This window comes from Tasmannia lanceolata, unplaced genomic scaffold, assembly GCF_043159265.1.
Source record: "Tasmannia lanceolata isolate RefF3 unplaced genomic scaffold, GAP_Taslan_0.1 ptg000013l, whole genome shotgun sequence".
NCBI classification, from domain to species: domain Eukaryota; kingdom Viridiplantae; phylum Streptophyta; class Magnoliopsida; order Canellales; family Winteraceae; genus Tasmannia; species Tasmannia lanceolata.
The window spans coordinates 14,277,327-14,396,999 of NW_027518690.1; the positions used below are offsets into that span (position 1 = coordinate 14,277,327).

The 119,673-nt window shown below is 38.0% G+C and overlaps 6 protein-coding genes across 9 annotated transcripts; 5 read left to right on the forward strand and 1 right to left on the reverse strand.

Annotated features, from left to right (window-relative positions):
* The first annotated feature begins 15,915 nt into the window (after positions 1 to 15,915).
* On the forward strand, positions 15,916 to 17,241 carry LOC143890992 (uncharacterized). Its single transcript, XM_077395653.1, has 3 exons — positions 15,916 to 16,201; positions 16,248 to 16,314; positions 16,593 to 17,241. The coding sequence occupies exons 1-3, from the start codon at positions 15,916 to 15,918 to the stop codon at positions 17,239 to 17,241; spliced, it is 1,002 nt and encodes a 333-aa protein (XP_077251768.1).
* A 71-nt stretch (positions 17,242 to 17,312) lies between these two features.
* On the forward strand, positions 17,313 to 18,035 carry LOC143890993 (uncharacterized). The gene has a single exon (XM_077395654.1). The coding sequence runs from the start codon at positions 17,313 to 17,315 to the stop codon at positions 18,033 to 18,035; it is 723 nt and encodes a 240-aa protein (XP_077251769.1).
* A 2,594-nt stretch (positions 18,036 to 20,629) lies between these two features.
* Positions 20,630 to 70,927, forward strand: LOC143889861 (NAD(P)-binding Rossmann-fold superfamily protein). Of its 2 annotated transcripts, XM_077394235.1 has the most exons (14): positions 20,630 to 20,814; positions 21,860 to 21,928; positions 22,031 to 22,144; positions 38,855 to 38,983; positions 39,249 to 39,317; positions 41,719 to 41,895; positions 42,069 to 42,105; positions 43,335 to 43,417; positions 45,561 to 45,635; positions 56,826 to 56,900; positions 57,379 to 57,465; positions 57,567 to 57,682; positions 61,082 to 61,131; positions 70,524 to 70,927. In XM_077394235.1, the coding sequence occupies exons 1-14, from the start codon at positions 20,725 to 20,727 to the stop codon at positions 70,658 to 70,660; spliced, it is 1,308 nt and encodes a 435-aa protein (XP_077250350.1). In that variant the 5' UTR covers positions 20,630 to 20,724; the 3' UTR covers positions 70,661 to 70,927. The 2 variants fall into 2 exon arrangements, with proteins under 2 accessions (XP_077250350.1, XP_077250351.1); XM_077394236.1 differs by lacking the exons at positions 20,630 to 20,814; positions 21,860 to 21,928; positions 22,031 to 22,144 and adding an exon at positions 27,512 to 27,726.
* A 10,085-nt stretch (positions 70,928 to 81,012) lies between these two features.
* Positions 81,013 to 99,249, forward strand: LOC143889862 (uncharacterized). 2 transcript variants are annotated; one of them, XM_077394238.1, is made up of 14 exons: positions 81,013 to 81,135; positions 81,358 to 81,466; positions 84,296 to 84,437; positions 84,589 to 84,725; positions 85,637 to 85,838; positions 85,945 to 86,183; positions 86,893 to 87,004; positions 87,102 to 87,246; positions 94,918 to 95,063; positions 96,141 to 96,313; positions 96,549 to 96,878; positions 96,978 to 97,033; positions 97,151 to 97,353; positions 97,442 to 99,249. In XM_077394238.1, exons 2-14 carry the CDS (start codon positions 81,410 to 81,412, stop codon positions 98,803 to 98,805), a joined length of 3,306 nt encoding a protein of 1,101 aa, XP_077250353.1. In that variant the 5' UTR covers positions 81,013 to 81,135; positions 81,358 to 81,409; the 3' UTR covers positions 98,806 to 99,249. The 2 variants fall into 2 exon arrangements, with proteins under 2 accessions (XP_077250353.1, XP_077250352.1); XM_077394237.1 differs by lacking the exon at positions 81,013 to 81,135 and having other exon boundaries at positions 81,164 to 81,466.
* A 2,251-nt stretch (positions 99,250 to 101,500) lies between these two features.
* LHCA2 (photosystem I light harvesting complex protein) lies at positions 101,501 to 103,946 on the forward strand. 2 transcript variants are annotated; one of them, XM_077394239.1, is made up of 5 exons: positions 101,501 to 101,655; positions 102,165 to 102,347; positions 102,447 to 102,484; positions 102,880 to 103,394; positions 103,693 to 103,946. In XM_077394239.1, exons 1-5 carry the CDS (start codon positions 101,600 to 101,602, stop codon positions 103,708 to 103,710), a joined length of 810 nt encoding a protein of 269 aa, XP_077250354.1. In that variant the 5' UTR covers positions 101,501 to 101,599; the 3' UTR covers positions 103,711 to 103,946. The 2 variants fall into 2 exon arrangements, with proteins under 2 accessions (XP_077250354.1, XP_077250355.1); XM_077394240.1 differs by lacking the exons at positions 101,501 to 101,655; positions 102,447 to 102,484 and having other exon boundaries at positions 102,144 to 102,347.
* A 1,104-nt stretch (positions 103,947 to 105,050) lies between these two features.
* LOC143889864 (Cytidine/deoxycytidylate deaminase family protein) lies at positions 105,051 to 118,884 on the reverse strand. Its single transcript, XM_077394241.1, has 9 exons — positions 118,399 to 118,884; positions 117,941 to 118,016; positions 113,966 to 114,005; positions 111,836 to 111,894; positions 111,714 to 111,751; positions 110,731 to 110,794; positions 105,904 to 105,957; positions 105,500 to 105,601; positions 105,051 to 105,410 (listed from the first exon to the last, which is right to left on the reverse strand). The coding sequence occupies exons 1-9, from the start codon at positions 118,584 to 118,586 to the stop codon at positions 105,354 to 105,356; spliced, it is 678 nt and encodes a 225-aa protein (XP_077250356.1). The 5' UTR covers positions 118,587 to 118,884; the 3' UTR covers positions 105,051 to 105,353.
* Positions 118,885 to 119,673: the final 789 nt, after the last annotated feature.

Below are 119,673 nucleotides of genomic sequence, written 5' to 3' on the forward strand. Positions count from 1 at the left end.
CCTCTCTGAGGTTGTACTTCAGTTTGTTCCTTTGTTAATTAGAGATCAATTTGGTCAATTAGTTGTCTTAGCCTCGCTTTCCCCTTTGCAAGGACAATGATAAGGTTGCTTAGAGCCCATCTTTGTGTGTTTGGGAGACCCGTCCGGTCTCATTCCCTCGTTAATCCTCTTTGTGTGCTTTTTGATTTTGGAAGAACACCCTACTCGGCTTGGCTTCATACCCCTACCCTTATGGGTATTGGGTTGCACATTTGTTGCACCCTGAGGGCTAGGTAGCTGTCCGGCCCGGCTGGATGTTTTTACCTTTGCCAAATATGCACAAAGTCTCTTATTTCCTTTTAGACCCGCCCGGTCTCATTCTCTTGCTAAACCTCCTCTTTGTGCGCCGTTTGGTTTTGGAAGAACACCCTACTCGGCTTGGCTTCATACCCCTACCCTTATGGGTATTGGGTTGCACATTTGTTGCACCCTGAGGGCTAGGTAGCTGTCCGGCCCGGCTGGATGTTTTTACCTTTGCCAAATATGCACAAGGTCTCTTATTCCTTTTGCTTGTAAGCTTCTCCTTAGTCGATAGTCCATTCGCATAGGAGTCAGTCTTGATTAGAGAGTCTTTGACTCATTCGTCCTTTAGATAGTGTTATTAGAGAGTCTTTGACTCATTCGCCTTTTAGGTGGCGTTATTAGAGAGTCTTTGATTCATTTGTCTTTTCAGTAGTGTTGTAGGAGAGTCTTGGATTCATTTGTCTTTCAGGTGTTGTTATTAAAGAGTTCTGACTCAATCTTTCTCTTTTAGAGAGTCTTTGACTCATTTATCCTTTAGTCGGTGTTTTTGGAGTCTTTGACTCGTGTTTCTATCTCTTAGAGAGTCTTTGACTCGTATATCCTTTAGTCGGTGTTTTTTGGAATCTTTGGTTCGTGTTTCCATCTTTTAGAGAGTCTTTGACTCGTATATCCTTTAGTTATTGTCAGTGGAGTCTTTCACTCGTGTTTTCTCTCTTAGAGCGTCTTTGAATCGTGTTTCTGTTTCTTTCAGAGAGTCTTTGACTCATTCGTCCTTTGGTTGATTTTGCTGGAGAGTCTTTGACTCGCTCGTCCTTTAGATAGTGTTATTAGAGTCTTTGACCTAGTTGTCTTTATTGATCTTGTCGGGGAGTCTTTGACTCATTTGTCCTTTGGGTGATTTTATTGGAGAGTCTTTGACTCATTCGTCCTTTTAGTAGTTTTATTAGAAAGTCTTCGACTCTTGTCTTTCTTAGCGGTGTGATTAGAGAGTCTTTGACTCATTTGTCCTTTTAGGAGTGTTATTAGAGAATCTTTGATTCGTTTACCTTTGCTTTTGATAGTGTTATTTGTTTAGGGGTTTCCCCTATTTGCTCTAAGGTTTAGCCCTAGGTTTTTGCTTTGTGTATTTCCCTTAAGTCTTTGACTAAAAGGGTGAAAACAATTAAAATCCAAAAACATATTAAAGCATTTAAAAATCCCAAAACATTAAATATTTTAAAACTCCAAAACATTCGAAAAATCTTAAAAAAGCCTAAAGTGTTGAGTGTTTTAGAAGTATTAGTTAGGAGAGTTCGTTTCGAACTACGTTGGCTTGATCCTCTTCCGAGGTACGTAGTGCAGCTTGGGATTTACATCCCAAGTCCAGCCAAACTTTTTGTAAATAATATTTTAAATTTTCTTCAAAAACCTTTAAAACCTTGTTTTTCAAAAGATCTCCTTCTAGAGTTAGGAGTTTCTCCTAGATAGAGAGTTTTAGAGTTAGGTGTTTCTTTTGATAGGTTGTTTGTTTGTTTGTTTGTTGTGTGCTTGTTTCAGAGTTAGGGGTCTGTCCTAGAGTCATAGGAGCGCCTCCGTCCGGTCAGTCGGCGATCCACATCGCTGAGTGATGACTAGAGTAGGATACGCTAGTCCACCCTTTGTTTTCCTTAGGAAACACAGCCTAGTTACACATAGGTTGTAAGAACCACCTGCATTAGCTTAGGGCTAATCTGCATTTAGTTAGGGCATATAGGATGTCCTAAAATCCACAAATCACTGGAATTTAAATAATCGTACAAGAAACTTTAATAACTAGTCCGGTCTTTTAGATCGAGTTTAGGATAGAGGGCTAGGTGTCTTAGGCATCATAGTTTAGAATAGGCGCGAAGAACTACGTTGCCTTGATTCTCGTGGAGGCGGGGATACGTAGGCTTCTTTGGATGAATACCAGACCATCCGAGGACTCGGGCTAATAATTTAGAGTCTTAGGATTTGGTGTGTAGTTATTGTATGATTTGATGTGTTTTCTTACTTTCTAGTACTGATCCTATACCTTTTAGCTATAACTTGCATGTGTTTGTACATCAGAACTTAGACACCCATTAGGCATGTCACTCATAACCTAGCTATATTTAGGTGACACATCTTTCATTTTATTTTATGTGTGCTTATTATCTTTATCCTCAGGAAATGCATGCTTAGGTAGACGACTCCTGAGGATTGTTCCCATTTCACATGATTTTTATTCAAACTTCTTTGGAGTTACTAAAAATGGCATAAGAGACCAAGTGCTTGCACTCGGACGAATTGGGGGTGCTCTCAGACCTTCCCCATTCGTAACCAGGCACGAACCTATATATATTTCTGGTTATCCATTGCACAGAGGATTTGATTTTAGGGTTCCATGGCATATCCATGGATGGCGACTCTGAGTTTATTTCAGGTATGTCTTGGTTTCGAGCCTTGGCTCCGGATCGAGACATATCTCTTTCTTTTTATATCGCCACTCGTGCTATGCTATGAGGGTGGCATCCGTTTTGAGAGCTCCTTGGTAGAGCTCTCCTTCACACGTGGATGATCCAGAGGGTGGTAGGGACTCGTTCCCTCGCCGCCTATCTCGGATCGGGGTCCACACAACTGATTTCTCAAAATTTAAACCATTGCTTTCCAAAATTTTGGGATTTAAACCGATAATGTGTCACAAATTATAGGTTTAAACCATTGATTTCTCAAAAATTAGAGGTTATCTCAGCTGATTTCAGAAATATTATGTTTTTAAACATATAATTTCTGACAAATTATTGGTTTAAACCATTGACCTTTCAAAGTTTAAGGGTTCTCTCAATTGATTTCCCAAATACTAAGGGTTTGAACGAATGATTTCTTAACAATTATTGGTTTAAACCATTGATTTTCAACAGTTTATGGGTTTAAACCAATAGTTTCTCAAAACTACCGATCTTTGAAAAATTACAACTGATTTTAAATATATTAGGGGTTTTAAACAATTATTGCTCACAAATATTGGTTTAAATCATTTATGTGTGAGAAATTATTGATTTAAACCATTGATATTTAAAAAATTAGGAGTTTTCTCAACTGAGTTGTAAAATATTAGGGGTTTAACCAATGATATCTCACACATTATTGGTTTAAACTAGTGATTTTTCAAACTTTAGGGGTTTAAACCATTAATCTGTCAGAAATTAGTGATTTAAACCATTGATATTTGAAAAATTAGTGGTTTTCTTAACTAAGTTCTAAAATATTATGGGTTTAAACCAATAATATCTCACACATTATTGGTTTAAACCATTGAATTTTCAAACTTTAGGGGTTTAAACCAATAATCTGTGAGAAATTATTTGTATAAACCATTGATCTTTAACAAATTATTGCTTCAAACCATTTATTTCTCAAACTGTAGGGGTTTAAACTAATAATGGGTTAGAAACTATAGGTTTTAAACCATTGATTTTTTAAAAATCAGAGGTTTTCTTAAGTGGTTTCAGAAATATTAGGGGTTTAAACTAATGATTTCTCCCAATTTAGGGGTTTCAACCAATAATGTCTGTGAACTTATAAGTTTAAACCATTGATTTGTGAAAATGTAGGTCTTTATCAACAGATTTACAAAATACTCGGAGTTTAAACCATTAATTGTTTAACAATTAGGGGTTTTCTCAACAGATTTTTGGTTTTAAAGCAGATATTTCACTCTAAGTATTGATTTAAACCATTAATAGTTCAAAGCTTAGTGGTTTAAATCAATAACTTGTCACAAATTGTAGGTTTAAACCATTGATTTTGCAGAAATTAGGAATTTTCCAACTGATTTTCTAAAAATTTGTGGTTTAAACCATGCAGATTATGGGTTTTAAAAATAATGTCTGAGAAACTATTAGTTTAAACCATTGATCTTTGAAAAATTACAACTGATTTTCGATATATTAAGGGTTTTAAAAAATGATTTCTCACAAATATTGGTTTAAACCATTTTTTTTCAAAACTTAGGGGTTTAAACCATTAATGTTTCAGAAATTATTGATTTAAACCATTGATCTTTGAAAAATTAGGTGTCTTCTCAACTGATTTTTAAAATATTAAAGGTTTAAACGAATGATATCTCACAAATGATTGGTTTAAACTATTAATTTTTCAAACTTTAGGGGTTTAAACCAATAATGTGTGAGAAATTATTTGTATAAGCCATTGATCTTTAAAAAGATTAGGAGTTTTGTTAACTGATTTGTTATATTACGTTTTGAACCCATTGAATTCTAAAAAATTATTCCTTCAAACCATTTATTTCTCAAACTTTAGGGGTTTTTCAGACTTTATGAGAACAATAACTGAAAAAAACTGAAGGAGAAAGTCACAGTGAGAGGGGTACCAACCTCTTTTGTGCCGGTGAAAGGGAGAGAGAGGGTCGGCGAGAGAGGTAGAGAGAGTGCCGGAGAAGACCGCCGGAGAGAGAGAGAGAGAGAGAGAGAGAGAGAGAGAGAGAGAGAGAGAGAGAGGTGGGTGGGTGGGTGTATACTGTAAAGTGGTTTGGGGTTCTCAAATTTCAAAATAGAACAGTTGAAGGTAATCATAGCCTGTAATTTGATTTGATAAGGGGAGAGAGAGAGGGGGGGAGAGGGAGAGAGAAAAACGTACGGTAAGGGCATTCTCGTCAAAATAACTCTACATTAGTCATTTACAACTCTCCCCCCTTGACAGGTCATTGTCATATCAAAGCCCTTTTTTTTGGTCATTTTCTCTATAATTTATAATACCAAATACATTATTAGTAATATACTATATTGTAAGCCCAAGGGTCTACTCTCCTATCTTGTTTTGATGATTCTAAACATAATTGATTGTGTTTTTGAATACTAATCAATTTGCTTTGAAGTGTTGTGTTTAAGATAGGATTGATCATTGAAGAAACCAACACACAACATGGTCATGCTTGGAGATATCCCATACAAGAGTCAAAGGAGCTAAGTGAAGCTCACCTCATCTCTCAAGCAAAGCATACACAAGGTGGAAGATCAATTGAAGACCAAGACTAAAGAGAAGTTGAAGATTGCATAGGTATCATTGTACATCCTTTCTCTTTAGATTTCCAAGTCAAGGCAAAGTGTTTTCAACTTGTTTTTCAAAGAACACTTAAGAACTTAAAATGCATTAGTGAATGGGTATGTGGTGGACCAACATGTTGGGACCCTCATAAACATTCCAAAATAACCATAGGAGTTGAGTTCCAAAAGCTAAAAATCAAATTTGCAATAAAAATCAAAAAGTGCGGATTTTTAGGCTTCTCGGAACTCCGAGAATTTTTCTCGGAGCTCCGAGCTCGGAACTCCGAGAGTTCCCTCGGAACTCCGAGAAAAGGTCCAGCAGCATCTGGACACTTTCTCGGAACTCCGAGACAATTTCTCGGAACTCCGAGAAATGGTCCAGTAGAAATTTTATTTCTTCTGGCCGTTGTCTCGGAACTCCGAGAATATTTCTCGGAACTCCGAGAATTCTCGGAACTCCGAGAATGGTTCTCGGAACTCCGAGAACCTCGCGACAGACTAAAAAATAGCCGTTGGGATTCAAATTAATTGTTTGTTTTTGATATGTCCACCCCCAAACGGTCATATTCTTTGGTGTGGTTATATATACAACATGTAGAGAAGTTTTTCACTCTCTCTTGATCTTTGAAAAACATCCTTAAGCATCAAAAACATTTGCAATCCATTTTAGCTTGAGTTTTTATTTTTCATCCCAAACTTGCCTTTCACTTGTGAATCTTTTGAGTTTGGATATAGTAGTGCTTTCACTTGCAAATCACCATCTTTGAAGAGCAATCAAGGGTCTACAAAGAGCATCAAGCTTTCAAGAAGAAGCCAAGCTATTCTCTTTCAAATCTAGTGTTAGGTGGCTAGGGCATTCCCTTTTTAATTCCCTAGAGAGCAACCGCTTAGAACTCGGCGGAGAAGGAGAGTCTTTGTAAAGGTGTAAGGGCATCCTTGTTTAATATCCCTTGGATTTGTAACCGCCTCGGAGCCGGGCATCGTGGAGGTCTCCTATAGTGGAATCCCTCAAGTGCGACCTTGAGTAGAGTGGAGTAGGCCGTTGGCCGAACCACTATATATCGGTGTGTCAATTTCTCACTCTTGCATTTCCATTATTGTTTTGGTTTGGCATTTCACTTTGTTCTTTCAATTATATTTGCACTAACCAAATATTTATTTAAGTGAAGAAAAATTCCAATTAGGGTTTATAGATAATTTTCAAAAGGCCTAATATTGAGTTAAATTCAATTCACCCCCCCTCTTGAGTATTTCAATTGGTATCAGAGCCTCGTCTCTATTTTTTTTGAAAACCCTAACCGGTTTAGAGTAAAGATTCAAAAATGGCAAACTACCATCAACATCATGAAGGTTATTCAAACACTAGGCCACCCTATTTTGATGGTACAAATTATGGTTTTTGGAAAACTAAAATGAAAATCTTTTTGACTCAAGACTATCAAATGTGGAGAGCAATTAATAATGAATATATCCTACCCACAAGAAATTTAAATGATTGGACCGAAGCCGAACAACAAGCTTCGAATTATAATGCCAAAGCCATGAATTCTCTCATTTGTGCTCTATCTCCCGGAGAATTCAATAGAGTATCAAATTTGAATTCGGCTAAGGAAATTTGGGACACTCTAGAAGTCACCCATGAAGGAACCAATCAAGTTAAAGAATCTAAAATGAACCATCTTTTTCGGCAATACGAACTTTTTCAAATGACACCCGATGAAACAATTGCCGACATGTACACTAGATTCACCAATCTTGTAAATGGATTAAGGGGACTTGGAAAACAATTTTCCAATAGAGATTTAGTAACTAAAATTCTTAGGTCCCTACCTTTGTCTTGGGAATCCAAAACCTCCGCAATCACCGAAGCCAAGGACATGAACACTTTGAACCTAGATGAACTTATAGGGTCCTTGATCACACATGAAATGATTTTCAAAACAAAAGCACCCGAAATCGAAACTAAAATCGAAAAAGGAAAAGGAATTGCTTTTGCTTGTAATGTAGGTGAAAGTGAAGATGCAAAGGAAGACATCGAGGATGAAGTAGCTCTCCTAACAAGAAGGATCAAGTTCTTGCAAAGAAACATGGGAGGCATGAGAAATAGAAGGACCAATCCTCCATTCAAGAAGAAAGAAGAAGTTGGTGATGGATCTTCTCAACCCCGATGTTACGGTTGCAAGAAGCTTGGACACATTCGCCCGGATTGTCCACTCAACAATGAACCTACTTCAAACAACCGCTTCAAGAGAAGAGAAGGCAAGAAAGGAATGTCCGCCACATGGGATGAGGAGATTGAAAGCGAAGGCGAACAAAATGATGGGGAAGATTGCCTATTAGCAAGAAATGTGTGCTTCATGGCCTCAACAAATGACAACAATGAGGTAAACACTTTAAATGATGTCATTATCTTACAAGAAGTTTTAGATTCCTTACAAAGTGCAAATGATGAACTTGAAATTCAATTTGATAAAATTGCATCACTTGAAAATTCTCTTGCTAACATGACAAAAGAATTTGGTTGGTTAAAAAAGGATCATGAATTCTTAGATAATGAAAATGAAAAATGCAAAGTAGAGATTCATGAGCTAAATGCTACCATTAAGACTTTGAATGAAAATCGACAAAATCTTTCCATTGAAAATAACAAACTAAAGCATGAAAACGGTAAACTATCTTTTGAATATGATGAACTCAAGAAACTCTTTGAAAAATTTGAAAATGGTTCATTAAAATTGGATAAACTTGTAAATCTTCAAAGAATGTCAAGTGACAAAAGTGGACTTGGACATAGAAGGAATACCACAATATCTAACTATAAAAACAAACTTGAAAAGACCTCCTCTAGTAGTACCAAAATTTGCTTTTATTGTGGATTGTTAGGTCATTATAAAGTTGCTTGCTTGCATGCTAAACAAGATAAGATCAAATTGAACTCTAAAGTGAAAACAAATGAACATAGCAAGATTAGGAAGATTTGGGTACCTAAGGGATCTCACTTGCCTATTCCTATGTAGGTATGCCTTAAAAGCCACAACAAGAGGAACACATGGTACCTTGATAGTGGATGCTCTAGACACATGACCGGAGATCTCACTCAATTCGCATCCCTATCACTCAAGGATGGTGGAGAAGTTACCTTTGGAGATGACAAGAAAGGAAAAGTCAAAGGTGAAGGCACCATAGGTAACTCTACCTCTCCCATACATGATGTACTCTTTGTTGATGGCTTGTCCCATAATCTTATTAGCATTAGTCAATTATGTGATAATGGTTTTGAAGTTGTCTTCAATCCCGACAAATGCATTGTTAAAAATAAGATAAATGGAGAAGTAAAATTCATAGGGTCTAGAGACAATAACATTTATACAATTGGACTAGATGATCTTAGACTCCAAAAAGTGACTTGTCTAAATGCCATTAGTGAGGATTCTTGGCTATGGCATAGGAGGTTGGGTCATGCCGGAATGGATCTCATTTCGACCCTCTCCTCAAAAGAAAGTGTTAGAGGATTGCCTAAGTTCAAATTCATCAAGGATCACATTTGTAGAACTTGTCAATTAGGAAAACAATTGAAAAGCTCTTTTGCACCTAAAAATATGATTTCAACTTCCTACCCTTTGGAGCTACTTCATATGGATCTTTTTGGACCAATGAAGACTAGTAGCCTAGGTGGAAAGAGGTACGTGTTTGTAGTTGTTGATGACTACTCACGATTCACATGGGTCATATTTCTAGGACATAAAGATGAAACTTATGAAAACTTCCTAACATTATGCAATCAAATTCAAAATGAAAAAGGTGTTGCCATCTCCCACATTAGAAGTGATCATGGAACGGAATTTGAAAATGTACACTTTGACACTTACTGTAATGAACATGGCATTAAACATAATTTTTCCGCACCTAGAACACCTCAACAAAATGGAGTAGTAGAAAGAAAGAATCGAACTCTCCAAGAAATGGCTAGAACAATGTTGCATGAAAATGATCTCCCTAGATATTTTTGGGCGGAAGCGGTTAGCACCGCTTGCTATATCATAAACAGGGTATACTTAAGGCCAATCTCTAAGAAAACACCTTATGAGCTTTGGAAAAACTTGAAACCAAATATAAGTTATTTTAGAGTGTTTGGATGTAAATGCTTCATTTTGAACATTAGAGATAATTTACATAAATTTGATAAGAAGTCGGATGATGGAATATTCTTAGGGTACTCTTCTCATAGCAAAGCATATAGAGTATTTAATAGGAGAACCCTAGTAGTAGAAGAATCCATGCATGTGACATTTGATGAAAGAGAGCCAACACCTCAAGAAATGCCACATGATGAGGATGAACCCGTTGAACATATTTTTCCAAAATTGAGTGCTCCTCCTCATGCATCAACAAGTCATACATTACCTAGTGAGGAAGTAGAAAATGAAAATGATGACTCATTGCCTAGGTATAGGAGAACATTGGTAGATCATCCTGAATCCCAAATCTTAGGTGATGCCACATTGCCAGTAAGAACCAGATCATACTATCGTAGTGTGAGTAACAATCTGGCGTTCCTATCCGAATTAGAACCAAAATCCATCAAGGAAGCTGAAAAGGATGAATATTGGTTGATGGCTATGCAAGAAGAGCTAAGTCAATTCGAAAGGAACAAAGTGTGGAGGCTAGTACCTAGACCTAGTGATCATCCAGTCATTGGCACGAGATGGGTGTATAGAAATAAATTGGATGAAAATGGAATTATCACTAGGAATAAAGCTAGGCTTGTAGCCCAAGGGTACAATCAGGAGGAAGGGATAGATTATGATGAGACATTTGCTCCTGTTGCCCGTATGGAGGCTATTAGGATACTTTTGGCATATGCATCTCATAAAGGATTTAAACTATATCAAATGGATGTCAAAAGTGCCTTCCTAAATGGCTATATCCAAGAGGAAGTGTATGTTGAGCAACCTCCAGGTTTTGAAGACTTCAAACATCCAAATCATGTCTTCAGGCTTGATAAAGCTTTATATGGATTAAAGCAAGCTCCTAGAGCTTGGTATGAGAGGCTTTGCACTTTCTTAGTTGAAAAGGGATTTGAGATGGGAAAGGTGGATAAAACCTTATTTATCAAAAGAGAAAATCATGATATCCTCCTTGTCCAAATCTATGTGGATGATACCATCTGTGGCTCAACTAATCAAAAATTGTGTGATGAATTTGCAACCTTAATGAAAAATGAATTTGAAATGAGCATGATGGGAGAGTTAACCTACTTCTTAGGACTTCAAATTAAACAATACAAAAATGGAATATTTTTAAATCAAGAAAAATATACAAAGGAGTTATTAAAGAAGTATGGCATGGATAGCAGTAAGACATCAAGAATTCCCATGAGTACTACTGCTAAGCTAGAAAAAGATGAATTTGGCAAATCTGTGGATCAGAAATTGTATAGGGGTATGATAGGTAGTTTGCTCTATTTGACAGCCAGCAGACCAGACATTATGTTTACTGTCTGTCTCTGTGCTCGATTTCAATCGGATCCTAAAGAATCTCACCTATCGGCAGTTAAGAAGATCTTCAAGTACTTAAAAGGAACCCAAAGTCTAGGACTGTGGTATGAAAGATCATCTTCCTTCACTCTCATCGGATATTCAGATGCAGACTTTGCTGGATGTAGAGTAGATAGGAAAAGCACTAGTGGGACTTGCCAATTCTTGGGTAAATCACTTGTTTCATGGTTTAGCAAGAAGCAAAATTCAGTAGCTCTGTCCACAACAGAAGCAGAATATGTGGCAGCTGGAGCTTGCTGTGCTCAAGTCCTATGGATGAAAAGCACATTGATGGACTATGCAATCAAAATGGAAAATATTCTCATCCAATGTGACAATACTAGTGCTATAAGCTTAACAAAGAACCCCATACAACACTCAAGAACAAAACACATTGAAATTAGGCACCACTTCATCAGAGATCACTCACAAAAGGGGGATATTTGCTTAAAATATATCAACACTGAAGAACAATTAGCGGATATCTTTACAAAACCCCTTAGTGATGATAGAATTTGCTATATCCGAAGTGCCTTAAACATATGGAGTGCGGATCAAATCAAAGAAATTGCCAAATAAATACTTTGTGCCTTTAACCAGCCTATCTATATAGTATTTATATATATAATCTTTGTTTGGTAGTATCTGCATGAATGAGATGTCAAATTTTTAATCTTAAAAATCACTCAATTGATATTCTTAGCCTTCTTAGTTTTTCTAAGTTGGAGAGGTATCTTCACTTTAATTAAAATACCTAACATCTTGACATATGTCAACATCTCGATCATGAACAGGTATATGTGCATTACTTGGTTATATAATTTTATACCATAAGCATTGATTCAGGGGGAGTTATCCACTCCTATTTTTTTTACACCCTTTCTGTCGATGACAAAAGGGGGAGAAGTTTGAAATTGATTATCTATTCAATTGACTATATGCACCACTTGCTTATAACTTGTATCATTTATATGTGTGCATATATTGAGGGGGAGTTCTAGTATTCACTTGCCTACTATGTCACTCCACACACACCTCATAATCAATTTTGTTTGTCATCATCAAAAAGGGGGAGATTGTAAGCCCAAGGGTCTACTCTCCTATCTTGTTTTGATGATTCTAAACATAATTGATTGTGTTTTTGAATACTAATCAATTTGCTTTGAAGTGTTGTGTTTAAGATAGGATTGATCATTGAAGAAACCAACACACAACATGGTCATGCTTGGAGATATCCCATACAAGAGTCAAAGGAGCTAAGTGAAGCTCACCTCATCTCTCAAGCAAAGCATACACAAGATGGAAGATCAATTGAAGACCAAGACTAAAGAGAAGTTGAAGATTGCATAGGTATCATTGTACATCCTTTCTCTTTAGATTTCCAAGTCAAGGCAAAGTGTTTTCAACTTGTTTTTCAAAGAACACTTAAGAACTTAAAATGCATTAGTGAATGGGTATGTGGTGGACCAACATGTTGGGACCCTCATAAACATTCCAAAATAACCATAGGAGTTGAGTTCCAAAAGCTAAAAATCAAATTTGCAATAAAAATCAAAAAGTGCGGATTTTTAGGCTTCTCGGAACTCCGAGAATTTTTCTCGGAGCTCCGAGCTCGGAACTCCGAGAGTTCCCTCGGAACTCCGAGAAAAGGTCCAGCAGCATCTGGACACTTTCTCGGAACTCCGAGACAATTTCTCGGAACTCCGAGAAATGGTCCAGTAGAAATTTTATTTCTTCTGGCCGTTGTCTCGGAACTCCGAGAATATTTCTCGGAACTCCGAGAATTCTCGGAACTCCGAGAATGGTTCTCGGAACTCCGAGAACCTCGCGACAGACTAAAAAATAGCCGTTGGGATTCAAATTAATTGTTTGTTTTTGATATGTCCACCCCCAAACGGTCATATTCTTTGGTGTGGTTATATATACAACATGTAGAGAAGTTTTTCACTCTCTCTTGATCTTTGAAAAACATCCTTAAGCATCAAAAACATTTGCAATCCATTTTAGCTTGAGTTTTTGTTTTTCATCCCAAACTTGCCTTTCACTTGTGAATCTTTTGAGTTTGGATATAGTAGTGCTTTCACTTGCAAATCACCATCTTTGAAGAGCAATCAAGGGTCTACAAAGAGCATCAAGCTTTCAAGAAGAAGCCAAGCTATTCTCTTTCAAATCTAGTGTTAGGTGGCTAGGGCATTCCCTTTTTAATTCCCTAGAGAGCAACCGCTTAGAACTCGGCGGAGAAGGAGAGTCTTTGTAAAGGTGTAAGGGCATCCTTGTTTAATATCCCTTGGATTTGTAACCGCCTCGGAGCCGGGCATCGTGGAGGTCTCCTATAGTGGAATCCCTCAAGTGCGACCTTGAGTAGAGTGGAGTAGGCCGTTGGCCGAACCACTATATATCGGTGTGTCAATTTCTCACTCTTGCATTTCCATTATTGTTTTGGTTTGGCATTTCACTTTGTTCTTTCAATTATATTTGCACTAACCAAATATTTATTTAAGTGAAGAAAAATTCCAATTAGGGTTTATAGATAATTTTCAAAAGGCCTAATATTGAGTTAAATTCAATTCACCCCCCCTCTTGAGTATTTCATATATTTTATAATATATAACAATCCCCCCCTTATTACTAATGATGAATGTAGAATGCAGGAAATGCAAAATTAACTGACGCTTATCTCTGTAGCCAATTCATTGGCGACAGCTTAACTCTGTAGTCAATTCACAAATGATCATAACTAGGCTGCAACAAGGTCGGGTTGGGTCGGGTTTTTCAAAACCCTAGCCCAACCCTGGATCCCATTATCTCGGCCCTGACCCGCCCTGACCCTGAGTCAGGGCCGAAAAACCTCAACCCATGGCCCGCCGTGATTGGCCGTGATTGAGCAGGGCAGGGCCGTGCCGGGCCGGTCCTAATTGACCCTAGTGCAAATACCTGTTAAGAGTGCCAAAAATAAAGCAACTACTTATCATATAGAACAAAATGATCAATAAATAGAGAAAGGGAACAAAATAAGACAATATGAATTCAACAACCTGATGGGCAACATAGACAATTAATAATGATAATAATCTAAAGAAACCTCAATCCAAGATAATAGAAAACATTAGCAAAAGAAACATGCATAGATGGTTCAATTCTATAATAGAAAACATAGGGTCAGGCCGGGTCAGGGTACCCGAGGCATTAACCCAGAACCCGACTCGACATGAGTCAGGGTCTAAAAAAATGAACCCTGACCCGCCCCAGGGTTGGAAAATCCAGTCCTTACCCTGTTCGGGCTCAGGGCGGGTCAGGGCTGACAGGGCCAAACTTGCACCCCTAATCATAGCTATATCATTGCAGTAAGATTGTAAGCGTCACTAAAAGTTTTAGATACGAATATGGTAGAGGGATATATAAGTATAAAACTGACGCTAGTTATAAGAAATAGAGACATTTTTCAATTAACCCCCTTTAACATTTTTCTTTGCCTTTAAGACTTAACGAATAACGTTGAAGGGTGGTACTTTATCCGTCAGGGGAGAAAATACGCGGGCAATTCTGACGGAGCCAAGGGGGATCCAAGGGGGGCAGCCCCCCTTGGAATTTTTCAAAAAAAAAAAATCATTTATAATAAAATTCCTAAACTGCCCTTGCACCTTTTTATTATTTTATTTTTTTATGAATGGTGCAATGGGCTTTTTGGACATTTGAACAGTATTGTGATTTACATAAAAAAGCAATCGTACTTCACTTGAGCAAAAAGTCAGAAATGATTTAGAGTTCCCTTCTCCTTGAGTTTAGGGTTTTGTTCTCCACTCAAAGCAATTTAGGGTTTTGTTCTCCACGCCTTTGGGGTTCTTCCATCTCTATGAGTCTAGGACTCATTGCCCCACGAATCCGGCGATTCATTCAGCCCTTCAGGTATTTTTATCCCTTTTTATCTCTCAATCTTTCCCTCTTTCTCTCTCAATCTCTCCATAACTCCATCCCTCTTTCTCTCTTAATCTCTCCCTATTTTTTTCTCAACCTCTCCCTCTTTCTCTATTAATATTTTCATCCCAGTGTCTCTTTCAATCTATTTTTTAATTGTTAGAGCTCAAGCTTTCTATTTCAATCTTTCCCTCTTTCTCTCAATCTTTTCCTCTTTCTCTATCAATATGTTCATCCCTTTGTCTCTTTCAATCTATTTTTTTTAATTATGAGATTTCCTACTTCCTATTTCAATTTTTCCCTCTTTCTCTCTTAATATTTCCCTCTTTCTCTCTCAATCTATCCATCCATCTTTCTCTTTCAATCTTTTTTTTTATACAAAAAGAGATTAGAGAATCGTATGTGTTCTGCTTGGATCGATTTGGGAGGTTTCTTCAAAACTAAATACAATTAGTTTGCTACAGTCTTTAGCAAGACTACATAATCTGCATTTTTTTCCTGATTGATTACCTCATTACCCCTCACTTAATGAGTTAATGTTATTGTTATGTAACTTATGTTGGTGCAGGTCTGAAATTTTTTCCCTCCAAGCTAGTGGGCTGCATAGTTCCTGTATTGACAATATTATTCTTCCACTGGTTAGTTGGGCCTTCTGAGGTAATTTCATGTTTCTCATACTTCCATACAGCTTTTGTAGTCTATTCATTTTCCAAATGTTATATTTGAGCAGATTCTGTAATTTCATTTGTGGGGTTTCCAATGACATGCCTGCCTGTTTGATTTCCTTATAAAATTTGAATCCTACTTATAATAATATAAACTAGTTGGAAGAATTGATTTCATTATAAAACAATAAATAAGTCACACAAAAGACCGCAACAAAGTGTGAAAAAATTTCTTTGGATATAAACTAATATCCAAAGAATATTAGTTTCTTGTCCAAGTGCTTGTTACCTTGTACTTGTGATTCTCTTAGTGTTGAAGAAAAATCATTATGCTCTCATAATTCTTGAGCTATTCTGTGCTCCATTTCTATCATTTGAGAATCTTTCTGTCAAAAGACAAACCTTTGAATTGTTTTGTGATTGAATAAGTTGAAAAAACTGACAATAATTTTCAATGTAGCTTTCAAGGTAATGGAGAACCCTGGACAAAACTCCAACGCTACTGAAGAGTTAGCACAATCCTGCTCAAAGCGGCCCCGAGTTGAGGTTAATATTGCAGATCTTCCTGTAGATCCGGGATTAAGAATTCGGATTTCTGATTATCATCCCAATGAAAGGGATAAAATTCAGAGACATTATTTGCAAAGGGAGCCTTATCAACCTAAGGACCATGATTTTCCATACATACAATTTGGAAAACTGTCACACCGTTTCAACTCTGTTTGGTTTAAGGAGCATGCCACTTGGTTGGAATACAGTATAATAAAAGAAGCCTCATTTTGCTTACATTGTTATCTTTTTAGGCCCGATGTTGGAGCTCAACGAGGTGGAGATTCTTTTGTTATTGAAGGATTTAGAAACTGGAAAAAGGTAAAATTAGACAATCATGTTGGAACTCATAATAGTGCACATAACCAAGCCCGTCAGAAATGTGAAAATTTAATGAAACAAAATCAAAGTATTCAGACGATAATGAATAGGCAGTCAGATCGTTATCGGAATGACTACCGAATTCGTTTGCATGCTTCAGTTGATTGTGTTCGATTTTTACATCAGCAAGGATTATCTTTTTGAGGTCGTGATGAATCCGATGACTCCAATAATCAAGGCAATTTTTTAGAATTATTGTGATTTCTTGCTGAGCATAGCGATGATATTAATCGTGTGGTATTACAAAATGCTCATGAAAATCTTAAGCTAATAGCACCTGATATTCAGAAGGAAATCGCGAATGCTGGGGCAATTGAAACAACTAATATCATTATCAATGGCCTTGGGGATGCACTATTTTCCATTTTAGTTGATCAGTCGCGTGATATATCAATGAAGGACCAAGTTGTTATAGTCTTGTGCTATGTTGATCTGCGTGGGCATGTGATTGAATGTTTTCTGGGCATCACACATGTTACCGATACCACTGCCTTAACACTCAAATCGACGATCGAGTCGATGCTAGCTAAACATGGATTAAGCATTAGTCGATTGCGTGGTCAAGGATATGATGGAGCAAGTAATATGCCTGGTGAACTAAATGGTCTCAAAACATTGATTTTATTGGAGAACAAGTTTGCTTATTATGTTCACTGCTTCGCCCATCAACTTCAATTGACACTAGTTTCAGTTGCAAAAAATAATAGTGAAATTGCAAATTTCTTCAACTTAGTTACAAATGTTTTCAATGTTGTTGGAGCATCATGCAAGCGTCGTGATATTCTTCATGAGAAACGAATCGCAGAAGTTATTGAAGCGCTTAGAAAAAATGAGCTAAAAATGAGCTTCCTACTGGCCGTGGTTTAAATCAAGAGACTAGACTTAAACGACCTGGAGATACACGTTGGAGTTCACATTATAATTCTCTAATTAGTTTGATGGTCTTATTTTCATCTGTGATTGAAATCATTCGTGAAGATGGTTCGAATTCAGAGCAGAAAGGTGAAGCATTTTTGTTGTTGGATTTACTGCAGAGGTTTGATTTCATATTTACCCTACATTTAATGAAAGTTGTGTTGGGAATCACAAATGAATTATCACAGGCATTGCAACGAAAAGATCAAGACATTGTGAATGCGGTGAGATTAGTCAATATTTCTAAGCAACGCTTACAACGCATGAGAGAAGGTGGGTGGAGTTCTCATTTTGAAGATGTTTCCACATTTTGTGGTAAACATGATATTATTGTTCCTAACTTGGATGATGCATACTTTTCTCGATGTCGATCGCGACGTAAAGCTCCTCAAGTGACAAATCTACATCACTATCGTGTAGATCTTTATTATTCTGTAATCGATATGCAACTTCAAGAGCTTAACAACCGATTTAATGAGACAAATACAAAGTTGTTGCTTTGCATTGCGTGCTTGAATCTGACTAATTCATTCGCTGCTTTTGATAAGCAAAAATTGATTCGGCTTGCTCAGCTTTACCCATATGATTTTTCAGAAGGACATGTGATTGCTCTTGACAATCAACTCGAGACATTTATTATCGATATGTGTCCTGATACTGGATTTTCAACATTAAATGGAGTTGGACAACTTGCTGAAAAGATGGTTGAGAAGAGAAAGGATATCTTATATCCTTTCGTTTACTAATTAGTAATTTTTACACTCATCTTACCAGTTGCAACTGCCACAGTTGAAAGGGCATTTTCTGCAATGAACATTGTGAAGAATAGATTACGCAACAGGATGGGAGATCAATGGATGAATGATAACTTGGTTACATTTATTGAGAAGAACACTTTCAAGACAGTTGAAGATGAGGCGATTATGCAGCGTTTCCGAAATATGAAAAGTCGCCGAGGACAATTAAGCAAACTTTCTGTAGACCTGGAAAAATAAATGTAATTGATTTCTTAATTGAAAGAAGTTGGAGGTACAATTTTTGTCATCTTTTAGCTTTTATACTTTTTTGAATGGCTAAGATCAAAATCTTAATAGAAAGAAAGAGGGGGCCCTCAATGCCTTTTTATACTTTATGGAAACTTATTCGTTATTATAACAACATTTGTTTGCCCTTGCCCCAACCTTTGTTTGCCCCCCGGGGCAAATTCCTGGCTCCGTCCCTGTATATATCTATGTCTAGTTATGTTGTAGAATTAGAGAAAACGTCCCGAATAACTATCTATGCATCTATATGTCCATCTCTAATGCCTAAGTAAGTTGCATATATGTCCATCCCTAGTGCCTAGGTAAGTTGTACAAACAGAAGGAGGAGACATGGAAATGCTATCTATCATCTTAGTGTCTATGTGTATGATTAAGTGAAGGCATGTAGTAAGACCAAAGATGAGATTCAGCTAGATTCTATATGATGTGTGCGTATGAAATACAATATATTTCAGAAAGTACAGTGGGCCCACTGCATAGGAAGATCCAAGCCGTTTATTTGATGAGCCAGAACGTAAATAGGCTGTACCTAGGGGTGTCAATTTTGGCTCGGGCTCGGAAGCTCACTCGAGCTCGGCTCGAATCCTTAACGAGCCGAGCCGAGCCGGCTTGCCAGGCTCGTTAAGCTTAACGAGCCGAGCCCGATTTAGGCCAGGCTCGGCTCGGCTCGGCTCGTTAAGGCTCGTATAAAAATATATAGTAAATTTTTTCCGTAATAAATATAATACAGCAGTAGTAAACAGTAGTAGGAAACATCTGTGACAGCGCATAATCATGACTTTTTTCTATTTTTTTCGTAATTGTAATAACTTGTAAACTTTTGTTCGTACTTTTTTGCTAATTGTCATAACTTGCCAACTTTTATTCGTAATTTTTCATTTAAAACTTTAGCTATTTTTTTTTCAGTAATGATTACTTTTTTTCTTTTTCGTTTTCGTTTTGCTAGCGAACTTTCCGGAGACACCTTTTTCTTTTTAAAATAACCCAACCACTTTTTTCTTTTTGCTAGCGGCCTTTCCTCTGCGAGACATCTTTTTCTTTTTAAAATAGCCAACCAGCCAAGCTCGATAAGGCTCGCGAGCCTAGCCGAGCCTGACCGAGCCGAGCCGAGCCTGGTTCGAGCCCGAGCCGAGCCCGAGCCTAACATTTTAGCTTAACGAGCCGAGCCGAGCCTGGCCAAGCTCAGCTCGGCTCGGCTCGTTTACACCCCTAGCTGTACCCAATAAGTCGTCTCCATAGGGACGATCCTAACCGTCGGATCAATATAGGTCTCTATAATATAATGTGCGGTCCTCTATAGATAGGTGGGGATGCGATCACCCTATGGAGATGCTTCACTGGGTACAGCCTATTTACGTTCTTGCTCATCAAATAAACAGCTTGGATCATCCTATGAAGTGGGCCCCACTTGAAAACCATCCGTTTAAATCATTCGTCTCCATCTGTTTAAAGGCCACTAACTAATAGACCTGGCAAACGGGTGGGTCGGGCCGGGTCAACCCACGGGTGATGCGGGTGCGGGTCACACGGGTCGGGTGAGGAAATGACCCGCATTTTTGCGGGTCAGAATTTAGGTGACCCGCGCGGCCCGCGGGTGGGCCGGGTCAACCCGCGGGTCACCCGCAAATTCAAACAGTTGCTTATTTTGGGAAATGTTATCACTAGATTTTGATGAGGGCGGTATGGCCGGCACCGTGGGATGATCCAAACCGTCCATTAGATGGCCCACAGGCTAAATAGGTGTTGCCCCAAAAATCATTTCAATAGGTTGATCCTAACCCTCCGATCTATAGAGGGTTAGGATCAAGTGATCAACCCTCTAACATTCAAATCGGAGGGTTGGGATCTACCTATGGTGCCAGCCATAACCTATTCAGGCATCAAACCCTTTAAAAATAGATTAGCATGACAAAATCACCATCCTTGGCATTAGAAAAAGAAGCCATCTAACTAGATTAGCATAACAAAATCATCACCCTTAAAAAAGCGGGTGCCCGAGGGTTGACCCGACCCGACCCGTGTTTTTGCGGGTTGGGTCACCCGCGGGTTAGTTTTGACGGGTCACTAAAACTCAGACCCGTGCCCACAAATTTGCGGGTGGGTCGGGGGTCAACCCGCGGGCACGGGTCGCGTTTGCCAGGTCTACTAACTAAGCAGTCAAGATTAAGGTCAATCAATCCAAGATTGGACCCACTGGATGAAGGGGATTGATGATGGGACCCACCCGCCACCCGTAACGGGAACGAGTTACGGACAGTATGTAACGCGCATCGGGCCAATGAAGGTCAAAAAGCCATAACCCGGCGAGAAAAACTGAATCGCACTCGTATTAGGGTTTCTGAATTCGGACAAGAACCAGAGAGAGAGAGAGAGAGAGAGAAAGAGAGAGAGAATGGAGTCGGAGCTGAAAGAGATGCTCGAAGATCTACAAGCTCTCAAACTTGCATTACCAGATCCAATCCATCACGATTCGATCACCAAGGTATTCATTCTCTCTCTTCTTTTGAATCTGTACAGTAAATAAAAGATGAAATCACGTTCTATAATCAGACCTTCTTTTGAAACCTAAATCGAGAATCTTCTCTTCCTAGGCTTCAATCTTCCGTTTCTGCGAAGAAGTTGGCAGAAAAACTCGTTCGTCAAACGTGCTTAACCTCTGAAACTATTAGTTTTCTGATCTCATTATATGTTTATATTGATTTTCGTACAACTAGGTCGAAATAAGAGAAGCGGAAAGATGCTTGCATTTTTCTATTTTCTCTCTGTTTCGGATTTTAATCTTTTGCATCTGTTCTTTTTGGAAGTTTTATATTGCTAATCGACAGAGCAACGGAAAAGTGAAGTAGATGATTTTGTCAAATCTTGTGTTTCTGTGAAGAAATTGGCTGAAACATTGTTGATATTACATTTATCAAATGTGCTTAACCCCTAAAACTATGAATTTTCTGATCTCATTACATGATTATATTGATTTTTGTATAATTAGGTCGAGATTAGAGAAGAGGAAAAGGGAAATGATATCTGAGCCAAGGTGTTTCGATAAACAAGCTCTCCACTCGTTTGTCTTGTAGTATTTAAAGGGATTTCAGAGGATATTACGGTTCTCAAAAAAGCTCTTTAAACCCTTTAAATACTACACGACAAACAAGTGGAGCGCATGTTTATTGAAACACTTGGCGCAGATATCATTTCCCAAAATGCATGCATTTTGCTATTTTCTCTCTGTTTCGGATTTTACATATTTAATCATCTGCTTCTGTTCTTTTTTCAAGTTTTATATTGCCAGTCGACAGAGTTACAGAAGTAAAGTACAGGTGTTCGATGGATCGGTTCAAGGGTTCAGGGTTTATATGACCGTTTTTACTAGTTTTGGAAACTTACTGCTGTTTGTGTTTGTTGTCTCATCTAGTAACTAATTTCTTATCATTTGCATGATTACCTTTTTTAATTATTGCAGTTCAATTCATTTTGCCACTATTAATATTGTAATTAGCTTTTAAACTCTGTTATTTGTTCATGTTTTGCAGTTACAACAGCGTGTAGAACATGTCACAAGTCTTGCGAAATCTACGCCTACTCGGCGTTCCAAAGTCAAGGTCCTTATGAAATAACTCATGGTTCTATGTTTTGGCTTGTTTGGTTTCTGATATTATCTGATGAATGTTTTTTCTGACGTACGCATGTGAAACGATGAGCAGGATATGAGCACTGAGGTGGTAGACAGCAACCCGTACAGTAGGCTTATGGCACTTCAAAGGATGGGTATTGTGGAGAATTATGAACGGATACGTGAATTTTCAGTTGCCATAGTTGTGTGTATTTATCCTCTCCTTTCTTTATTCCTTACATCTTTTTAGTATGCAAATACACTCAATGTTGAATTGATTGCATATGTTATCACCTTGATTTATATTCACATCTGTTTGCAATTTTTTTTGGGCACTATGATCTTCATACTAGATGCCATAATTATACCCCACCATAAGCAATTATGATAATTGAAATATGAAGCATTCAGAGGCTCTTGAGTCGTAACTAAATATGATAAATCATATGATATGTCCTTTTCTCAAAGTTGAAACTTCGTGATCGGTGATTTACCTAATGGAAATTAGTTTTTAGTTACGTTTTCTATACCTTTTCTTTTTACTTGTTTGTTTTGTATGATGTAATGCTAGCTGTTAGATTGTTATGTCTCGGTCATTATTGTTGTCATTATGATTATTATTTTTCTTTTTTGTGGTATTAGAATTTTTTCCTCTACCATAATTGTTTGTCATGCACCTTTTCTTTTTACAAACACATTTTTAAGGATCATTTGTTCATTTATTGGCGCAAATCACACTTCAAAGACTAATCCTCATGTGAAGAAGAAAGGAAAAGCCAATTGCTTTGGCAGAAGCAATGGTCTCAAATAACCTATAAGTGATGTCATCCTAGACACTGGATAGTGACATCTAGTTGGGCCCAGCTTGTTTCTGGGAAAGAATTGGCGAAGGGCGTCATTTTTTATTTTTATGATTTGCCATTAAATTTCTTGGACTTTTGATGCGTATTGTAGGCCCAATAAGTGGCATATTTGCCAATTAGAACTTTAGAATTTTTATTTCCATGTCATTTTATTTCTAGGATTTTTATTTCCACGTTTTAGTTATTATAGCTTTTAGTTTCCCTGTTATTTTATTTCCAAGTTTTTTCAATTGCCTATATAAGGCCATCATGTGTCAGGGATTTTAGATTTTGATGATGAATTAATGAATTGAGAACATAGATTCTCCCCTATCCCTCTTCTTCTCTAATTCTTCTTCTCCTCTCTAATTTCTTGTCTTTTCTCTTCTTTCTTCTATTCTCCTCCCCTTCTTCTTCCCTTTCCCCCTCTATCTTCTATTTCCCCCTCCCTGGATCACATCAACTTTAGAGTAGTTTAAATTGGGTTCTTTTGGGGCACTTCTTAATTCTTATGCATGTTTATACGTTAAAACAGGGTTCCGAAAATCAGTTTCGAGTTTTTGTAAGTCTAAAGTGCTTAGGACTTGCATATTTGAGTTGATTTAGTTTTGCTAGGGATTAATCAATAGCCAATGTCGTTTTGCAGTTTAGGGTAGGATTCTAAGAGTATTTTTCTTTTGTTGAGATTATGGACATCCTGAGTTTCCGTTCAAAAAAAAATGGACATCTTGAGTTTTTATTTACTGAAGAACTTTTGCAGCTCTGAGATTCAATTTGGAGTTGGTATAATTTTCTCTCTATTTGTTTAGACCATAGTTTGGGACAAAGGCTTAGTTGAGTTGTTTAGACCATAGTTGTCGGAAAAGCCTTGTTTATCTATTTTCTTTTCCGCTGGGTTTCCGCGGAAACCTCGTTTTTTTTCTGCAGAAACAGTTTTTATGCTCAATTCACTCGTCGGGAAATGAAAGGAAAGGAAAAGAAAGGGAAGTAAACTGACGTGGCAAAAAGGAAAATGACAAATGTGTCCAAAATAAGTGGGTCCAACATATGGTTTACAATGTGCATATCAAAATAAGAAAACTACCACAAACAAGAGTAGAACAATAACAATGGCAATGAAACACGATAAAGATCCTAGTGTGGGTGCAACATGAGGAGTGATAGGTGCAACCTAGAGAGGTGTAGCTACAGTCTGCATACTAGCGGCTTTCATGTTATGTCGCATAAATTCCAAAAATTCTTCCTCTGCCTCCTCTCTACTGGAAAATGAACGATGGATGGCACCACTATAACCATTAACTTGAGGTTTGCATTCTTGCAATGTGTTGAATATTTCAACACATCGTCCCCTGAAAACAACATGAAACTTTCTTTTCGGCTTTTACCTACAAAATAACCATCATTAATATTATAAATATAGGTTCAAGAGCAAGGAACCCAAATAGAGAAGAAAAAATAAGCCACAAATGTGATGAACAATCTATTTCCAAAGAAGTCCATACATCTTTACGTCCATGTCATGTACTAAAAAAACCATAATACCACATGTCCACCCAAAAAGAAATCCATGACAACTACCAAACAAAATGAAATCCACATGTCCACAAAAAAAGAAGAAGAAAAAACAAACAACCATGTTCCCATCAATGAACATCCATCAAAAGTATTTTCCACCCAAAAGATAAAAGAGGAACATATGTCCTCATGTCGACACTATGAAGTGTCCTCAGAATGCAAGGCTTTCCAACTTCCTCCGAATGAAGTGCGACCTCCTTCCCACAGTGTACTTCATAAAAATACGAACCTCCGTAGGGTTACGGTTGAGGTACTCATAAGCTCTCTCCAACACATCATCGTCGAATCCCTGTAACCTAAAAACGGCATCATGAAGTTGGTCTATGTCAAAAGCTTACTTTGATAGATCCTTGATTGCATTTGCCACCTTCTCCATTGTCGTAGTAAAGCCTTCCATCATATTCATGTATGTAGCTTCTCGTTTCGTCCCCCTCTGACCTTCACTGTTTCTGCAGAATCTTTAATTGGAGATGATGTTCTAGGCCCAGCTCCCCTGCTGCTCTCACCCACCATAGGAGCCTTTGGAATTGTTTGTCTTGGGGGTATCGTCAATCCCCAACTCATCTATATGTGGAATCGAACTTTGCACCTCCTGACTAGGGGCCTGGTCATCCCTACTCCATCCACCCGTGGCATAGTACTCGTTAAAAAACGTGGCGGAAATCATAAAAAAGCACATGTTTTTCCGAAAATATTTTCTTATGGTCGGGGTGAGCCTACAATAAATAGGGAAGATATTTATAAATATAATTAAGAGGTATTTATCTAGCAAATGGAAGAAAGATGTTACTTTGTACTTATAATAATCCAACTATTATAGACCTCTTCCGTCACTTTAATCTTCTTGTTCACGTTATCCCACCCAAACCCAATTGTGTTCACGGCCACATATTTCTTTTTGAGGGTCTTCACTCGGTTTTTATATGCTCCTTAGTCACATCTTTCCCATATCGTCTATTCATTACATCGTTTGCCGCCGTGTATGCCAACATCTTTAAAGCCATTGAGAGTCATGTTCCCTTCTGTTATTTGTTCCAATAAGGCATCCACCCACACCTCATCCATCTCGTTATTCTAGAACTTATTTTTTCCCACGCGACTTGTAGTCATCCTATATGAATTGAAACTCATGAGATACACTTCTAGGGTGGGTAGTACATGCCATACAGAATATGAGACCGTACTTAAAAAAATATGACATATGTAATATGAGACCATACCATACGAGTTTATAGTCATTTAAAAACAAGCTAGAAACATGCCAGAAACATAAAAAAAGACCATACATATGAGACCATAATCCTAAGAACATCAGAAAACGACAAAATATTAAAAAAACGGGTTTCCGAGGAAAAAAAGCAAGGTTTCCGCGGAAACCCAGTGGAAAAGAAAACAAGTAAACACAACATTACTGTTTTGTTGTTTTCCTAAGACAATAAACTCGTATAAATCGAAAAACTTTCCGCGGGAAACAACAAAACAGTAATGCTGTGTTTATTTGTTTTCTTTCTCGGCGGGTTTCCGCGGACACCTCACTTTTTCTGCGGACAATAAACTCGTCTAAATCGAAAGACTTTCCACGGAAAACAACAAAACAGTAATGCTGTGTTTACCTGTTTTCTTTTCCGCTGGGTTTCCGCTGAAACCTTGTTTTTTTTCCGTAAAAACCCGTTTTTTTTACTGTTTTGTTGTTTTCCGATGTTCTTAGGATTGTTTGGTCTCATATGTATGGTCTTTTTTTATGTTTCTGGCATGTTTCTAGCTTATTTTTAAATGGCTATAAACTCGTATTTTATGGTCTCATATTATATATGTCATATTTTTTTTATGTAGGGTCTCATATTTCGTATGGCATGTACTACCCACCGTATAACTGTATCTCATGAGTTTCAATTCATATAGGATGGCTACAAGTCGCGTGGGAAAAAATAAGTTCTGGAATAACGAGATGGATGAGGTGTGGGCGGATGCCTTATTAGAACAAATAACAGAAGGGAACAAGATTCCCAATGGCTTGAAAGATGTGACATACACGGCGGCAAGCAATGTAATCAATAGACGACATGGGAAAGATATGACTAAGGAGTGAAGACCCTAAAAAAGAAATATGTGGCCGTGAATACTATAATCAACACAAGTGGGTTTGGGTGGGATAATGTGAACAAGAAGATTGAAGTGACGGAAGATGTGTATAACACTTGGATTACTATAAGTACAAAGTAACATATTTCTTTCATTTGTTAGATAAATACCTCTTAATTAGTCCTGCTCGCAATATTTATAAATATTTTTCCTATTTGTTGTAGGCTCACTCCAACCATAAGAAATTGTTTTCGGAAAAAAACATGTGCTTTTCGATGATTTCCGCCATGTTTTTGGCGAAGACAGAGTTCAGTTCCACATATAGATGACTTGGGGATTAACGATACCCCTGAGACTGAAACAATTCTAGAGTCTCCTACGGTGGGTGAGAGCAGAAGGGGAGCTGAGCCTAAAACTTCATCTACAGTTAGAGATTCTGCAAAAAACAATGAAGGTCAGAGGGGGACGAAATGAGGAGCAACTACATACATGAATATGATGGAAGACTTTACTACGATAATGGAGAAGGTGGCAGATGCAATCAAGGATCTATCAAAGGAAACTTTTGACATAGACCAACTTCATGATGCAGTTTTTGGGTTACAGGGATTCGACGATGACGTGTTGGAGAGGGCTTATGAGTACCTCTACCGTAACCCTATGGAGGTTCGTGTTTTTATGAAGTACACTGCGGAAAGGTGGTCGCACTTCATTTGGAGGAAGCTGGAAAGGTTTGCATTCTGAGGGCATTTCATACTGTGGATATGAGGACATATGTTCTCTTTTATCTTTTGGGTGGAAAATACTTTTGATGGATGTTCATTGATGTGGACATGATTGTTTTTTTTGTGGACATGTTGATTTCTTTTTGTTTGGTGGTTGCCATGGATTTCTTTTCGGCTGGACATGTGGTATTATGGTTTCTTTTGTACTTGACATAGACGTATAGATGTAGGAACTTACTTCTTTGGAAATAGATTGTTCATCACATTTGTGGCTTGTTTTTTTCTTCTCTATTTAGGTTCCTTGCTTTTGAAGCTATATTTGTATTGTTAATGATGGTTATTTTGTAGGTAAATGGCGAAAATAAAGTTTTATGTTGTTGTCAGGGGACGATGTGTTGGAATATTCAACACATGGCAAGAATTTCAACCTCAAGTGAATGGTTATAGTGGTGTCATCCATCGTTCATTTTTCAGTAGGGAGGAGGCAGAGGAAGAATTTTTTGGAATTTATGCGACATAACGTGAAAGCCACCCATATGCAGACTGTGGCTACACCTCTCCAGGTTGCACCATCACCTCTTTATGTTGCACCTATCACTCCTCATGTTGCACCCAGACTGGGATCTTTATCGTGTTTCATTGGCATTATTATTTTTCTTCTCTTGTTTGTGGTAGTTTTCTTATTTTGATATGCACATTGTAAACCATATGTTGGACCCACTTATTTTGGACATATTTGTGGTGTAGGTTCTGTGGGCCTCATTCTGCATGTTAATTTGCCACAGTTTCAGTTTAAAATGATGTTTAGCAGGTTTTTGTTGAGTTTCCGTGCAACTAAACACATATTTCTGTTAGTTTCTGTCAGTTGCTTTCTGTATAATGAAACTCTCATCTGACAGGTTTCCTGTCAGGTTTCTTTTCCTTCCCTTTCCTTTTTGCCACGTCAGTTTCCTTCCCTTTCTTTTTCTTTCCTTTCCTGAAGAGTGAACAGAGCATTAGGGGAGTGGGAAACAAGTTTCCTAGGACACGTGAAAAAAATTTGGGAATTTTTTTTGGAATACATGTGAAATTTGTGGAAAACATATGAAAAACTCATGTGAAGCATGTGTGAAACATATGAGAAATAGGTGGAAAACCTATGATTTAGCTAGCACTTTGAATTTATTGTTGCCACACATGTCGTGTCGTGTCCAAAACGGCACTCGTGTCGACACTGCTCTGGATACTTTTAAATGTACTACTAGAAATGTCATTAACTTATGTATGTACGTGTACGAGTGTGCTACGATTTCTAGATTTTTAGGGGTTGCCATGTCGGATACCTTGTATCCATGTTGAAACTCGGCACACGAATCCCTATCCACAAATCATGATTATAAGTACTTTCTATTTTACCCGTGTCCTCGTTTTTAAATTTTGGGAGTTTGCCATGTCCAACACTCCGTGTCCATGTCGATAGTGACACTCGTGTCCACAAATCATAGTGGAAAATGAATGTGGAACGTACGGAAAACGTTTTGCAAAAATCAGACCAAAAAATTGTGGAATACGATTTTCTGAATGAGTTTCTCGTACGATTTTTTATTCCTTCACTTTTTGGCATTTCCTCTCTATTTTTCCCGCGTTTCCTACTTTTGTTCCATGCTTTGCTTTCCAAATTTATTTCTATAAGAAATAACTCTTATTTCCTACAGTTTCTAATGAGGACATGAACTCGAATCAGCATAATGAGAGTGAAGGCTTGGCGGGTCAGACGGTGAAAGCTTTGGAATGCAAACTCAAGCTATAACACAAGCTTGGCCATCAAATGCATTACATTAGCCAAAGAACTCAAGTGCATATGACAACTGCCATAATAGCCTTCATGCATGCTGAAGTTTCAGCCACAATTACTTGATATTGGCTGCCTATGAGTTGGCAAGGAAGTCGGACACGAGCTGTCCATTTTTCTACATCATCCCAAGGAGGAGATTAGTTGGCCATCAAGGGACAGCGCCATGCGCTTGGTGCTAATTGGTTTTTTTATTCACGATCTACCAATCAGAATGGAGGGTCCTACCTACGTACATGATTGTGATCCATATCCCTCTTGCCTATCATCACTGATAGCCAACAGCCTGAACATCGCGATCATTGGTGAACTTGAAATCAGTGCGGATATTGACATAGGTGACAGAGCTTTATCTTTCATTAGCTGTCATTAGCTATCATGACATCTAAGCATGAGCTGGCAGCCACTAAAGGGATTGGGATTACAATTATAAATAGAGGACTAGGGTAATAGTTTGGAGAGTTGAGAGAATTTATGGGATTGAGAGTCTTGGGTCTTGGATAAGACTTTAGTGCCTGGCCTAACGACCTAGTTGCAGAAGTTGTGATTGGTGTTCCAGTTCCAGCCACTGGTGTATTGAATTCAGAATCAGAAATCTCCGGAATAATTCTTTGGTGGAAGATGCCCATTCCTAGTCCGAACTGCTAAAGAAGTTGAACTAGTGCTTCACTGTCTCACAAATATCAAAAGTGTCTAGGCTAGCATAAGCGAGGGAGTTTCCCTAGATTGTTAGGAAGCACTTTAGAGAATTCAGACACATCCACTGTTCTTTGTAGACAATGTTGTTCATCCTCTTCATGACCAAAGCTTTTGTTTTAACTTTGGAGCATAAAAGGAAGCTTAAGGAGGAATTTGAAATTGAACTATGGACCTTTGTTTAGAATCTTGGAGAGGCCGTCCTTATTCCAAAAAGACACTGCCACTGGAAACAACTGATCCGTGTTATGAGAGTCCACATCGGAATTGGTATTAGAGCATAGGTTTGAGGAAAAAATTGCAATTGCTACTTGGAGCCAAATGTTATTGCTGTTGTAGCGGACACAAGAAAACATGATTAGTAGAGAAATTTTGAGTCAAAAGAAGATGAAAACACTAGAGCTTGAAGTTGAAATAAAGCACCCAAAGAAGTAGAGCATTCTAAATCAGTAAAGCTCAATTGTATGAGAAGATTGCTAAGCATAAGCAAGTTGAAGAAGCTATAACAATGCAACATTCAATGCTTGTTTGTTCATCTTGGTATAGATCTGCTTCAGATTTTTCCTGTACATAATATGCATACCGTCATAACCTTGGTGTTGATCCATAGGTTCCCGAAGGAAAATCAAAGAACTACCCATTCAAAATGCAATTGAAGGTGCAACTTAAAATCATCAATTTTCTGATATAATTCTGGTCTAGAACTTTATCTTACCAATCCGAGTTCTTGCCGCTTGTTGTTTTTTTCAAATGAAAAAGAAGCGCAAAACTACAACTATTTGATCTGCTGTTCCGCAACAAATATTGGGAAAAACAAAATCCCAGACTTTAAAGAACCAGTTATTACCAGTCCTATGTAGTTTTTGAACAACTAATCATGATTACAACTTCGGATCTGAAATTCAGATCTAACTCTTATTGCAAATAACAACTAAGAATTGGCAACTATAGTATAGATAATGCATGCATTTGTATTTGATTTTATATTATCGGAAACTCAGAAGTGAGAACTCGTTGGGTTTGGTAAATTGAGAGTCTTATATTCAACAACTAATAGCTCTGGGGCAGGGGATGATGAGATCAGAGAAGGTTGTGATGTGGGCGATGTTGTTGCCGTCAATGGCAACAGATGTTCACATAGTTGTGGACTATAAGAATTGTTATTTTCTGTGGCATTGCATTTTTGGAATAAAGACCGGCTCCCCATGGTTCAACTCCAAGTTCCTTCTTGAGCTTCCTTTTTTACTCCAAAGTTACATCGAAACTTTGGTTATTAATATGATGAACAATTTGGGCTACTGGAGAACAATGAATGTTTCTGAATTCTCTTAAGTGCTTCCTAACATTCTGCGGAGACGCCCTCGCTTGTGCTAGCCTAGACATCAATACTGCTTATATTTCTTTTTTCCATATTTCCTTTTTCCAAACACTAATTCCAATGTCATGTCCAGTACCTTTGACCTTTGATATCTTTGATATCGGTGAGTCAGTGAAGCATGACTCAATAAATTTGTTCCCACCATAATTGCAAGTATACAACTTGGATTGATAGTTATTCTCGTGTTTAATTAACTGAAGAAGTCAATGTGCAACAAATTTTAGCAAAAACATAGTTACCAATGCCCAACACAGGCAGCCAAATTGGACATCTTTGTGTGTCAGCCAAGTAGAAATCGGTGTGAAGTGCACCAATGCCCAACTGAAGCAGCCAAATTGGACGTCTTTGTCTGTCAGCCAAGTAGAAATGATCATGATTTACTTTTCTGGGGATGCCATTCAAACTGCTCGGGAGTGGGGGAAATGCCTGAATTGTGAATTTTGAGATTCCTCTTAAGGAATCCTCCATAGTTTGTCGCAGAGGATCAGTCAGGCTGCCATTATTGCGGTTTCTTTCAAAGCAGCAGGTGTTCCTCTTCCTGTTGGTCAGGCTTCTTCTAAAGGAAAAGTTAAAAGCAACAGCAAATCAGTTCCAAATTTTACTATCCTCTTTGCCTTTGATAGCTCCAGTGCAGTGCCCAATTACAACCACAATGTTGGAATGCAAGGATTTCATTTTTCCGTCAAGAGGATGTGCATATTGATGATCTTGAGGACTGTTTCTACTTATGCTGCAGAAATCTAGAAACAGATGAGCGACAGTCATAAGTCTTGAAGTGGTATCGAGATTGATGGGGACATCGACACTGGATTTATAGTATCACAGCGCAACCGACGACAACAGCAGCTATCCATGACTTTGATATGGCTAGACTAGGAGTTACCGCACCATCGATTTGACAATTCACTTCTTCGACAGATTGGATCAGAGTTTTATGAGGATATACACTCAGAGCTTGGTGTGTTGTTTCTAGCTAGACGGTTATTATATCATTAGAGAGTTTTATTTTCATTTTTCTTTGCTAGTACTAGACTATTTAATGAGCCATGGATGTATTTTTTTTTTTTTTTGGTAACTTTTTAGTTATGTGTTAGAGATAAGGAATAGTTATGAGTTGGAGATAAGGGAGATAGTAGTTACTACTTTTTCTTAGGAGAAATCACACGTTTTCTCCCCCCCTTTTTATTTTATAATGTCCACCTTGTAGAGAGTTAATGTAGAATGAATCTGGAAGCCTTTATTATCTTGCAGGTGTGAAACCTCCCTATTGATGTGAAGTCTTTGATTATCTTGCAAATCAAGATATTTTCTCAATTTCTCTCTCTTCTATAGATTGTTTCTCCATTCTCTTTTCTCTCAAGTAATCTCTATTAAATCTAGATATCCGTTTTGACTTTCCTTTTTATTTTTAAAAAAAAGAAGCCTGATTTTCACGTCTTTGATCTTATGTTTAATCCACTGAAGCCCTAATTTTGGATCTCTGTCTAAATTTTCTCTTCTGGGTTTGTACTCTTGATTGATGTTCTCCAAACTCTGCAAATGAGGTTATATTGGGTGGCTAGTTGACTGGATCGATCCTTGTGGATTGTTGACACTGGAAATTACCAAGATACACATGTGCAGATCTGAAAATTGCGTCTTTTAGTGTGACTAGATTAATTTTTGGCCTTTAAATCCTTTGAATAATGCTACATTTTGATATTTAGATTAATTTGTGACACCCTACCTCCCTCTTGAAGGTTAAATACCCATTTTCTACAACCACCTTGAAAGCTTAAAACCTAAGCAATTAATCTCAGCCGTCCATCTAAACTAACTTACATAAAAGCTAAAAACATGGCTAAAATAACCCTAAAATAGAAATCCCGTAATCGGCATGTATCTTATCCGTAAATCTGCCATAACTTCCTCAAATCATGTGATTTTGGGCTCGTTTGATAGGTAATCGAAAAACCTTTCTATTAATACCAAAATCAAGCCAAATGAACATGATTTGATGCCTAAAAAGTAGGCTACAAGTAGAATGACGAAAATAGATTTTTTTTTTTTTTTGAAAATTAACGAAAATAGAAGTTGTTCTTGGATGGAAATGGACATGCAATCTACTCTTATAATTAATTGTACAATCTACGACTACCATGTGTGGAAAACGGAAAAACAATCTATGACTATGTGGATGGAAATGATGCCTAAGCACGTGGGCCCACTTGGGTGCCGCTTTTGGATAGGTCCGATTCTTCTCAAATTTGTATTCTATGATTTTGATTGTATCATCCTCTCTCGGTTGGAGAAAATCCGTCCTTGGATTTGAATCATCCGAAGAGCACATGTTCCGGAAAAAGTTTTCGAAGGGGTCATATTCTTTTCGGTTGCATTATTTTCCATGGTTAAAATTATGGTTTTAAACCGAAATTTCTGGTGAAATCCCGAAATTTCGGCCAAAATCTGGTACACAAAAAAGAAGCAATATTTTAATATTTACCAAATTTCGGCTGAAATTTCAGAAAAATAATAGTAAAAAATTTGAGTTTCTCGAAATTTCGGCCGAAATTTGGTAAGTCCGAAATTTCAGATTTTGGACGAAATTTAAAACCATGGTTAAAAAATACTCATCCTCGAGTCGAAGTATCGAAGAATGATCGTTAATCAAAACGGTTGATGATCAAACCATGTTATATAATCCCCAAGATGAAAATATATTCTATCTTGATCCTCATCGTAGGTTTCAATATAGGGTCTAATAAAAGTAGGCCGAGATAAATTGATGAATAAATTGAGTTTCCATTCGCCCATCTTTTCAATTTTCATTAACCCTCCTAATAAACTGTCTAATTTAATTTCTTTTGGTTCTTTGTTTATTATTTATAGGCCACATCAGCCATCACTTTAAGTGATTTGTTGATCACTTTGTCACCGTCAAAAGTCAATAACTCATTGCTTAAACTTTTAGGAATGATTCAATACCCATTATCTAAATATTCGTCATATATTTGCGGTGACTCCCAATTTATGATTCTTGCTCTAAGTAATAATAGAATGGTTTCATGTTACCTTCCAAATCTTGAAACCTGATTCCCAACTCCTGGGATCACCTCTGGTAGCCTCAACTCTCGTTGGTCGTTGCGACGGATAACTTTTTTGCTGGCTCACAACGTCTACGTTTGATTTGCTATCTCTCGCTATGGAAAAAGCTCGGATCGATTTCAACTGCTCCTTGAGTTCCTCCACCTGCCTCTTCAGTGCTGTGAACTCTCCCTTGGATTCTTCCAAGACCTTATGAATTGCTACTCGCTACTTGGGCCATCTACCACGTTCTTGGTGCCATAGATGCGCATCTCGATCGTGAAACTCAAGCTCTAATACCGGATGATGTAGCATGGCTACACGTGGGAGGATGTTTTTACTGGACAATCACACCTAATTTGTCAGAAAAAACGACAATCACACCTACTATCGCAAATTGGAGAAGAAGCTTATGCTATATGACATATATATTCTTCACCAGTGATTTTGCAAGGACTAAATAAAGACGTCTATCCTACAGGACATATGTACTTGTGAGGGCTCAATGTATTGTGTCCGACAAGATATTATCATGGTTTTAAATTTTGGTCAAAACATTTCATTTCGCCCTAAATATTTCGATTTCGGCTGATACTAAACAAAATCCACTTCGATTAAAAAAAATACCAGATTTCGTTTGGAATTTTGGGTTCTCGTTAATGTTTCAGTTGAAATATGCATAACATTCAATTTTTCAGATAAAAAAACAAAGTAGCCTGACAAAAATCAACTCCACCCACAGAAAAGGGCAAGTACAACGGGATTTCTTTAAGATATTTCTAAAAACAGAATGACAAAAAATAAAAATAAAAATCAGTGGTGAATAATCTTACCTGGATTTCGGCCGTGATTTCATACCGAAATGTTTCCGTGATTTTACAAGATTTCCGGCGAAATTTCGTACCAAAACCAAAATGTTATCGTTTCACTAATGGCCGAAACTGAATTTTAAAACCTTGGATATTCTTTCAATACTTATAAGGGATACTTTATGGATACTTTTATTGGTGAAAATAACTATCATGCTTCAAAATGTATGTGGTATGTCACTCTTTCGTAATTAATTATTATGCCTTTTGCTTGTTAGTGTCTCAAATTTGCAGTTATGGTTCAAGTATTTGTCTTATAAATTCTACTTTTTTATTATTAACTAGTAAAAATGCACATGCATCTCCATTTAAAATTGTACAGACCACATCATAAGTTGATCTAAACTGTCCATGTGATGGAACACAACATCAATAGGTTGTGCCCGTAAAATCATTTCCATAGGCTGATCCTAGCCCTCCAATCTATAGAGGTTTCCATGATTGTTGTTCCTCTTAAGGTGCCCAGAATTTGTCAATATTTTTACAGGTGTCCTGCATTCGTAATATCAACATTTCTGTAATTTGACCCGCACGTAGTGAATAAGAAAAAGTAGTTTTTTCGTCATCGTTAGGGGTGCAACTTGGGTGTCAACTCGACCCAATTCAGGTTGGGTTGGGTCGGGCTGACCCGATTTGATATGGTACCAATTGTTGACCACCTCAACTCAAGCCGGGTTGTTTTGGATTTTGAGAACCAATAGTGAGTCACCAATAATCAGTTTTTAACTCACAATCGGTTCTCAAAATCCAAACCAAACAGGGACTAACAATTAACAAAGGGAAATATTATCCGCACTACAATATTTTGATGATAACACTCCTCACTTGATTCAAGTACAGTATGGCCCGAACCATAGGATTATCCAAACCGTCAATTGTGGACTGTGGAGACTATTTCAATGTTGAAAAAGAAAAACACACATATACAGAACTTCTTCAGATGGAACCCAAATTCGGGTTTCGGGTCGGGTCGGGTTGCCCGACGGCCCAAACCTACCCAACCCGATTTCCAATTGGGGTTGATTTTTCCCAACCCAACCCGATTTGCGAAAAAGCTTAACCCGACCCAACCCAAATTCGGGTTGAACCCGTTGGGTTCGGGTTGAACCCGTCGGGTTTGGGTTGAAGCCGACCTGCGTGGGAACATCCAAGTAACAACGACGGTTTGAAATTATATATAGTGCTAATGTTCTCACTACCATATTTTATAATGGCACTACTCACCGTATTTTGATGATCGCACTCCTCACTCTATTAAAATGTACGGTATGGCCCGTACCTTGTTTCGGTACTTTTCGTACGTAGATTACTATTTTACCCTAAAATAATTTCTCATAGAGATAGATGTTAGATATCAGCAAAGGGGTTAATGGTAAAAGAGTAATGCTGACGTGTAAATCCCAGACAAAAAGAAAAGAAATTTCTTTTGGATGGGCCACTTCCTACATAGGTTGTGCCCCAAAAATAATTTTCATCGGTTGATCCGAACCCTCCGATCTAAACCGTCCATGTGATGGAACACAACATTAATCGGTTGTGCTCGTAAAACCATTTCCATAGGTTGATCCTAGCCCTCCAATCGATATAGGCTGATCCTAGCCCTCCAATTGATAGGGGTTTCCATAATTGTTGTTCCTCTTCAGGTGCCCGGAATCCATCAATATTTTGCAAGTGTCCTGCATGAGTAATATAAAGTAGTTCTTTCGTCATTGTCATATGTCTTTACCTCTTCTTGGTAGTTTTTTGTCGTAATTGTCATAGACAGGTACCCTGTGTCGGTACTTTTCGTACGTAGATTACGATTTTACCCTCAAATAATTTCTCATAGAGACAGATGTTAGATATCAGCAAAGGGGTTAATGGCAAAAGAGTAATGCTGATGTGTGGATCAAAAGGTGGGACACAAGCAGAAATAATGGCAAATGGCACAAATGCCCTTACATGTGGGATACAATTGGATTGGAATTATGGCAGTGGGACACAAGCAGAAATAACGGCAAATGGTGGAAGAACTTAACCCATCATTTTGCCTTTATATATAGTAGTTAGATTGATTTCATCGTCTATGTTAAATTTCAATAAGTTTTATTGCAGTTCATATATAAATGTCTTATATCTTTTCTTATGATACGTGATACCCATAAAAATGTCGAGTTTTATGCCCCTTCTTGTGTTAGTATCTTTATCTGTGTCCATATGTAGGTATCATAACATTTATGACTACTATAGAGAGATCAACTCATTGGGGTCGAGTTCTTTCCTGCCAGTGCGAATTGATGCAGAGCACACCATATACTGATCAACGGTTCAGCTTTAGGTCTCGGTTCAGGTGCTGGCTCAAGTTTTGGTGAAAGTGCGTGTAGGGGTGCAACTTGGTCGGGCTCAACCCGAACCCGACGAGTTAAACCTGATTTTGGCTCGGGTTGGGTTGGCATTTCCTCGGGTTTGGTTGGGTTAGGGTTGGGAAAAGCCAACACGATTTAATTTCGGGTTGGGTTAGGGTTGAGGCCTTGGCAACCCAACCCGACCTCCATCCTCTAATTTTATCTTGATTTTCCTTGGTTATTGTATTTTTTTGTTTGGCCCTAGGTGAACGCGAACCCAACTCGACTCAACCCGATCCGATTTCAGGTTAGATGGGTTGGGTTAGGGTTGACCATCCTCAACCTGAGGCTTAGGTTGGGTTGGGTTAGGGTTGGCCTCAACCCGATCCAACCCAACCCGAGTTGCATCCCTAAGTGCATGCCTGAACCTAAGCGTCTTGCATGACTAGGGTGTGAGTTCGGATTTCAATATTTAGCTTTAACAACTTTCACTAGCGCTTGGCTAGTTACTGAAACCCAACAAGATTCTCTCTGCACTTGTGCTAAAAGGGTCTTCTTAAAAGTGGCTAATGTAAATAAGAAGGAAAAATCCAATCATTCTTGCAGAATAGAGAGTTAAAAAATAACCCAGTAAGTGATATCATCATGACCTCATCTAGAGACTGGCTTGTGTCATCCAATGGGCCTTGTTCATTTGAGTCGGATCATGGGGATTATTTTTATTTTTCATGAATTAATGTTATTTTTCTGGTCTTCTTATGCAAGTTCATACATTCAAAATGTGGTGCCAAAATTGGTTGAGTTTTTGATAAGTCTAAAGTACTCTGGGATTTTGTTACTTGAGTTGGTTTGGGTTTGTTAGGATTAGAAAACCATGGTTTGTGATCATTTGGTAGTTTATGGTAGAATTTGAAGAGCATTTAGGTTTCTACTCTTGAATTACTGACAGTTGTCTGAGTTTTTATGCATTGCAGCCTACAACCATGAAATTTAATTGGAGTCAGTCCAATCTTCTGTCTTTTGTTTTCTGTTTGTCTCGTCTCATTCAGGTGTGGAATAACTCGATTGTGTTCTTTTCTTTTTGTGGTACTCTTTGCATCATTTATATATCAAGTGGACTATTACTACTGGGGCAGATCCTCCTGTTATATGGATCATTGCATACTTGCTGCACTCTTGGATCTTGGTTCTTCTGCTTGAGATTGGAGGTTTAGTTAACCCTCAAGACTTCAGAGCTCCAATCATTACACTTTAAATTGATCATTTTTTTTTTGGAATGGGAGATTATTTGTTATTCCCTCAAGGAATATTTTCAAGGCCTCAGTTTCAATTTATTTTTTCTTGGTGAGTACGACATTTCATTTTTAGAGTCATCTTGCATTCTTTATTCTTGAGTAGGATAAAACCTTTTGTAATGAACATTATGACCTGTCACTCTCTGATTTGAATGACACTTCCCATTTCTTTTTTAATTTGGATATTCTGTTTCGGGCACCGAGGTTTCTTTATAATAATTTTGGGACGGCACAGGGAATAGGTGGTGTTGGCAGTGTTGCTGCTGAGATGCTCACAAGGTGTGGCATAGGTCGTCTTTTGTTGTACGATTATGACACAGTGGAGTTAGCTAACATGAATAGGCTATTCTTTCGTCCAGAACAGGTGCGTTTCTTCCTCACTTTGCCCATATGTCACTTCTCATTTGTTATTGCATTACTTGAGGGATAATAGTTTAATTGAAACTAAGAATTCTTATTTTACCCTCTGTGGTACTAGCATTAAATTGTGTACCTGGAGTCATTATATGCAATTTGAAATAGTGAACTGAGAATAAAAATGTCAGGAACTTGACATCGTCTTTTATTTGAGGAATAATCAGCTTATGTCACCCTTTTCAGAAATACAAAACATTTTTTCTTTGTCTCAGGTTGGTATGACCAAGACAGATGCTGCTGTTCAGACCCTTTCAGATATTAATCCTGATGTTGTGCTTGAGGTAATTTTTTCATGAAGATCGATTTTATGCAAGTCATTCCCGTGTGTACGCTTATTTCTTTTTCTAATTTTCCTGAATTGATTTTCTTACATCTTATAGAGATTTGTGGAGGGTTATGTAGTCACTGGGTCCTTGATTATGCTAGGATGGTTGCTACTCTTATGAATTATGTTCCTATATAAAATCACATGCATGCTTAATTGCATGAAGTGGCAATGCACATGGAATTGGCACTTCCTAGGGAAGTTGTAAAGTATTACCTATTAAGAGTCCACGTAAACTAATGTTATAGATAACTTATTGTGATCATGCTTATGGTTATATTATAGATAATTTATTTGTGATCATGCTTACTGAAAAATTAAATTTTCAAAATGAGAAAAGCTACAGATTGTACAAAATTAGTGTTAGTTAAAGGACTTGATAACTAATGGTGGCAGTAGCTAGTATTTGATGCCTAAGGTGGGTTTCATATGGCATGATTCTAGAGGGTTACTACCACTAAGCATGTATGTTCCTGATGGAGACCACACACAAAAAGGGAAAAGCAACCAAGAGAAGCCTCAGTTCATTGTCAAGTGGAGTGCCTAGATGAGGACTAAGACTGCTAGTGTGAGGGCTGAGAGAATGGCAAAGACAAGAAGAGAGTTTAATGGTGGATGAATCCCAACTTTCCCTAATCTCCATTGCAAAAGAGACATTTATATATCATTCATAAAACATTTATTTGGTGATGGGAGGCTCAACTAGTGGTCCAACCAGTAATGTGGAATCTTGCCAATTAAACCTCCCTTTCCGTTCAATGAGAGCACGGCCGTGATGTGGAGATAGAATGGTGATGAGGGATGGTCGGAAAACGATGAGGGAGATCGCTGGTCTTGGTTATCACCATGTCGATGGCAACATAGGCTATGGAAGGTGAGGGCGAGCCTTTGAGATATTTGGGCGAGCTCAGAGGTTGTGGAGGGCTTTAGCTTGCATTAGACCTTGAGAGAGTTGAAGGCCCTCAGTTGAGGCGCTGGCTGTAGTGAAAACATGAACATCATAAGGACGAAAATTGGCTTCATGGGCAGGGCAGCAACGATGCAGCGGTGTTGAAGTTGTGACAGAATGAGGTATTGATCGATCGAGGGCACTAAATAAGCATGATCATTTGTTTACTGGTTCTAACTCACAACCGGTAAACAGGGGCGAAAGTGGGAAAAGAAAGGGGTGAATTTCTCATTTTCCTAAATTAATTGGAAGACTAGGAACATATAAAGAAAATAACAAAAGAGTAGGAATATTACCTCAAAGAAAAACAGCCATCCACTAATCAAATTTTTTTTTTGAAGTACCAGTAGGTGTAAGAGATTAAAAAGGTTAGAATTACATGCACTATTGTCTATTTCTTCTGAGTCAATAGTTAAGGAATAAGGAGAATGAGTAAACATGGGAAGCTAAGGTACTTGGGCTCCATAGTGTTTAGCAGCAGAAGTGGTTTTCGTAGTTGTTAGCTCTATTCTTCAGTTGAATTGGCTCATTATACACTTTCTGAGAAAATTGAACAAATTTTATCAAGGTAATCAATGATTGACCCCATAAGGCATTCCAAAACGATGACCATGAAGCCATCCAAAAATATACTACCAACAGTTGGCAGTCCGGCCGGCGGCCGCTAGCACCTCCACGCTTCTTGCCACTCCAATTAGGATGTTTACTAATATTGCGTCAACACCTGTCAACTTCATGATTGGGTTTACACACTGACCACACTTCAAATCTGTCCAAGTGGCCAATGGCTTGTCCGCTCTTATTCTGTTTATGCTTTTGTCCTAACTTCAGAAAATAGGGAAGATCTTTGAACTAGAATCCCACCTTCTATCTTGGAGAAAAGTTGATGATTGCTGTAAAAAAATGTTTTCTTACTGCATGTTCGTTCTGCATTCGTATTATGTTATCTTCAGAAAAAACATATTATGTTTTTTTCAGGAAAACACTGAAACAACTCTTGTTCGATCTTAATATTTTACTTTTTCCGTTTTCTTAATCTCTTTCCTTGGGTGGCTTATCTATAGGAAGTTACAGAAAATTCACTTTTTCATTCTTTATAGCTTTGGACACACTAAATAAATCAGATTACTTGGATGGGTTGCATTATAATTCTGACAAGCATCTATTCATACTATGCTTTTGGGGATTGTATTCTTTTGATGATGGATGCCATAGGCACAAAACCTAAGCAGTCGGCAGCTGCTTTTTAGCATTACTAAGGACAGATAGGTTGATTGCCATATCACTTGTAGTCCTGACTTGCATACTTTAGTCCTGTTCAGCTTGTATTCACTTAAATTCACCCTTTGTTGTTCTGTGGATAAATAGGTGATTTCCCTATACTGACTTTATTTTTGTTTCTGTTTAGAGCTATACGCAGAACATCACAACTGTGAAAGGTTTTGAAACTTTCACGGAGAGCCTAAAAAGTCAAAATTCCCGCACAAGCAAGCATGCAAATTCTCACACAAGTAAGCATAGTAGCGGAGTGGATCTTATTTTGAGCTGTGTAGATAATTATGAGGCACGCATGGTTGTAAACCAGGTAATTGCCACCACTCTTACAAGATAGCTATACAAAATTTGATTTAAATGTGTTCATTGTTTGGGATGCTTGACTATTACTCCTTTATGCAATGTAGTCAGAGTAAAAGATTGTTATCTCTTTATTTTTTAAGTATTTTTCATTTCATATCTGATGCAATTGTGGCTATCCAGGCTTGCAATGAGCTGAAGCAGACATGGATGGAGTCAGGTAAGAGAACTTGTTTTTGTCATTTGATCAAGTTGTCTGCCATTTGTGGAATTTATCATCTTCCCATTCACTTCTGAGATATGACTATAAATAGAGGAATGCTAGATTGACAGGCGCCCTTGCAAAAAATGAGGTAAAGGGCTCCCCCATTGGTCAATATGCATTTATGGCAGTTAATGATCATAATCTTTTATGCCATGGTAAATGCATATTGACCAATGGGGGTGCCCTTTGCCCCATTTTTTGCAAGGTCACCTGTCAGTCTAGCATTGCTCCTATAAATATTGTTCTGTAGAATGATCATATGATTTCCTAATTAGTTATTACAATAAAGGAGCTTATTTCATGACTCGTGGAAGAACCTCACAGATAACATCTAACTAGATTCATGACTATCAATGTGTTTTTTTTAGTCACCTAATGCATTTGTTAATTGTAGTGTTTTTTTTTGAAATGGTTGTTAATTGTAGTGTTAAATGAGCTTATTTAACAAGTTATGGAAGAACCTCTAGAGAATTTTTCACATGGATAATTTAACTATTAGTCATAATTTGTAACATTGTAAAGTTCTGAACACAACCCATTTGATGGCTATAATTGAATTGATTGTGTGTTTTGAGGATATTCCTCTAAATTTGATGTAGCTTACATAAAAGATGGTTTGTATTTAACGAAACCTTAGTAATTAGATTATTTGAACTGTATAAAGCTTTTGCAAGTGACCATACAGCTCTATCACTACTGTCCTATTAAAGGAAATTTGTAACACTTAATTATTCATGGACAACAAGGTACATGAGCCTGAAGGGCCTGTGAAAAGTACGTTGAAGAATCACATCTTCAGTTCATAGTGAAGTTATTTATGTTGTTGAGTTTAAGGACCACTTTGATATTATGGGTCAGATATTTCCGGCTTTTTTTTTTTGGTTTTATAATATCTGTTATAATTCCATGATCATTTTCTTTATCATAGATAGAATGGGCTCCTTAATGCTTTCCACTATCTTTACTGTCCAACTAAAAGAAATGTCTTCATTTTCAGTTATGTACTGACATCTTGACAGTTGGAATCATTTTTTTTTTTGAAATGGTTGACAGTTGGAATCATATCATGGCTAATTCTAAATTTCTTCATTTAAATCTTGCACGATAGAATTAACACAATGTTCCTGTTTAAATCATATCACTTTGGAATTAATGAGGGTATTTGTGTGAAAAAATTTGCGCAGGAGTATCTGAAGATGCAGTTTCAGGTCACATACAGTTGCTGATTCCTGGGGAAACTGCTTGTTTTGCATGTGCTCCTCCTTTGGTAGGTTCATTTTCATTTATCTGCGTTAGGACAATTCAAGGAAACCTTAAAATGGTATTTATTATATGTAACTGTGTAGAAGTTTATGTTGCCGGCGATTGCAAAAGTAATAGACCAGATATGGTCTCTAATTATTGCTCAAAAAAGAAGTCTAGTGTTATGTTAGTTGCGTCATAATCAGATAGAGGTCGTATTGATTTTTTTCACAAATCTCATCACGTTCACAATATTATATCCAATTTTTCATGCAGGAAGTTGATGTTAAAATAAATTAGATATCATATTCAATTATATTCAGTTAGAGCTCGCATTCGTGTCATTGCCGAACCAGATCTTCTTGCAGCACCAGCACTCCACCCTTCTAAAACCCACCAGTTTACACTGGGAGCATTGGCAGTCTCCCAACTTTTTGCCCCTTCTTTCCTTCTGTGCTCTCTCTAACCTTCTTCCTCTCCTGCTCATCACCACATTCCATCTACGGCCCTCCCCATCAGCTCCTACAATCACTTCTTGCGCCATTCCTTACTCATCCACCGTCCCTTTTCTTTTTTCTACATTCTCTTTCACCTTCTCTTTTCCCCTTTCCACGTTGCCCTTTATATATCCTTACAACTCAAACCAATGCACGATTTCCTTCCCTACAGAACCTATAAACCACCCAACTGCTCAAGAACCCAACCTTTAACAATCTTTCCCCCCGGTATAACTAATCTTTATTGATCTTTACCCTTTACATTCTTTACCTATTCTTTATCAAATCTTTAACTTTCTCAAACCTTTCTTTAATCCTTTTAAAAAATTTAATAAACTTTTCAAGAATTCAAGAGACCCATTCAAGGACCTTTACTATTGATCCACTCATCCTACGTCAATTGGTATTAGACTACATATACAATATCTTCCTTTATCCATCCTACATCGAGACTCTTGTCAGATGGGGTTGGATCTGGTTTCGTCTTCTTTAGCCATATTGCTTGGAGTATTTCAAGTGCTTTCCAAGTTGGAGGATCCACTTGTCATTATACTTGGCTGCATTTCAGAATTGTGTATAATTGGTTTATTTACATATAATGATTATGTTACTTTTGAATGGCATCTGATGGTATTTCCACTCATAGATTTAGACAATTCCTCCATTTTAAGTTGTCCTACTTGATGTACTTCACATTCAGGCTACTTGGAATGGTGGCAGGCTTATGGAATTACTAGCCCCATTCTAAAAATCTTTGAATTTCATACTTTCAACTATTTATTTGAAACTACTAACAATCTGACAAACCTGTTCACCTGAAAACTGCTTCGGGACCCATTCCAAATGTTTTTTTTTTCCCAAAATTTGGTAAAAATATAAAACATGATTCCCACAAATTTTGATAACTTGTTTCCCTTAGAAAACTAATTTCCCAAAGACTAAATCACATATTATTTTTCTAGTGGAGGGTGACCCCCCTAATGCATGGGCAATGAAGTGAAAATCATGCCTAGTGCCTATGGAGTATGCCTATATTATTTATGTAATTTTGGACTTGACGAGAGGTATAGTTGTCTTTTTTGTATATCCCTAGAATCCCAACAGTGTAGCAGATACTTAAGCTAGAGAGATGGTTCAAGACCACATCTGAGTATCGGATAAGCTTTGCCCCTTTTGTAACTTTGTCTCTTGTATCTTCTCTCATCTTCTTTAATGAAAGCTTGCTGTTTTTTATCCAAAAGGAAATGGAACCACATTCCTCAACATACAAAGGTGATTCCTCAACAAATTGTAAGTGTTTTCCCAGGCATTATTGTTCTAAATGCCTTCTTGAACAATGTTTTTATCTCCCTTTCTTTGTAGTTTGTACAGTAGAGACACTTTGTATAACTTATTTGTGAAACTTTCCATTGAAGACATAACATAATCTAGAAAACGAAACAACCATGTGCATTGAAAGCCGGTGTGAAATATTTTTGTTTAAATTTTATGGAGTGGAAAAATATACAGATACCAGCAAAGTTATAATGCTTTGTTCATGTAAGTAGCATCTTATACTAGACATTGATGAAGGTCCAACTGAGTATATTTTTGGATATATGACTGCCCTAATCACTTTTTAACATTGAATTAAGGTTGTGAGTATGCAGATTAACTTGTGATTTTTCTTAGGTTGTGGCATCTGGAATTGATGAACGCACGCTCAAGCGTGAAGGGGTTTGTGCTGCATCTTTACCAACTACAATGGTGAGGCGATTGTTTTATTTCGTTCTGATACTTAGGTTATCTAGAAAGGGTTGTGGGACCTGTTGCTATCTGGCTATATATTATTTAAGGTTCACTCTCACATGCTCAAGCAGCTATAAAGGGTTGTGGGACCTGTTGCTATCTGGCTATATATTATGTTAGGCTCACTCTTACATGCTCAAGCAGCTATAACCATGGTTTAAAATTTCGACCGAAATCCGAAATTTCGGATTTCGGTGGAGACCGACACCGAAATGGGTAAAAACCGAAACGGTCATTTATTTCGACCGAAATTTCGGTTTTTCCGAAATTTGACCAAAAAAATGTTTTTTTTAATATTAATTTAATATTTCACCGAAATTTCGGTAATTTCGGCCGAAATTTAATGTTGAATAAAATATTAGTTTCGAGTTAGGTACCAGATTTCGACCGAAATTTTGAAATTTCAAGGTCCGAAACCGTTACCGAAACCGAAATTTTAAACCTTGGCTATAACCTTTCACAGGAAATTTTTTTTTTTTTTGGAAAGGCTGTTCCAGAGGAAATATCAGTGCTTTCTGGATCCTCAAATATTTCCTCATTAGTTAGTGTACTTTCCCCTTCCATGGATCATGAGAAAGTTAATCCTCTTCCTGGTGAGATAGACTGGTTATGTAAGGACTTATTATAAATCTTTGACTGGTTTTAAATTGTAGTGCATATCGTGTTTACATTCTCTCTGTAAATGGCCTTAAAGACATCTTTTCTGGCAACTATGATTTCTTTTGGGGAAAATGATTAGTTAGTGGATGGAAATTGTATATACAAGAAATTGTCCAATCAAAACGTTGCAGGATGGCATGCTTTCATCTTCTTCATATCTTCTTCCATAATTGTGTCTAAATTTGATTTCCATAGTGCTTAAAGCCTCTTTGAGTTACTATATTAGAAATCCTGCTCCCTGTCATGTTTTTGTTTTGATTGTAGATAAGTGAACAAGACAAAACCAAATTACCTGAGCACTGTAGCCAATAAACTTCTGTTCTAAAAGCCTATGTTTCAAAACTAGGACTCGGATTAGAACTCGGCCAAGGTAAAAGGAAGTTGACTCAGGGAATTTTGTTTAAACATGTTAGAAGTGTGTATATGCCTAAGGGCAAGATGGTCATTGTACTATGTTCTCTTTTATATAAATACATTAGTGAGGGGGAGACATCCCTAACTCACTCTCTTCTCTTCATTCTTCTTCTAACAAGGTATCAGAGCCCTAGAGGTTCGGTCCCTATGGACCTCCATTGGAAGAACCCATCTTACTTTTCATCATCTCCATGCCCCACACTCCTCCCGCTTCCATCCGGCGACCACTCCAATCTCCACGCCTCTCCATGTTCTCCTCTCTCCACTCGCCTCACGCTCCTCAACTCACGTCCCTCATCCACGCCTCTCCACCAGCTCCTCTCGCCCTTGGAACCTCACGCCCCTCACTCCACCAGCTCCTCTCGCCCTTGTCTTCATCATCTCCACGCCCCACAATCCACCAGCCCCTCTCGCCTCTCCACCACCACTCCTTCACTCCTCCACTCCATCAATCCTCCAATCGTAATACCCTCAACTTAAACCCTCACCATTAAACCTAAGACCCTCAAACCCTTGTCGTACTCCCTCCTTGGGCTTTAGCCCCTCTCATTCATGACCTAAATCATCTTAGCACATTTTTTATCCATTTCCGCAGCTCCGATCTATGTTACTTGTTTCTCTTCTCCTTTTTGCACGCCACGTGTTTGCTGAAATGCCCAAGTGAGGCGTTGTGCCTCCGATTTCCTCTCCTAGCCTGTATTCCTCATGGCTAGTGATTATATGTCTTGTTCTGCTATGTCCCTTCATCAGAGCCGCGGTATCATGGTCGGGCGCGTCGCATGATTCTTCGTCTCTCCTTTGTTTATTTTATGCCGTTGCGGCTGAGAATCTCCCTCTATCTCCTTCTTCATGGCACCTCTCGTCATCATGGATCCTCATATCAGCACTATTCCCGCCGTTAGCTCGACTCCTTCACCCTCGGCTCCATTTTCTAGTTATTCTCCTTCTGCGGACGTTTCATTCCCACAGATGACTTCCGTCACACTTGACAGACCTACTTCATTGATTGCAGAGGTCTTTTCTCATGCGACACGCAGTATGCAGAGCTGTGGGGCTCGTGATCACTCTCTCGGGGCTTCTATTCTTGGTCCATATGTTGTTGGTGACCGTCTGGGCCGTGGCGGTCGTAGCTATGATCATGATTCTGGAGGGCGTGGGCGCCCTTTTCGCACTCATTGTCAGGTAACAGACTATACAGTGAGTACGTGCTATGTCTTACATCCGGAGTTCCGTCCGGTCTTTTCTGCTCACATCACATATGTCCGTCTTCCTGATGCAGACTTCCTTCTCCGCTGGCCCAGACACCCATGATGGCTATGCCCGCATCTCCAGGGCCGATTATGATGAGTTTTTACGCTTGCGTGCGCACCACCAGCCACCTGTTGCGCCTTCTGCCCAGCCCAATAGTTTACTTGCTTCGCTTCTTACTTCCTTTGGCTATTGGATTAATGATTTTGGCGCCTCCAACCATATGACGAGTAACCATGCTTCCCTTAGTTCATTTAAGCCTCTTCATCCCGCCTCTACTGTTACTTTGGCTGATGGGACCACTGCACCCATCTCTAGTATTGGTACTATTTTCCTTCACTTTGGTCTTACCTTATCATCGGTGCTTTGTGTTCCTAAGTTGCCCTTTAATTTACTTCCTTAGGTGCTTTAACAATATCTTGGGTATAGACTCTAGAAAGCTTTAGATTTGTATCGGCTTTTGATTTATGGCATGGTTGGAAGGAGATATGTGGTGCTGCTACTGTCAAACCAAAAATTATTCAAGCTTGGGCCCCACTGGCCAACGGAATTTTAAAACTAAATTTTAATGGCTCTAGCCTTGGAAACCCAGGATCCTATGGAATTCGAGGTTTATTGCGGGATGAAGGAGTAGTTGTATGGGCATTCAGTGGGCCGATTGGGGTTGCAGATGCTAACGAGGCGGAAGTCCGTGCTATTCTCCAAGGAATTAGGTTGCTCCTAAATGTAGATCTAAACAAGATTGTAGTCGAAGGGGATTCTCTTAACATTATCAGATGGCTAAGAGGACCACACGCGGCTACTAGGAGATTTCCCGCCTTTTTTTACGAGATCCAGGATAGATTGGGTTCGGCTTCAGTACCCTTCCAACATGTAAGGCGGTCTCCTAATGGGGAGGCAGACAGATTGGAAGACAAGGAGTGTCAAAGGAGAGCTTAGGGCTTTTTTATTTTCTTCCTCAGTTTTTATTTTCATTATTCTCTGTTTCTCTGATTCTGTTTCTATTCTCTCGTTGTATTGTTGGGACTTTCTCGGTCTCATTTTCAGTAATAAAATCTTCTCACCATTCAAAAAAAAAAACTTTCTGTTAGCCAACTTACCAAGAGTCTTAAGTGTTAAGTTTCTTTATTCCCCTCTCATTGTGTTTTTCTTGATCTTTTGACTGGGAAGACGATTGCTTCGGGTCATGTGGTGAATGGTATCTATCACCTTGACTGTAGCCCTCCTTGTGGCATGTTGCATAGTTTTGTTGATACCTATCAGTGGCATTGCCGTCTAGGCCATCCCTCCCTTTAGAGACTTCAGCAATCCTCCGTTCATTCTGGCCCTCTTCAACCCTTTCAGTGTGAGTCCTGTGAGCTTGGGAAGCACCATCGTGTGTCCTTCCTCTCCAGAGTGATTAGTCACGTCTCAAATCCATTTGAGCTCGTACATTCTGATGTCTGGGGTCCTTCCCGGGCTATGTCTCTTCTTGGTTATAGATACTTCATCATTTTTGTTGATGCCTTCTCTCGTATCACCTAGCTCTTTCTTCTTAAGGATCGGTCTCGGGTGTTTACTACTTTTCGTACTTTCCATGCTGAGGTTACTACCCAATATAATTGTCGTATTAAATGTTTGCGCACCGATAATGCTTGGGAATATTTTTCTGCCTCTAATGGCTTTTAGTAGTTCTTATCCACTCATGGCACTATCTACCCGTCCTCGTGTGCATGCACCTCTCAGTAGAACGGTGTAGCCGAGCAGAAACTCATGTATTTGCTTGATATATCTACCCTAAAGCCTATTGGAGTGATGCCATCCTTACCTCATGTTTCTCAGCTAATCGGCTTCCCTCCTCTGTCTTTTATGGTAAATCTCCTTTTTTGCTCTTACATCCTCATCATGATCCCTTTCCTCTTACTCCACGGGTTTTTGGTTATGTTTGCTTTGTTCACAACCTTACTCCTAGTTTGGATAAATTAGACCCTCGAGCGGAGTGATGTGTCTTTCTAGGCTACTCTCATACCCATAAAGGTTCTAGGTGCTACAATCCTCGGCTTCGCCATCTCTTTTTTTAAGCTGATGTCACCTTCTTTGAGTCCGTCTTTTTATTTACTTCTCCTACTGACAGCAATCCCATTGTCTTCATCCCTCATGTTCCACTTCCTCTTCCTGTTCTCTCTGACCCTGTTGTGTCCCCTTCCTCTCCATTGCAGGTGACTTCGGCTCCTCCTGCTCCTTCTCCCATGTAGGTCTATCAACGACATATGCGGCCACATGTCCATCACCCTACGCCTGACGTAATGCCTTCTCAACCCGAGATACCAGACCCCCCATCTCAGGTACCTCCTCTTTCCTCTTCAGATGTTCTTGTAGACTCTCCTATTACTTCCCGTACTCGTTCTCGTACTACTGCAGATCTTATCTCCTCTGTTGTTTCTTAAGATCACCTCACCCCCTCTTTTCGCAGCTTTGTCTCCCTCTTATCTTCTATTTCTTTGCCCAGGTCTGTGCCAGAGGCTCTTGCCTATCTCGGTTGGTGTGCTGCCATGGATATTGAGATAGCCTCTCTTTAGGCCAATCATACTTGGGATTTGGTTCCTGTCCCTCATGGTGCCTCAGCCTATTGGTTGTCATTGGGTATTTGCCATCAAATACTTGCCTGATGGCACTGTGGAGCGCCTTAAGGCGCGCTTGGTTGTTAAGGGATATCCATACATTTGGTGTAGACTACACCAAGGCATTTTCTCTAGTTTCCAAAATCCGCTCAGTGCTAGTATTTATCTCCCTTGTTGTCAACCGAGGCTGTCCCTTATATCAGTTGGATGTTACAAATGTTATTCTCCATGGCGACTTGACTGAGGAGGTCTATATGCAGCAACCTCCTGGGTATGTTGCTCAGAGGGAGATGTCCTCCTCCATGTGCACACTTCGGAAATCTTTGTATGGGCTCAAACAATCTCCCAAGGCATGGTTTGGGAGATTCAATGATGTTGTCATGCGCGTTGGGCATGAAGCAATGTGCAATTGACCGCTCTATTTTTAGTTGTCGTTCTAATGCTGGGCATGTCCTTCTCATAGTCTATGTGGATGACATTATCATTACAGGGAGCGACACAATTGGCATATAGGGGTTGAAGGCCTTTCTATAGAAGGAATTTTCCACAAAGAACTTGGGCCGTCTAAGATACTTTCTAGGGATTGAGGTAGCTTATTCTGGTAGTAGTCTCTCCCTCTCGCAAAGGAAGTATGTGCGAGATTTATTGGAGGAGACAAGTTCTATGGGTATGAAACCAGTTGCTATTCCCATGGACCCAAATTCAAAACTGCTTGCAGATGAGGGAGACTTGATGGATGACTTAGGCAGGTATCGATGACTTGTTGGGAAGCTTATTTATCTCACAGTCACTCGGCCAAATATCTCATATGTAGTGGGGGTAGTCAGTCAGTTTATGAGCGCCACACACCTCCCACTTTAGTCAGATTTTTCTCTACTTGAAAAGCGCGCTAGGAAAAGGCCTACTATTCAAGAAGCATGTGCATGAGAAGTGAGAAGGTTTTTTGTGATGTGGATTGGGCAAGGTCTCCAGCAGATATGAGATCCACCACTGGGTATTGTACCTTTGTTTGGGGTAACCTAGTGTCATGGCGAAGCAATAAACAAGACACAATTTCCAAATCTAGTGCAGAAGCAAAATATCGAGCCATGTCACATACGAGTGGAGAGCTTATCTGGCCGCAATCTCTCCTATCTGAGTTTGGTTTCCCCTCATCTCTTCCAGTTCAGCTTTATTATGACAATGAGGCTTGTATTCATATTGCTACAAATCCTGTATTTCATGAGAGAACTAAGCACGTAGAGGTAGGCTGTCATTTTAAACGCCAGAAAATACAAAAGGGTGAGATATGCGTTTCCCTCACTCGATCTGTGGATAACTGATGTTTTTACCAAGTCTTTGAGTAAAGCTAAGCTAAGTGATATTTGTAACAATCTAGGAATGTATGATATTTACATTCTAGCTTGGGGGGGTGCGTTAGAAGTGTGTATATGCCTTAGGGCAAGATGGTCAGTGTACTATGTTCTCTTTTATATAAATACATAAGTGAGGGGGATACATCCCTAAGTCACTCTCTTCTCTTCTCTCCTCTTCATTCTTCTTTTTCTAACAAAACAATGCTAAGAACAATATTCTAGCTCACCTGGCATAAATGCACAAGATGTACCGAGGCATGGTTTTTGGCCAAAAAGACTTATTTTCTTGCAACTATGATTCCTTTTGGGAAAATTGATTAGTTCGTGGGATTCGTATATATAGGAAATTATCCAATGAAATCGTTGTTGGATGGCTTGCTTTTTAACTTCTCATCTTCCATAGTTGTCTAAATTTGATTTCCAAAGTGTTTAAAGCTTCTTTGAGTTAATATATTAGATGTGTTTCATGGATTCAGATTTGCTTGTCAGGATCCGACACGGAGTCGGGTGTCGGATTCGCCAAACCCCCAAAAGTAGGATTCGTGGATTCGGTAATTTTTAAATAAAATAAAATTTTAAAAATTAAAAATTAAAATATATGCATATGCATATGTATATATATTCATGAAAATTTACATATATATATATATATATATATATATGTGTGTGTGTGTGTGTGTGTGTGTGTGTGTAAATTTTGAGGGCTACGGTCGGAGGCGTAGAGTGTTTATTAAGAGAGTTGAAGGAGGAATGAGGGTCGATGTTCGAGGGTCCTGGGTCGAGGCACTAGGGTTTTTATTAAATTATTAAAAGAGTACCGGTTGTATTTTCGTGTAAAAAAATTAGGAAGAATAACACGTTTAAAGGGAAAATATACAGGATTCACATTTAAAAAAAAGACAATGATGAGTTTGATTCTCCTAAAAAAATAGGATTCGTGCGGGACACGAGCACACAACTATGGCAAGAATCCGAGTGTGTCCCGTGCGAATCCATGTCTAATTCGCGTGTGGAGATGTGTCGACACGGATTCGGCATAGTGGGCAAAGAATCCATGCAACATATAGAGATCTTGCTCCGTCATCTTTTATTTTGATTGACGATCTGTAACGACCCGATTTCCATGACCGGATCGCTACAAGCAAAACTTGCAAAAATACCCATAATTTTTTTTTTTTTAAAACCATATATGAAAATTAAATAGCCATCGCTCTTATTCCATTTCCAAAATGTCTCCAGCAATAACTTTAACTTAAAACTAATTTACTCAATTAAGTAAAGTCTTGAACTAGCCAATTTAAAATAAATTCAAATGGGTTGACGAAGGGTATCGTCTTCCTTAATTATTTGCTCCCATCATCCTACGCTCCTAGACGTCCTCGTGCGCAAACGCACTCTCATTAGAATTCTCTAATCCTGGGGAGAAAATAAGGTCAGCAGAATGATAGAAACTGAACCAGTATAAGAATTCAATTTAAAACAACACATCAAGATCCATATTATAGATAAGACAATTGAAAATTTTCAAAATAATGGTTTACCAAAATCGAAAAATCATTTAGGATGATCAAATGTACTAATAACTGAAAGAGAATAGTTCAATAATCATTAGGAACAATATAATCTGCTACATTCTTATCGTAACAATTTCATTTAAACCCAGGGCACTCCAGCCCACTAGCTTGTTGCCCTTGCCGACACGGTCGACTCTGCGTGGACTTATTACGGTAGATCATACCGCCTAGGGACTCTTGGTCTCCGTAGGATTCCGACATCAACTAGGAGGTGCGCGTTTCCCCCAAGTTGTATACCTTTATTTACGGGGATAACTCAATGGTTTCCCATTTCCTCTTTGGATATTTCTTATGTTTCCATACGACTTTCAAGTTATTTCATATGATAAAACAATTAAACTGATAATTCCTTATTAGAAATCAGATTCATTTCCAACATGTAATACAAGAGATAAAATTTCATTCCTCATAGAATAGTTTAGAAAACATAAAGACTTAGATACTTCACCATTCTTGTTGCATAATTGAAAGTCATACGAGCAAAGTTTAGCTATCACCTGCCTTTAACTTACTACAAGTTGAATAGATCAGTCCCTGCTAGAAGGAGCTAAGAAGCGGTCCTGAAGGCAAATCAATAAGTGAAATAGAGTCAGCTTATTTTGGTCTAGGTTCTTTTAATCATTTTCATATTTTTTTTATCGGGAGGAGCCCCTGGCTTTGGGGTCAACAGGGTACCTGGAACGATACAACTGCTGTCCTGTCTAAGGTATAAATACCACACAGGCAGCACTATAGCTGTCCAGGTTTAGGTATTAAAACACCTACCAATAAAAATGCTAGTTTTCTATGTTGTTCTTGGGTATAAGGAACAACACACAATTGAAACACTTATTCGGAACTCGAGGTCATTCAAACAGTTAAGCACTCGTACTCGTATTATTTGCATGCCACCCCCAAAATATACATACATAATAGCATGCAAGAAACCTACTATATTGCAAATAAAGGGGCTGTTTTGAGAAAATAATGCACTAGCTATTATACCTTGCCTGCACGCATGAACTACTTTTAAGGAAATAATTACATATATAATATATGTCGGCAATAATGACCATTTTGAAAGAGAAGGTCATCCCACAAATTTTTATAAACAGGCATAGGGTCTATTTCAAGAGAAACCATTATATTCTCTTAAGATTCACACTTATGATTATTGGGTCATAAGAACTGACATAACATAAAAATCATTTGATCTAGGTGTGAAATCATTTATGGGAAAATTGAAAGAAAACCATTCACCCCACCTTAATTCAACTGTTGGAAAAAGGCTCATGTAATAATTAAAAAAATCGTTTTTACATTGTACATGTCATTAGCACTGTTTGGGCAAAATTATACGTGTGCGAGGTTGTTCTTACGAACAATAGGTACATACGTCTGTTGTAAATCAAGGCCTACATAAAATAAAATTTTAGTAGTTTTATTTCTATATACATATATTATTTTGGAAATAAAAGAATCACGTTATTTAACATATGCCCATGAGTTGAAAAGAAACGAAATTTAGATACACCTCTATACGTAAGATATATAAATAAATGATTACATGTATAAACTCATTGGACCCAAAATAATAAAAAGAAAAAAAAGGAATAATTGAAATTAATTATATCATATAAAAGAAATCTTTTGGTTTTAGAAGTCTGTCCATAAGACATACATATAGGGTCACTTGGAAGGTTTACTAATACATACAACATACGTTTGAGATTCAACAATCAATACAAGGTTTTTAACTTGCGTATAAATTCTTTTACTGTTTGATATATATAAAGAAGATAAAAGAATCAGTTGTAAGACTTACTTAGTCACAAATCACAATACACATAAAACCTTAAGATTGACCAAAATGTATTTGAGTAATAAAAGTGAAGCCTTATGATTTCATTGTCTCCCCCACTGTAAAACTTGAGTAAAACATAAGTAGGTACAATATACTTTCTTGTGATGCTACAAAGCTTGAAGATGACTAGGGTTTTTCCCTTCCCCTTTTTCTCTTCTCCCTTCTTTTTTTTTTTGAAGTGACCCTCTCCCTCTATTCTCACGTTTTTTTCTTTGGGCAAGAATGGGGGGAGTGCACCACTTTTCTCTTAATACTATTTTACTTTCCTTATTTTAAGATTGGAAATTATGGTGAGTGGTAAGAGGCTATGGTAAATTGCCATCAATCCAACCCCTTGACTTTATCTACAAGGCATAGTAGCCATCTTTAAGGGGTTTTAAATTTCAAACTAAAATAAAAGAAATGAAAGGAACGACCAAAAGAGGAAAAAGATGTGCACAATGAGTTGTGTGCACAATTCTTTCCTCATGGGGAATCGTGTAATTGCCCATAGAATTTGGAATCTTCCTATTTTATTTCTCATTCACTCCTTTTTCATGGTCAGTAGATATCCCTAATTATATCTTACTATACCTAGATTTTTAGATCATATCTAAAAAAAATCAAGGAATATAATTTATTTTTAGAATTAGAATAATTTGGAGGTGGTCCACTCTCTATTTAAGAGTATGCACATTTTTCCAAGCAAGGAAAAACGTGGCCCTCTTCCCACACATTAAACTTTCGGTTTTTTCCATATTTTAAGTGACATTTTTCATGGAATTTATTCCATTACAACAAGCCTTGATAACCTTTCAATAGGCATTGATCCAAAAGAGCAATGGATCTAAGATAATCAAGGGGAGAGAGCGATTAAATTTTTAAGATTAAGCGTTGATCAACGATGGATCTTCGATCCCCACCCTTGAAATTTAGATCTACCGATCCAAAGGCCTAAATCTTAAGGTGATCAAAAAAATTAATCACAGTCATTACAAGATCAGTGAACTAGACAAAACTAAATTAACTGGGCACTTTAGCCAATAAACTGCTTGTTCTAAAACACCAGTGTTTCAAAAGTCGGAAAGTCGGACTCTGATGAGACCTCGTCCAAGGTAAAAGGGAGCTGACTTGGGTGACACAGGGTGTTTAAACAATGCTAAGAACACTCTAGCTCACCTGGCATAAATGCGCGGGAGCTAACTTCCTGGTCGGCTCTCCGTGATTAAGACATGGTTTTTGTTTCATAAAAGTTTAATAGAGCTACCTTGATTAAGTATGAAAGAATACCTTTATTTGTAAATGGTTGATTGTTGTTATTAAGTCCTGGTTCTTTTTTCCTGCTAATATGTTGGCAAGTTGAGTTTGAAAATATTATCCCTTAGTTCCCCGTACATGTTAATTGTTGATTTGTTGTTTCTTTATTTTTCTCATCTAATGCTTTTATTAAATGGTGGTGTGAATTGGTTTTGTAGGGTGTTGTTGCTGGTCTTCTAGTTCAGAACACACTTAAGTTCCTACTGAAGTTTGGGCAAGTATCCCCATACTTGGTAATCCTTTTTCTTTCCTAGTTCATTTTGTATTTTTTTTTAAGAAAAGTGAATCCTTCTGAAATGAGTAAGATTGTTATTTTTATTTGGTTCTTGCATCTTTTTATGCTCTTCAGGGCTTTTTTTGGCCAAGATGTGAAATGTGATGAGTATATTTTGTGCTTCCAGTAGCTTACTGCCATTGTAAGATTACAATATTTTTGGGTCAAATTGCATTCTTAAATATATGCAAAGGAGAGACCCACCCGATCTTCTATAAAATGTTATAAGTAACTTGGTTGCATGACTAGTCTTCAATTCATATGGCCAGCAATAGCCGTTAAAAAAAAATCATATGGCCAGCACTAGAAATAATAATATACATTATTTTGAAAGTTGCTTATAATTTTTAAAACTACTCATGTTGAGACATTATAACCACATACTGACCATCATGACTTAGTTTTGACGTTTCTATGATACTATACTTGGATTGCAGGGATATAATGCTCTTAAAGACTATTTCCCAACCATGGAGATGAAGCCAAATCCTCAATGTTCAAACTCTGCTTGTCTCGAACGGCAGGTAATGTGATTTGGATTTACTGTTGGTAGTTTAAGTTTCTCTTGAAACTACGTTTCAGTGTCATATCTCGTCTGATTGTGGATGTCATATCTACTGTGTAGAAAGAGTACATTCTCACAAAGCCAGCTAGAGATGCCATAGCTAAAGCTAAGATGGAGGCTGAAACATTATCCCAAACAGAGTGCTCAGTTCATACAGATAACGAATGGAACATAAGGTACTTTTTCTTTGATAGGGATCAAAATTAGGTTTCACTATTCTCTTCCTACAGTGCTGACTGGTGGTTCTTGATAGGGCTGTAAACGGATCGAATTCGAAGCGGATATGGCTATATCCGAATTCGAATTCGATTCCATTATACACTATCCGAATTCGAATTCGACGGATATTTATTTGTTCTTTCAAATTCGATTCCGACGGATATTGTTCGAATTCGGATATTATCTGAATCTGTTTATCCGGTAAATTCGAAATTCGAATTCACATCCGAATGTCCGAATTCATATCCGAATCCGTTTATCGGATAAATTCGAAATTCGAATTCACATCCAAATGTCCGAATTCATATTCAAATCTGTATATCCGGAGAAGAGTCGCCAATGATCCTCAGATTTGTAGGGGTTGTAGTGAATGCCGAATTCCAACAAAGATCACAAGAAGGAGGTGATCGGAGGGTAGATCTCGGTGCCGAAGAGAACACTGATAAAGGAAATGACCCAGCTTCTGGTCCAAGGTGCTTAGATCTATGCTTAGGATAGACAGATCTAAGCCCAAATATCCTAGATCTGGAGGATTGGGGTCGATTTCAAGGGTTCAGAGATTAGAGAATAGGGCTTCAGAGGAACGAAAATGGAGGATTGGGGTTTAGATTTACTGCTGGGGAGAAGGTAGAAGGAGATAAAGGTATAAGCTAAGGTAGCAATGGAGGTTGGGTTTGCAGGGGATCTTGGGTTTTAATGGATAGAAATGGGGTTTAAGAAGAGGGTTTTGGTGATAGTAGTGGCTGTAAAGGAGGCAAGGCCAGAGGCGTGGCCGGATTCTGGCGGAGATTTTGCCGGAGAAGATGATCTTGCCGAAGCTTGGAGGCTCGATCCCTTCTCTCCCTCCCTCGCTCTCTTTTGTCTGCAAAAGAAAAATAATCCCTCCCACAAGCTCTACTTAGAGTTTTATTCCCAGGGCTCTTTACCACAACTAATCTCAGCCCTTCATTTGTTACATTTCCTCTCTTTTTATTTATCTTGATTATCCTCTACCACTGATAGTCATAAAATTAATGAGAAAACCCTCTTTCATCCAAATTTTGTACAAGTCACATGGATAGTCATAAAATTAATGTGAAATGATAGGTTGGACGAAATTTGGGCGAAAATTTCACCCAAATTTCTTACAAGTCACATGGGTTGTAATTATTTAGTTGGAGAATGTGAAAACCAGCCCGTGGTTTTAGTCAAAACAAAGTTGTCAAAAGCTGCCAAACGGAGTGCGTATGTGTACTGCAGGGGGTGCGAATTTATCATTGCCCTTCTTAAATTGACTAAAAAACAATTGAGCATGGAGCATGGGCCATAGGGAATAGATACATACAAACAAAAGAACCTATGGAATCTAGCAAAGCCCTATAGCATGGGCCTGGCTGTTTTCACATGCAAAAGGCAGCTACGAAATGGCTTTCCATGAAATTGGTTAGCAAATCCCTTTAATTAAGGATTTGCTAGGCAATTTCCCCAAACACAATTTCACGGCCGACTTTTGCATGTGAGTACAGCCACAGAGGCTCAATTTTTTTACAAATTTTGTCTTATTCATTTAATTAAGCTGACTTGGGTGTTTTCTAATACAAAAGTCAGACACAAAATTTTTTCTATAGGATGATCCTAGCCCTCCGATCTATAGGATCATCCTATGGAAATGATTTTTGGGGAACAACCTATTTAGTATTTTTACGCTGTGTCCCATCACACGGACGGTTTGGATCATCCTATGTTGTGGTCCGTACAGTACTTATAGAAAAGTATGGGACTATAAAGGCTTACACCATACAACACTAGCTGGAGAAACACGATCTTCCACTATTTTACGGGAAGGGCTCACTCTATTATGGAAACCTCCATAGATCAAAGGGCTCACTTAGGGGTGGCAAAATTGGCCGAACTGAACCGGAACCGAACCGAAAATTCGGTTTCGGTTTGGTTAAACCCAAGGTTTAAAATTTGGGTTTCGGTACCGGTTTCGGACCGTGAAATTTCGAAATTTCGGTCGAAATCTGGTACTTGACCCGAAACTAATATTTTAATCAGTATTAAATTTCGGTGAAATATTAAATTAATATTAAAAAAACATATTTTTTGGGTCAAATTTCGGAAAACCCAAAATTTCGACCGAAATAAATGACCGTTTCGGTTTTGATGCATTTCGGTGTCGGTCTCCACCGAAATCCGAAATTTCAGATTTCGATCGAAATTTAAAACCATGGTTAAACCAAACCAATTCAAATTTCAGTTCGGTTCGGTTTGGGATCAAACCGAAACCGAATATTCCCAATGATTATGAGTAAAGGGTGGCAAAATTGGCGGAACCGAACCGAAACCGAACCGAAAATTCGGTTTCGGTTTGGTAAAACCAAACTGATTCAAATTTCGGTTCGGTTCGGTTTGGGGGTCGAACCGAACCGAAACCGAACCATTGCCACCCCTAGGCTCACTCTATTACGTGATTCTTAAGGGCTATTTACCAATTATTTTGCAAACCAGAGAGTTATATTAAATAAATATTAAAATGTATATATATATATATATATATGTATATATATATATATATATATATATATATATATGTATATATATATCGATGGCAAAAATGTAAATCTAATTATATTTGAGGTGTTCCTCTCTACAAAATGTAAATCTTATTTGATGATATTATTAATAAAAATAAAATGATTCCGGATACGGATTCGGATATACGGATCTAAATCCGGATATTCGGGATAAAAGGATGTACTTCTCGGATTTGGATGTTAAACGGATCGGATGTACCATTTACCAAATTCGTATCCGCTAAGAGCCGGATATCTCATAAACAGATTCGGATAATATTCGCTTTAAACGGATTCGGATGCGGACGGTAATCGGATTTTCGAATGTCCATTTACAGGCCTAGTTCTTGATTAGAATCTCATCTTTTTAACAATGTTCTGCTTGATATCCTTCAGAAATTTAATAGCCCCAAACCTAGTAAGGTTGAATTTACTTGTTCTTTGAATCAAGGAAGCAGGATTCTTCCCTGGGAGCCTTCGATTCCCGCTTCGATTCCCGCTCTGGCAACCTTGAGTAGGATTTTTCCCTGGGAGCCTTCGATTCCCGCTTTCGATTCCCGCTTTGGCAACCTTGCTTTTAATTTGGAATATTTTATGACAGAACTTGTAGCCTTAATACTCGTAGGATTGAACTGTTACATTAACATGAAAATGATGTATATAACTCTGCCAGAAAACATCTGCCCTAGTGCATATAAAATGCTGCCGTGTTTCAAGGCTTATATCAGTATCTGATGGATTTCTTCTAAGAGGCTTGAACTTTCAAGTTCTATTAATATCTAATTATATTGCTTTTTACAGTGTTGTTGATGATAACGAGACAGAGGGAACAAGTGTGTGCTATAAGTCAGGTGATATTTCTTCATTCTCGTTCTCTGCCTTTATTTGACTGGCATGTCTTCTTTCACATTTACAGACTGTTGAGTGTTGACCATATTGATTCTTTGCTAAATTGTGGTTGGATGCCTCTTGTAATATTTTGGTACCTTGAATTAGTCTGGTATATGGTAGCAATTGGCTTGTTACGTTTTACTTTTGACATTTATGTCGGAAACTCTGAATGTTTGTGATTAACTATGCAGTATGTGTTATGGAAATGAAATTATTTTCTAGTGACTTCCATTTATAGTTTGCTTGAAAGGACTTTAGGAATTCATTTGGCTTGCAGAACCCTTAGATCGGCATCATAGTGAGTATGAACTCAGCTGATTGTATGATGGACCCAACAATAATAATATGAAATGAATACAAAAAAGCAAAATGGGTGAAAATGAAGTCTTTTTTAGACCAGGAAAGTAGTGAAGGAAATGACTGGAGGCCTTTCCCTTTAAAAATATGAAATCTGAATACATGTAGTGTTTATCTGATTCTATGAAAAATGTCATTAGATGCTTCTAACTTGGGCGATTTAAAATCGGCCGTCAATCAGTGTTTAGAAAGTCTGACTTGAAAAAGAACTTGATCAAGGTAAAAAGGAGGGACTTGGGCTAGTCAATGATTAACGCGATCAACTTTCCATTAACTTAAGTGAGTCAAATGATTTTTAGATTGACTCAAAGTCTCATGTTTCGCTTCCCATGTGTGTTTCAATAATGATGAAAATGAAAACATGTCATTTTTGGATGGAAATTTCATTGAAAATCCTGTACAGTTGGGAAACATATAGAAACATATGCAAATGTTGATCATGTAAGATGAAACTCCGGGAAGTGCTAGAATAGGCACAAATACACACAAAAATCATCACATAAAAAAACAAACCCACCCATAATGGGTTAACAACATCGAATACCTAGTGGCATGCATTGTCGCGTATGTTTGATAATTCAGTACATACCACATTTCACATTTAATTCATATTATACATAATACATAAACCATATTTCACATGTAATTCATATTTATACATAATACATACACCGCATTTCACATGCAATTCATATAAATATAAGTATGTAACAAATCCTGATATAGTATTGATGCATAGTGTAGGCGAAATGAGAGGCATATTTGCCCATTAGGATTTCTAGGGATTTATTTTCATGTTATTTAGTTCTTAGGATTTTTGTTTCTATGATATTTAGTTTTAGGGCTTTTATTTTCCATCTTATTTAGATTTGGGACATTTATTTCTTTTTCATGAAATTTTATTTCAATTGCCTATATATAGTCCTCATGTATTGGGATTATTATTTTTGGATGATTAAAGATTGATTGATAATTTCTCTTCTCTTCTCTCCTAATTTATATTCTTCTTCCTCCTCCGTCTTCCCCCCTTTCTCCTCTATTCTTCATCTCGTCTTCTCTTTCTCTCATTTCTTCTATTTCACTTCCCTAGCCTACATCAATTTGGTATTTAGAGCGAAGGATCCAAGATCGTCTCCAACATCCAATCCGTCCAACACGCCGATCAATCTAACTACACATACCCTTTTCTCATCAACCCAAATCTGTGAGTTTTTTTCTCATCACCACCATTATCACGCAAGCCGAAACCCTAACCCCAACACCATTATCACCCAAGCCTTCGATCATTTTTTTCCTCAACCGATTGACTATGAAGCATGGGTACAGGGTGTGGGTACGACACGACACGGGTACGTGGGTACGTGGGTACGTGATTTTCCAAAAAAACATTTTCCAAAAAAACCGGGTGGGTACGTTTGGGTGCTCCGAATATAATAATATATTTTAATATTTTAATATTTTATTATATATTTATAAAAAATAAAAAATAATAATTGGAGAGCAATCAAATAACAGTAACATCACCAAAATGGAAAATTCTAATATTATTCTTAATTTCATAAGTGTTTAAGTTCTATATTTCATAACATGAGGCATCAATACATCATTCATTAGAAAAAAAGTCTGTCGCCAGTGTGTTGACCGGTGCCTGACAAGATGAATAATTTTTAGAGATCAAATTATGAGATTTTTTATACAGGACTTTTGGGATTTAATAATGTTTGTACATGATAGATTTTATAAATTTTTAAAATTTGAAAAATACCCAACCGTTTGGAAGTTAAGAAAGTTAAAATTTTGACCCGACCCTTTTTCTTCGGATTTTGTACTAGAACATGAGAGTTGACTTTTTTTCCTTTTAGATTTGGGTCTTGAAACAATTTTTAATAAATCCAAATGGGGGGTATTCCGTTATTTCATCAACAAGTTGGGTGTAAATCTTAAGGATTTACAGATTTACACCCAACACGCAACCAAAATTGGGGTTTTTTTAAACAAAAAATTGGGGTACGTACCCAGGGCGTACCCGAACGTATCCGCACCCAATACGTGTCGGGTACGGGTACGGAAGCCTCGGGAGAGTACCCGTGCTTCCTAGCCGATTGAAACCCAACTTACTATTTATAGTAAGCACAGACTTACTATTTTAGACTTCCCACCGTCCTTTCTCTTTAGATTTTTAGTACCCTTCCATCCTTTCTACCATCTTTAGATTTTAGGCACCCAAAGACCACCCTTTCTCACCACTATCTTAGATTTGGGGATTTGGGCATGAAAGAAGGTAACTAGGCGAAATTTCTTTCGTCATGCATGGAGAAGAAAAAAGAGGTAATTTTATATTTTCTGACTCCCCCTTTATATTGATTAACAGATTTCCACCCCCTTTTTCACCTAACACCCCCCTCTTTTAATAATCTCTTACGAAACAAATTCGATTATGTTGCGCAACATCTCTGCTACTTAACTAGATAAAGGAAAGGAAAAAAGAAAGAAAAGGAAAAGAAAAAGATAGGGAAAAAAAGGAAAAAAAAGTAGAATTTTTTTCTTTTCTCTCGCTCCCTGTCTCCCTTTCTCTCTCTTTATTTTCTCTCTCATCTCCCCGTCTCATTTTCTCTCTCTTCACGCAGGCTATTTCGGCTCGAAATTTGGCTTCGCCATCAATACAAGAGTTGTTCGTGACGACTTTAAGAGTCTATCCAACCCACTCTCAGCCTCTGAAGCACGGGTGCTTCAAAATGGCCCACGTACCCGTATCGGGTGCGTATCCGACACGGGTGTGCTCGGGTGCGTCCCGGGTGCGCACCCGATTAAAAAACCCTTTTTAAAAAATTTTGACGGTCGGGTGCGTGTCGGGTGCGCACCCCGACACACCCAACACGTTTTTAAGTGTTTTAAAACATAAAACAAAAAAAAGAGGAGGGCTGCCAATAACATTTGGGGGGGGGGGGTTTAAATTATAAAAGGGGTTTTCAAACCCCCTCACTCACGCAACTCTCTCCCTCTCTCTGTCTCTGTCTCGTCCCTCACCCTCTCTCTCTCTCTCTCTGCAACTACCGGCTACCGCCACCTCCACCACCGTCGGAGCCCTAACCTAACCCTACTTAAAGGTACTCTCTCTCTTTCTACTTCTCTCTTTCTCTTTGTATCTCTCTCTACTCTCTTTTTTTTGTATCTCTACTCTCTACTCTCTTTTTCTCTTTCCTTTATTTTTATTTGTGATTTGCATTATTTTTATTTGTGATTTGCCCTAAAAAATACCCTAAAGCCCTAACCGATTGTGAGTCACATAAAAATCAATTTGGAGCTCACAATCGGTTGGCATAATCTTAAATTGAATTGTGTTTTTGAAGCCCTAAACTGATTTTCAGTTTGGAGGTCACAATTGAGAATTTGAGATTTAGGGCTTTAGGGCCTAAAGCCTTTTAGGCCATGTTAATTTGAGATTGTGACATTCAATTGGGAGCCCTTTAGGGCTCAATTAGAGGGGTTAGGTCGTTTGATTGCTTTCCTTTTTTTAATAAAAAGTATTATTATATTCAACGCACCCGCACCCAAGTTTTTTGGAAAATCACGTACCCACGTACCCGTGTCATGTCGCACCCGCACCCCACACCCGTGCTTCATAGCTCTCAGCTGCCAACATCGAGCGCAAGCACTACTTCGGCCAACTTTCACCATCCGTCAATTTTGGTCCGACTGCATATCCAAGCCATCCGAGAGTCCGATCTGAGATCCGTGAAAGCCATTGTGTTTCTTTTGACATGATAGACAGATCAGACAGTTAAGTTCATTTTTGACACCGATCCCAATGGATCCACCAGTTGTTTCGTATTTTGGTGGGTACAACCATCTATATTTTCAAGGTTACACTCCTTATATCTATTATGAGGATGCATGTCTACTGTGGATCATTGCTCTGGGCGCATATCATGAGTACATGACTATGATCACCGAGCGACCATCTACCAGGCTAGAGAAACTGTGAGACAGCAAGCCCAATTGTTTTGGATACGCATAGTGATGGAGCGTCGTAACGAAGGCGAACCTCCATTATGTCGATGGGAGGAGATCGTTATGAGCTTATGAGTACTTATGCGATATTGGCACATCGGTATGAAAAAAGATTGATGCATGAAGAAGCCGCTCGACGTGAACGAGAAGCCGAAATCGAAGCATCAAACATATATCTAGAGCGTCGCATGCGTGAGTTGGATTTGCATAGCTAATTAGCTACTTCTTCTCCCTTACCACCTGTTGATGATATTTTTTTGAATGATCCACTTGTTGATGAAGGAATTTGCTAACACTATTGAGGAGTCACATGTTGATCCAGCCGCCATTGTTTGTGAGACCATTATAGATGTTGGGCCCGAGCTTGTGTTAGACCATGATTAGTTAGATACTGAGCCAGAGAGTCCAGTGACTGATGATGCGTTGCCAGAGCATGGAGGGCTGGAGCATTTCACTGAGGATATCTCTTCCACATCAAGATAGGTGCATAGTGGCAGTATTTAGTCTACAGTGGATATTCAGGTACGGGATTTCAGCACATTAGATGATAGCGATGGGCGAGATACGGTCCCAACGTATAACTTTATTGCTGATTTCACTGAGCCTAATGAGATACCAGCGGACGTTGACCTTTTAGAGGATGGCCATGGATTGGTACTACCCATTGCTAATTGTTATCACGCCGATCCAAGAGTACGTTGCCATCTTCCCAGCTTCTTTGATTCTCAAGAGAAGTTCCCATTTTTATGGTTTTGCATGGATAATTTCTTCTCTATCTCTCCGCTTGCATTTCATAACTCTTTCAAGGATATCACGAGCATTTTACATGAGAGACTTTGATGGGTTACTACTTTTATTAATCAGGTTGATCGTCTACATCTTTGATCCAGGCGGACTAGAACTCGAGGGCGAGTTCTTTTCAAGAGGGTGAGAATGATGCAGATTGCAGGCTCAATTAGAGCCATATTTGCCCATTAGCATTTCTAGTGATTAGGGATTATTAGTTTTGGATGATTAAAGATTGATTGATTCTCCCTCAACATATTGTCTCTTCTCTTCTCTCCTAATTTATATTCTTCTTTCTCATCCTCCCCCCCTTTTCTCCTTTATTCGTCCTCTTCTCCTCGTTCTCCAATTTCTTCTAGTTCTCTTTCTAGGCCTAAATCAGGTATCCACTAAGATACTTACATTTTGGCTTTGGTATGTGTTTCAGTAGGGATGGAAACAAAAACATTTCAGTCATTTATGTCGGTTTCGAGGGATATTTAAAACCAAGGATTAACTTGGTAGGCCAGAGTATAGATTGGACGATAACTTGTCCAGGGTAAAGGGGAATCTACTCAGGTGAGTCGACGATTGACTCAGGAAGTTTTTAAACACTGTGCCGGCAATTGTATTTTTGAATAAGAGTAAACTACGAGCCCACCACCTGTTTTTGCTTTGACTTGATTGACTCCTGCAACTTACTTTGAAAGAGTTATTTTTAGACTGGTTGGTTCTGAATTAGTTTTGCAGTTCCACATAAGGTTTATATTTTTGTCGGCTCAATGCACTTAGGAAGAAGCATCACAGATGGATCTAAGAAGTGTTTGGAAATTGCAAGGTGAGAAAATGTTGTATGAACTGGAACATTTTTTTAGGATTGAGCTAGGGTATGTTAGCTTCCATGAGAGGAGAAGAGAAGGAATGGAGAGAAAGAGTGAGTTAGGGATCCTCCCCCTCACTAATGTATTTATATAAAAGAGAACATTACAATGACCACTATGCCCTTAGGCTACATTACACTTACACACACATCTAATATACTTCTAATACACCCCCCCCCCTCCTCAAGCTGGGATGTAGATATTATACATTCCAAGCTTGTTACAAATGTCATTTAGTTTGGCTTGACTCAAAGGTTTAGTGAAGATATCAGCTAGTTGGTCCACGGATCGAGTGAAGGAAACTTGAATCTTGCCTCTAAGTATTCTCTGGCAAATGAAATGACTATCAATCTCTATGTGCTTAGTGCTCTCATGGAATACAGGATCAGTAGCGATATGGATCGCAACCTTATCGTCACAATAAAGCTGAGCTGGAGAAGATGAAGAGAGACCAATCTTTGATAGGAGAGAACACAACCAAATAAGCTCTCCACTCGTATGAGACATGGCTCGGTACTTTGCTTCGGCACTAGACTTGGAAATGATGTCCTTACTCCTCCACTACACTAAATTGCCGCCAACAAAAGTACAATATCTAGTGGTAGATCTCTTATCTGCTGTAGATCCAGCCCAATCTGCATCACAAAATCCTTCCAACCTGATATGCCCATGCTTCTTGAATAGGAGGCCTTTCCCTGGCACCCCTTTCAAGTAGCGAAGAATCTGAACCACTGCTGCCCAGTGTGAAGTACGGGGTGAGCTCATATGTTGGCTGACGACGCCGACAACAAATGATATGTCTGGACGAGTGACTGTAAGACATATGAGCTTACCAACCAAGCTCCTGTCTCTGCCAGGGTCATCTAATAAATCACCTTCTTCAGGAAGAAGTTTCATATTTAGGTCCATGGGAACAGAAGCAAGTTTCACTCCAAGATAAGTTGTCGCCTGTCTCCTCAAGAAGATCCAACACATATTTCCTTTATGAGAGGGAGATGCCTCTAGTGGAATAGGCAACCTCAATGCCAAGAAAGTACCTAAGACAGCCTGGATCTTTGGTTGAAAACTCTTTCTAGAAAAAGGTCTTCAGTTAATGTATCCCCACTGTATCACTCCTTGTAATGATAATGTCATCAACATACACTATCAATAGAACACAACCAACAGCATACTGATAACTGAAGACAGAGTGCTCAATATTGCTTCATGCCAAAGCGCATGACAACATCACTAAATCTCCCAAACCATGCTTTAGGGGACTGCTTCAGGCCATATATAGATCTCTTCAACTGACACACCGAGGAGGACATCTCTACCTGAGCAACATGCCCAGGAGGTTGCTCCATATAAACCTCCTCAGTAAGCTCACCATGAAGAAATGCATCCTTTACCTCTAACTGATGCAGGTGCCACCCTCAGTTAATTGCAAGTGATATGAGAACCCGAATAGAGGGGATCTTGGCAACAAGAGAGAACGTCTCTGTATAATCAACTCCAAAGGTTTGAGTATAACCTTTGGCAACCAAGCGTGCCTTAAGGCGCTCAACAGTTCCGTTAGGTAAGTGTTTGACGGCATAAACCCATTGGCAGCCTACGGGTCGAGCTTCAGTGGGAAGGGAAACCAAGTCCCGTGTCTAATTGGCCTGTAGGGCCTCCATCTCAAGATCCATAGCCGCACACCAACCAGGATGATTAAGAGCCGCTGGCAAGGACTGCGTTAAAGAAACTGAAGACAAAGAAGACACAAAACTCCGTAACATAGGAGTTAGAGGAAATAGGATGAGCAGTATTATGAGAGCGAGTACGGGAAGAAATGGGAGAATCTGTAGTAACACCAGGAGAGGGACCTGACAGGTGGTGGTCGTGATCTCCTGCTGAGATGGCGATGACAGAGGGTGAGGGGCGACAAATTTTAGCCGGCGCTGATATGTCTTCAGAGGAGCAGGAGGAGGGGGGTCGCAGGTGGGATTTACGAGAGGGGTGGGTGGTGGGAGACATGAGGGGAAGGAGGGGGGGGAGGGGGGGGTCACAGGTGGAGGTGGGAAGAAGGAGGGGGTCACAGGTTGCGTGTGGAGGAGAAGGGAGAAGGGAGGAGGGAGGAGGGAGAAGAAGATGAAGAGAGAGAAGGGAGAAGGGAGGGAGGAGAAGGTGACGCCTTCAAGGTTGGTCCCTAGGGCCTCAAACCCTGGGCTCTGATACTATGTTAGCTTCCATGAGAGGAGAAGAGAACGGATGGAGAGAAAGAGTGAGTGAAGGATCCACCCCCTCACTAATGTATTTATTATATAAAGGAGAGCACTACAATGACCACTATGTCCTTGGGGTACATTATATTTACACACATCTAACATACTTCTAACAGGGTGAAATAGCTCAAGTAACTTTCACAAGAAAGATATTTTCGAGGAAAAAAATCCGAGTCGTAATTGAGGACACCAGGTGGCTTGACCCCTATCCAAGAAGATACTTAAAGTTGACTTAAAGATTAATCCTAATTTTGATTAGAAGCCTGTTAAATTCCTAAGGACTTGGAGAATTGATACGATCAAACTAATCACTTGGGTTCCACGGTAATTGGTGATATGTGGGTTTAAGTTGTTAAGTACTTGATAGACCTAATTGCACTGGAATTTTATTTTGAAAGGCAAAATGGAATTAAAACAAAAACAAGAGAAACGGACTGGGATTACCTAAAACAAAACAAAAAGAAAAAAAAGGACCACAATTACCCGATAAACATTGGCCACATCAAAACACAACTGAGCCTGTCATGTATCAACCCCTCAGTGTGTAAAACATTGAATATATCTAATGTTTCAGATTCAGAACCATGTTCTGATGATTTTGACTTCTAGCTTGATGGGTAAACACGGTCCTTCTATCCCTTATTTATTTGAAGCATGCCCCAAGCGGTCTATAAAAAAGAACAAAACAGATGAAAGTTTGAGGGATTCAATTTTTCAGTGCCAAAAATAATTTAGCTCAGTATGATGAGAATTGTCTTAACATCAGAGGTGCCACTGTTGACTTCATTGAGGGTTTTGATATTTCATCTATGTCATTTATACCCTTCTCATTAGGTTCACGGAGAGGCAAATTGGTTGTAGATAAAACTGTGAGGACCTCTCCATAGAGTTCTGAAGTGCATGTGGAGTACATCATTGCATAACTTCTTTATGAATCCTCTTAGCCCATGTTCCCCTCAATTCTGCCCATTATATCAATGTATTTTTACTAAAAATGGAAACTTCTTTAATATTGTTACTTCACTAATATCATCATTCAAAAAAAAAAAAAAATTGTTCCTTCACTAATATTAGTTTGTCTTGTTGTTGCAGATGCCCTTCCAGAAGGTCTTGTCCACGAGCTCCCAATTGCTGATGATTTTCACTCGCCAATTTCTGAAGAAGTGAATGCCTCGGCTGATGATCTCGAGGATCTTCGAAAGCAGCTTGATGCCATTAACGCGGACTAACGTTGCATCAACAGTAGATCATCTCAGTTTTGATCTTTCTCTGGAGGTGATATTTGCATTCTTGTTTTCATTCATGTGGCATTTAATCATAATAATGTTATGTTGCTTATGATAATATTAATAGAGAAATCAATCCCATAGATGAGTGACCAAAGCATACCAATGTTGACATTGATGTTTTCTTTTTTATAATTTAACCAAAAAGATACCTGAATTCTATGGGTTTATAGAACGTGTTTTGGGAGGAATGCAATAGAATTGCTGCTATCCATGTTTTCTGTTCTCTTTAAATTTTTAGACATTACCCATCATTTTCATATTTTCGTATGGAAAGAACGACTTATATTAAAAATTAAGATAGTTTAGTTTGGTTTACTCTGTTTGAATAAATAGGGTGGGGCTCATCATGGATGGCTCTAGCTGCAACTATTGTAACTAAGGTAAATGAATCTCTATTTAAAGCATATAGGTCATGGGTTTGGAATTCAACATCCACAAATTCTATTTTTCTCCCCTTTCCTGTCCTCCGTCTTTCTTTCCTTTCTTCTTTTTCTTCTTCTCCCATACAAATTTAATATGGGTGATTTATTCAGAGCTCAACATGGTATCAGATAAAAAGAGGTATCTTCACCAATTCAAAACCCTAACCTTATTCTTATTTTAATTTTCAAAAAAAAAAAAAAAAAACCCTAACCTTATATCTCCCCTCTTTGAACCGCTAATCCTAATCCTATCCTTGCTCAATTTGAAACTGTCAGCCCATCCCTCCTCCATTCGGAATCATACCCTAACCCTTTCCCTCTAAATTCGAAACCCTTGCCCTCTCTCTACCTGACCTTATTCCTACTCAATTTGAAATCCTATCCATATACGTCCCCCTAATATCATTCACTCTCCTTTCTTTTACCCTAGAGTTTTCTCTTATATTTTTTTTCGTAGACAACCCATGTGATGATGCTGTGTATTAAATCAAGGAGGTAGAAGTGCAATGAATCTGTTTTCAGGAAGAATGATTTGTGGTACTTCTTTGCTTAAGATCTGACGGTTTTGCCTTAGTGTTGCTGTTGTGATTTAGTCCGATGCCAGCCGTTCGTTGTGTGAATACTATTGTGTCTGTGTTGCTGTTGTGCTCTCTTTGTGGGTTTTTGTGCCACTATGTGGATTGTTGTTCCTTCGTGTGGATTTTAATGTTTTCATGGGCTGTTCTGCCTTTTTCGTGGGTTGTTGTGTGTGAGGACTGTTTTACTCGAGTTTTGACTAATGTCCTGTGCTATTTTTCTTTGGCTACTGTGACTTGTGAGGACTGCTGAGCACTTCTTTTTGCTCGTTGTATGGATTGCTGCATTGCTGTGTGAGGTCTTTATGGACTGCTTCTTTATTGTCTGCACTATGGTGCCTTTCTTGAGTTTGGTGTCATTTTACTGTCCTGTTATTTTACGAGTTTGTTTCAAATAAGTATACTTCAGTTACTGCTATCATTGTGAATCTCCCTGATGAGTGAAATTAGCCCAATTTTCCAAACATCATGAAGATTCTAGGAGTATAACTAAGTTAAGATTCTAGGAGTATAACTAACTTAGGTTAAGCTAAATAGGACCAATTACCTTCTATGGTCTCAATCAGTAAAGGTAGCCATGGTTACTATAGGTAAACTGAATTTTTTTAGTGAAGACAGACCGAATACGTCTGATTGTGAAGTACGTGGATTATCTCGAAGAGAGCTGCCAGATCATGACTTAGCTTTGGACTAGTAAAGAATCACCATGTTAGTGTGGATGTGATGTTCCTGGATACAACCAAGGAGGTATGGGGCACCATCCATGAGACATATTATTCAGAATGAATATATATCAGGTGTATTTTGAGACAGTATTATAGTACATGGTGGCTCTGATACTTGAATACTTGTGTAGGCTCAACATACCTTGCCCGATGCACCACAATATCGACACTCATACTTGGATATTCCATGGGCATCTATGTTGGTCAAAATACCTATAATGTTTGAAATGTATGTCACTGTCTTCTCTTTGAATCAACTATAATGTTTTTTGCTTGTTAGTATCACATATTTACAATTATAATTTAAAACATACAAGTCTTGTTTTGTAGATGCTATTTAAAATTTAGTACTAGTTCTATCGCCTAAGTTAATTGTAATTATGTTTTATGATATTTAATTTATACATATCTTGTGTCTTATCTAACGGTATAGGACATCTATATCCGTAACCGTGCCCTAGACTTTGGAAACTCCTGATTAATATCTTTGTTTCCATTCCTACGTCTGAATATGTACATCTATACATGTGTATCATAGCTATTTGGTATGTGAGAAGAGTTGAACGTGTATCGACCTCTGACATTTGATATGAAGCTCTTGAAGATCCTGTGCAAGGAGTTTAAGGTGGCTAAATTCCTCTCTAGACTAAGCATTGGGTGTCATTTGGTCCATGGGTTGATCTTGGCCAGCAATGAACACGCCCTTTTTAAGGAAAGTAACAATTTAATTCAATGAAAGCGAGATTGTAGGACATAAGGGGACAAGGCATCCTACAAGTAGATTCAAAAGAACACACCCTTTTGAATCTTCTTCACTCACGCATTCAGTGTATTTCAGTGTATTGGGTGTTTCTTTCAATGGAAGATGTAAAAACAAATTTTACACCCATTTTTATACTTAAAACTGAGTGTGAAATGGATGGTTAGATGTGGATAATAAAGGTTTTTGGTGGAGTTATTAGGAATGTTAGACGGTGTTTGAGTACCTCATTGGAGGTCTTAGAAGGCTCTTGGAAATTGAGGTTTTTACTTTATTATTTCTCTTGGCATTGGAGTTTGCTCCTTTGCATTTTCGTACTTTGTATTGTGGGGGACTCCTGGTCCCTTCCAGTTGTAATGCTTAGTATGAATATTTGTCATCTTTCAAAAAAAAAATTTGAACGTGAAATTTCTTTTACGTCCATTTTACATCGAAAGAAATGGAGTCTCATGACAATAAGTGCATTCTCGTGTTCCGACTCCATTAACTTTATTTATTGTGATTATACAGTTTTTATTTTAAATCTTCATACGAAGAGGAATAATTAAATTGCAACATCGATATTTTGGTATTATTCATTGCCATTACATTTTGTTCTCTCAGTGATTTTTCTCTCCTGTCTCTTGTCTATTTCTATTTTGGTATTCTTATTTTTTTCAAGATCACAAGGGTACTCTCCTACAATCTAGAAGATCGCAATGGGCTCCTCTAATTTCAAAATTTTATAGAGGTGACCTCTACAATTTTGAATAGGGAATTGATATATTTGCCCCCTATTTTTTACCTGGGACCCCCCTTTTCCGAACTTTACCAGAAAATTCTTGCAATCCAAACAGGGATTTAGCTATGTTTCACACGGGTACGAGAGAATTCAGGTATAGAAGATTCTCGCTGGTCACGCAACAAGAATAAGGGGTTTCTTTCCTCCTTTGAAGTTAATGTTCTCGCAATCAATCACATTCATTTTCTTGCTTCCCATCTCGCCTTTTTCTCTTCCCTTTTCATTGCCGCTATTGATAGCTGTTTCTTAGGTCATTCAAGGAGGGAATCGAAGCTGAGATTTCAAATAGGAAACTGTCATCATCACAACCATATTTGCACAAACCCAGCTGTCTTTTCTTCTTTAATTGGCTCGTCAGAGCTTCTGTGGAAATGTAATAACCCATAGAATAACCTTCTGACAGCTCTTTAAATACTAAAAGACAAGATAATTCAGTGAAAATATCAAATTATGTTGTGCTGGTATAATTTTCCTTTCAAATATCCTCTCCTATGTGACCTAGGAATAGGGTTGCAACTTGGGACGGGTTTTACCCGGCCCGCATCAGCCCGGCCCGAAAAAAGCATGGGTCGGGCTCAAAGTGGCCGGGTAAGTTGTTGGGCCGGGTTTACTTTTCCAAAGCCCGAGTGATTCTCGGGTTGGGCCGGTTTTAATGGTGGAAAACCCGGCCCACCCGAAAACCCGCATTTTTTCCTTTTTTAATATTATAAGTTATAAATAATAACATTGATATGGGTAATTTAGTAATTCTCATTTCTCATCTCACCAAGACAATAAGAGTGTAAGACACGAACGAAAGGTCTATTTCTCACATTTATGCCTCAATTGCCTATTGCTCTGATGGCCATCGAAGTCATAAGAAAGTCTATTTCTTACATAAAATAATCTTCGTAGTTCTTTAATTTATTTACAGTGGCATCTTTACTCATATTTGATTGTCCATTTTATTCATGCTTTCCATTCATGTACATGTTTGTAGGATACGTATCAGTATATCACCACCACAAAAATAATTTTATGTCATTCTCTATAGGCAAACAGAGGCCAGGACTACATTCTTTTTTTTTCGAACCTCAGAACTTGTGTTTTGCATAAATATTTAGTGAGTAGTGGTTAAAAGCTTACAGATCCGTCTGGCCACTAACGAGTTCATTGAGAATTAGAAAATGTTTAAATCATACTTTGTCTAATCATATCACTTATTAGCATGTTTCAATCAACATGTTAAAATCAGGTTTAAAGTGAGTTTAGAGTAAATTAGGACAATTTGGAATAAAAAGGAGGGCATTGCATGAAGTTGGAGGCGGCAATGCTGAAAAACCCAACCCTACCCGAGAAATAATCTCGGGTAGGGCCGGGTTTAAGAATCACGGGTTTTTCCCTAAAAAAACCCGGCCCGACCCGACCCGAGGTTGTTTCTTGGGTAGGGTAGGGTTCTAGAAAACCCGACTCCCGCGACCCGAGTTGCAACCCTACCTAGGAATATGGTGGTGAACTAGCGGCAAAACCGGTGAGTATTCAGATATCCTCGGATTCTCGAATGCCCTATTGAACCGGAGAATTGGAATTGGATGGGAATGTGATACTGATACCAATTCCTGATTCCCGCAATCCAAGCGGCCCCATAGTAAAAAAAAAGTTGGGTGCCCGTACTGCATATATGGGGCCTCCTTTGATCGATCCAAGCAACCCACTTGGTGGACCCTCGATCAAAATCATAGGTTTGGTCTACGATCAAGGGCCAAAAACTTTTTTTCAATTAAGATTGCATGATCAGCATAAAAATTATGCCAGGAAGATCGAACGTGATACCCACCATATTGACAGTCCAGATTAACTAGAGGGCCCACCAGTAATGCAATGTGTGTGTGGACCCACACACATAATGTTAGCATAATCTAGAGCACTCATCCATACCTCCAGAGGATAGTATACCATAACTCTTCTGTCATTAACTTAAGCCACTCATGATGGTTGTTAGATCTCCATAAGAATTGTTTTTAACCATCGGATCGATCTAGGTACAAATTGCCTCTATAAATACAAAGGTACATTTGCAAGTGCTGGATGTCAAATGGGTAGGTATGTATAGATAAACCGTAGATTCATCCTTAAATCGATGGCCCACAAGAATAAAGGAAAATGCCTTTTATTTAGGGCTGTTTGGATACGCAGATTTTAGAATCCAGGTTTTTTGTTTGAAAACAGTGTAAAAGAGGGTTCATGATCAAATAGTGTAACATTTTTTTAAAAATAAAAAATGGCATTTTCTTGAAATTTCGGACTGAAATTCTGAAATTTTGGCTGAAATTTGGAATTTCGGGAAATTTCGGATTTCGGTCAAAATTTAAAATCATGGTCGTTGTTCATCATTCGGTTATAACCGAAATAACTGACCAAACTGAATTCGTTCAGTTATTTAGGTTCGATTATTCTGTGCGGTTTGAGTTGTGTCCTTTACAAACTTCGGTTATTTGATTTCGATAAAAAAAAATACTCGATGTAACCAAAAAACCGAATTCCGAGGGAGAACATACCACATAATTTCATAAAAATGATGAAAGTGCATCTAGAAATTCCATTTATTCGGTTTTTTTATTTAAGACAATGTTGATAAGGTAAATCTTCATTTAATTTGGTTTTAACCGAAATCATTATTCAGTTTCGATTTTTCAGGATTTTAGATAGTTCGGTTTCAATTTCAATTGCTTAAAATTGGTAACAGAAATGATATCGGTTAGTTCGGTTCAGTTATAACCGAATGAACACCCCGAGTTATAACAGCCTTTAATAAGCTCATTAAAAGACTAACGGAAGGAAAAAGTGTCATTATTGAATCAAAGAGTTCAGATATCAATCCCTTGATTATATTTCGTTTGATTTCATGAAAAATACAAGGAGCTTTCGATTTCATAATCCAGGATTGTGAAATCTTGAATTTTACAAGCTAAAACCTGGATTTATTGAGCTAAAACCTAAGTTTTATAAGCTAAATCTAGGATTTTACAATCCTTGATTATAAAATCCATGTATCCAAACGGCCCCTTAGGGTTTTCAATGGACTCGTACAGTACCACCGATTCTGATTCGGATTTGAACGTTAAGGCACAGAATTTGGGCATGATAGCTAGATCCGATCGTATTCATTGGATGCATGTAGTCCAAAATTATTTCGCATCGTGACCTGCCACGAGATGACCCTCGATATTCAAATGAAGGGGGCTAATGTACAAAAATACCCTTCATACCCTTAATTAATTAATTTATTTATTTATTCATGAGGGATAATTTCATAACAATTAAAACCCTATTGAAGACCAACGTTTTAAACAAAATCCGAAATTCGAAATTTTGGGTTTCAGTCAACCCCAAAACCGAATTTTGGGTAAACTCGAAACATTACAAATTTTCGACCGAAATCCGAAATTTTAAGGAAAATCTCCAAAAAATCTGGATTTTTTTCTATATTTAATATTTTCCCAAAATTACCAAAATTTCGGTAATTTCGTTCAAAATTTTGTACGAGATAAAATATTATTTTATTTGATTACGTACTTCGGTTTGGGTAACCTTGTTCGAGACAACAAACAACATTTTATTTCCCAGCTCTCCTCCTCTAGTTTCTTCCGTCTTTCTTAACTTTGTACGATGTAAGAAGGACCTAGGATACTGCAATGGACGGTTTGATTTCAAATGGATCGTGACCCTCAGATGGTAGGTAATCCTCTTTTAATCTAAAAAGTCATTTTATTGGATTATTTGTTATATGGGATTTGCTAGCGTGAGATAGGTGAGATAGGCATTTCGAGGATGGGCTGTTGCATGTGGGAGCAGCCACACAGGCTCACTTTTAGCAGATTTTGTCTTCTTTCACGAGGTAGCTGCTCTCACATGCAATAGCCCATCCACGAAATGCCTTTTGTGATGGACACTAGCAGATCCCCACTTATATATTACAGTATATACACATTTTTAAAGCCATTTTATCATGATATATTAATAATTTCAAGTTAGATTCTATTCTACAAATATCTTGTATTTATTTTAATATTAATATTTGCTATTAATACAAACATGTTGCCAATAAATTCTTGATAACTTTTATTATTACAGAGTTTCTGTTTTTTTTTGGTAACGAAGGGTGTCCCCACCTCCTTCGGGGCTAGGACTATTTCCCTACGGATGCGCGCAATCACCCGGAAACCACGTGCATCGGGTAAGCAAGGGGGATTCGAACGCTCGTCACTGGGGAGCAAACCCATGACTTTACGCCAGAGAGCCACACCCTTCCGGGTTCTACGGCGTGTTGCTGACTGTAGTTGGATCAAATATCAAGAGTGACACCAATGCCCCACCCCATAGTTCCCTACAACGAGCTAACACGATAATTTAACATTGGAAGTGATAAATTTATCCCTTTTTACTTGGGACAGCCCCTCAGTTTATTTATGACTACTCTTGTAGGCTAGAGGGGGCTTTCCTAGGTTAAAAAAAAAGGGCGATTATATCATTTTCCTTTCACATTATCACGTTCCCCAAAAGTTACCAACATCCAACCAGAAAAATCATTAATAAATGGAGTGTCAATATCACAACAAAATACTATTTCCAAAAATAAAAGGGATCATAGTGTTAAATTTGGAAATGTTCAGCTGTTCATGATAGTAAGAATGAGGAAATAAAAGCATGGGTTTAGTCTCCCAAGGCTCTGCTCTCCTTCATCTTTTACTTACCCCAACGCCACTTCTTTACTCTCCCTGTTTACTCTTTAAGTTAGAAATTTTTACCAAAGCCCTGTTTGGATGGCAAGAAAAACACTTTGGATTGCAAGAAATGATATGATTATAGTTAATTTAGAGGAATATCATCATAAATTCCTGTTTGGATGGCAAGAAAAACACTTTGGATTGCAAGAAATGATATGATTATAGTTAATTTAGAGGAATATCATCATAAATTGAAGGTCCCTCTAAATAAAAATTGAACAAGGTTGGTTCAAGTTATTTTTCTTAGGTGAAAAAAAATGGGGGATTAGGGATTTGCTAGCGTCCATCGCAAAAGGCATTTTGCGGATGGTCTGTTGCATCTGACAGCAGCCACCTCGTGAATGAAGATAAAATCTGCTGAAAAGTGAGCCTGTGTGGCTGCTGTCAGATGCAACAGACCATCCGCAAAATGCCTTCTGTGATGGATGCTAGCAAATCCCCCATTTTAGAAACAGGCGTGCTAGGCAATTTCACAGCTCACTTTTTTCAGGAGAGAATAACCACTTCATATGGATTTAACGAATAAGACATAATCTTGTGTGCTAGGTGGATGTTCTCTGCCAAAAAAGTGACCCGCGATTCTTTACAAAATTACCCTCAATTTACTAATGATATTCACAGTACCATGTTTTAGTAGTTGCACGAACTCATCTTGTCTTTTATTATTTAAACAACTGTCAAAGGTTATTACAGTTCTAAAAAATCTGTGCTTTTTGCCAATCAAAGAAGACAATATGAGTTAGTGCAATTATAAAAACATGGTAGAGGGTATATAATAAAAATGGAAGTCTATGGGCGTGATGAAAAAAACAGAAGGAAAGATCTCAGTAAAAGAAATTTGAAAAAAAAAGGACAAAAATCCACCAACCTGCAATAAAATGATTTATATTTTCACCCACTTGCTATATAATGTTTATCATTAATATAAGAAAAAAATGACCATCTTCTTATTTAGCTTTAGCTTTAGCTTTAAATTATGAGAAATGGTATTTCCACCCCTCTTGGTTGTATTTTCCTAAAAAAATGGATGCATTTTCACCTCTTTTCCTCTATTTTCAGGAAAAGGTAAACCAAAGGGAGTGGATATGGTGAGAAAGTGGGTGAAAACATCATTTCCCTTAAATGATATTCACAAGGATAGAAAACAAAACCGACTCACTCTGCTATACAATGTTTGTCATAAATAAAACAACAGAGAAAGACCCACCTTGCTGTTTTAATTTTCATAGTAGATAATAATGGAAAAAGGCCTACCTTGTTTTTTTATTTTTATTTTTACGTTGGAAAGGAAAAAACCACCTTTCTATTTAATGTTTGTCATAAATATCAGCACAGAAAGGCCTACTGTTTTAAATTTGATTCTAAAGTATACATTGTTATGTATTCTAAAATCCAATAAAAGGGGTGGAAATGCAATCATTTTTAGGACCTCTGTTTCTTCTCTCTTTTTCATTGTAAAATGGGTGTAAATGGAATTCTACACTCATTTTTAAGTGAAAAAAGGGTACAAAATTTATTTTACACCCACTTTACATGCAAAAGAAATGGTAAATGGTAAAAAAAGGGGGTGGAATGCTGGAAAACGGGGTGGAAGTATCATTTCCCAAAAAAAAATAGGGAAAGATTCACCTTGTTATTTATGATAGAGGACCCACTTTGTTTTTTCAAGAAGAAAGAGAAAAATCCATCTTGGTATTTTAACATGGCTACTGATATTGGCACTACAATGTTTTAATAATTGCACAAACTCGGCTTGTCTTTTCTGTTTTAATTGGCTTTTGACATCTTTTTGTGAACTAAATATCCTTCTACAGCTGTTTAAATAATAAAAGACCAGATGAGTAAGTGCAATTATTAAAACATGGTAGTGCAAATATCAGTAGCCTTTCTCATTTATGATAAAATGGGAACAGAAATGATATCAGCACAACCATGTTTTAATAATTGCACAAACCCAGCTTGTCTTTTCTTTTTTAATTGGCTTGTGAGAGCTTTTGGGGAACTGTAATAACCTTTAACAGCTCTTTAAATATTAAAAGACAAGATGAGTTAGTGCAAATATCAAAACGTGGTTGTGCTGGTATCATTTCCCTTGTAAAATGAAAAAAGTCAAAACATAGTAGTGCCAATATCAGTAATCATGAAAATGCGAAAAGACCCAACTTGGTATTTAATTTCTACCCTTCCAACTTTTGCAGAATGCATAGTTAATGTGGCAGAAACAGTATACTGCATAGCTGTACTCAAGTTTTCCCCCCACCAATCTGTTATCTGTTACACCCTTCACACCCAACAAACATAAATGGATTACATTCAACTGGGAAGATTAAAATCTTCTGCAATCCAGGGGCTCTTAATGAGGAATGTGAACATCTTTAAATGTGCAGTTATGTGTCTGACACTACTGGCAGTTGTTCCATTGAGTCTTTTGAAACCCAAATAGTATTGGCACTGCCACCCAATGTTTCTCTTCTTCTCTTTTGCTTTGGATGTGAAATAGATTACATTTTTCTGAGATGGCTTTGTTCAAGCTTCCTCAATATTTTGTGTGTTTTGTGGTCGTTTTGTTTGAGTTCTCTGAATCAGCTGTTTTTATACGTTTCAACAGAGCACCCCCAGTTAGAGCAAGGTTCACTGCTGCTGTTTTTGGCTACTCTATCATGGACCCAGATGGGCATAATCCTTGTATGAATAATGGGTGTTCCATATATTGTGAGGTATGCTTCTTTCATCATCTTTGCTCTGTGATTTTCTTTTCTTTCTTTTTTTCTTTCTTTGGGTATTCGAGAAGTGACGGTTGTATAAAGCATGTTAGTAATCTTATGTTTATTTGAGTATTCCTTGTTTTTGGTAGCTATTTTTTAGTGTTCCTATATTTACCAGTAGTTGTTTTTGTTCATTTCATCTTGTTGAGTTCTATGCATCTGCATTTGTAAGGGGTTTGCCCCATTTAAGTAATGTAGGATTTGTTATAGGGCAGCCCAATAATCAGTGGTGGGATGATGCAAGAAATTGCAGACTTTTTTAGGTGTATAGTCAATAGGATTAGAACAGGGTTTCACACCTTCCATATTTGTCCGTTATAGGATATCTTCAATCTTCCAGCTTTGAGAAAAAATAGTCCTTCAACTACAAGGCAAACCTCGACACCAAGAAATAAGCTAGGAGGCCCCAAATTCCTAATAGAAAGTTCAAAACCAAGAAGGTAAAGGAGACGACGGAGTATTGTTGAACCATTACCATTCATAATGATATCTTCGACATAGACTAGTAGAATGATAACCACTATGGAATCTCAGTAGATAAATGTGGATGAATCTGATTGAGTACTCACAAATCTGAGGCCATGGAGAAATGTGTTGACTGTTGAGACGAGTTCACTGTGTTTGTGAGGCCTACTTGAGTCCATAAATGGCTTTCCAAAGCCGGCAAATAGAGAAAGAAAACAATTGTCAATGAAACTAGAGGTTGTGTGATATATACTTCCTCATTGAGTAGGCCATGGTTAAAGGCATTATGCATGTCCAACTGATGAAGCTGCCATCCTTGAGAGAGAGAGAGAGAGAGAGAGAGAGAGACTTAAAATTGTGTGATTAATAGTTGGTTTGACAATTGGACTAAACGTCTCTGCATAGTCGATGCCTTCCAATTGCATGAAACCCTTTGCGAAAAAAACATATTTTATATCAATCAATGGTACCGTTAGCACGCCATTTGATGCAAAGCACCCATTTACATGCAACAAGGTTCTTGTGAGGATTGGATGGCACATGCTATCATGTCCCGTTCTTTATAAGGGCATTGAATTCATCAGCCATTACATAGCTCCATTGAAGAACATCAACATCTTGAGAGTAGCATGTAGGTTCAATGGCCATAGAGTTCTATGAGAGAAGGGTGAGAGGGTGACGACTAGGAAGTAAGGCTTTTGCTCTGCGAGTACCATCCTTCATTCTAGTCACCATTGGAGGATGGGTGTTGATAGCAGTCAATGATGCAAGATTGTGGCATGAGAGTGGGACAAGGTCTACAACAGGTCAATAGGGTGGTGGTGACACGATAGAGGAGGGTGATGAGGATGGAGAGGTTAAGGGGGAGGAGGAAGGTAGCACGGAGAGAGATTGCCATCGATTGTCATAGTGGTGATAGTGAGTCTAACGGCGGCCATGTGCAAAGGGAGGGAAAGAGTGTGGGGAGTAACCATCAAAAGTGGGTTGACCATGGGAGACGACCCAATAGGGAGAGCAGGGGGGAGGGGAAGGTAGCCCACAATGAAGGTATGGCAATGGTGAATGGGAAGTCACGCTCAACAAAGACAACATTTCACGAGATATAAGCTCGGCCTTTGGTAAGTTAAGGCAGCAGTACCCATGGTGATGTGAGATGTAATCAATAAAAATGCCCTTGATGCTAGGAAACTAAAGCTTGTTGGGTTTTAGCACCTCAGGCAAGGCTAACATGCACAACCAAAGACTTTAAGGAAGCAATAGTACGGTTGCCGATTGAAGAGATGTTCTAGCGGACTTTTTGTGGCCAAGATGAGGAGACAACATGCGACTTATCAAATAGATGAACTTGGAAAAGGCATCCTCCCTCTAGCAAGGTTTCGGTTTCGATCATCATCTAAATGGAAACATTTTAGTTCCAGTATGTAATTTCTGCCGAAATCCTGTAAAATCAGGGAAATATTTCTGTATGAAATCACAGCTGAAATCCAGGTAAGATCCTTGCCACTAAAATTCGACCAAAACATTCACGAAATACAGAAATTTCGCCCGAAATCATGTGTGTGGACAGTCGAATAAACTCTCATCGGCTATATGCTTCAATTAGAAAACCTAATAGAAATAGGAAATGCAGAGACATGGAAACAAGGCAACTTTCCCAACAATTCCAATTTAGAATTTTGATTTGCAGAAAAAGGGGGCATCAAATAAACTCTCATTGTCTATGCAAGACATTTAGTAGACACCTTTTAAGGTGTAGAGATTCTATATTTGCTTGCCTTGAATACTAGCATTTAGTTGGTACAGTTTGGCTACATATTGTTCAGACTTCGACATCGAATCACTAATTAAAAACTTGATCTGAGATGAAATGATTTTTGATAATCTTAGTAAAAAATAACAGAGGAATTGCCAAAGTCAGAATAACAAATAAATTTCAACAAGAACATAGAACCTGGAGTAATACGAACATATGACGACCAAAAAAAATGTTTTACCCATGATATAAATTTTTAAAATTGCTGTATTGTTACAACAAAAGATAATATAGATTTAGCTGAGTGCCATAAGAATTTCCAAGTTTACTTGTCTTTTTTGTGAAAATGAGTCAGCATGGGATAGAGTTTTTAATCCTTAATTTGAATCGAGCTCTTGTAATTATCGCATAATTGATCAAGTTAACAGTATTATGGCATATTCTCTCTCTCGCATGAATTCAATTTTATGGCTTGGGGCTGTTGAAATATTGATTGCTTGTGTGTGTACGGTCATTCCAAGAGCTCTTTAACCCAAATAAGCCTAACCTACTAACTTGAACAGCTTGATGGAGAGCCATTGAACTCATTTCACAATGGTTTTATTGTATTGAGAAACCTGACTGTAAATCAAGGTCACTACTTTCTTCTCAATGTGTCAACCTCAATTGGAGAGAGAAACTCATCAGCTTACAAGTGGTTCATTGGTAAGACCCCCAGTTCATTTTCATGTGAATTCATTTGATAGTAAACTTGGTCATGTATATTGACAGTATCCATTGTTTACTTTAAATTCCTCTTTTCCCTGTATAGTAATGGCTGTGTCGGTGTAATATTTGGTTTATGTCTCCCCAACAGATACCATACCACCAACTGCATCCATTGTTAGTGAAAGAAGTTTTACAAATGCTGGAAATGTCACTGTTGACATTACATTCAGTGAGGCTTGCACTGGTCAAGGTGGCTTCAAATGCATAAATGCTTCGAGTTGTGATGTGAGTTAGTTCTCCATCTCCTGTTGCTCTTTCTTAAGTCTTAACTTATCCGGAGAGTTATGGTGTGATATTTAAAAGACAAATATGCCCATTGTGCTTGATAGTGCATATCTATGGTGCACATTTACTCTTACTGAAGATTAAAAAAAAAGCTTGCCTCTTGTTAGATTTATACATCCATTAGCCATTTTGCTCTCCTAATTGAGAAAATATGATGCATGAGAAGAAATTATGAGATCAACTAGCAACAAATACAGAAAAAAAGATCAAAATATTACAATATTTTGAAATCTTGTGAATTTTTTCTTCGTGAGAATTTAATAACATTTTTTTTTATTTTCACGAATTATGTTTTTAATTTATTGAAAATTTTTTTTATTTCACACCAATTCACTTATTTTTAAACTATTTTTTATTTTTCCTGAAATGTTCCAGAAAAAGACAAAAATGTACCTTCACGAGAAAATCCAAGAACAAGATTTGTCACTATGAATTACATTTCCTTTTAGTCCAGCAGGCCATCCTCATTGTTTTGGTTTCAAGCACTGCAAGGTTTTCTTAAATCTTCACAATAAATGACGCTAATATAGAATTACAAACCCATGCCACCATACTATGGTTCTTATAGTTTCCCATGCATAAAGTGTTTGAATATTAACTTATAGTTTTCCATGCAGATAGGACTTTGAATATTAAACTTGCATATATCCAAGTTTTCAGAATCTCCAATGGAGTGAATCACTTTTATTGCTTCCATTTTCGTGTTAGTGTCCCATTTGCGGTCCAACTGTCAGTTTTTATACTTAGTCTAGACTCTAGAGCACAACTTCTAGTTGTCTTTTAATTTCCCTGGTTTACTTAATTAGATTGTTCCATCAAGGTTTTTATCATGCAATCATGTTTTTTTGTAGGTCTTGGTTAATGGGCCTGGCAGTGTAGATGCATCAACACTGCGAATGGTTGAACCCTATATCAAATACAGCTTGGTCATTAATCTCTCCATGAGCAGTTTATATGGGCGCGTACAAGTTAAAATGGCTAATAACATTTGTGCGGACCGGGCAGGAAATCTATTTACAAGAACAAATGGTTCTGTTGTTGTTGTTCGTTTTGGTAAGTAACTTAAAGTTACAGTTTGCTAGACTTTATTTTATGGCAATTATGATCATACATTTTCCTCTGTTTCTTTTTTCTTTTCTTTTTTTGTCAAATGGTTCAGATAGAAGACCCGTATATGTGGATTTATGGGCATCAATTCCTTCCTATGAATTGGAGATCAGTGAGGTGCCACGAACTGTCCTTGCTACAAACAAAATGGAGGACTTGAACATTTTCTTGGATTTCAGTGATCCTGTAATCAACTCTACAAAAGGCATCCTGAGTGTGTTACATGTGAATGATGGTTACTTGGTTCCTATTCGTAGTGGAAATCATGCAAACCGTCGATTTGGTTTTGAAGTAAGCACTGAACTTCATATTGGATTTATGTCTATACCAAATTTTAAGGGTCTCTTTGCTTTAGGTTGATAAGCTGTCAGTTTCACTTCAAATTTGAAGAGTATGGTCATCAAACTTGCAGTTGAAATTGTTTTTCTTGCTGGCATTGATGAAATTTTGTTAACATTTCTATCAGTTTTCGACCATTCAAAAAAAAAAAAAAAACATTTCTATCAGTTTTAAGGCTCTGCTACTTAAATACGCCATGCCAAAAATTGATGTGATCTCTATGAATAATTAATTTTTTTAATAGTAATTAAAATTTTATTATATTACATAGAAAAACTTTAGGAAACATATTATGACATTATGCAGATCATGTTCAAGTATGAAACTGTTCCAACATTGCATCCTAGTTCAAATGCGTATAAGATGTGAATTTTTTTTTTTTTTTTTTTGCAGTCTTCAATACACAACCTCCAAAACCAAATATTAATTGGACCAAAGAAGTAATTACACACAATGTCTAGTGGTCTCTGGTTAAACAAGTAAGGCCAATTGAGCATGTTTAGAAAAATCATAGAATTGCAAAATTTAACGGAGCATATTGCAAAAATCATTCTCTGAAATTTCTTTGTTTTCCATGAGAATAAATGGAACTATCAACAAGATATCATCAGGACCATGGAAGTTATAAGTGACAGGTAATTCCATATTGGTGTTTTTGTAGCTCAAAAATGTCTCGGGTACTCAGATTATCTCAGTGAAACTTGAATCTTCTTCTCTTATTGGACGATCAGGAACGGCAGTCTCTCCTGTTAGACCAATTGTCTTTCTCTATGGTATGTTCTTCATGCTTGCTCAGCTATTTTTATTTTAAAATGTCTGGAAATTCACATCAATTTCATAAGAGAAAATGATGGGTGCTTTTATTTGTAGATTTTACGAAGCCTGGTGTAAGTATAAGCACTAGCTCCCCAAAAGTTACAAAGAAGTCTGATATCAATGTAGTAGTTGAGTTTACGAAGCCAGTGTTTGGCTTCTATGCCTCTGGGATACAAGTTGAAGGGGGCAGACTTGCAAGGCAGGTGCATATAATGACATTTGAAAACTGATAACTTTGTTACATTGTCAATCCTGAATTTTTCTTGTTCAAACTCATGCATTTCCCGTATAACCGTGTATGCACAGTTACTTTCATGGCGTTCTTAGTTGGGAAATGTTAGAGAGTATGGGATCTTCTGTAACCGGAAATGAGAAACAGCATCTATGAATTCAGAACTGTGATTGGATATCATTTCCCTACCACTGTTGTGTTGGGATAAAATGCCAATTTTTTCAATTTGATCTTGAAAATTAAAAAAATTATTTCATTAAAAATTCCAGTTTTTTCTATCTTGATTGTGCTTTCCAGTCCCACCTTCAGAGAAACCCTCTTCACAACCCACCTCACTATCATGTAACTTGCCACATTTTTACAATCTCATAATTCATTAAGATAACTGTTTATGAAGCATTTTTATTTTTGGAAAATGATATGGAGACCGAGAGTACCACCGATCAAGGGACCTGCCATGAGAATGTGACATGTGTACACAAAAAAGACTGCTTTGGTTGATTTTCCTAAATTTAAGGGTTGGCACACGTCACTTGTGATATTGTGGCGAGAACCCATTTGTCGGGTCCCCATTTCGGTGGTACTCTCGGTTTCCCTAGCATTACTCATTATTTTTTATTGCATCCCTTTCCAATTTTTGCAGTGTTGGACTTAATTCTATACATCTTTAATGTACATTTCACTTTGTTAGCGAGTGTTCTGCACAATGATTTAACTTTGTTAGTGAGTGTTTCTCACCTTTAATATGTTTTATGTTTCTCACCTTTAATACCTTCTATCGCATTGAAGTCACCTTATTTGGTCACAAACATATCTGATTCCTTCCCTACTATTACACCTCCCATTGACAAATTTAATGCTATCAATAAATTTAATAGGAGGAACTATGGAAAGTAGAGATTTTCCATGTGAATGTTTTTCATATAGAACTGTTGTTGGGCGATATGAGTGTTAAAGAATTTTGCAAAATGATGTTGAGAAAATTAATTGAATTTTCACAAGTTTTATTTAAATTAGAAAAACAATTTTCAAACAGGGCCGGTCGACTGGGGTATCCCGGGCGACCGCGGATTGGTACCTGGAAGTATGAACAATTTCCAGAAAGGTGTGGGCGGGCGACCGCGGGAATCCCGATCAACCGCGATTCTTTGGATCGTAAAAAATAAAATAAACAGGAGCATGTCGGCGGGCGACCGCGGTAATCCGATCGACCTCGACTGTTCAAAAATCTATCCGTTGTGAAGAAATGAACATGGCTTTTCACTTCCATTTTTCAACTTTCTTTCATGTCTTTTGCTTCCCAACAGTCATGAATGATTTTCAAACACAAGGGACACCTTGTGGATGATCCAAAACACTTAAATCACAAAGGGATGTGATCAAATGGTGATTATTCAAACCAATCAAAGAGATGTCATGAAGGGATGTTTCCCTTAATGAAGAGGCATCTAATGCTCTATAAAAAGAGCAGAATCTGTCTTTTCTATATACTGAAAATCAGTTATTATAGTACTTTTATTTCTCTCTCTAGTAATTTTCTACTCCCTTGTTTTATCAAAGTTGTTTTGTTCATTAAACAGTGCACAAAAGACTGTTTTCTGCAAAAACAGTTTCTTTGTTTTTCTCAAAGGCTTGAAGTTCTTAAAAGGGCGTTTTGGGTTTGATTCCACTTGTGCAAAGTGTCATCAAACATTTGTAGGACATTCCTACAAGGCTTCATTGTATCTTGGAGGCAATTCGCGGATCCCCTTTGCACACAGCTGGTGGGGGCGAAATTTGTCTTAAGGAAAGTGATTACGGGGCCTTGAAGCAACTCATCAAATTTCTAAATTCCCACCAACAATCTTAAGACAATTTTTTCTCGGTTATCGTTGTTTCTAAGTGCTTCAATGGCGTTGTTTTCGGTTCGTCAAATGACTCAAGACTTCGTCAAACTTGAACGTTTTGACAAAGGAAACTTCAAGCGATGGCAGAAGAAGTTGCACTTCATTCTCACTTCGCTCAAGGTGGTTCGTGTTCTTACAACTCCAAGGCTGGTGGCGGTTGAAAATGAGACTCTAGCGCAGGCTCGTGTAAGGCTAAAATGGGAACAAGATGACTACATTTGCAAAGGATATATACTTAATACTATGTCGGATTCACTTTTCGACATATATCAAAGCATGGGATTAGCAAGTGAGATTTGGACTGCACTTGAGGCAAAGTGCATGGCAGAAGATGTAAGTAGCAAGAAGTTTACTGTAAGTCGGTTTTTGAATTTCTGCATGGTAGATGTAGGCCAGTTATTGATCAGTTGCATGAAATTCAACATATAGTAAGTCAAATACATTTGCAAGGTATTCTTCTTGATGACTCTTTCATTGTTCCTTTGATAATTGACAAACTTCCACCAACTTGGAAAGACTTTAGAAAAAGTCTTAAACACAAGAAAGAGGAAATGTCTCTTGATGATTTGGCTCAATGCCTCAGGATTGAGGAAGAGTCAAGGATAAGAGATAATAAAGAAGAGCATGAACCTCTATCCTCTAAAATCCATTTGGTGGAAAATTTCAAGGAATCGAACCAATAAGGAAAAGGCAATCGGAAAAGAAACAAGATTCCTAAAAAGAAGTTCAATAAGAACAAGAAAAGGAAAGGGCTTGTTTCAATTGTGGCAAACTAGGCCATTACAAGGAGTGAGTGTCGACTTCTTAAGGATAAGAAGCCGGGTGCACCAACAAACAAAGAAAAGTTTGTAGCCATGATTTCAGAGGCAAATGTCCTTAAAGATGGCAATAATTGGTGGATTGACTCGGGCGCGACGAGGCATGTCTGCAAAGACAAGAATCTGTTTTCATCCTATGAATTGGTTGAAGATGGAAGTGTACTCTATATGGGCAATTCGTCGACAGCAGAAGTCAAAGGAAGAGGAAAGGTGGAATTAGAATTCACATCTGAAAAATGTCTCACTCTGACCGATGTCTATCATGTACCAAAAGTTAAAAAGAATTTGGTGTCTGGAAGCATTCTTAACAAGAATGGCTTCAAACTTGTATTTGAGTCTGACAAATTTATTCTTTCTAAAGGGGGTACCTTTGTTGGGAAGGGATACATGTATGAGGGAATGTTCAAATTGAATATCAATAAAGTGAATGTGTTTGCTTATGTTGTTGATTCTTTTTATCTTTATGGCATAGTCGCTTAGGACATGTTAATACTAGAAAAATGGATGATATGGTTAAATTATAATTAATTCCTAAGTATCAACATGACTTGATAGACAAATGCAAGATATGCATGCAAACTAAGATCGTAACAAAGATCACCACTTATTAGACCTTGTTCATAGTGACGTATGTGATATACATAGTGTCCCCACTAGAGGAGGCAAAAGGTACTTTGTCACCTTCATTGATGACTTTTCAAAGTACTGTTATGTGTATCTCCTTAGTCACAAAAATGAGGTTTAGAAAAGTTTAAAATATATAAAACTGAAGTAGAAAATCGATGTGATCAACTATTAAATGCCTAAGATCCGATAGGGGTGGTGAATATTACTTTCTTGATTTTTGTGAATCGGAATGCATTATTCATGAGACTACTGCCCCTTATACTCCACAACAAAATGGAATGGCTGAAAGAAAAAATAGAACCTTAACTGAAATAGTTAATGTAATGCTTGTGAATTCTGGTTTAAACAAAAGTTTTTTGGGAGAAGCTTTACTTACTGCTTGTCATATCTTAAATAGAGTTCCAAATAAAAAGACTAGTGTAATCCCTTATGAGTTATGGAAGAAAAGAAAACCAAACTTAAGTTACCTTAAGGTTTGGGGTTATAGGGCTATAGTTAAAGTCCTTAAGCCTAAGTTAAGAAAGTTAGGAGAAAAGGGTATTGAATGTATTTTCTTAGGATATGCTATTCATAGCAAGGCCTATAGGTTTCTAGTAATAGAACCCAATGACTTTCTTGATGTAAACACTATAGTTAAATCAAGAGATGATATTTTCTCCATTTCAAAAAAAAGAGATGATATTTTCTATGAAAATAGATTTACTTCAATTCCAAAGAAAGTTGAATCTAGTACTTCCATGGAAACCCCTCTAGAACTTCAAAAAGAAGTAAGTGAAACTAATGAAATAAGAAGAAGTAAAAGAGATTGAAAAGAAAAGAGTTTTGGTCCTGACTTTGTTACCTATCTAGTAGAAGGAGCAAGAGAAAAACTCAACTTCTATAATGTTAGACTTGAATGTAGAAAGTGATCCTAAAACCTATGAAGAAGTCATAAAATCACAATATGATGCCTTTTGGAAGGAAGCAATTAATAACAAAATGGATTCAATCATGGGAAATAAGACTTGGATTTTGGTTAACCTACCTCCTAGGTCAAAACCAATAGGTTGTAAATGGATCTTCAAGAAGAAGATGAGAGTAGATGGGTCAATAGAGAAGTTTAAGGCAAGACTAGTTGCTAAAGGGTTTACACAAAAACCCGGTATTGACTACTTTGACACTTATGCACCGGTTGCTAAGATTACTACCATTAGTCTTGATTGCTCTTGCTTCCATATACAAACTTCATATTCACCAAATGGATGTTAAAACTACATTCTTGAATGGTGAATTGGATGAAGAAATATACATGGAACAACCTAAAGGTTTCATTTTGTCAGCACAAGAGCATAAGGTTTGTAAACTAATCAAAACTTTGTATAGTCTAAAGCAAGCCCCTAAGCAATGGCATGAAAGGTTTGATAAAGTTTTAGTGTCTAATGGCTATAGAATACATGAATCAGATAAATGTATTTATAGTAAGTTTGAAGGTAATATAGGTGTTATAATATGTCTATATGTGGATGACATGTTAATATTTAGTACAGATATTGAATATATTCGAAGTACTAAATTATTTTTATCTCAAAACTTTGATATGAAAGACATGGGTGAAGCAGATGTAATCTTGGGAATAAGAATCATAAGAAATGACAAATGGTTTGATTCTAACCCAATCTCATTGCATAGAAAAGGTACTCAAAAGGTTTAATCATTTTGAGTGTTCACCCGTTTCAACACCTATTGATCCTAGTGGGAGATTATATCCTAATAATGGTAGGATCATTTCTCAACTAGAGTATGCTAGTGTTATTGGCAGTCTCATGTATGCTATGACATGTACTAGACCAGACACAACATTTGCAGTAGGTAAACTTAGTAGGTTTACAAGTAGACCTGGTTTTGTACATTGGAATGCAATGTATAGAGTATTTAAATACTTAAAGAGGACTATGGATTATAGTTTATGTTATAGTGGGTATCCACAGTGATAGAAGGATACACTGATGCCAGTTGGATAACTGAGCGGATAGACCATACATCAACCAGTGGATGGATATTCACTCTTGGTGGAGGAGCTATCTCCTGGGCTTCTAAAAAGCAAACATGCATTACTACTACTATGGAGGCAGAGTTTATAACTTTGGCTGCATGTTGTAAAGAGGCAGAATGGCTTAGGAATTCATTATTGAAAATCCAATTATGGCCTAAACCAATGCCATCGATTTATGTCCATTGTGATAGTCAGGCCACATTATCAAGGGCATATAATCATGTTTATAATGGTAAGTCTAGACATATAGGACTTAGACATAGTACTATAAGAGAGTCACTGACCAATGGGGTTGTAACTATTGATTATGTGAGATCGAGCCAAAATTTGGCCGATCCGTTGACTAAAGCTCTTGCAAGAGAAATGATGTGTAAAACATCAGTAGGAATGGGGTTAAAGCCATTAACCAATAGTCACCAATGATGGAACCTCGACTCAACACTTGAATAAACATCAAGTCTTGAGTTCAATGGGTCCAACAAGTACATCATATGGAGTGATTGCAAGCACTATAATATTCATTATTTTCATCCCAAGGTAAAGTGCTTGGTACCTGTAATGTTTAAAAGGGTAAGGATGAGCAAATGGGCTCTTAATAGGCTTATAACAGAGTGTTGGAGTGTTTTAGTTACAGGGATAATCTTGATAAGTCTACCTATGTGAGTGTGGGAGTGGTGCCGCTTCTTATGAGACTTGGTTAGTCTCTAGAGCGCTCATGAAACCAAGATATAGACACAAGGCCAATACATGTGTCGGCTCTTAGAAACAGCCTATAGAGACGAAATCTTGTGTGTGGAAATGTGTCCGGTTAGTCAAATAGAATAGCTAGTTCGAAGATACGTCTACTATGCAATTCTGACTAACTTTGATGTGTTTACACTAAATGAAGGTTCAAATCGAGTGATACTTTCATTTATGCATAAGGTTTCCACGCCTATGAGAAATTATTTTCATTTTGAAAATGGTGGGGGATTGTTAGAGGATTTTGCAAAATGATGTTGAGAAAATTAAATAAATTTTCACAAGTTTTATTTAAATTAGAAAAACAATTTTCAGATAGGGCCGGTCGACCAGGGTATCCCAAGCGACCGCGGATTGGTACCTGGAAGTATGAACAATTTCCAGAAAGGTGTGGGCGGGCGACCGCGGGAATCCCGGTCGACTGCGGTTCTTTGGATCGTAAAAAATAAAATGGACAAGAGCATGTCGGCGGGCGACCGCGGTAGTCCGATCGACCGCGACTGTTCGAAAATCTATCCGTTGTGAAGAAATGGACATGGCTTTACACTTCCGTTTTTCAACTTTCCTTCATGTCTTTTGCTTCCCAACAGTCATTGATGATTTTCAAACACAAGGGACACCTTGTGGATGATCCAAAACACTTAAATCACAAAAGGATGTAATCAAATGATGATTATTCAAACCAATCAAAGAGATGTCATGAAGGGATGCTTCCCTTAATGAAGAGACATCAATGCTCTATAAAAATAGCAGAATCTGACTTTTATATATACTGAAAATCAGTTATTATAGTACTTTTATTTCTCTCTAGTAATTTTCTACTCCCTTGTTTTATCATAGTTGTTTTGTTCATTAAATAGTGCACAAAAGACTGTTTTCTGCAGAAACAGTTTCTGTGTCTTTCTCAAAGGCTTGAAGTTCTTAAAAAGGCGTTTTGGATTTGATTCCACTTGTGCAAAGTGTCATCAAACATTTGTAAGACATTCCTACAAAGCTTCATTGTATCTTGGAGGCAATTCGCGGATCCCCTTTGCACACAACTGGTGGGGGAGAAATTTGTCTTAAGGAAAGCGATTACGCGCCTTGAACCAACTCATCAGATTTCTGCCATCACCAAATTCCCACCAACAGTGAGTTCCTTGCATGGAACAATATCCATAGCTGACTGTTTGGCATACATACTCAACAGTCATTGAAATTGAACATTACCTGCCCAGTTCATGTTTACTCCAACGCTAGATTTCATATGTTTCTTGTCATTTAATCCGAGGAAAATTAAGAAAAAGGTCACTTCGGCTAAAGCTAGTGTCTGATTCAGAACCAGAAACCATGAGAACCAAATCATTGAAAAATGTGTAACAATGTATTTCTGATGTATGGTGTATTATTTTAAAACATAAAATGTAAAACTATCCCCAGATGTATAAAAAGTTATAACTTTTTTACTGATTGTTGTGTAGAAATGCATGTATCTTCCTCACTATGTTAGATTTCTACAGTTAAATTCTTATCATGTTTAATTCTTGTAATGCAGATTTAAAGAGATTTCAAAAGCTCTCTACTCATTGACCATTCTGGCAGAATCTGAAAATGTGGTTTCAGTTCTTGTTCCTGAAGGCAAAGCAAAAGATATTGCGGGAAATCAAAATTTGGCTTCTAATCAATTGGAAGTGAGGCACTGTAGGATTTCTTTCTTTATCTGTTGCAATTACTATTGTTATTATTATTATTTTGAATGGTCGTAATTATTATTTATTGTCCTTGTTTTGCTTCTTTTCATCTCTTGGTCGTTAGCACATCAAGATTGAAAACAGAAAAGACATAGTAAATTCTGAAGTGAGATAGGATGATAAAAGTTCTCCCAAATATTCTTATTTCTTGCTCAATCGATTTTCTTCATAATGATTATGATCCTTGTCATTATCCCTGAAAGAATACTGTCTATTATGTTACTCAAAGTAACTGCTTTCGTAGTGGCTTTCTTGTCATAAAATGCTACCAGCACATCATGGTCACATGTAACATGTCTTATTAGGTCATCAAGAGTCTTATACATTTCGAAGTTTAGTGACATGTATAGATTGTGTTGAGATATGGATTTATTTCTATTCCTGGGGTTAGAATGACTAATGTTTAGTCATGGTTGTAGATTTCTAAATAAGGAGTGACTCCTAATACATAAGGTTGTTAATAGAAGTTGTTTTAGAGTCCTAAGGAAATGCATTATTGCACTATGACAGTTAGAGTACTATACACTTAGCAAAGAATTAAGTGTATCATTTCAAGGCCAAACATATGCATGTGAGAGAATTCTCAAGATATGAGAGTGGGTGGCAGATGGAAGTATTCACTTGAAGAAAATTCATCCAGATGATAACGCAACTGACAAATTGACTAATATACGGTCATGGTTGTAGAGGACTAGATAAAGACTGACCCCCAATATGTGGTTCTTGTTGAGATATGGCTCTATGCAGGTGCATATAAAGTGTTTTTTTTAAGGTCTATCTGGTTCAGATTGATTGGAAGAAAACCATTGTAATCTTCTCTCTTACTTATAGTGAATTCTCTCTGACTTGTCCTTAGACGTAGGCCTTTGTGCCGAACCACGTAAATCTTTTGCTCTTTGTATGCTTGGTGAGATTGTCATTTTACGTTGATTTTCTCTTGGTTTGGATTTTTTCGACCATCATTTTCTACAGATTGTTTATATTATTAATGACCATCTGTCTCTGATCCCTATATGTGAGCTTGTAGATTCAGTGCCTGCTATATCTGTTGCACTACACTCATTTGTAACTGCGGGGCTATTAGCAACATCACTAGCAGCTGCTGTTCTTGCACTTTCCACATCAAATCTAGCGGCAATAGGAGATTTAACTAGTGGGCCTACAACCTTGGTCATTTCAGACCCTTCAAGAAATTTTCTGGTAGGTATCAAGTAAGCTTGGAAGGTTGATCTTTCTAGTGAAGTCTTGAGCTTCAGCTAATTTTGCAAATTAAATCTGAATTTATTGCATAAGAAATATGTTTGGTTTAGTGGTTTTGCATAAGAAATATGTTTGATTTGCAAATTGCAAGAGAATGAGTTCCAGCATTGGTGGAATATCTAGCATGAGATATTTTATGGTGGATTATCACCAACAAGATGATCTTTTATTCCAGGGAACGGTGGGACACCTGCAAGTTTTTGTTTTTTCGGACTGGCTTTCAGTTAGCCTACCAATAGAATATTCTGAGACTACAAAAGGCCTTAGGTGGCTTGTTCCTCGCGAGAAGCTTCCATGGAAGAAGGAAGACGCATATGTCTGGCCCCACTATCCTTCTCCATATGAAGGTCCTAATAAATTGTCTATGAAATGGGAGTTCATCTCTTCTTATCCAGGTCCCTGTAAATCAGAGATTGGGGGACTCCACAGACGACAAAATGTGAGCATGAGAGGCATTCCTTATGGACTACCTCTTGATTCTTCCGAATATTTCATCTATTTCTTGGTGAGTACTTATGTTTAATTTCATTATGAAGTCCTAATAATCCCCAAAATCCAACCTATTGTCTGAGGACTTGGATATTAATTGTTTACCTTGCTGCAGAGAGGAGAGCCATTATCTGCTGCCAATGTCATCAAAAGAATGGATAATTATACAGGGTAGGCTCAGCTTTAACTTAATGCTTTCTTTCTGATATGGAATATGGATTTCTACAGTGTTGAAAGTACCACTTTCTGTCCAAAATCATGTGTTTCTTGTTTCTTAAACTTACGTAGATGGGAAGACTTTGAAATGAATATGTTCTGGCTTGGAGTGGCAGTTGGCAGTTTACTTGCAATGCATTTACTAATACTAGTCTTGCTAAAATGGAGAACTCAGAGATCGGTTCACGGGATACTCTCCATTCCTAGATTTGAGCTTTTTCTCCTTATTCTCACATTCCCTTGCATATGCCAATCATCAGCATTTGTCATCAGAGGTAATAAGTCTGGACTAGCAGTTCCCACGTTTGAATAATTCACCTCTTAGCATTTTGTTTTACTCATATCCTAAAATATTATACTTAGGTGGTACAACTGGAGGGATCATCTCTGGTGCTTTGCTATTAGCCGTTCCCGCTGCATTTCTCTTATCTGTTTGCCTCTTCCTAATGGTTGCAATATTCAAAGGCAGTTTTGTCCAATACAAAGAAGTTAAGCAAGGACCTGCCAGTGATCCATGTCGTGCCAAGATGTTGATTTTCTTCGCAGGGAGACCTACTATAGGAAAGTGGTTTCATCGGGAAGGGCTGTCATTATCATTCCTTCCAAGGTTTGGAATTCTGTTTGAGGATCGGAAAGGTCCTCCGGTATTTGTATTAATCAAAAGGGATGATCCGAGCAGTATACCCGAGTGGATTGACAGCGGGCAAAGTGGTATTGGGAGAATGAGGGCAGTGAACTTGGATAACAGCAATGAAGACACCACGGCGACTCCTTCTGAGAGTCTTTTGGGGTGTGCCAGGTCAGCCTATATCGTTATCGATCTTCTTCGAAGGGCATGTTTGGGTTTCATATCTGGGGCGTATTCTCCGATAGACCCTTCTCGTGGACAAACCCAATGCATTTTAGCTTTGAGCATCACATTGGTGCAGTTCTTGTATTTGTTTATTCTCAAACCATATATAAGGAGGGGAGTTCAGGTAGTAGAGACTATATCCCTTGTGTGTGAGGCAGGTATCTTTGGGATTTCTTTCTATATAGGTCACTGGAATGCATTCAAGAACCAAAGGGGTATAGGCATAGTGATGTTGGCTCTCCTCCTTATTAGCTTTGTCTGTCAGCTAGTGAATGAATGGTATGCTTTAATCAAATGCCTACTACAACTCCCACAATCCCAAAAGCCATCTTTCAGGGTGGGACTTAAATGGGTAGCAAAAGGTCTTGTCCTCCCTTTCCTTCCAAGAAAGCATTGGTCTAGACTTGTTCCTGGATCCTCCCAACCCAAAACAGGCCTGGTTCCAGTTGTTCCTCTAAGTCCAGAGACAGAATTGGAAAGTAATGTTGCGGCCCCACGCGTCGACCCATTGAGTTCCATGACCGCAACAGTGGTTCCCTTGTACAGTCCCGGTTCACCGGGCCTTACTGAACATCAAGCCATGGCCTCCACTAATGTACAAAGTGCGGTCAAGACTAATTTGGAATCATCTTCACAAAGTGGGCTTGCATCAAACCCGAGGAGCAAAATGAAGATGGTAGAAGTGAAGAGACCCAAAGGGATGAAATCTGACTCGAAGAACGAATTGAGGAAGTTACAAGAGTTAGCCAAAGCTAGTTTTTCGGGGAATAAGAAGGTGGAAGAGGGGAGTAGTAGTAATGCTCCGAAAGAGCGATGTCATTCTTCAGATGAATCATCCTCCGATGATTTTGTGGGTTCGTTTCCTAGGAATTGAAGAAATTCGAGCTCAATTCAAAGGAAGAGTTTTGGTGTCGATGATCAGAGTCAAATTCTAACAGCTTAGGAAGAACTTAACTTTCAGAAACTATACATCCAACTTTAAGCTATTTATAAGCTATTGAAAGCATTACAATGGCATTTAGACGTGAAGGCCGTCTTTTCAGTCATCTGATCTTCTTGTAAGAGATTTTTTGCTTCTGTAACTAAAAACTGATTTTAGAAGAAAGCTCATTTAGTGTACGTTCATATGACAGTCGAAAAAGACTGGAATCCGAGATTCTGTCCTGCCACCACAACAGTCCTGCCACTGTAAGTTAATACGCGGATGTTCTTAACTGTAATTACAGATTGGTATTCTCGTATGTTCTTAACTATAATTACAGATTGGTATTCTCAATGAAGTGATTAATTCTTGAGCTCTCTTGACAAATGAATCCAAGAATAAGTCATTCATTCTTATGATTAATGTATGTCATTATAAAGCATCAGCATGGAATCTTTGAGTATTTTATGTTTTTACAAAGATGCATTCTCAACTGAATAGACTGCAAATATCCCACGCCTCACATTCACTTCTGTTGAAGTATAATTGATTAAATAACCCTAACAGCTAAAGCTTTAGAGTAACTGGTTGTTTCACATGGTGTCAAAGCTATTGCCTCAGGACAGGTCTTGCACCAACCCTAACAGCTCAGCTTTTGGAGTAATTGGTTGTTTTCACAACTTCTGACTTGCAACTAAATTCATTAACAAGCATGTGGCTTCCACCAAGGCTCCATTCTTTCGACGTAAATTTTTCTACTTAGGCTATGTTACTTTCGACGTAAATGGGTGTAAAACAAATTTTACGTACATTTTACACTTAAAAATGAGTGTAAAATTTGTTTTATGTCCATTTTACATTGAAAGAAACAGAGCCATAATTAAAAGTTGGCACTAAAATTGTTTTACCCCTGTTTTACATTGAAAGAAATGAAGCCTAAGGGCACGTTTGGCTACCATGAATTGTTTTTCATGATAAATCAGTGTCAGCAAGTGGAGATGAGGGTGAAGTGGCTATAAATCCATAAACAAAATACTGGAAACTAGTGTCTCCAAGTGGTAGAAGTGGCAAAAAATCAGGAAACAGTCGATCGGATTTTAAGTAGAATTTTTGTTTCCGGATTTTTAGCCACTTCTACCACTTGGAGACACTAGTTTCCAATATTTTGTTTCCGGATTTTTAGCCACTTCAACCACTTGGAGACACTAGTTTCCAGTATTTTGTTTCCGGATTTTTAGCCACTTCACCCTCATCTCCACTTGCAGACACTGATTTATCATGAAAAGCAATTCATGGTATCCAGATGTGTCCTAAAGGGAAAAAATATCATGATGTAGTTCCTGTATGAGTTGATATCAAAACCATCTTAACTGGAAGGCAGGAGCAGGGATACTTACATTCTTATTTACAAAATTCGAATAATTAAAATTTGTTGAAGAAATTCCATCCCCCATTTTGGACTTCAAACTTTTCCGAATAATTCAAAATTTCTTGCATTTTTTAGTTAAATGTGAATTTTTGAGTTAAGTGCAAATATGACTAATAATTTGTCAATTCTCGTATGTTATTTTAAATTTTACAAAATTATTGGAAAGGCATTGTAGTGAAAACTGAATTCACATTCTAATGAAGCAAGCACATATACTTAGCCATACTTCCATTTTTTTTTTATCTTGTGTCATGTCTTTTAAAATAAGTAGATATCTAGTAGATAAAGATGGTTTAAATATAAAAGAAGAGAAAAGAGTTTCTACACACTAGTGTAGATAAGTTATATGCACACTAGCTTAAAATACAGTGGGGGCCACATTGTTTGGGTGATCCAAAGCACTCATTTGATGGGCCCACACATAGATAGGGTGTGCCCAAAAAATCATCTCCATAGGATCATTCTAACCATTCGAACCATGGAGGATAGATAGATTTGTGAAGGTTTATACACGTCCATTTTATCTCCACAAATCGTAGGGTTGAGATGATCGTATGGAGCTGATTTCTTGGGCACACCCTATCTATGTGAGCGCCAATCAAATGAATGCTTTTTTCTTGAATTTTCCCCGAACTCTTTTCGAACATTTCCTGAATTTTTCATACTACAAATTATTCAGGAACCCAAACATTGTAACTATGTGTATCTGATAAGGTAATGGGCACACAATCTGCTGATGGGTCCCGAACCTGATCGCTATGCAATCAAGATCAGATGGTACTGAAATTCTATAGTTAAATAAAGGCAGGGGAAATTATATGTACACATAGCACACGTGTAAGAGATCTCAACCATTCATCTCGTGGGCCTCATCCTGGGTTGGCATAGCCGCGTAGCCCAATAGCACACTGGATGGATGATCGTAGCCGTCCGATCAGAAGATTTTATCTGCTGATGTCAACTATTGATCAATTTTTACAACCACCCATTTGCTGGTCATTGTAGCTCATCCGTCGAGACACAGATGAACGGTCTAGATCTCTTACGTGCATGGCACGTGTGTGGCACGCGTTCCATATCTTATGTTCTCCACGTTCTCTTTGGTGGCTCAGCCACTAGCTTCTTGATTATCCCTGTCAGCCAAAATCTAGAGGTGGAGAAGCTTATACTAGATTATGTGCTCAACGTGGCAGAATATGGGCGAATAGAAAAGCTTCCTCCTATCCTTAAAGATAATGGGCCTGTGTACATTAACAGCTCTCTTATCATACTATTTTTGAGCAGCACCAATACGCCAATAGACAGACAATTGCTGAAATGGCTTCTGTTTGTGCCTCTTCTGCTGTGGCAGCTGTTGCCATTTCTTCTTCTAGGCAAGACCCTTCAAACCCAAAATCAGAATAAAATTTTCTAATTCTAATAGTTTTTCTTTTGCTGACTTATGGTGAGATTCATTTTTTTTTACTAATGCTTTGCTGATTAAAATGAGAAAAAAGATGGGTATCTTTTTCTGTAACTCATTGCTTAGCTCTGAATTGGAAGAAGATAAATTGGGTTTTGTTCCTTTCTGATAAAAAATTATTCGGGTTTTTGCTGAAAGTTGAAATGGGTTTGTTCAGTTATTCTTTGCTGAAAAAAAAGGAGGAAAGTGTTTGTTGGGTTTTTGCTGCAATTCTTCTCTGAAACAAGAACTAGGGAACTATGAGTTGGGTTTTTCAGTGGGATAGTTTTTTTTTTTATAGGAAAATATGAGTTGGGTTTTTTAGTGGGATAGTTTTTTGTAGGAAAAGTAAAAATGAAAACAAGTGGTGATGTTCTTCTTCTTCTTGTTGTTTTATCAAAGTTCTTTGCAGACATTTATTTCAATGGCTGTGATATGCAGTTCTCAGAAGAGTGGAAATGGTTTGGGAGCAACAAAGGCCGCTTTCCTTGGAGGAAGAAGACTTAGACAAGGCAAGTTGGCGGCAACTGCCGGGCGGCGATCCCTTTCTGTGTCGGCCGCAGCTGCCTCTGAAAGACCCCTGTGGTTTCCAGGCAGCACCCCTCCTCCATGGCTTGATGGCAGGTTGATCAGTAGTTTCTTTCCTTTTCCCATTTTCTGTTTTGCTTTTTCATGAGAAAGAGAGAGAATTCTCAATGTTTTATTTCAATTCTGAGAATGCAGCCTTCCAGGAGATTTTGGATTTGACCCTCTTGGTCTCAGTAAGTTCAAGCTTTAATTCAGAGCTTTTTGTATATTGATTTAGAAAAAAAGACAAAATAAGGGTACTGATATTGGCACTATTATGTTTTGATAATTGCACTAACTCATCTTGTCTTTTATTATTTAAAAAGCTGTCAACAGTTACTATGGATCCCCAAAAGCTCTCAAAAGCCAAATAAAAAAGAAAAGACAAGACGAGCCAAATTTGTACAATTATCAAACCATGGAAGTGCAAATATCAGTAGCACAAAATAATAATGAAAAATACCTCCCAAAAGAATTGAAAGAACAGTTCATTCATGAATGTATTAATTTAAATTTAAATCAAATCATTGAAATTTTAATTTATATGATCTCCAATAGATTACCTTGAAATGTTTGGTTTAATGAACAGGTTCTGACCCAGAGAGCTTGAAATGGAATGTACAATCAGAGATTGTGCATTGCAGATGGGCAATGCTAGGGGCTGCTGGTATTTTCATCCCTGAATTTCTAACAAAGATAGGTATCCTAAACACTCCTTCATGGTACTCTGCTGGAGAACTGGAGTACTTCACAGACAAAACCACCCTCTTTATTATTGAGCTCATCTTAATTGGTTGGGCTGAGGGGAGAAGATGGGCTGACATTATCAAGCCTGGATGCGTCAACACCGACCCTATCTTCCCCAACAACAAGCTCACTGGGACAGATGTGGGCTACCCAGGTGGGCTTTGGTTCGACCCGCTTGGCTGGGGGAGTGGTTCTCCTGAGAAGATCAAGGAATTGAGGACAAAGGAGATTAAGAATGGGAGGTTGGCTATGTTAGCAGTAATAGGTGCATGGTTCCAAGCTATTTACACAGGCACTGGCCCCATTGACAACCTCTTTGCCCACCTTGCCGATCCCGGCCATGCCACCATTTTTGCTGTAAGTGCATACACCAAATTCTTGGGTGTATTTCATGCAAGAAACACTCATTTCAAATGCCTATACAAAAAGACCAATATACTTGTATCCATAAAGCATTCATAAACAGATTAGTGCATGTAGATATGCATATTAATCAGACTAAGCTGGGGTGGAAATGCCGAAAAAGAGGGAGGAAAATATCATTTCACATATTATAATTATTAGGATGTGATATCCACACTCCCTTGTTTAATAATGGCATTCCTCTCTTTGTTTTCGCCTTACTGAACTTTGACTCTGTTTTTCACTTGTGCAGGCTTTCACACCTAAGTGAAGAAAGCACCAGAGAACATTACTGAGATTGAAAATGGGGAAATTGTGGTAAATCTTTTGTTAGGATGAGCGTTGAAATGTGGTGTGATTGCAAAGGATGTCTGTATCATTTAGACTTGTATTGTGTTTCTGTTCATCTCTTCTATACTATGTCAATGCTGTGTACAAATAACTACTGTGTTTTTAAATAGTTAGTCTGATGCCTTAACAGGCAGCTTTAAAAGTTGTTAGCAACAATACCTTCCCTTTGGATCTCATTACTTAAAAGTCACTCGATTATCATTTTGTGCATATACATAATCTGTTACAATTATGGAACAAATCAGGGGCTGTTAAAAGTTTCATTAACAGACCCTGAATTTTGAGGGCTGATATTCCCACCCCATTCTTTTTTTTTCCATTCCACCCTTTTTAATTGTCCTGTCCTCCATAAACTATACTTTGTTATACTATATTTCTCATATGCTAAAGCTATTGAGGGAGTGCTAGAGATTTTATTCATAAGTTATAGCTAATAAGGGTTCTAAGTGGAAGGTGCTTTTTGTTGCAACGACAAGGCCGTCTGATCAAACTCAGCTCAGCTCAGCTACATAAAATGATAAATAGTAAAAAAGATGTACTTGTTAGTTTTCTGATTATCCATGTCCAGCAATAAGTACCAAACAACTGATTTCAATTTTCTGGTATGCAAAATAAACTCAAAATCGCATTTCAGGGTTCAGTTCCCCTATAATGTTTTTGTTAGCTAGAAATATTAACTCAGGCTTACATTTAAGCAAGTCATCAATGGCCCAAGGGAATGACACCAATGTGCGCGCACACACAAAGGTTTTCGAAAAAACAGTACTGTAATGTTCTTTCTTTTTTGTGATAACATTTCAGTGTTCGGGCTGTCTTCAAGTTGACTGTACAACAGCATCATTTGCAGAAACACAAAGAAATAGCGGCCGTTTCAATACGCGGATTTTAGAATCTTGGATTTCTTCAAAATTGTAGATGGGAGACGAGAGAAGGAGACCAGACGTCGTTTTCTGATTTCTCGCCCTTCTTTCCGTCAGCAAGAAAGTAGGAGATCATCCCATGTTTCCAGGTTTTAGAAATCTCAGGATGGGGGAGAGATTTCTAAAACATGGATTTCTTACTTAAAATCCAAGATTCTAAAGAGAAGCGAAACAGACGGTCTCCTTCTCGTCTCCCATCTACAATTTTGAAGAAATCCAAGATTCTAAAATCAACGTATCCAAATGGCCCCTTGGTGTCAGGAATTAAAGAAGACCCTGGGTTCTTAAGAAACATAAGCTTAAAACTGGTAGAAATGATATCCAGCAATGTGTGAAAATACATCAACAGAAAGCAATAGACATTTTTGTCATTTTCTGCAACTACATGAAAGAGTTCTCTCATAACTAGTGATACTATAAAAAAAATTGTTATAACTAGTGATACTTATGTGAATAGGATGATACAGAGACATTCATAGAATTCATGAATGGAAGCTCTCCAAGTGTGAAGGTTTACAAGCGTATCAAGAAGTTTTACAAGGGGCGACTTTCATGTTGAGAGCAGAGGGGGAACAATTAAGAAATCACACTCTTCTAACTTGTGTGGTACTGAACATATAATATGCTGAATCAGAAGAACACTTCAAGCTTCATCAAACTTGACTAAAATCTGTGCTATCTGTGGCTGATGCTTCCGGACCTGCAATAAGCAAAAAAGAAGTCCAATTTCGAAACAGTGTACGGAATCATATCTTTTGGAAAATAATTCTAAAGGTAAGCAACATTTACCTTAATGCCAGCCATTGATAATAACCTGTTCGAAGCAATATATGCAGTGTCTGAATTATTTAACCTCTTCTCCATAAAATATATCACTTCGGAGACACCTGACTGCGAGACAGGAGAACATCACTTTCTATATTTAGCATCATCCCAGTATTCCAAATAATAAAATTAACAATTAAATTGTTAGACAAAAAATATGAATTAAAGGAACAATCGTCCTTCCAGAAAGCAAGACCTACGGACATATGTAACAAGATAACAAAACTAACAAATCCAAAGCAAAGAGGAAAACAAAGTGGCAAAATTATCTGAGTCTATAACTAGTAACAAACACAAAGCATCAGAAGTTTCCGGCTAGTTGGTGAATATCACTAGTAACTAGTAAGTATTAACAACTAAAGTCTGACCTGGATAATGATCTTGGCACATTCATTGCATGGGAACATTGTCACATAAAGCCTCTGCGCAAATTATGAAATGCAGATCCTTTAGTACCAATAACCACAGATCCTTTAGTACCAATAACCACAAAAGAGAACAACAATTGAACCAAGTAGCAGTATCAGAGAAGAACATTCAATAAATAACTCAAGCAAATAGTCTATCACCCAAATAGTCAAATTTATAAGAATTTACACGAAATCCACAAATTACAAGGGATTATGATTTCAGCACTCTAATAATTTACAATCTGATACTTGCAATCTATAATATGTTTATGAAAGGTACTAAGAACGAGCATCACTCCATAGCAGATACTTGATACTCAAATTTCTAAGAATTTATACAAAATACAAAGGGTAAGGTCTGGAGAAATTTGACTTCCTCCTTGAGGGGCATATTTCTTGCAGTGTTGTGTTCATCCTTATATTTGTTCTTGGTTCCTTTCTCGGCCTCCCTTGGCCGTGGGGTGCTTTTGTATTATATCTCTTTTTAAATAAATTTTCTCATCATTAAAAAAAAAAAAAAAAGAGTTATGATTTGTTATAATGTTCCATAGGACACCTTAAATTTTTTTTATTTGTTTTTTTATAACACAGAATTTATCTAAAAACCTTGGCCGGCACCTTAAATTCTATAGATTAAACGAAAACAATACAAGAGGGGGACATGCCAACTAACCTCCAAAACCCAGAAGAGAAACTACCCCTGCTTCCGACGGATACTTGGAATACCCAAAGCATCACATCTTATCGCACCCCTCACCTTACTAGGCTTCTTCTCATAAGCATAGTTAGCCAAAGCACGGGCCACTTGATTTACTTCTCTATAAGTATGGGACAACCGAGCTTCAACCCCATGATTAGAGATTTCAATTGCTGCCAATATAATTTGACGAACCAAGGTTGTTCTTTATTATCCATTGATGCAAGACGATCGAAAGATAAGACTGATACTTTGCTTTGATACCAAATCTGATGTCGGACGATCAAAGTAAGAGACTAATAACTCTGATACCAAATCTGATGCAGAACAGATCGAGTGGAAGTTAAGGGTGAAGAGGATAGGTGAAAATTATCCATGTTATGGGATTGGAAAAAATACTTCTACTAGGTTTAGGGTACATTTAGAAGGGTGCAGACATGTGCTGAGAATGGAGAAATTATATAGTGCACGACCATGCATGCACGTGCAGGCCAAAAAATAGTGGGGCCCGCATTATTTGGGTGATCCAAACCATTTGTTTGTTGGGCCCTGAAGTAGATAGCGTGTGCCCAAAAAATCTTCTCCCTAGGATGATCCTAACCCTCCGATCTGTGGAGGCTGGATCACCCAAATAATGAGGTCCACACAAGTTTTTTGGGATGCACGTGCATGCACGGCCATCCACCGTATAAATTCTTAGGGGAATATGCTGAATATGCCGGGAAGGTACAGATGTATGCCAGGAACGTGCAGTCAGGGGTTTTTTGTGAGAGTAAGAGGCGCAAGTATCAAAGAATAATATGTAGATATTAAGAATATTTTTTAAAAGAAAATAATGAGGATTAAAACAAGAAATTAAAGAGAAATATCAGACCCGAAATCGCTCCAGATTTTTCATAGGCACCACACACAAATTTTCAAGGCTTCACACCTTGAAAAGAAGGTTGTGCTAGAATTCAACTAGCAATCCCGATGCATCGCATCAGGGGGTCAAGGCCTCGCACCTTAGAGAAGTAGACTTTGCATCCATGATTTGCAAGAAGCAACAAAAAATGATTTTTATTCATTCATCAATCCATCATATCACTAAGAAAAGTGCCATGGTGCTACTAGTATATAAGAAAGAAGAGAAACTAAACAGTTCTAAAACCCTAACAAAAAACTAATTTTTGGGGACCAAAATACCCCTAAAGACTTAGAAACTCTTTCCCCACTTAAGATTCCCGTGATACATGGGTGGGATCTATTAAAAACACTAATAACTAAAAGAAACTTTAAAAAGGCATGAGATATGAAACACAAACCCCTTTGTTTCATGTGCAACTAACTCAATCACGGCGGAGGTTAGATCACATCAAATAAGCCATGTGTGGTAGAAGGTCACAAGCTCTTTAGTTCGGAAAAGAGTAAAGCACAGACATATCTCATGATTAAATACACTAATCCACGCCAAAGTTCAACAGCAATGGTGAAAACACTTTGAAACTGTGCTTCACAACTTGTATACTAAATAGATATACCCATGTCTGCCCAGTGCAACCTCCACATGCTTCTTTGTAGCTACAAATTAGGCCATAGAGATTCTCTCAGATCTAGAATTAAAACAAGAAATTAAAGAGAAAGATCAGACATGTAGTCACTCCGGATTTTTTATAGGCATCACACCCAAATTTACAAAGCTTCACACCTTGAAAAAGAAGGTTGTGCTAGAATTCAACTAGCAATCCCAATGCATCACATCAGGGGGTCAAGGCCTCGCACCTTAGAGACTTCACATCCATGATTTACAAGAAGCAAGAAAATATGATTTTTATTCATTCATCAATCCATCATATCTCTGAGAAATATGATGGATTGATGAATGAATAAAAATCATTTTTTATTCGAGTATCAAGGCATCAAGCTCAAGGTTCATCAAGGCATCAAGCTTCTAGTGGGAGAAGATTTAAATAAAGTGGTGGTAGAAAGGAACTCTCTCAATGTTATCCGGGGTTTGAGCAGCTCGCACGTCTTCCTTTGGAGATTTGCCGAGCTATTTGAGGAGATTAAAGATATTTTGGGTAATTCGAGTATCTCCTTCCGTCATATCAAAAGATCCACAAATGGGGTGGCAGATAGGTTTGCAAGGGATGGGGTTCGGATGGCGGCCCTTAAGCAATTCGATTTTTAACCGCCTTGAGCTTTTTCCGATCCTTTGTTATCTTTTCTTTTTGTATTCTCATGTATCCTTTTGTACTCTTCTTCTGTGTTTGTATTTGACCATCTCGGTCATTCTCTCTGAATGAAATTTATACCATTCAAAAAAAAAAATCATCTCTAAGAAAAGTGTTATGGGGCTATAAAAATATTAGAAAGAATAGAAGTAAACAGTTCTAAAACCCTAGCAAAAACCTAATTTTTTGGGACCAACATACCCCTAATGACTTAAAAACTCTTTTCCCCACTTAAGATCCCGTAATATGTGTGTGGGGCCTATTTAAAACACTCATAACTAAAATAAACTTTAAGAAGCCATGAGATATGAAACAGAAGGGAATAAGGCTAACGCCATCCATTTTAAACCCCTTTGTTTCATGTGCAACTAACTCAGTCATGGCAGAAGTTAGATCACCTCGAATAAGCCAAGTTTGGTAGAAGGTCACGAGCTCTTTAGTTCACAAATTGTACACTATATATATATGAGGAATAAGATTGTGCGGTCGACCGCACCAAGCTTAGGTGCGGTCAAAGGCACCAAACTCATGTGGGCCCACTTTGTTAGGATGATCCAAAGCATTCATTTGAAAGGCCCTTACATAGATGGGGTATGTACAAAAAATCAGCTCCATAGGATCATCCTAACCCATCCATTTGTGTCAAAGATTGTGCGGTCGACCGCACACTCCTTTTCCTCTATATATATATATATATATATATATATATATATATATATATATATATATATATATAAACCCACACCTGGCCCAGTGCAACCTCCACATGCTTCGTTGTACCTACAAAATAGGCCATGGAGAACCCGCCCTCACCCCCCCCCAAAAAAAAAAAAACCCACACATACACACACAAAAAAAAAGGAAAAAGAGAAAGAAAAAAAAGAAGAAAAAAAAGAAAAGAAACCCCACACGCACAAACACACAAATAAAATCAATGGCAATGAACAAATTCACTGAACAACTGCATCTGCAAGAAGAACAGACAACTTCTCGAAAACCCACCCCATTGGCAAAATACGAACAATATCTGGACAGACATGGAGGGAAAGCATATGTTGTGGGAACACTTGAGAAAAGACAGCTGTGCCAGAGACTACTGGTAAATATGCTGGAAAAAAAAAGTACGAAAGAAAGCTTCACTTTTTATATTTTTTTAACATTAAAAAATGGTCAAAACTCATTATATAACCTTTATAACATACACGAGACCTGGCCAAAAAAATGGGGATCAGGGTATCCTACAATTGTGGTAGTCCATGAGCACCAACACACTAGTAGCATAGATGAAATAAGGTTTAGCTAATAATATCAAGCTCACATATGTGCCCAAATTTTAAATTCTGATACCAGCATATAAAAACTGCATGTTTCAGAGGTTAAATTGTGTAGGTATGCACATTTATACATGTACTGAACTGCTGATGCAGAATTTGTGAATATTTTCTATGATTAATAACAGATAAAACTTTACTAAAAGAAGGGAGAAAAGATGCTGAAAATAATAGAAACTGATGACATAAAGCTTTGAGAAATATATCAGAAAAACAAGACATTATCCTAAACAATTAAAAAATGGGCTGCTCAGTGCACGAGGCTCCCACCATTGCGGGGTCTGGAGAGGGCTAGATGTACACAGCCTTACCCCTGCTTCGCAGAGAGGCTGTTTCTGTGACATTATCCTTAACAATAGTTCTTGCAAATTTCGAGAAGTGATATAGAAATATTTTGAATCGGGAACCAAGCATCTATAAAATATTACAGCAATATACAGTGAAAGAACATATCGGAGTGAAGATTTAGCTCATAAGCCATCAAGAAGATGCATATAACTCAGACTTCAAAGAGCTTTGAGCAAAAGGAAAGATAGGGAGTGACCTGGCCAGCAGCAGATGCATGGTTGGTATTCAAAATAGCATTAACTTCAGCATGACAGACATAACTGCAAGAAGAGGAACAAAATACAATGACATAACATTGTCTGAATAAATATATATACATCGTTTAGAATGAACCTAAGTCACTGATAGATTGACCATCCCCAAAAGAAAAAAAAGAATAAGATTTGTTAAAGTATAAAAGATAAATAACGCCTTTCTCCAACAGCTTAAGCTTTTGGAGAAGTTGGTAAGTTAACATGGTATCAGAGCCATAGGTCTCAAGTTCAAACCTCCCGGATAGCAAAAATCCACATGCGATGGTCAGCCCAAAGTGGGACCACATGTGCCACGTGTTTGCCAAGTGGGCCACACGTGCAGGGGAGTGTTAACGTATAAAAAGATAAGTAACGCCTTTCTCCAACAGCTTAAGCTTTTGGAGAAGTTGGTAAGTAAACAATATTAAATGTTATTGAACAAAAAGGGGGAAATGGAAAAAAAACATGGAGGCCAATGTTTGATTTAGTAAATTTGCAACTATATATCGAAGGAACAGTGTAATCCCACTAAATTAATAAAACCTATTTTAAAGTTGGATTTTGATTTCAAATTGTTTTTTTTTTTCGAAAATAATTCCAAATTGTCAATGTGTGCTTTCTTTCGTAGATATATTTGAGCTGACAATAAAGAAGATCTAAAAGACAGCTAAGATGATGGCAATAAGAATCCATAGCAAAACATGGACGATTATGCTCTGACGTACATAATGCTCAAATAAATTGGATGCATGCTTAACAGATATTATTTCAGGTCCATTCAGCAACATACGAACCAGATACATGACAACTTTCATGGATGGATTTGAAGCGAGAGAAAAGTTATAAGAATCTTTGGTTAAAAAATAGTAGAATTGACTGATCAGATTAAATTTAATTTGATAGGAAAGTAAATATGCAGAACGGACGGTGAAGAAGGGTGACTTACGGATATTTTGTCTCCAATGGGTCCCCAGTAATAGATTTCTGAAGTGGGAAAAGAAAGAAAACGATGCATTAGAGAACACCCCGTGAGGGAAAAAGAGCATTTAGTTAATCTAGCAAACCAACCTTTGCCCAAGGCAGTTTGTCATCTGAACAACCTCTTGGAAATCCATTATAGCCAATACCTGACTACAGAGACACAAGAATCAGAATGATATGAACTCATGACGACATTTTTTAGATACATCTCCTAAGGGTTGTCACTATCATCAACCTCACAAACATTAGAAATTAGCTCACTACTGTACAAGTCTGGACTGTAATAAGAAATAATCAAAGCGAAACAATGTAATTTTTTTAGTTTTTTTTTTAATGTTCTACTTCTTGATAATAAATAGGGTTGCAAAGCCATTCACAGAGAACAAAAGTACAAATGGAGAGAGAGAGAGAGAGACAGATTTTACATATATTGATAAAATTTCCATTCTCAGGAAATGAATAAGTACACAAAGTTGAAACAGAATGAAAAAGATGGTACAATTCAGAAATGCAGTTTGATACAGAACTGTCACCTTGAAGCAGCAGAAGGAATGGCACGCTTGTAAAATGAAATGATGAAAGTTATTTAGTCACCACGCTCTTCCCTAATGGCATAATCCATTTATATGATGTTCCAGTAGCCTTAAATTGAAACATTTATCAGCAAAAAAAAAAAACACTTAAGTTAGCTACACCCAAGAAAAAAAAACCCACGTGCCGAGTGTGCAAGTCAGTGGACCAAAGTTACTATCGTCTGAGGAAGGTGATTCTGTGCCAAAAAGGCAAGTAAGGTAAGGCTCAAAGAATGTAACTAAACCCTCTTTCATCATAAATTGCTCACTTCAGTCAAATGAACACTCCAGAAAAGCAGGTAACGAGATATAGATGGAAGCAACAAAAACTAGTCCACCAAGAAACCAAAGGATAACTTTCAAGATCAAATTCTTAGTCTCAATCAGCATGAATTAAGTGATGAAAGTAATGGTTGAGAGGCACCAGGTCAATCATACACTGGCTGAGTCAATCCAGATGTGGCCCTTCCAAGTCAATAAAAAATTCAAAAAACTCAGCCAGGTAAATGAAAAACTTGTTTGATTCAGCTGAGTCCACTCACCCAATGCATTGGGCAAGTTCATGTCCAGGTCTGACTTTGTTAAACATTGGATAGAAGTATTTGCTAATGGTGATTTGAAACTTTAATAAGTCATGAGATGTGGATGGGCTTAAAGGGCTTGGGCACCCTCCCCTTAACGGCTAGCTTTTAAGGGTGAGTTCTACCTAGGTCACAACAAGAAGCCCATCCACATCCTTCTCTTCTTCTCCTATTTCTCTTCTCCTTGCCTGCATATTTTACATTACTATGGATACACATAATAGAGCATTACTCAAAGAAAAGAATAGCATGTAATACAATGTAGGGATTTGCTAAACTCCATCGCAAAAGGCTTTTCGCGGCTGGTCTGTTGCACGCCAGACCAGCCACCTCGTGAATGGAGGAAAAAGTTGTTGTCTTCATTAATGAGGTGGCTAGTCTGATGTGCAACAGACCAGCCGTGAAAACCCTTTTGCGATGGACGCTAGCAATTCCCTACAATGTAATATTAATAACTACAAATCTACAATGCATTACGATCATAATGATATTATAGAATGTATATTTTGATATTATGAAAAGATATAATAATATTACAAATTTCAAGAAGTTTTCCTACCTTTTCCAATTTTCTCTATTTGTAATTTTTGTGTTTCTAATTCAATCATGTACAAAAAAAGATCATGAATCGCCCAAGTATCCCACTTGCAAGTTTCAAGTCAAACAAGTTGAGTGCAATAATGGGCTAATGGCTGAAAGTCATTTTTTCATCGCCTACAATTGTGACTAGACATCAGAAGGAAACCTTTTCTTCGGCAAAAGAGATGCCTACCTTATAAACCAAACAACATCCAACAATTGCTAAGCTGTTAAACTAGAACTAAATGATATTTTAATCAGACCAAAGAACCACTTCCATTGTTAAGGGTTTACTAAGAACATTCATATTTGCAATTTGGTTCTGCCATTTTTTAATAGAAATTTAGTACATAGATCACTTTATCTGTGATCAGCACACTTGAAACATTTACACACCAATACAGCATCGCATGGGAGATGTGGCTGTCAGAAAGTATCCAGCAGAAAATATTTTCAGATATAGCATTTCAGATTATCAATCTTACCAAGTATTATCCCATTCTGACTGACCAAGCATGCTCCAACCTATGAAAAAATAATACATAAGAAAGTTAGTTTTGGAGTAATCAAACAAGTGGAGGCTACAATCTAAGTACAGCAGGAGTAGAAGAATACATTTCAAAGCAAAAAAAAAATGATTTGGAGATGTCCTTAAATTTGTTGATAGGGCCTATCACTAACGTAGTTCTTATGTTATTCATGTCTATTTAGGGATGGGTCCATATACGATGGGCCCATCCCTAAATAGACATGAATAACATAAGAACTACGTAAGTGTGCATATATGGACACTAATGGGTTTTTTTCCCTTCTCTCTTTCTCTTTGTCTCTTCGTTCTTGTTCTTTTCTTCCTTGCTTCTATTTTCATGGGATCCAAATACAAATGAGAAAAGATATATGATGTATGCTGTCCATTTTGAAGTCAATTGCTGAAATCATACGAAGTGTGCTAATTTGTGGTTCAATTTGAGAAGTGAAGATAATACCTCGGCTGCCGTGTGCTCCTCCAAAGACGTAAGTGATATCTTCTACTTGCAGTAAGTTATTTTCTTTTTTTATTATTATTATTATTATTTACTTTCCCTTGCAGTGGGTTATAGTGTTTGGTCCATCAGAATTTCATGGACTTCAGATGATTTCTATCAAACTAAATTGATCCAAATATACTCACTCCTTATTGCAAAGGGGAAACTGAAATATTTTACAAAAGAAATCCCTTCCCTAGGTCATATTCATATAATGAGTGGGTAAAAGAGAATGCCCAAATTAGCAGCAACACAATGTTACTGGATATTGCAGAAGAGATATGGGACTCCCTATGTGAAATATATTCGCCTAATAAGAACTTTTCACACTTTTACGAATCATATAAAGAAAATTTGCAGTGCAGCACAGAGACAAGTGTTGGAGAGTATTATGATAATCTAAAAGGAAAGTTGGAGGAGATTAATAATATGTATCAACCTGTTACAAGTGATTTACATAAAGAGTTTAAAAGTAGCTAAATATCTCTTTGGAATAAGATCCAAATGTGAGCTTATCAAAACCCAGATTATGGACGGCAAAGAGATATCTACATTTTTTTTTTTGAAAATTGACAATTTCATTGATTCTATGAAGATTACATTGAGGACCAGGAGTCCCTACTTGCATTACATAGAATCAATTAAGGGTGGCCAGGAGCATACTCCTAGGCCAGTAAAAAACCCAAAAGAAGTGATCTTCTGGGTCAATCGCTACGTGAGGTCTACACTTCCATGCGTTGCCACCATGACGAATAACTATTTCACTTTCCTTTCGAATTCTTCATCTACTACCGCAGCCTAGAGTGCCTTCATCATTCGCCCTTTCTTTCTTTTACACTGCCCAATGGTCTCAATTGAATCGAATCTGTGCCATATTTATGGGGCCCATCAAGTCATATGTGTGACCTGTCACGTCACTCAGACTTCTCCACCACTTTCTAGCTAGCGAATTCGATTTTCAAAAATCCCGCTCAAAGGCCTAAAGCTATTGTGCGCCCCTAACCATGCACGATAGCCAACCCATCGAATCCGATCTTTGGCGGCCTCCAACTAGCACCACCGCCCGTCCCGGGGGATCCCCATTACACCATCGAGCCAAAAACCTCTGTCTAACCCTAGAGACCACCATTGTTCACCCTAACTTCTTCCTCTTCACCTCCACCAGAACCTAAATCCTTAACCCTACCCTTCCTTCCACCCGACCCTAGAGACCTCCATTGTTCACCCTAACTAGGGCTCGCAGCGAGGCGAGGCGGGGCTGGATGTTGCATTCCCTGTCCCCGCCGGAAGGTAAATTCCCCGTCCCCGCTTCGGGGCTGGCTGGGAATCCTCGTCCCTGCCCCGCGGGGAATATCTAATCCCCATCCCTGCCCCCATCTCAAAAAAAAATCCTCAACTCAAAAAAGCTTTTAACGCCCATAAAAAAGAAAGAGACAAGCCGTGTTTGTGCACTTATCAAAATATGGTAGTGCCAATATCACTAGCCTAAAAGAAATATTTACTGTTAATAAACTAAAACTAAAACATTACTAAAATAAGAGGATATTGATAATGGCTTGCATATTAAAACGGGGCGGGGCGGGCCCATCTCCATCCCCATCCCCACCCCGTCCCGGCTCCAAGCCGAGGAATCCCAGCCCTGGGCGGGGCGGGGCGAAGCAGGTCCCCGTTTCCACAGGTGAAATTGGCAGTCCTAACCCTAACAATCTTCCTCTTCACTTCCACCAAACCCTAAATCCCTAACCCTACCCTACCTTCCACCTAACCCTAGTCTTACCTCATTCCTCAACCACTACTTCTCCAGCCACCGCCTTCAACCACTCCTGCTAACTACTGTAACGCAAAACACCTATCCTAACCTAACACCCCGGCCCTTCTAGCCCCAACCTTGCACCTCGATCAAACCTATCTTTACCCCACAATCTCCAGATGGCAACCCTAATGCTATCTCCGGCTACCCATCGCCTCCGCCACTCAACACGGCCCCCAGATCCGGCAACCCATCGCCTCCGCACCATTTCTGACATCCCACGTGTCGTTTCACAGGGGAGATGAGGGTTTAGAATAACCGGCCGTCTCAATACCGTCGTCCGCACCTCCATCATATTTTTTCTCTACCACCACTACCATCACCCCCCACATCCAACCTTCTCCTTTTTCCTCCGAATCCGGCCACCCTTTTTCATGCTCCTGCCACTTCCGATGACTCAACAGCCCACTTTCTCCATCCACCCTACCCAGTTCTGATCATTTCCCCATTAAATCCGGCCCACTCGGACCCAGATCCGGCCATTCCGCACCACCAGCCACCAGTGATATATCCCCTGCGAGATCTGCCCAACTCCGGGCATCATCCGGCCACCAACACCTCCCTTGCCCGTCAAGGGAAAGAGAGGGAGAGATCAGAAAGTATGAGAGATAGATCTAAGAAAAAGAGAGACGGGAGAGATAGAAAGAGTTGGGATCAGAAAAAATAGAGAGAGATCTGGGAGAGATCAGAAAAATGAAAGAAAAGGAAATAAGGGGAGGGGAGAAAGAGAGAGATCAGGAAAGGAGAGAGGGAGAGAGAGACCAGTGAGAGGGAGGGAAGTAAAAAACACTAAAAATGAGAGAGAGAGAGAGAGAGAGAGAGAGAGAGAGAGAGAGAGAGAGAGAAGAAACCTAGGGAGGGAGCAACAGAATCGCCCACTTCTAAGGCAAGGATGAGAACGGCTTGTAACAAGGACAACTGCTCCACAAAGGGAATGGATTCAAAGAGATATCTACATTGAATGATACTTTTTCAAGCCTCCAGAGGATTTCATTTGGTAAAATCCAAATATTATTACCACTAGTGATAGATGTACCCTTGTTATCGTTGGAGAACGTGGTGTTGGTGGTCGTGGTAGACTCTGTGAGCCACAAAAGCGTACTCATTGTGGTCTAACAAATCATAAGGTTAATAATAACTGCTGGGATATACAAGGTAAATAGATGTGAATCCCTACTTGAGCCATTTCATGAGCATTAACTCGTTGTAATTCTAGTATATGATAAGAGTGTTAAGATTCAAACAATAAAGACAGAGATATTAATTGGCAACCAGTGATTCATTCAATACAAGAAACTTGTATGACAATTCTAATTCTCTAACTTCCTCAGCTACCATCGTTGCCGTCAAATTACAGAATGAATACCGAGTTCCATCAAGTTCCAAACATAGCACAAACCACATACTAGTAGATAAAATAGGCAAACGTGTCCAAGGAAGCCTCAGACATTAGAAGGGAATTCTTATTATAACAGTCAAACATCGAAAATATAATTAAAGGGAAGTGATAAATCGACCCCGTAGAGAGAGAAATACACATAGGGGGGGTCGATTTATCACTGCCCTAATTAAATTGAAAGCACAATTTGCATCCGCAAATCGAGATAATCGAAAAAAACACGCACCTGCCTGTTGGGATCCTTGGAACGCTCAGCTGACAGAAATGCAATTGCCATGAAATAATCATCCCATGACAAATATCTGCAACCAATGGTACATAATGTAAAAGTGGAAGTAACTTTTAAAAAGTGCAAATTCTTCCATAACAGAATAGATTTAACCATTCTAATAACAGCTATTCACTCTACACGGTGATGAACAGCGCATATCACACCCATACAGGTGTCTATATCGCTGGAGATTCCGGACCGTCCATTTGTTGGACGCCGCGGCTCACCCACTGGAAGATCCACCAGATGAGATAATCTTTCCCCATGAAAAAAAAAGTAATTTTTGGACCAGATTATACAGTGCAAAACCCTATTGTACGGTAATTGTGTTTGAAGAATCGAGGTGGGTTTGTCAGAAGAGAGCAGAAAATAACTCAGTAACTAAAATATAAAAGAAAATCGATCGTACCCACCCATTACGTTTGGAGGGATCAAAAGGGCTCTGTTTTGGGGATGTTTGGGAGATAACCTCATTTTGCGAGGATTTGATTCGAGAAAAGGGTTTTTTAGGGTTTGAAGAAAATAAGCGAATTGTGATAGCGGATGCGAGGGCGCCCAAAATGGTAGCAGTGGAGACGAGAACGAGGTCTCTAGAATTCATGGCCGAATGAGGAGAAGACACAAAAGGCAAACCCAAAAAGAGCTTTCATCTTTTTTTGTTGCGGTACGTATCAGCTCCCACCAAGGTGTGATAACAGCGGGAAAGACAGCTTTAAATCCACCAATAGGGAAGTGTCTTTTACATCAGAAGGGACACTACTCCACTAAGTAGTGTTGTGAAATGCTACCAACAATCGCGTTTCTTACCTGCCGAGTGGGTGTGCGATAGTTAAAGGAAAATAAAATGACTAGTCCAGTTATCCCAGTCCGAGCTTTAGGTCCATTTGGTTGCACCAAAAATTGCGAAAATCTATAACGTGCGTTTGGATACCACATATTTTGTATTTGGATTGAGTTTTGAGTACAAAATGAATGGATCTGCCAGCTCATGTTGAAGGAGACAGAGAGCGAAGGGGGGCTACTTCCTACTGCAGGGGAGAGGTTAAGGAGCCAAGAGGGTGAAAGAAACTGCCACATCTGGGGATTTCCAGGGAAGAGGTTAAGGAGCCAAGAGGGTGAAAGAAACTGCCACATCTGGGGATTTCCAACGTTATCTGTTAAGTTTTAAAGGCAAAAAAAAGCGTTACAAGGGGGTGAATTTATCCTCAAGCAGTGAACCATTCTCACGAAAACCATTAGGGTGGGGGTGTCGACTTTTATCTGTCGCGCGGTGGATGGGGAATATCAGTTCCCAATAACTATTGTGGCAAAAACTAGAAAAAGTGGCAGCCACGTCAAGAGAAGAGGTACCTGACCACCACAAAAAATGTTCTAGTTAAATGTTCTAACTTTTATTTACATTTTCTTTTGTAGTTCCTTAATTTGTAGTTTAATCTCTAAATACGGACGCTGAGTGGCCGTTTGGATATGTGGATTTTAGAATCTTGGATTTCCTCAAAATTGTACATGAGAGATGAGAGACGAAAGAGACTAGCCGTCGTTTTCTGATTTTTCGCCCTTCTTTCCGACAACGGGAGAGTAAGAGATCGTCCCATGTTTCTAGGTTTTAGAAATCTCAAGATGGGAAAGAGATTTCTCACTTAAAATCCAAGAAACGCTGTCAGGACAGTATACATTAGCTTGATCAT

Excerpts from the sequence above, each read along its gene's own strand:
- LOC143889861 (XM_077394235.1), top strand. The coding sequence starts at position 20,725 with ATGGAGTCGGAGCTGAAAGAGATGCTCGAAGATCTACAAGCTCTCAAA. Across the intron at positions 20,815-21,859 it reads ATCACGATTCGATCACCAAG|TTACAACAGCGTGTAGAACA; the intron begins GTATTCATTCTC and ends CATGTTTTGCAG. Across the intron at positions 57,466-57,566 it reads CTGCTTGTCTCGAACGGCAG|AAAGAGTACATTCTCACAAA; the intron begins GTAATGTGATTT and ends TCTACTGTGTAG.
- LOC143889862 (XM_077394237.1), top strand. The coding sequence starts at position 81,266 with ATGGCTTTGTTCAAGCTTCCTCAATATTTTGTGTGTTTTGTGGTCGTT. Across the intron at positions 81,467-84,295 it reads GGTGTTCCATATATTGTGAG|CTTGATGGAGAGCCATTGAA; the intron begins GTATGCTTCTTT and ends TAACTTGAACAG. Across the intron at positions 85,839-85,944 it reads TGTTGTTGTTGTTCGTTTTG|ATAGAAGACCCGTATATGTG; the intron begins GTAAGTAACTTA and ends CAAATGGTTCAG.
- LHCA2 (XM_077394239.1), top strand. The coding sequence starts at position 101,600 with ATGGCTTCTGTTTGTGCCTCTTCTGCTGTGGCAGCTGTTGCCATTTCT. Across the intron at positions 101,656-102,164 it reads GTTGCCATTTCTTCTTCTAG|TTCTCAGAAGAGTGGAAATG; the intron begins GCAAGACCCTTC and ends TGTGATATGCAG. Across the intron at positions 102,348-102,446 it reads CCTCCATGGCTTGATGGCAG|CCTTCCAGGAGATTTTGGAT; the intron begins GTTGATCAGTAG and ends CTGAGAATGCAG.
- LOC143889864 (XM_077394241.1), bottom strand. The coding sequence starts at position 118,586 with ATGAATTCTAGAGACCTCGTTCTCGTCTCCACTGCTACCATTTTGGGC. Across the intron at positions 114,006-117,940 it reads CCAAGGATCCCAACAGGCAG|GTTGGAGCATGCTTGGTCAG; the intron begins GTGCGTGTTTTT and ends ATTTTTTCATAG. Across the intron at positions 105,958-110,730 it reads ATGCATCTGCTGCTGGCCAG|AGGCTTTATGTGACAATGTT; the intron begins GTCACTCCCTAT and ends TAATTTGCGCAG.
- LOC143890993 (XM_077395654.1), top strand. The coding sequence starts at position 17,313 with ATGGTCTTATTTTCATCTGTGATTGAAATCATTCGTGAAGATGGTTCG.
- LOC143890992 (XM_077395653.1), top strand. The coding sequence starts at position 15,916 with ATGGAGAACCCTGGACAAAACTCCAACGCTACTGAAGAGTTAGCACAA. Across the intron at positions 16,202-16,247 it reads TGCCACTTGGTTGGAATACA|GCCCGATGTTGGAGCTCAAC; the intron begins GTATAATAAAAG and ends TTATCTTTTTAG. Across the intron at positions 16,315-16,592 it reads GATTTAGAAACTGGAAAAAG|CGATGATATTAATCGTGTGG; the intron begins GTAAAATTAGAC and ends TGCTGAGCATAG.